The 144179-nt window shown below is 45.4% G+C and overlaps 1 protein-coding gene across 2 annotated transcripts; it reads left to right on the forward strand.

Annotated features, from left to right (window-relative positions):
• Positions 1-23201: 23201 nt before the first annotated feature.
• On the forward strand, positions 23202-100977 carry LOC143809933 (cyclic GMP-AMP synthase-like). Of its 2 annotated transcripts, XM_077292884.1 has the most exons (5): positions 23202-23777; positions 67459-67684; positions 71093-71347; positions 71535-71643; positions 100449-100977. In XM_077292884.1, the coding sequence occupies exons 1-5, from the start codon at positions 23352-23354 to the stop codon at positions 100792-100794; spliced, it is 1362 nt and encodes a 453-aa protein (XP_077148999.1). In that variant the 5' UTR covers positions 23202-23351; the 3' UTR covers positions 100795-100977. The 2 variants fall into 2 exon arrangements, with proteins under 2 accessions (XP_077148999.1, XP_077149000.1); XM_077292885.1 differs by lacking the exon at positions 71535-71643 and having other exon boundaries at positions 100449-100524.
• Positions 100978-144179: the final 43202 nt, after the last annotated feature.

The following is a 144179-nucleotide window of genomic DNA, read 5'->3' on the forward strand; positions in this document are numbered from 1 at the left end:
CAATTTTGGAAAGAAGACCCCCTAAGGAACTTATCTAGATGTGTGGTGAGCACTTTTAACCACCAATTGTTTCACTAAAGTTTAGAATGTAGCGCTATGAAAATTAAAAAATCATTTTTTCTTTCCACTAAATGATGTTTTAGCCCGCAATTTTTTTTCCCCAAGGGTAACAGGAGAAATTGGACCACAAAAGTTATTGTCCAATTTGTCCTGAGTACGCTGATACCCCATACATTGGGGGGAACCACTGTTTGGGCGCACGGCAGAGCTCGGAAGGGAAGGAGCGCCGTTTGAAATGCAGACTTAGATGGATTGGTCTGCAGGTGTCATGTTGCATTTGCAGAGCCCCTGATGTACCTAAGCAGTAGAAACCCCCCACAAGTGACCCCATATTGGAAACTAGACCCCACACGGAACTTATCTAGATGTGTTGTGAGAACTTTGAACCCCCAAGTGTTTCACTACAGTTTATAACGCAGAGCCGCGAAAATAAAAAATATATTTTTTTCCACGAAAATTATATTTTAGCCCCCACGTTTTTATTTTCCCAAGGGTAAGGCTGGTTTCACACTTGCGTTTTTATCTGCATGCGTTTTTTAAAAAAACGCATGTGTGAAAAAAACGCATGTAAACGCGGTAAAACGCATGCGTTTTTTAGACGCATGCGTTTTTATAGAAAAACACAAAACGAGAAAAAAAACAAAAAACCCTAACCCTACCCCTAACCCTAACCTGAAATACGTGGCACTGAAATACGTGGCACTGAAATACGTTTATATACGTATATAAGTGCCACGATATTTCAGTGGCCACGTATTTAAGTGCCACGTATATAAGTGCCACGTATATAAGTGCCACGTATATAAGTGCCACGTATATAAGTGCCACATATTTCACGTAAATGCCACGATATTTCAGTGCCACGTATTTCACTGAAATATCGTGGCACTTAAATACATGGCACTGAAATATTGTGGCACTGAAATACGTGGCACTGAAATATCGTGGCACTGAAATACGTGGCACTGAAATATCGTGGCACTGAAATATCGTGGCACTGAAAGACGTGGCACTGAAAGACGTGGCACTGAAATATCGTGGCACTGAAAGACGTGGCACTGAAATATCGTGGCACTGAAATATCGTGGCACTGAAATACGCGGCACTGAAATACGTGGCACTATGACTGTCAGAAAATGTTCATTAAACGGTTAGGGGTGAGTTTAGGGGTAGGGTTAGGGTTTGGATCCCTTTATCACCTTGATGGTGGTGGGTGACTTTTCAGTGTGTGTTCTGTTTTTTTTCTATAAAAACGCATGCGTTTTTAACGCAAACAAACGCATTGAGATCGGACGCCATGTCGCGTTTGGAGAGCCCCTGATGTGCCTAAACAGTGAAAACTCCCCAATTCTAAATGAAACCCCAACCCTAACCCCAGCCCTAACCCTAGCCCTAACCCCAACCCTAGCCCTAACCCTAGTCCTAACCCTAGCGCTACTTTCACACTAGCGTTTTTTTGCATACGTCGCAATGCGTCGTTTTGGCGAAAAAACGCATCCTGCAAAGTCATCTGCAGGATGCGTTTTTTCCCCATAGACTAACATTAGCGACATATTGACACACGTCGCAAGCGTCGTGCGACGGTTGCGTCGTGTTGTGGCGGACCGCCGGCAGCAACAAACGTTACATGTAACTTTTTTTGTGCCAACGGTCCACCATTTCCGACCGCGCATGCGCGGCTGGAACTCCGCCCCCACCTCCCCGCACCTCACAATGGGGCAGCGGATGCGTGGAAAAACAGCATCCGCTGCCCCCGTTGTGCGGCGCTTGCACAGTATGCGTCGGTATGTCGGGCCGACGCAGCGCGACGGCCCCGTTACCGACGCTAGTGTGAAAGTAGCCTAACGGGAAAATGGAAATAAATATATTTTTTTAAATTGTATTATTTTTCCCTAACTAAGGGGGTGATGAAGGGGGATTTGATTTACTTTTATAGCGTTTTTTGGGCGGATTTTTATGATTGGCAGCCGTCACACACTAAAAGACGCTTTTTATTGCAAAAAATAGTTTTTGCATCACCACATTTTGAGAGCTATAATTTTCCAGATTTTGGTCCACAGAGTCATGTGAGATCTTGTTTTTTGCGGGACGAGTTGACGTTTTTATTGGTACCATTTTCGCGTACATGACATTTTTTGATCGCTTTTTATTCCGATTTTTGGGAGGCGGAATGAACAAAAATCAGCAATTCCTGAAATTCTTTTAGCGGGGGCGTTTATACCGTTCCGCGTTTGGTAAAAAGGATAAAGCAGTTTTATTCTTCGGGTCAGTACGATTACAGCAATGCCTCATTTATGTAATTTTTTTATGTTTTGGCGCTTTTACACAATAAAAACTATTTTATGTAAAAAAATAATTGTTTTTGCATCGCTTTATTCTGAGAGCTATAACTTTTTTATTTTTCTGCTGATGATGCTGTATGGTGGCTTTTTTTTTGCGGGACAAGATGACGTTTTCAGCGGTACCATGTTTATTTATATCCGTCTTTTTGATCGTGTGTTATTCCACTTTTTGTTTGGCGGTATGAGAATAAAGCGTTGTTTTTTGCCTCGGTTTTTTTTTTTTTTTTTTACGGTGTTCACTGAAGGGGTTAACTAGTGATATAGTTTTATAGGTGGGGTCGTTACGGACGCGGCGATGCTAAATATGTGTACTTTTATTGTGTGGGTTTTTTTTTTATTTAGATAAAGAAATGTATTTATGGGAATTTTTTTTTTTTTTTCTTTATTTAGGAATTTTTTTTTATTTAATTTTTTACATATGTGGAAAAAATTTTTTTTAACTTTTTTACTTTGTCCCAGGAGGGGACATCACAGATCGGTGATCTGACAGTGTGCACAGCACTCTGTCAGATCACCGATGTGACAGGCACATTGCAGAGGCTTGCCGGCGCCTGCTATGAGGATTCTCAGCAGACGCCGGCAAGCAGGGTCATCTCATGACCCGGAAGGAGTCCCGCGGCCATCTTGGATCCGGGGACTCCTTCCAGGTCACCGGAGCAGCGCGATCTCATCGCGTTGCTCTGGTGGGAGAGCGCAGGGAGCCCCCGTCCCTGCGCGATCCCCCTCTATGCCGCTGTCACTATTGACAGCGGCATCAGAGGGGTTAAATGCCCGCGATCGGCGATAGCACCGATCGTGGGCATTGCTGCGGGGTGTCAGCTGTCATATACAGCTGACACCCGCACCCGATCACCGCGGCGCTCAGCGCGAGACCGCGGTGATCGGGGCGCCGTACTAGTACTGCGGCTGTCAGTAATGCAGTGTTGGCAGCGCAGTACTAGTACGGCGCATGTAGGGAAGGGGGTTAATAGCCCGTTAGTCATGAACTATTCTGTAAGTGTCAGGGGAACCCTTGGGTCCTTTTTTTTCTTAATGGGATACAAAGGGGTGTTGCAGGGAGAAGATCTCTGCACTAGAACCCCTGCCTTAATATACTCTTTAACCCCTTCACCCCCAAGGGTGGTTTGCACGTTAATGACCGGGCCAATTTTTACAATTCTGACCACTGTCCCTTTATGAGGCTATAACTCTGGAACGCTTTGACGGATCTTGGCGATTCTGACATTGTTTTCTCGTGACATATTGTACTTCATGTTAAAGGTAAAATTTATTCGATATAACTTGCGTTTATTTGTGAAAAAAATGGAAATTTGGCGAAAATATTGAAAATTTTGCAATTTTCCAACTTTGAATTTTTGTGCCCTTAAATCACAGACATATGTCACGCAAAATACTTAATAAGTAACATTTCCCACATGTCTACATCAGTACAATTTTGGAACCAAAATTTTTTTTTGTGACGGAGTTATAAGGGTTAAAAGTTGACCAGCAATTTCTCATTTTTACAACACCATTTTTTTTTAGGGACCACATCTCATTTGAAGTCATTTTGAGGGGTCTACATGATAGAAAATACTCAAGTGTGACACCATTCTAAAAACTGCACCCCTCAAGGTGCTCAAAACCACATTCAAGAAGTTTATTAACCCTTCAGGTGTTTCACAGGAATTTTTGGAATGTTTAAATAAAAATGAACATTTAACTTTTTTTCACACAAAATTTATTTCAGCTCCAATTTGTTTTATTTTACCAAGGGTAACAGGAGAAAATGGACCCCCAAAGTTGTTGTACAATTTGTCCTGAGTACGATGATACCCCATATGTGGGTGTAAACCATTGTTTAGGCGCATGGCAGAGCTTGGAAGGGAAGGAGCGCCATTTGACTTTTCAATGCAAAATTGACTGGAATTGAGATGGGACGCCATGTTGCGTTTGGAGAGCCTCTGATGTGCCTAAACATTGAAACTCCCTACAAGTGACACCATTTTGGAAAGTAGACCCCCTAAGGAACTTATCTAGATGTGTGGTGAGCACTTTGACCCACCAAGTGCTTCACAGAAGTTTATAATGCAGAGCCGTAAAAATAAAAAATCATATTTTTTCACAAAAATGATCTTTTCGCCCCCAATTTTTTATTTTCCCAAGGGTAAGAGAAGAAATTGGACCCCAAAAAATGTTGTGCAATTTGTCCTGAGTACGCTGATACCCCATATGTGGGTGTAAACCATTGTTTGGGCGCATGGCAGAGCTTGGAAGGGAAGGAGCGCCATTTGACTTTTCAATGCAAAATTGACTGGAATTGAGATGGGACGCCATGTTGCGTTTGGAGAGCCCCTGATGTGCCTAAACATTGAAACTCCCTACAAGTGACACCATTTTGGAAAGTAGACCCCCTAAGGAACTTATCTAGATGTGTGGTGAGCACTTTGACCCACCAAGTGCTTCACAGAAGTTTATAATGCAGAGCCGTAAAAATAAAAAATCATATTTTTTCACAAAAATGATCTTTTCGCCCCCAATTTTTTATTTTCCCAAGGGTAAGAGAAGAAATTGGACCCCAAAAAATGTTGTGCAATTTGTCCTGAGTACGCTGATACCCCATATGTGGGTGTAAACCATTGTTTGGGCGCATGGCAGAGCTTGGAAGGGAAGGAGCGCCATTTGACTTTTCAATGCAAAATTGACTGGAATTGAGATGGGACGCCATGTTGCGTTTGGAGAGCCCCTGATGTGCCTAAACATTGAAACTCCCTACAAGTGACACCATTTTGGAAAGTAGACCCCCTAAGGAACTTATCTAGATGTGTGGTGAGCACTTTGACCCACCAAGTGCTTCACAGAAGTTTATAATGCAGAGCCGTAAAAATAAAAAATCATATTTTTTCACAAAAATGATCTTTTCGCCCCCAATTTTTTATTTTCCCAAGGGTAAGAGAAGAAATTGGACCCCAAAAAATGTTGTGCAATTTGTCCTGAGTACGCTGATACCCCATATGTGGGTGTAAACCATTGTTTGGGCGCATGGCAGAGCTTGGAAGGGAAGGAGCGCCATTTGACTTTTCAATGCAAAATTGACTGGAATTGAGATGGGACGCCATGTTGCGTTTGGAGAGCCCCTGATGTGCCTAAACATTGAAACTCCCTACAAGTGACACCATTTTGGAAAGTAGACCTCCTAAGGAACTTATCTAGATGTGTTTTGAGAGCTTTGAACCCCCAAGTGTTTCACTACAGATTATAACGCAGAGCCGTGAAAATAATTTTTTTTTTTTTCTCAAAAATGATTTTTTAGCCCCCAGCTTTGTATTTTTACAAGGGTAACAGAATAAATTGGACCCCAAAATTTGTTTTCCAATTTGTCCTGAGTACGCCGATACCCCATATGTGGGGGGGAACCACTGTTTGGGCGCATGACAGAGCTCGGAAGGGAAGGAGCGCCATTTGGAATGCAGACTTAAATGGATTGGTCAGCAGCCGTCACGTTGCATTTGCAGAGCCCCTGATGTACCCAAACAGTACAAACCCCCCACAAGTGACCCCATATTGGAAACTAGACCTCCCAAGGAACTTATCTAGATGTGTTTTGAGAACTTTGAACCCCCAAGTGTTTCACTAAAGTTTATAGCGCAAAGCCGTGAAAATAAAAATTCTTTTTTTTTTTTCACAAAAATGATTTTTTAGCCCCCAGTTTTGTATTTTCACAAGGGTAACAGGATAAATTAGACCCCAAAAGTTGTTGTCCAATTTGTCCTGAGTACGCTGATACCCCATATGTCGGGAGGAACCACTGTTTGGGCGCATGACAGAGCTCGGAAGGGAAGGAGCGCCATTTGGAATGCAGCCTTAAATGGATTGGTCTGCAGGCGTCACGTTGCATTTGCAGAGCCCCTGATGTACCCAAACAGTACAAACCCCCCACAAGTGACCCCATATTGGAAACTAGACCTCCCAAGGAACTTATCTAGATGTGTTGTGAGAACTTTGAACCCCCAAGTGTTTCACTACAGTTTATAATGCAGAGCCGTGAAAATAAAACATCTTTTTTTTCCCACAAAAATGATTTTTAGCCCCCCAAATTTTTATTTTCCTAAGGATAACAAGAGAACTTGGACCCCAGAAGTTGTTGTTCAATTTGTCCCGAGTACGCTGATAACACATATGTTGGGGTAAACCCCTTTTTGGGCGCACGGGAGAGCTCGGAAGGGAAGGAGCACTGTTTTACTTTTTCAACGCAGAATTGGCTGGAATTGAGATTGGACGCCATGTCGCGCTTGGAGAGCCCCTGATGTGCCTAAACAGTGGAAACTCCCCAATTCTACCTGAAACCCTAACCCAAACACACCCCTAACCCTAATCCCAACGGTAACCCTAACCACACCCCTAGCCCTGACACACCCATAATTCTAATCCCAACCCTAATCCAAACGTAAATGTAATCCAAACCCTAACCCTAACTTTAGCCCCAACCCTAACTTTAGCCCCAACCCTAACTTTACCTCCAACCCTAGCCCTAACCCTAACCCTACCCCTAACCCTAAACGTGACTGAAATACGTGGCACTGAAATACGTGGCACTGAAATACGTGGCACTGAAATACGTGGCACTGAAATACGTGGCACTGAAATACGTGATACGTGGCACTTAAATACGTGGCACTGAAATACGTGGCACTGAAATACGTGGCACTGAAATACGTGGCACTGAAATACGTGGCACTGAAATACGTGGCACTGAAATATGTGATACGTGGCACTTAAATACGTGGCACTGAAACACGTGGCACTGAAATACGTGATACGTGGCACTGAAATACGTGGCACTGAAATACGTGGCACTGAAATACGTGCAACTGAAATACGTGGTACTAAAATATGTGGCACTGAAATACGTGATACGTGGCACTGAAATACGTGGCACTGAAACACGTGGCACTGAAATACGTGATACGTGGCACTGAAATACATGGCACTGAAATACGTGGCACTGAAATACGTGGCACTGAAATACGTGGCACTGAAATACGTGGCACTGAAATATGTGGCACTGAAATACGTGGCACTATGACTGTCAGAAAATGTTCATTAAACGGTTAGGGGTGAGGTTAGGGGTAGAGTTAGGGTTAGGGTTTGGATCCCTTTATCACCTTGATGGTGGTGGGTGGCTTTTCAGTGTGTTTTCTGTTTTTTTCGATAAAAATGCATGCGTTTTTAACGCAAACAAACGCATGTGCTTAAAAACGCAAGAAAATACTGCAGGTTGTATTTCTGAAAATGAACGCATGCAGAAAAAAACCGCATGCGTTTGAAAACGCGACCAAACGCGTACAAAAAAACCGCATGCGTTTTCAATGTTAAATATAGGGAAAAAACGCATGCGTTTTTTTGTGCAAAAAACGCTGCAGACAAAAACGGAAGTGTGAAACCAGCGACGCTTTTTATAGCAAAAAAGTTTTTGCGTCTCCACATTTTGAGACCTATAATTTTTCCACATTTGCTCCACAGAGTCATGTGAGGTCTTGTTTTTTGCGGGACGAGTTGACGTTTTTATTGGTAACATTTTCGGACACGTGACCGTTTTTGATCGCTTTTTATTCCGATTTTTGTGAGGCAGAATGACCAAAAACCTGCTATTCATGAATTTCTTTTGGGAGAGGCGTTTATACCGTTCCGCGTTTGGTAAAATTGATAAAGCAGTTTTATTCGTCGGGTCAGTATGATTACAGCGATATCTCATTTATATCATTTTTTTTATGTTTTGGCGCTTTTATACGATAAAAACTATTTTATAGAAAAAATAATTATTTTGGTATCGCTTTATTCTCAGGACTATAACTTTTTTATTTTTTTGCTGATGATGCTGTATGGCGGCTTGTTTTTTGCGGGACAAGATGACGTTTTCAGCGGTACCATGGATATTTATATCAGTTTTTTGTTTTTTGATCGCGTGTTATTCCACTTTTTGTTCGGCGGTATGGTAATAAAGCGTTGTTTTTTGCCTCGTTTTTTTTTTTTTTTTCTTACGGTGTTTACTGAAGGGGTTAACTAGTGTGGCAGTTTTATAGGTTGGGTCGCTACGGACGTGGCGATACTAAATATGTGTACTTTTATTGTTTTTTTTTTTAATTTAGATAAAGAAATGTATTTATGGGAATAATATTTTTTTTTTTTTTCATTATTTTGGAATATTTTTTTTTATTTTTTTTTACACATTTGGAAATTTTTTTTTTTACTTTTTTACTTTGCCCCAGGGGGGGACAATACAGATCGGTGATCTGCCAGTTTGCATAGCACTCTGACAGATCACCGATCTGCGAGAAGTACAGGCTGCTTCACAGTGCCTGCTCTGAGCAGGCGTCTGTGAAGCCACCTCCCTCCCTGCAGGACCCGGATCCGCGGCCATCTTGGATCCGGGTCTGGAGCAGGCAGGGAGGGAGGTAAGACCCTCGCAGCAACGCGATCACATCGCGTTGCTGCGGGGGGCTCAGGGAAGCCCGCAGGGAGCCCTCTTCCTGCGCGATGCTTCCCTGCATCGCCGGCACATCGCGATCATGTTTGATCGCGGTGTGCCGGGGGTTAATGTGCCGGGGGCGGTCCGTGACCGCTCCTGGCACGTAGTGCCGGATGTCAGCTGCGATATGCAGCCGACACCCGGCCGCGATCGGCCGCGCTCCCCCCGTGAGCGCGGCCGATCGGCTATGACGTACTATCCCGTCGGCGGTCATACGGGCCCACCCCACCTCGACGGGATAGTACGTCAAATGTCGGGAAGGGGTTAATATCCCTGCTCAGGGCCATTGATTTGACTAGACTTAAGGGGTATTGCTTTAACCAAAAGGGAGTGGTTCCTTCTTTTAATTTAATCATGACAGGGGGAATGGGCAGCTGACCCACATCAAATTTTCCCCTTGCCCAAATGGTGTCTGGTACCTGACTCTTTTCCCTGTCCTCAGACATTCTGGTGTCAGGTGTTACTTTCACTACTCTTGCCATATACACCATTTCTGCAATATTACACAAGTGTTTATATAAGTCACACATTAACCCCTTCATGACCCAGCCTATTTTGGCCTTAATGACCTTGCCATTTTTTGCAATTCTGACCAGTGTCCCTTTATGAGGTAATAACTCAGGAACACTTCAACGGATCCTTGCGATTCTGAGATTGTTTTTTCGTGACATATTGGGCTTCATGTTAGTGGTAAATTTAGGTCGATAATTTCTGAGTTTATTTGTGAAAAAAACGGAAATTTGGCGAAAATTTTGAAAATATTGCAATTTTCACATTTTGAATTTTTATTCTGTTAAACCAGAGAGTTATGTGACACAAAATAGTTAATAAATAACATTTCCCACATGTCTACTTTACATCAGCACAATTTTGGAAATAAATTTTTTTTTTGCTAGGAAGTTATAAGGGTTAAAATTTGACCAGTGATTTCTCATTTTTACAACAAAATTTACAAAACCATTTTTTTTAGGGACCACCTCACATTTGAAGTCAGTTTGAGGGTTCTATATGGCTGAAAATACCCAAAAGTGACACCATTCTAAAAACTGCACCCCTCAAGGTGCTCAAAACCACATTCAAGAAGTTTATTAACCCTTCAGGTGTTTCACAACAGCAGAAGCAACATGGAAGGAAAAAGTGAACATTTAACTTTTCAGTCACAAAAATGATCTTTTAGCAACAATTTTTTTATTTTCCCAAGGGTAAAAGGAGAAACTGGACCACAAAAGTTGTTGTCCAATTTGTCCTGAGTACGTTGATACCTCATATGTGGGGGTAAACCACTGTTTGTGGGCACGGCAGGGCTCGGAAGCGAAGGAGCGCCATTTGACTTTTTCAATGAAAAATTGGCTCCAATCTTTAGCGGACACCATGTCGCGTTTGGAGAGCCCCCGTGTGCCTAAACATTGGAGCTCCCCCACAAGTGACCCCATTTTGGAAACTAGACGCCCCAAGGAACTTATCTAGATGCATAGTGAGCACTTTAATCCCCCAGGTGCTTCACAAATTGATCCGTAAAAATGAAAAAGTACTTTTTTTTCACAAAAAATTTTTTTAGCCTCAATTTTTTCATTTTCACATGGGCAACAGGATAAAATGGATCCTAAAATTTGTTGGGCAATTTCTCCTGAGTACGCCGATACCTCATATGTGGGGGTAAACCACTGTTTGGGTGCACGGCAAGGCTCGGAAGGGAAGGCGCGCCATTTGACTTTTTGAATGAAAAATTATCTCCATCGTTAGCGGACACCATGTCGCGTTTGGAGAGACCCTGTGTGCCTAAACATTGAAGCTCCCCCACATGTGACCCCATTTTGGAAACTAGACCCCCCAAGGAACTTATCTAGATGCATAGTGAGCACTTTAAACTCTCAGGTGCTTCACAAATTGATCCGTAAAAAATGAAAAAGTACTTTTTTTTCACAAAAAAAAATTTTTTCAATGGAAAATTAGCTCCAATCGTTAGTGGACACCATGTTGCGTTCGGAGAGCCCCTGTGTGCCTAAACATTAGAGCTCCCCTACAAGTGACCCCATTTTGGAAACTAGACCCCCCAAGGAACTAATCTAGATGTATAGTGAGCACTTAAAACCCCCAGGTGCTTCACAGAAGTTTATAACGCAGAGCCATGAAAATAAAAAAATATTTTTCTTTCCTCAAAAATGATTTTTAGCCCGGAGTTTTTTATTTTCCCAAGGATAATAGGAGAAATTGGACCCCAAATGTTGTTGTCCAGTGTGTCCTGAGTACGATGATACCCCATATGTGGGGGTAAACCACTGTTTGGGCGCACGGCAGGGCTCGGAAGGGAAGGCACGCCATTTGGCTTTTTGAATGGAAAATTAGCTCCAATCATTAGCGGACACCATGTCGCGTTTGGAGAGCCCCTGTGTGCCTAAACATTGGAGCTCCCACACAAGTGACCCCATTTTGGAAACTAGACCTCCCAAGGAACTAATCTAGATGTGTGGTGAGCACTTTGAACCCTCAAGTGCTTCACAGAAGTTTATAACGCAGAGCCATGAAAATATAAAATTATTTTTCTTTCCTCAAAAATGATTTTTTAACCCACAATTTTTTATTTTCCCAAGGGTAACAGGAGAAATTGGACCCCAAAAGTTGTTGTGCAGTTTCTCCTGAGTACGCTGATACCCCATATGTGGGAGTAAACCACTGTTTTGGCACACGTCGGGGAGCGGAAGGGAAGTAGTGACGTTTTGAAATGCAGACTTTAATGGAATGCTCTGCGGGCGTCACGTTGCGTTTGCAGAGCCCCTGATGTGCCTAAACAGTAGGAACTCCCCACAATTGACCCCACTTTGGAAACTAGACCCCCAAGGGAACTTATCTAGATGTGTGGTGAGCACTTTGAACCCCCAAGTGCTTCACAGAAGTTTATAACGCAGAGACGTGAAAATAAAAAATGTGTTTTCTTTCCTCAAAAATATTTTTTTAGCCCAGAATTTTTTAATTTTCCCAAGGGTAACAGGAAAAATTTGACTCCAAAAGTTGTTGTCCAGTTTCTCCTGAGTACGCTGATACCCCATATGTGGGGGTAAACCACTGTTTGGGCACATGGCGGGGCTCGGAAGGGAAGTAGTGACGATTTGGAATGCAGACTTTGATGGAATGGTCTGCGGGAATCATGTTATGTTTGCAGAGCCCCTGATGTGCCTAAACAGTAGAAACCCCCCACAAGTGACCCCATTTTGGAAACTAGACCCCCCAAGGAACTTATCTAGATGTGTGGTGAGCACGTTCAACCCCCAAGTGCTTCACAGAAGTTTACAACGCAGAGCCGTGAAAATAAAAAATCATTTTTCTTTCCTCAAAAAAGATGTTTTAGCAAGCAATTGTTTATTTTCACAAGGGTAGCAGGAGAAATTGGACCCCAATAGTTGTTGCCCAGTTTGTCCTGAGTACGCTGGTATCCCATATGTGGGGGTAAACCACTGTTTGGGCGCACGTCGGGGCTTGGAAGGGAGGGCGCACCATTTGACTTTTTGAACGCAAGATTGGCTGGAATCATTGGTGGCGCCATGTTGCGTTTGGAGACCCCTGATGTGCCTAAACAGTGGAAACCCCTCAATTCTAACTTCAACACTAACCCCAACACACCCCTAACCCTAATCCCAACTGTAGCCATAACCCTAATCACAACCCTAACCCCAACACACCCCTAACCACAACCCTAACCCCAACACACCCGTAACCCTAAATCCAACCCTAATCCTAACCCTAATCCCAACCCTACCCACAACTGTAACCCCAACACAACCCTAACCCTATCCTTAACCCTAACCACAAGCCTAATCTTAACCCTATTTCCAACCCTAGCCCTAATTCCAACCCTAAGGGTACCGTCTCACATAACGATTTACCAACGATCACGACCAGCGATACGACCTGGCCGTGATCGTTGGAAAGTCATTGTGTGGTCGCTGGGGAGCTGTCACACAGACCGCTCTCCAGCGACCAACGATGCCAAGGTCCCGGGTAACCAGGGTAAACATCGGGTTACTAAGCGCAGGGCCGCGCTTAGTAACCTGATGTTTACCGTGGTTACCAGCGTAAAAGTAAAAAAAAAAACGTACATACTCACATTTTGGTGTCCTTCAGGTCCCTTGCCGTCTGCTTCCCGCTCTGACTGAGTGCCGCCGTACAGTGAGAGCAGAGCGCAGCGGTGACGTCACTGCTGTGCTGTGCTCTCACTTTCCGGCCGGCAGACAGTCAGAGCGGGAAGCAGACGGCAAGGGACCTGAAGGACACCGAAATGTGAGTATGTACGTTTTTGTTTTTTTTTTTACTTTTACGCTGGTAACCACGGTAAACATCGAGTTACTAAGCGCGGCCCTGCGCTTAGTAACCCGATGTTTACCCTGGTTACAAGTGAACGCATCGCTGGATAGCTGTCACACACAACGATCCAGCGATGACAGCGGGAGATCCAGCGACGAAAGAAAGTTCCAAACGATCTGCTACGACGTACGATTCTCAGCAGGGTCCCTGATCGCTGCTGCGTGTCAGACACAGCGATATCGTATGGATATCCCTGGAACGTCACAGATCGTACCGTCGTAGCGATCAAAGTGCCACTGTGAGACGGTACCCTAACTCTAATTCCAACCCTAACCCTAAGGCTATGTGCCCACTTTGCGGATTCGTGTGAGATTTTTCCGCACCATTTTTTAAAAATCCGCAGGTAAAAGGCACTGCGTTTTACCTACGGATTTACAGCGGATTTCCAGTGTTTTTTTTGTGCGGATTTCACCTGCGGATTCCTATTGAGGAACAGGTGTAAAACGCTGCGGAATCCGCACAAAATTGACATGCTGCGGAAAATACACAGCGTTTCCGCACGGTATTTTCCGCACCATGGGCACAGCAGATTTGGTTTTCCATAGGTGTACATGGTACTGTAAACCTGATGGAAAACTGCTACGAATTCGCAGCGGCCAATCCGCTGCGGATCCGCAGCCAATCCGCTGCGGATCCGCGGCCGATCCGCTGCGGATCCGCGGCCGATCCGCTGCGGATCCGCGGCAATCCGCTGCGGATTCGCAGCCAAATCCGCACTGTGTGCACATGCCCTAACCCTACCCCTAACCCTAACCCTACCCCTAATTCTAACCCTAATTCTAACCCTAGTTCTAACCCTAACCCTAGCAGAAAAAAAAATATATATTTTATTTATTTTTATTATTGTCCCTATGGGGGTGATAAAGGGGGGTCATTTACTTTTTTTTCATTTTGATCACTGCGATAGGCTATATCGCAGTGATCAAAATACTTCTGAAATGAATCTGCCAGCCGGCAGACTCTGCGGGCGCAGTGCGCATGCGCCCGCCATATTGGAAGATGGCGGCGCCCATGGAGAAGCCGGACGGACATCGGGAGGCCCGGTAAGTATGAAGGGGGGGTGATCGGATCACGGGGGGGGGACCGGAGCACAGGGGGGAGGGACCGGAGCACAGGGAGGGGGCACCGGAGCACGGGGGGAGCGGACAGGAGGACGGAGGAGCGGACAGAACGAATTAGGGGGGCGGACCGCGCACCGGAGCACTGGGGGGGCGATCGGTGGGGTGGGGTGGGGGCAGATTAGGTTTTCCAGCCATGGCCGATGATATTGCAGCATCGGCCATGGCTGGATTGTAATATTTCACCGTTTTTTTGGGTGAAATATTACAAATCGCTCTGATTGGCAGTTTCACTTTCAACAGCCAATCAGAGCGATCGTAGCCACGGGGGGGTGAAGCCACCCCCCCTGGGCTGAAGCACCACTCCCCCTGTCTCTGCAGATCTGGTGAAATCGGAGTTAACCCCTTCACCCGATCTGCAGGGACGCGATCATTCTGTGACACAGCATATGCGTCACAGGTCGGGAAGGCACCGACTTTCATGACGCATACGCTGTGTCACAGGTCGGGAAGGGGTTAATGTCCATATATTATTTATACCCATATTTGATTGGGTAGAGTACCCCTTAAGAACTAAATTTGATTCACAAAACATGTGACCAAAAGAAAATTATATATATGAAAATATATATATAATTACGAAATGTGCCGAGTCATAAAATGGGGGAGTACAATGCCATAGGCCACAGCAAAGCACAAGCTTATTCTAAGAAAGTAGCAGCCCTATATAAATCCATAACTAACAGTTCCAAATACAAAAAGAAGGGATTTGAAAAATACCAAATATCGATGCCAGTTGCTTGCGATAAGGTATAAGAAGTGGAAAAGACAAATAAACATAGACTATGGTTTGAGCCAATATAATGAATGGCTAAAAAACTATATATCATATGAAGACAACCTAGAAATACATGGTAACTATACCACCTTGTGTAAGGAAACTACTAAACTGGCAAATTAATGGAATTAAGTGTAACTATAATAGGGCATGATTTACCTGTGGTATAATGTGCACGTGGAAGACCCTGGCGTCCCTCTGCCCCAAGTGTTTGTATGAAAGGGGACTTGTGACTGTAATACCCTCAGGAGAGTACTGTATAGTGGCACTCAACTCTGCTCCCAGCTAAATCATAGGGGTATTGTCACTAACAATAAGTTTGTAAGCATCTCTTGGCGGTCTCGTGATTCTAGTCTTAACCCTCACGCATTCCACAGTCTCGTCAGTAATCATGTCTGGCATTATCAAGTCTTTGTGTTCCACAGTTCCGGCTGCCCCAGTGTCAATCAAGAACTCTGTCTCTTTCCCTCCCGGCCTTGGTATGGTGGTCATCAAGGCAGGACCAGGTCTGGAGGGGACAAGAACAGGGCACACATTTGTCACTGGGTTGTCAGTTTCCTAGTCTGGAGGTGAAGAAGGTGGAAGATTGGTCTGAGTGTCCATTTTCTCCACAATTCCAGCACTTTACTGTTTCTAAGTCCTTAGGTCCCTTACTACGTCTCTACTGTTTTCCTTGTACTCCAGCATACATGACACGTCATGTTATTGTCCTAGTTTGTTCACCTCCTTTAGGAACCTTCAGGTCTTTTGGATCTACATTTCTCCATTCTGGTCTGGCTGTCTGTACTGCGCCTCGTAAGCTTTTGGTCATACCGTCAATGAATGTATTTACCAATATTTTAACATCAAGTGGGTTTATGGGACTGTACCCCTTGTCTGCCCATTTCAGCTGTAACCGTCAAAAGTACATCTCTACACTCTCTCCTTTTTGCTGTGTCACGTCAGTCAGGAGTACAAACTGTTCTGATTGTTTCACTGTCGCTCATTGTTTTAGTGATTCACAGTATGTCTCCCCAGACCGTGCAGATTTATCATCCATGCCCCATGCTTGATCTTTTGCCACATCTGTATGTGTCTTAATTATGTGTCCTAGTACGTCACCTGCTTTTGTGCTCACTAACTCTCTAGGTCTGCCCAGGTGTACTTATACGTCCATCATATTGTCTTTGTCTGTAAAATGGAAAAGGTTGGTTCTCAGGGTCAGCCAATTGTTTTAGCATAGCTAGCTAGTCAGAGCGCCTCCAGGGATAATACTCCTTTATCTGTTTTACCCTACCTGATGTGGTTGGTTCTCTGGTGGTGGGGGTGACTAGATGACCGGTTGGGAGTGACATGACATGCTGGTCTACAGCTCCTTCCCAAAAGGATTACTGTCAGCCTACTCCCAAAAGTTAATGTCCCCACTATCCACCAACCACAATCCTGTGTCAGCTTCTTATGTCACTACATGTGATCTTGTCTGGACAGGATTCAGTGCAATTCACTTAGGTCGGGTTGCAGCACGATTCATACAAGTATTTCTCCAGCCTGGGTTTGTCTGACCACAGTGTTTAGAAATTCATCTGTCTTGTCTGGGTCTCTGGTTATACAAAGGTATGACCATAGCAGTAATGTGTCAGTCATAGTCAGACTTTTGAGCATCAAAACATTCATAATACACCTTACGTCCGTCCTGCCGCACCCTCTCAGTCGCCATTTATTCACATGCTATTTTCTTCCCTTGTCTGCCTTTTTGTACATCCAAACATCCACACACTGGCATTTTTGCCTTTTTTTTCAATATTGGTTTCACATCTTTCACTGCTTCCTTTTTCAATCTGTATAGCGGATCCCATTGGGGCACTGACTGCACACACAGAACAAGTTGCCCATGGCTTCAACTTATTCCTCAGACAGCTCACTTTTATTCTGCAAATGCCCTTTTTAGTGTGCCTTACCATCTACGGGTGGCCACACGTGACAAGTCAGAGCGAGTGTCAAGATTTAGCTGGAAGGCTTTTCTTGCCTCTCACCCGGTAGACCTAAAGGATGTAACGGGAAGGCTAAAAACTGCCTCTCACCCGTTAGATCAACTGGCTAGAAAAGGAAGGCCCAGGTGTGTTAGGCCTCTAACCTTTCAGCTCAGCTCCATGGAGCGGGAAGGCTTTTCTTGCCTCTCACCCACAACAAAAACCAGCTGACTGTAGCAAGAAGGCCCAGATGTGTTAGGCCTCTCACCTACTACATCAGCAGTGCAGTTGGCTACCTCCTCCATTGATCCTCAATTTGCTATATATCAATCACTCAACTTGAAGCAGGTGAATCTTTTTACCAATCTTTCAATCACACAAATTTCCTCTAAAATAGGCACAGTTCTTTTACTTTTCAATACATACAGTACTATTGCTTTAAACTCAAATCTTACACTGTACAATACCAAGGACAGAGAAACTTAGAACGCAGCTACGTGCCCCCCCTCCTCTGGCCCACAGCACAGAGGGGAGAAATTACAAGCAATTCACGCAGGGGTTCGACTCACCCCTCCCATCAGGTATTAAACACAGATAAGAGCTTGGTGTCTTCCACACAGAAACGGAATGCAGCAGTTTTCAGACTTAATCTCTACAAAACATTCATCCTCTCGGAATTAAAAACAGTTTCTCTATACAGGCAGATCACTGCACAACTTGAATAAGCTGATTCTGACCACGTCCGGCCAAAACACATATAGAAACCTATCCAATATCAAACCATATATAACACAGGTTTCACTGAATCTCAGATGTAAATTAAATGTACATTACTAATCCACAACTCATTCATCCTGGACCTTCTTATCTCAATCACTCCACCTAATTCAGCTCATATTGAGTTGAATAATGTATTCTGTCACATACACAGGACCACACCTAACGGAACCCCTCATCAATCAGGGATGGATTTATTTATTTATTTATCCCTTATACTTATTTACTCACCTCTCATGTCATTCAGAGGTTCTCATAGACATACATACAAGGTTCACACAGCCTGCCTATTTTGCACTTTGGAATTAACACAACTCTATATAAATAAAACTGCAGCAGTGTCCACTGACACTCTGAAAGCACTTTAAGGCCAAACAACAAAAACCACGGCCTTATACAAAATACAGCTTCATATAATGTACTGCCAATCCAAAATGACCAAAATAATAACACTGCACAGAGCCTATCACAGCTCTGTATTACACACACACACACACACACTAAACAAATACACAACCAATTAGGATATTGACAAATAATACAGATAACAATTATCACAATTATCATCTTATAACTCTATTATTCAACTCTCATACGGACATAAACAGACAAAACACAAAACTCACTGGTGATGTGGATTCTTTGAACCGTGTTCGCAGCCTTTTACCCAGAGGTATGGAGAGATCCAGAAGAGAGACTGCAAGTGCAAAACAGATTGTAAGAATAAAATTTCTCACCTTGCTGCAGCTGGTGTTTTGCATGTCCAATCTCCCAGGAAGCTCCCACATACGGATTCCGAATAGGCTGGTTACCACGGACCCCGTTCGGGCGCCAAAACTGTCATAGCTGTTTGCTTCTGAGCCAATGTCAGTACGCCAGATCACCAGTGAGGCCAAATCAAGAGGTTACGCCCGTCATTTTACAAGCACGCTTGGAGACAAAAAGACACCTCAGACATATCCTGTGAGCAAGTCACTTTTATCTGATATAGCAAAAACCAAGGCAATGTTTTATACCATTTACAACAAATGCATTTCAATGTAACTCATGTAGCCCCCACCATCACCCAGAACATGTTGTGGCTGACTATTGAAAGCATACATGATAAGAAGTATAGTCTCCTTGAAGAGGAGACCATCAGACTACTGCGTCAACAGATTCTAGTAATTCTAGCAATTAAAAGCAAAAGGCACTTAAAGGCAAACTATTAACCCTTCTATATCAATACCCTTAAATCGTTGAATATCAGATTATGAGGCTGGGTAATATAAACACAAAATCTAGAACAGAGAGAGGAAAAACATTAACCCTTCTATATCGCCAGAAAATCATTATACAGGGATTGTTAGGCAGGGAATTTGCTGATAAATAAGTGAACGCTGCTAGGTTGGAGGGCATGGGGGACTTGACATGTTCCCTTTAAATCTTTTAACCTTCATATTCGCTCTGAGGTTAATGAATTATGTAAAGATTTAGATCAAATGAACTAAGTGGCCATTCCATATTAAATTTGTCCCTCACTTCCTGACCTGTGTCAAACATTATTGTAAACACTGGACAATGATAAGGAGATATTTGAGTGAGGTCGGGTGAGGTGAGGGGACAGTGGCATAACTAGTGTCCGATTAGCCCCGGTACATAATTTGAACTTGGGCCCCCATCAGTATGTTGGTCAGATGTATGGGTTCTTGTAGCGTTCTAGATCCTATAAAGGCATACGTGTTTGCCTCCCATGTAATAATGTCACCCATCTGGGCTCTTTTCTGTAATAATGTCCCCCATCCCGGCTCTTTTCTCTAATAATGTCCTCTCTCCTGGGCTTCTTCCTGTAATAATGTCCTCATCATGTACTGCAGTGCATGAAAACAACAGGTTTTTGCGCTCCAATACATTTCAGCTGAATTTGCGTCTTTATACACACATGTAGCTGAAATGGGCTCTGTCATCAGCAGGCCCACCTCCCACACAGGTACGGCCGCGGTCGCACCCTCTGAGATGAAGATCATTACGCCCCATACGGGAACATGTAGGAGCTGCTCTATTCGCCAACCTGAATATGTTGAGCTGGATTGTGCAAAATTACATAAATGCCAAGACTCAATATTTCCTAGAAAAACATTACCCAAAGTCGCAGTAAATCCACTGGCTTGCATTTTTCTTATATTAATAATCTTTATTTTTATATAGCACTAACATATTCCGCAGCGCTTTGCAGTTTGCACACATTATCATCGCTGTCCCCGATGGGGCTCACAATCTAAATTCCCTATCAGTATGTCTTTTAGAATGTGGAAGGAAACCCTCGCAAAAACAGGGAGAACATATAAACTCCTTGTAGATGTTGTCCTTGGTGGGATTTGAACCCAGAACCCCAGTGCTGCAGTGCTAACCACTGAACCACCGTGCTGCTTTGCACTCTAGTGTCACATCATCTTCAGGTAAGTGACGCACATACATCAAACCATCCACATGATGAAAATAAAAATATGATTCATTTAACCAAGATATCTTCTTTCATTGTAATAATGTCCAGTTCTTAAGCTCATTGTAGGTGCTTTAAGTGGTGTACTTAGGCCAGCATAGTCACTCTCATCGATCTGCTCCTACACTAACTAGAGTTGGGGGATTTACTCAAGTAGAATTGAACTGTACTCACATTTTACAAAAAAATCGTTATACTCCAGGAAGCTAATTTTTTGTAATTCACTCCTCGCAAATTCAACAAAATGATCTGATGTCTAGTTGCCATTTTGCTGAACCATAGAAGAGGTTAAAAAAAAACAAAACAAAAACAACTTATACTTAATTCACCGCTGAGCTTTCCAGCCATCTCTGCTGCTTCCTCTCCAATATAGGTCTTCATCATCTTTTCTTACTGCTGCAGGCTGCATCTCTATGCTAAACTGGAACTTCTGGCTGCAATTAGGCCCAGGAAATCACAGGTAGAAGTTCCACACTTGAGTGTGCGTAGGAAGGTTGCTGAGCATGTTGCTGCAACCTTAAAACGTGCATACTTAGAGATAGACCGGGCAAAGTCACAGCCAGAAATCTTAGCCTAGACTGCACAAAAAGGCCTGTGACATCGCTGCACATGGGCATTGTAAAGTCATGGCAACATCATGATGACATGATGAGCGATGTGACGTTACATTGTGCACTGTAAGGCTTTGAATTCTGGGCATGAATAGGCCCAAAATGTCTCAGGCCTAGTCATGGCAGGAAGTCCTAGCTTAGCGTGAAGATGCAGCAAGCTGCGACGGTTGGCAGAGAATCCAAGGACTGTATGCAGGTGCAGGGATGTCTCATGCCTAGTGTGAAAATGCCTAGGGTTTCAGGCCGCAGTGAAGTTAAGAAAAGACACCAAGGAGATTGTACATGAACAATGAGCAGTGGAGGTGATATGAGTATTAACAATTGAAGCCCTGACTGCTGCCACTTTTGGATCAGGGCGATTTCGGCAGCATGATCAAGTCAGCTGATCATGCTGCTGACATCACTTCTGTGCCACAGAGGATGTGTTCAGCAGCAAGGTGGTGGAATATGTGAGATGACAGTATGGGCAAGAGGGAGGAGGGTAGATATGTGAGGAGGCAGTATGAGCAAGAGAGGGAGGGTTGAATATATGAGAAGACAATATGGGCAGGAGGACTGGGAATGTGTGAGGAAACAGTATGGGAGGAGGGCTGGGAATATGTGAGGAGGCAGTAAGGACATAGGGACTGGGGGACTGGGAATGTGTGAAGAAACAGTAAGGGCATGTGAGTCAGGGAATGTGTGAGGAGACAGTATGCGCAGGAGGTGTTGAAATGTGTGATGAGGCAGTACAGATGGGGGCTAATTTCTCAGATGAACTGTCTCCACACTGATGGGCAGAGAGAGAATGTGGGATGAGACAGAATGGGCATCTGGAATGTGAGGAGGCAATATAGAAGAAGGGATAGTATATGGTAGAAAAGTGTTCTGGGGAGCAGTATAGAGACTGTAGTATATAGAGGGATCAGCACGGGTGAAAGTGTGCAAATATGCAGGGGGGTTTGAGGAGACGGCACAGTCATGAGACAGGGCAGTATAGGAAGGGCTCAAGTTTTAAAAACATGGAAAAGGAAATTGAGTTATGAGCCAGTGGCAAGGGTAGCTGTATTAACCAGCTTTTCCTCTACAAATATATTGATTCATATCCTTCATTTGACTAGAAGCTAATCTGCATTACCCAGAAGTAGCCATGAAACAATGTGAAGGAGTGGTAGTATTCCACTTACATACAACTGCGCTGCTGTAGATGATAACTAGTGATGAGTGAGTGTGCTCGTTACTCGAGTTTTTTGAGCATGCTCGGGTGTTCTCCGAGTATCTTGGGCTCGTAGATTATGTTTATGTCCCCGCAGCTGCATGATTTGCAGTTGTTAGACAACCTGAACACATGCAGGGATTGCCTGTTTGTTAGGGAATCTCCACATGTATTCAGCTGCGGGGACACAAACATAATGTACGAGCACGCCCAAAATACTCAGAGATCACCCGAGCGTGCTCGGAAAACTCAAGTAACTAGCACACTCGCTCATCACTAATGATAACCGCTCATTGGTGGGCTTACTGGGTGTAAATATCCCATTCACCGGATGTTGATGACCTAGTAAGTTTTTCATTCCCAGTAATATATAGCTCACAGACTACTGTACATTATACCCCATTGAAGTTTAAAAAAAAAAAAAAAAAAGATATCCAGATAAAGACATGTTAAGTGTGAATTTCAAGAGGCAGATGATGTGCAACTCTTCTGGGACTGTATGCAAGTGAAAGTTTTATGGGCTGAAGGGATTAATATGATTAATTTTCTATGTGGGACCAACATACAAGTGGACCCTCTGATTGTATTTTAGGATTAAGTCCACATTTAGATTACTATTAGGAAATAAGAATGAAGTTGGAAAAATTGATTGTTTTTGTTAAAAATAAAATAAAAAGTTGCATCTTGCCTGCAATAGCAAAGTGGACAAAATAAGTCAACCAGTGTATAATATTAGAAATGCAAATATACCTGCAGAAACGGAGATTGAAAATGTATAGCCAAATGTGTGGCTCAAATAATGGGGAAAAGTTAAGATACTATGTATAGTATCACAAAATTGCATACAACAATTTTTTTCTGATGTACAGCTATTGTACATTGTTTAATAATTAAAGTAATTCACAGTATAAAGTTACTGTACATGCTCGTGTCTGAACCTGCTTGATTGCAACATGAATATGCGCAAGCTGTTCCTGTAATTCACATAGATATTAGTTTCATTTCTTTGTGAGCACTGTGGCATGGGAGGAGGCGTATGGATTACAAAAAAGGAAGAGGAAATATTTAGTGGACACACATGAGAAATGGAAGCTTGGTGAAGGTCTAACATCCAAAACAAATGAAAAGCAGGAAAAGTTTTGCCCATCCCTTGTGAGAATAGCACATAACAAATGTTGGAGGTTATTGTTGTGATTGTTCTTGCTTTTGTTATTGCTGTTGTCTTCGAACAGCAAAAATTAAGCCATGTAAAATATCAATCCACTGATGACAGATGGGAAAATGGACAACGCCAAGGAATACTGGTTTCAGAAAAGAGAGTGTATGGTAAAACTCGTAAAGAAGAAAAAATGAAAATGGCAAACTTTGACAATGGAGACGTCACAAGAAGTATAGGGAAAATTGCGAATTCCAGAACTCCTAGCAGACTGAAAGATGTAGTTGTTGAATTAAGATTGAGGAAAAATGACATTTCAATTGCAGCAGATAAGGTTAATAAGGTTGTAGGCGCAATACTAGAATCTGGAAAACACCGCAAAGGATCTATTTTTGAGAAAATAAAGAAAATATCCACTGGAAGCTACTATGAACGAGTCAAGGTAAGACAAATATGTTAATATCTGACTTGGGAAATTATATGAATCCAGTTTGCAGTGGGTTGGTAGAAGTTTATCTTTCAGGCAGAAATAGCTTGTGATATAATTTTTCAATAGCTAGGTAAACTAAATTTGCTATGTTGTGATCTTAATAAACGATATTTTTTCCAATTTCTTGGTATAAAAGTCGATACACATGATACGCATTTGCTGAGGATTTTGTTGCGGAATGCTCCGAGACAATCCTACTCATGTGGAACAATCTCATTTAAATGAATAGAGCTGATTTTCAGTCAACAGTTATTTCTGTAACTAAATATGGGAATGCACACTAAGGGTATGTTCTTATTTTGCATATTTCATGCGGATTTTCCACAATGGAAAAAAATCAGCGAAACAGTCAATACAACTGTGGATATAGTTGCAGAAATAACAGTGGATTTTCTGCTCATATCCTGCATTTCATTGCAAAAGGTGAAATTGGCAGCAAAAAGGTGATGTAGACTTCAAGTCCGCAGTCCTGGTAATTTACTGTTGAAGATTTTCTCACCTGTTCTAGAAATCAGAATGTCAGAACGAATTGAGAAGTCTTGAAAACTAGGGTCAACACTGTAAATACTGAGTCTTTGCATAAACTTCATGTATTTGTCAATAAAAGTGTAAAAAATTCTGAAATGCTTATAATTATATGACCACAGAAACATCTGAAAAAAAGATCTAAAAACAATGAAGCAGCAAACTTTGTTAAAACCAACATTTGTGTCAGTCTCAAACCTTTTGACCATGAATGTAAACTCTCTGCATCTTGTGATTTGTTGTTGCAGCTAAGATATACACCACGTTACAAATTATTATGCAAATGCTATTTTTCCTAATTGGTCAATGCAAAAGGAGTCAGTATAGTCCCAATGATATTAAAAAAAAAATAACTAAAAATGCACTGTTCCAAATTATTATGCGCAACAGAGTTTACCAACATTTTATAGGTTGTAAAGAACTGAAAATGGTCGTTTGTTGGATTTGCAGCCTTAAGGGGACACATTTACTGAAATCAAAAGCTTTTTCAATCAAAAACATCTTAAGTTACAAGTTAACATAGAAACCCTTCTTTGATATCACCTTCACAATTCTTGCATCCATTGAACTTGTGAGTTTTTGGATAGTTTCTGCTTGAATTTATTTGCAGGATGTCAGAATAGCCTCCCAGAACTCCTCTTTTGATGTGAACTGTCTCCCACCCTCAATGATCTTTTGCTTGAGGATCCTCCAAAAGTCTTCAATAAGGTCAACGTCAGGGAATGTTGGTGGCCACACCATGAGTTTCTCTCCTTTCATGCCAATAGCAGCCAAAGATGGACAAGTATTCTATGCAGCATGAGATGGTGCATTTTCATGCATGAAGATGGCTTAGCTATGGATGTCACAGTTGTTTTTGTACCATGGAAGTAAGTGGTCAGCCAGAAACTCTATATACTTTGCACAGGTCATTTTCCCAACTTCAGGGACCCTAAAGGGGCATACCAGCTCTCTCCCTTTGATTCCAGCTCAAAACATGACTCCAACACTTCCATGCTGACATCGCAGCCTTGTTGATACATGGTGGCCATCCACCAACCACCTACTACACCATCCATCTGGACAATTCATGGTTGCATGGCATTCATCAGTAAATCAGACTTTTAAAATTAGTCTTCATGTATGTCTGGGCCTATTGCAACCATTTCTGCTTGTGAACATTGTTTAGTGGTGGCCAAATAGTAGGTTTATCGTGTTATTGTTGTGATCTTCTGTTTACCTTAAGCCCAATTCATATGTCTGATTTTCTTGTACATGTGCTGTCCATTTTTTAGCAGATGGCACATGGGCATATTATAGCATAGGGCTGCATTTGCACAATCAATGGTTTAAAAAAAACAAAACAAAGAATCAGAGACATGTCCAACTTTAGTCTGATTTACATGAACGTATTTATGATGTGGAAAAAAAGACAGAACAGGGTGGCCATTCATGTTGCATCTGTCTGTTAGGCCTCATTCACACATAAATGTTTAAAGGGTATATCCCGGACTTTATAAAAAATTTAAAAAAAAAGTACCTAAGCAGTAACAGGCAGGTAATTGCAACTTACTTTCCTTCCTGTTGTGTACAGCGCCGTTCTTCCCTGGCACAGAGCAGTCACAGACTGCTCCTGCATGGGATTCAGAAGCCTCTGCTGATGTCATGTCTACAGAGAGGAGGCTTATTTTCTGCAGCGCTCTGTAGACGTGAACAGTGAACAGTGTCTGGGAGGCTGCTGTTGGTGCTGCCCAAAAACTTCAACAGATTAAGAAACTAACAGATTCCATGGATGGAAAGCTTATGACTAGTGATGAGCGAATATACTCATTACTCGAGATTTCCCGAGCACGCTCGGGTGACCTCCGAGTATTTTTAGTGCTCGGAGATTTAGTTTTCCTCACCTCAGCTGAATGATTTGCAGCTACTAGTCAGCTTGATTACATGTGGGGATTCCCTAGAAACCAGGCAACTCCCACATGTACTTATGCTGGCTAACAGATGTAAATCATTCAGCTGCAGCAAGAAAAACTAAATCTCCGAGCACTAAAAAATACTCACACCCGAGCGTGCTCAAGAAATCTCGAGTAACAAGTATACTCGCTCATCACTACTTATGACTATTATTGAGAAGAGAGTAACTACATTGGTCACTGATATTTTTTTTAAATGTATTTTTGTACATTTTGAGTTGTTTTGTTATTATTTCTCACTTTAACAGATTAAATTAAACAATTGAGTTTACAAATGTATGTTTTTCATTTGGTCACATAATAATTCTGCACACTAATAGTTGCCAAATAATTCTGAACACAGATATCCTCCTTAGGGCTCATACTCATTTGTGAGAAAAAAAAGGGTCCGATTTCCAGGCAGAAAAAACGGATGAGTGCTATGCAAGTGTCATGCGAGTGTCATGCGATTTCCATGTGATTTTTCCTCAGAACATCCATATGACATGCGTATGCAATGCAATTTTAACATGAGGTTTTACGTACAGCACTTCTCTGTATGTAAAAGCTCATGTTAAAGTCGCATTGTTAAAGACAACTGTACCGATTGTTTTAAAACCAAATAATAATATATATATAGTAGGGGTTCACTCACTCAGGTGCGTTCGAGGAAACAGGAGGCACATTCTCTTTAATGTCCATGTGGGTTTATTTGCTCCATAAACCAGCAAGGCAGCAACAAAAAGGAAAACAGTCCGTACATCAGGCCGACGTAGCATAAAAGTCCATAGAAGAGCTCCGCTCTCTCAGGTCTGTAGGCACACAGGCCCAGTCCTGGAGCCTTAACACACTGTGGAGGCTTTCTCCTCCACACACACAGACTCCTGTCTGTAGTGTCCTGCCTGGACACAGGGATCTCTGTCCACACTCACAGGTTCCCAAACACTCACTGCCATAAGCCAAACACAGCTCCATTATGTAGCCTGAAACCACACCCAGGAACCCATCACATGATTAGACATGTGGTTCTGACATCACCACAGGTCCTGAAACAAACATAGATAGGCATGGTTATGCCCCTTACCCAGGGGTGAGTTATATGGGTAGCCAGACCCTCCCATCTCTCATAGCTACCCGTAACCTGGACCCAAATATACTTAAACACTTCCTTATTGCTTTATGTGCATTACAGAAAACACTCCGGGTTACATCACAGCGACAAGCCTTCTCTGTGATACATACCTCCCGTCGACTATACAACCTTTAGCCATGCTACATACCTCCCCCCTCTGCCTGAAGCCGTGGGGCTTGGCACTTATCCTAAACCGACTAGAGACCCCTCTCAGTCGTCCCTGACAGTCAAACCGTCTGTCTAAGTCAGGGCCTGTTATTGAACCCTTTTGTCGGTATTGGTCATCCCTTTCCGTCACATCCATTGATAACGATGACCCCTTGTCATCTCGTCCGCTACAGGATCTCCCGCTTAAGTCACTGAGCCCTGAGCTAACTGAGGAGTCACTATTTCTAGCTCTTCCATCTGACCACCTTCGGTTCTCTCTTAGTCGTTGATCTCTCCTATTGTCTTTCTTCGGAGAGCAGCTCTTCTCTTTACGTCTATATCCTCTGTTGACTTCAGCTTGAGGACTTCCAGGCTTTAGAGCACCTCTTCGCCTCTCTGGCAGCTGTTTATTAACTTGTAGTCTCTCAAGTCTCAGCTGTTCTACCTCCCTTAGGTATGCCATGCGATATTCCAGGAGCATGCGGATATTCCTAAGACTCTCTCTGGATCCGACAACCAGGAACGGAACCATCCCATCTTCACCCATGGCCTGGACCTCTTCATCAGCCGGTATCCTCAGTCTCTTCAGACCGGATTTATCCACCATCTCCTGCATCACTCTTCCAAGTTTCCCAATGACTTTCGCCACCAGAACTTTGGGTACTTGGACTGTGTCTTCCACTAAGCCCAGCCGACTAAGAGCTTTCCTTTCACGCTCCAAACGTTGAACGGCTTCATCATTCTTCAAAATGATCCTCTGTTTTGTACGGAGGCAGTGTAGGTGCATATCCCTCAGGATAGCCACCTGCTTCACTGTGACTTCCATAGTCGACAGTACCACCAACTGTTTAGTCTCTGGTGCCCAGTGCACACTACATGCTTCCACTGCTTTTCTGAAGGCCTCATGCACACCTTCACCGGTACAGGCTTCTTGCACCTCTTCGGGTACATCAATCATGGTCTTGAAGAGCGGGGTCTCACTCTCTTCATAGACAGACGGCTCCCTTTTTGCCTCTGACCTTTCAACCGGGTGTCTGTCTTGTTCCGCTTTTAGCACAAACTCTTCCTCAGTCTTGTCTTCTGCTTTAGCCTTCGCCAAGATGGGGATTGGCAACTCCTCTGCCCGGCAGCGATGTTCCTTCTCTCTCTGGAGAAGCTCCTGCTGATGCTTTTCTTGAGCCATTCTGAGCACGCCCACATCTTTCAATATGGCCCTATTCACGGTTTGACATGCTGATAGGTGACCTCTGAGCTCAGAGACTTCCTTCTCCAGCTCATCCACTCTGTGCTCAATCACCAGTCTCAGGACCCTTTCTTGCTCGACTGTCTCTTTAAGCAGCTCTATCTCATGGTCCGGCTCTCTTTTGGCTAGCACATGTCGCACCACCAGTTCTTTAATTAAACTTTCAGACGGGGTCTCTTGCTCAGCCACACTCTGCCTCTTCAGAGTTCCACCTGTTTCTGCATCCACCTCCATGGTCTCTCCTGGGCTCTTGGTAACTTCAGAGTTCTCCATCTCTTCAGCATCAGGTACTCTGGAGCCTTCATACTGAGCCACTTCACTCTTTCCGGGTATTGCAGACGTGGGTCTACTACAGGTCTGTTCTAACTCCAGCCTGTCACTAACTACCTCAGTGCTAGGGTTTGTCAGAGATAAAGTGACCTCCTCATCAAGGACAATAACGTTATCTGCACCTGACCCTGTCTCTTCCTCTTCATCTTTCTTCTCAGAGGGTGTAACCTGTCCCGCCTTTTTCCGTCCCCCGCGACGAGAGGAAGATCTGTGATTTTTACTCGGCTCCTCCTTACTGCACACTTTTCCCTTTGCGCTCAAGTCACAGTCTGGATAGGAGTCACACCCTCTCACTCTGTCATCCTGGAACAGCAATTCCCCATTTACACAAGTGTCAAATCCACACTTTCTTCCAGTCACCCGTAACTCTGGATTATCTACCTTAGGTGTCGCTATCTCCTTTTCACACATCACACTACTCGGAATCACTACAGCCGCCTGTTGTAGTGGGGCTCCCTTAGGGTCATTCTGAGTCCGTTCTGAGCAATCAGACACTCCCCTTTCCTCCCACAAGTCCCAAAACCTTTCAAAGTCCTGGCCTATTACAACAGGGTATGGCAAATCTGAGACTACAGGTACATCATGGCTGGCAATAATAGTGGGCGTCTCAATGATTACCCTGGACACCGGATAATCCCTAGTGACGCAGTGGACTTCCATCTTCCTTCCGGGAATCAAATAGACAGGGAGTGTGGTGCTCACCAGCGTCACCAGGCTCCCTGAGTCCAGAGATCCAGTCACGCACACTCCATTGATTTCTACAGAACAGCTCTGTGTCATCTTGCCAGATGAAAAGTCAGTACAACATTCTGAACATGCGCTGTTCGAACACTGAACCCGGCAACAGTTCATCAGCGAATTCGCCGCCGCCCCTTTTTTGGACTCTACCCCCTTTTGGGTTACTGCCCCCTTGTGGACCATTTTTTCCTTTAGGGCCACCACCCCTTTTAGGGACTCCACCCCCTTTTGGGCAAACTACCCCCTTTTGAGACGCAGCCCCTTTTTGGCCAACCATAATTATTTGGGCACTGCTCCGTTTTTGGGACTCCACCCCCTTTCAGGGACACCACCGCACTCTGGGGTACACCCCGTGGACTTCCCACAGCACTCTCAGGCCCCAGTTCGCCCAGCACACCAATGTGACTCTGGCACTTTAAGAGTCTGCACACTCTAAACCAGCAATGTCTTTTTTTTTTCCTCTTTGCTGCAACTGCACTTCACAAGGCTCTGTACCGCAGACTTCGTGGACCCACCAATCCACAGCAAGCCGCTTGTCACCTTCGTGGACCCGCCGATCCACAGCAAGCCGCTTGTCACCTTCGTGACCCCACCGAGCCACAGCAAGCTGACTCTCAGGAAAAAAAAACTCAGTCTCTCACTGACCCCGGTCAGAACACCACAGACTCCGGTCTGTTACGCACCCGGCTTTACACACAGCCCAAACATAGTTTTTCACTGACCCCGGTCAGTACAATACACGGTTTTCAGACCGTCACCCGTTGGCAACTTCACGGGTTCCTGGACACCCCTCGGCCTCAGAGGTGCCCAGACACAACAGTTTTCTCACTGACCCCGGTCAGTATTTACACACGGTTTTCAAGACCGTTACCCATCATTGCCGCACAGGTTCCTGCGACCCTCTTCTCCTCGAAGGTATTCCACCAATAACAAGTCTCACTGACCCCAGTCAGTATTTACTCACGGTTTTCAAGACCGTCCACTCTTCAGGCTCAGACCAGCCAGCGCTGCAACTTGTGCTCTTCGGATCTTTGCCCGCATTCTCCACCAATTGTAGGGGTTCACTCACTCAGGTACGTTCGAGGAAACAGGAGGCACATTCTCTTTAATGTCCATGTGGGTTTATTTGCTCCATAAACCAGCAAGGCAGCAACAAAAAGGAAAACAGTCCGTACATCAGGCTGACATAGCATAAAAGTCCATAGAAGAGCTCCACTCTCTCAGGTCTGTAGGCACGCAGGCCCAGTCCTGGAGCCTTAACACACTGTGGAGGCTTTCTCCTCCACACACACAGACTCCTGTCTGTAGTGTCCTGCCTGGACACAGGGATCTCTGTCCACACTCACAGATTCCCAAACACTCACTGCCATAAGCCAAACACAGCTCCATTATGTAGCCTGAAACCACACCCAGGAACCCATCACATGATTAGACATGTGGTTCTGACATCACCACAGGTCCTGAAACAAACATAGAAAGGCATGGTTATGCCCCTTACCCAGGGGTGAGGTATATGGGTAGCCAGACCCTCCCATCTCTCATAGCTACCTGTAACCCGGACCCAAATATACTTAAACACTTCCTTATTGCTTTATGTGCATTACAGAAAACACTCTGGGTTACATCACAGCGACAAGCCTTCTCTGTGATACATACCTCCCGTCGACTATACAACCTTTAGCCACGCTACTATATATATATATATATATATATATATATATATATATATATATATATATATATATATATATATATATACACTCACTGGCCACTTTATTAGGTACACCTGTCCAACTTCTTGTTAACACTTAATTTCTAATCAGCCAATCACATGGCGGCAACTCAGTGCATTTAGGCATGTAGACATGGTCAAGACAATCTCATGCAGTTCAAACCGAGCATCAGTATGGGGAAGAAAGGTGATTTGAGTGCCTTTGAACGTGGCATGGTTGTTGGTGCCAGAAGGGCTGGTCTGAGTATTTCAGAAACTGCTGATCTACTGGGATTTTCACGCACAACCATCTCTAGGGTTTACAGAGAATGGTCCGAAAAAGAAAAAAAATCCAGTGAGCGGCAGTTCTGTGGGCGGAAATGCCTTGTTGATGCCAGAGGTCAGAGGAGAATGGGCAGACTGGTTCGAGCTGATAGAAAGGCAACAGTGACTCAAATCGCCACCCGTTACAACCAAGGTAGGCCTAAGAGCATCTCTGAACGCACAGTGCGTCGAACTTTGAGGCAGATGGGCTACAGCAGCAGAAGACCACACCGGGTACCACTCCTTTCAGCTAAGAACAGGAAACTGAGGCTACAATTTGTACAAGCTCATCGAAATTGGACAGTAGAAGATTGGAAAAACGTTGCTTGGTCTGATGAGTCTCGATTTCTGCTGCGACATTCGGATGGTAGGGTCAGAATTTGGCGTAAACAACATGAAAGCATGGATCCATCCTGCCTTGTATGGAGCATCTTTGGGATGTGCAGCCGACAAATCTGCGGCAACTGTGTGATGCCATCATGTCAATATGGACCAAAATCTCTGAGGAATGCTTCCAGCACCTTGTTGAATCTATGCCACGAAGAATTGAGGCAGTTCTGAAGGCAAAAGGGGGTCCAACCCGTTACTAGCATGGTGTACCTAATAAAGTGGCCGGTGAGTGTATATATATATATATATATATATATATATATATATATATATATATATATTTATTTACATATATACTACCGTTCAAAAGTTTAGGGCCACCCAGACAATTTTGTGTTTTCCATGAAAACTCATGCTTTTAATCAAATGAGTTGCCAAATGAATTGAAAATCTAGTCCAGACATTGACAAGGTTCGAAAAAAAGATTTTTATTTGAAATAATAATTTTCTCCTTCAAACTTTGCTTTCGTCACAGAATGCTCATTTTGCAGCTATTCCAGCATTGCAGACCTTTGACATTGTAGCAGTTAATTTGCGAAGGTCATCTGGAGAAATTTCACCCTATGCTTCCAGAAGCCCCTCCCACAAGTTGGTTTGGCTTGATGGGCACTTTTTGTGTACCATACAGTCAAGCTGCTCACACCACAGCTCAATGGGGTTGAGATCTGGTGACTGCGCTGGCCACTCCATTACAGATAGAATACCAGCTGCCTGCTTATTCCCTAAATAGTTCTTGCATAATTTGGAGGTGTGCTTTGGGTCACTGTCCTGTTGTAGGATGAAATTGGCTCCAATCAAGCGCTGTCTACAGGGTATGGCATGGCATTGCAAAATGGAGTGATAGCCTTCCTTATTCAATATCCCTTTTACCTTGTACAAATCTCCCACTTTACCAGCATCAAAGCAACCCCAGACCATCACATTACCTTCACCATGCTTCACAGATGGCGTCAGGCACTCTTCCAGCATCTTTTCAGCTGTTCTGCATCTCACAAATATTCTTCTGTGTGATCCAAACCACTCAAACTTGGATGCGTCTGTCCATAACACTTTTTTCCAATCTTCCTCTGTCCAATGTCTGTGTTATTTTGCCAAATTAATCTTTTCCTTTTATTAGCCAGTCTCACATATGGCTTTTTCTTTGCCACTCTGCCCTGAAGACCAGCATCCCGGAGTCGCCTCTTCACTGTAGACATTGACACTGGCGTTTTGCATGTACTATTTAATGAAGATGCCAGTTTAGGACCTGTGAGGGGTCGATTTCTCAAACTACAGACTTTAATGTACTTGTCTTGTTGCTCAGTTGTGCAGCGGGGCCTCCCACTTCTCTTTCTACTCTGGTTAGAGCCTGTTTGTGCTCTCCTCTGAAGGGAGTAGTACACACCGTTGTAGGAAATCTTCAGTTTCTTGGCAATTTCTTGCATGGAATAGCCTTCATTTCTAAGAACAAGAATAGACTGTCGAGTGTCACTTGAAAATTCTTTTTTTCTGGCCATTTTGAGAGTTTAATGGAACCAACAAATGTAATGCTCCAGATTCTCAACTAGCTCAAAGAAAGGTCAGGTTTATAGGTTCTCTAATCAGCCAAACTGTTTACAGCTGTGCTAACATACTTGCACAAGCGTTTTCAAGGGTATTCTAACCATCCATTAGCCTTCTTACACAGTTATCAGACACAAAGTACCATAAGAACACTGGAGTGATGGTTGTTGGAAATGTGCTTCTATATACCTATGACGATACTGCATTACAAACCAGACGTTTGCAGCTGGAATAGTCATTTATCACATTAACAATGTATAGAGTGTATCATTTAATGTTAGCTTCATCGGAAAAAAACTGAGCTTTTATTTAAAAAATAAGGACATTTCTAAGTGACCCTAAACTTTTGAACGGTAATGTATATATGTATGTATATATATATATATATATATATATATATATATATATATATATATATATATATATATATATTAGATAGATAGATTAAAAGCTGGCAGATGCTGCGTGCAGAGTAGAATAGAATACATCAGAATAGAATAGATAGAATTGAAATATACACATAGCATAGGTGTGTGTGTATATATATATATATATATATATATATATATATATATATATATATATATATATATATATTGTGGCATGGCGACTGGTCATGTGATTGATTTGCGGTATGTATCACAGAGGTGAGTGGCCCTGTAGTGGAAGTACGGGCATGTTTTGCTCAGCAGATCTACTGCTGAGGGTTTTTGCTATACATTGGGAGGTTTCCAGGTGATTTGGAGAGATGGGTGGGTCCAGTCACCTACATACCCACCGAAAGGGGTGTGTCTGAACACCTCAGATGGTTGTGTGTTTGAGGACCTGCAGTGATGTCATGTTCACCTGACTAGCCATGTGATAGGTACCTGGGTGTGGTTACAACTATGTAATGGAGGTGTGTTTGTCATATGGGAGCAAGTGCTGGCAAGTTTAAGCCAGAGCAAGGAGGCCTGTGAGATACCTCCAGAGTGGACGGTCTGATAACAGTGAGTGATACTGACCGGGGTCAGTGAGAGACATCTGTGGGATACTTCTGAGGATAAGAGGCATCCGGGAACCTGTGTAGTCAACACCAACAGGTAACGGACAGGGATCCGTGTTATATTGACCGGGGTCAGAGAGAGAGAGAGACTGTGTTTACTCTATGTTTATGGGATACCTCTGAGGATAAGAGGCATCCAGGAACCTGTGTGATGGACGCCAACAGGTAACGGACTGTAATCTGTGTTATGCTGACCGGGTCAGTGAGGGACTGTTCCACTATAGAGCCGATTGTGTTCGGACAGTGTCCAGGCTGTTGCATACTACCAAGTTCCAGAGGTTGCGGTTTATGCTGGTGTGTAAGTAAACCAAATAGAATGTTTTTGTAAGAAAATCGTGCCTGTGTGTTTATCCCATTGCCAAGCGAGTGTCCCCCAAGACACGCAGTAAGCGCTATGTTACTATATATATATGTATATATATATATTAGTGACACATATATATCTCTTAATATTTCATAGAGAGATAGATAACAGAAAAGCCGGTAATTCAATTGTCAGGTTCTTTAAAATCATTGCAGAAGCCGAGAGGATATGACACATGGTTTACATACAGTAAACCATTGCATATCTGTTAGATTTTTATATGACCCTGACTAATAATGTTAGTAGTGTGTGTGTGTAAAATTTTGGAGCTGTAGGTGTTAAAGGATTAATTCACGGAAAAAACTGGCGTGGGCTCCCGCACAATTTTCCCCACCAGAGAGGGAAAGCCAGTGACTGAGGGCAGATATTAATAGTAGTGATGAGTGAGTATACTCATTGCTCGGGTTTCCCCTAGCACGCTCAGGTGGTCTCCGAGTATTTGTTAGTGTTCAGAGATTTAGTTTTCATCGCCGCAGCTGAATGATTTACAGCTACTACCCAGCCTGAGTACATGTGGGGGTTGCCTGGTTGCTAGGGAATCCCCACATGTATTCAAGCTGGCTAGTAGCTGTAAATCATTCAGCTGCGGAGATGGAAACTAAATCTCCGAAACTAACAAATACTCGGAGACCACCCAAGCATGCTAGGGAAAACCCGAGCAACGAGTACACTCGCTCATCACTAATTAATAGCCTAGAGAGGGGCCATGGTTTTTGGCCCCCCTGGCTAAAAAAATCTAATTGCCTAATCCTATTGACACCTCTCCATTATTAACCAGGCTTAATGTCACCTTACAATAGCAAGTTGACATTAACCCCTTATTACTTCATATGCCACCACCACAGGGCAATGGGAAGAGATAGGCTAAGTGCCGGAATAGAAGCATCTTGCAGATGCGCCTTTTCTGGGGTGGCTGGGGGCGGATGTTTTTAGCCAGGGGGGCCAATAACCATGGTCCCTCTCTAGCCTATTAATATCTGCCCTCAGTCACTGGCTTTCCCTCTCTGAGGGAGAAAATGGCACGGGAGCCCACACCAGCTTTTTTCGTGAATTAATCCCTTAACCTCTTTCTGACCTCAGACGGGATAGTACATCCAAGGTCAGATACCCCGCTTTGATGCAGGGCTCCGGCGGTGAGCCCGCATCAAAGCCGGGACATGTCAGCTGTTTTGAACAGCTGACATGTGCCCGCAATAGCGGCGGGTGAAATCGTGATTCACCCACCGCTATTAACTACTTAAATGCCGCTGTCAAACGCAGACAGCGGCATTTAACCGGCGATTCCGGCCTGGGCGGCCGGAAATGAGCGCATCGCTGACCCCCGTCACATGATTGGGGGTCGGCGATGCTTCTGCATTGTAACCATAGAGGTCCTTGAGACCACTATGGTTACTGATGCCGGTCTGCTGCGAGCGCCACCCTGTAGTCGGCGCTCATAGCACACCTGCATTTCTGCTGCATAGCAGCGATCTGATGATCGCTGCTATGTAGCAGAGCCGATTGCGTTGTGCCAGCTTCTAGCCTCCCATGGAGGCTATTGAAGCATGGCAAAAGTAAAGAAAAAAAAAAGTAAAAAAAAGTTAAAAAAATAAAAAAAAATAAAAAGTTTAAATCACCCCCCTTTTGCCCCATTCAAAATAAATCAATAAAAAAAAATCAAACCTACACATATTTGGTATCGCCGCATTCAGAATCGCCCGATCTATCAATGAAAAAAGCATTAACCTGATTGCTTAACAGCGTAGCGAAAAAAAATTCGAAACGCCAGAATTACGTTTTTTTTGGTCGCCGCAACATTGCATTAAAATGCAATAACGGGCGATCAAAAGAACGTATCTGCACCGAAATGGTATCATTAAAAATGCCAGCTCGGCTCGCAAAAAATATGCAATCAACCGACCCCAGATTGTGAAAAATAAAGACGCTACGGGTATCGCAATTTTTTTTTTTTAGCAAAGTTTGGAATTTTTTTTCACCACTTAGATAAAAAATAACCTAGTCATGTTAGGTGTCTATGAACTTGTAATGACCTGGATAATCATAATGTCAGGTCAGTTTTAGTATTTAGTGAACCTAGAAAAGAAGCCAAACAAAAAACAAGTGTGGGACTGCACTTTTTTTGCAGTTTCACCGCACTTGGAATTTTTTTCCCGTTTTCTAGTACACAACATGCTAAAACCAATGATGTCATTCAAAAGTACAACTTGTCTCACAAAAAATAAACCCTCACATGGCCATATTGACGGAAAAATAAAAAAGTTATGGCTTTGGGAAGGAGGGGAGCGAAAAAACACGGAAAAACGGAAAATGCCAAGGTCATGAAGGGGTTAATTTAACACCTACAGCTCCAAAATTTTACACACACACTACTAACATAATTAGTGAGGGACATATAAAAATCTAACTGTTCTGCAATGGCTTACTGTATGTAAACCATCTGTCATATCCTCTCGGCTTCTGCAATGATTATGCAGAAGCCAGCAAATGAATTATCTGCTATTCCGCTATCTATCGCTCTATGAAATATAAAGATATATATATATATATATGTGTGTGTCACTGATATATATATATACAGTACATACCTATTCTATGTGTATATATCGATTCTATTTAACATGTCAGTGTGATTTTACTGTAGACCGCATAATTCATGAATGACTTTTCAAAGGACACCGATGCGTAAAAATCGGACAGCACTCACATGGTGCGAGTGCTGTGCTATTTTTATTTTCTCACACCCATTGACTTACATTGGTGAGTCTCATCTGAGAAACGCAGCAATACGCAGCATGCTGCGATTTTCTCAGTCCAATTTCGGCTGAGAAAAAACTCGCAAATGAGATGTCACCTATTGAATAACAATGGTCCGAGTGCAATTCGATTTTTTTATCTGATTACACTCGTCCATTTCTCACACAAATGAGCCCTGAGGCCGGCCTCACACTAGCGAGTTTTACGGACGTATGAGCGCATAAACTACGTCCGTAAAATACGCATAACACATGGCCCAATGATTCTTTATGGCCCATCTCCTATCAGCCATATTTTACTGATCTGTATTATACGGTCTTGTACGGCCGTACAAAATCGCAGCATGCTGCGTTTGTCACCGTATTGCGCAAAAAAATTGCCAATGAAAGTATGGGGGCGAGAAAAATACGGATTACACCATGGACCAGCAGTGTGACCTGCGAGAAATACGCACAGGTGTTAGAGAGAAAAGCCGGTAATTCAATTGCCAGCTTTTCATTTCTCCTTCCCAAACCCGACAGGATATGAGACATGGTTTACATACAGTAAACCATCTCATATCCCTTTTTTTTGCATATTCCACACTACTAATGTTAGTAGTGTGTATGTGCAAAATATTGGCGCTGTAGCTGCTAAAATAAAGGGTTAAATGGCGGAAAAAATTGGCGTGGGCTCCCGCGCAATTTTCTCCGCCAGAGTGGTAAAGCCAGTGACTGAGACCAAGATAGAGACTGTTGATAAATATCGTATTATGAACCTGTCCTCGTATGTATTGTCACCTATTGAGAATAGAGTTCTGTCGTTCGGTTTGAGTTTTGTCCCAACTACTAGGTTTGACCCATTTAATTGGATCAAGGACTTGAATTTGTTTACCAGAAAACTAAAGTGGAAGCGTTTTTTTCAAAAAAATGATGCACAAAAATGTCAACAATTGGGCATTTCACTAAGTGACCTGGCTGATTTGGAGACACTTGAGAGCTTGGCTGAGGAGGGGTCTAGGCAACCGGGTGAGGGCCCCTTTTCAGAACTCAAACTTACCAGTAAAAAAATGGACCCCCCCCCCCCCGGGTGATTATGGGAGTATTGAAATTTTTCAAAAATTGGTCACTGAGGAGTTAAACAAGATTGATCCATCCCTTGATTCTGCCTATCCCAATCTCTCCCTTACGGAAAGGAGGGCGCTTGAAGGTCTGAAAAATAATCACTCCATTGTGATTAAGCCCTCTCATAAGGGCGGTAACATCGTTGTGATCGACTGTGGTGGATATGTGGATATGTGCTCTGCTATAGTCTCAGATAAGGACTCATATGAGGTTCTCAGACGTGATCCAACTGAGGAATTTTTGTTGGAACTCTCAGGTATTGTAACATCAGCTTTACAACAAAAATTGATCTCCAAAAGTGAATTTGATTTTCTGTTGCCTAAATGTCCAACGACAGCTACGTTTTATGCACTACCAAAAGTGCACAAGGGTGTCACCCCACTTAGGGGACGCCCTATTGTTTCAAGGGTGGGTGCTCTTGCACAAAACTGTAGCATTTATCTGGATAAAGTATTACACCCGTTTGTGACGGCTTTACCCTCGTATATCAGGGATACGGGAGACCTCCTTATTAAACTGGAGGGTATTATAATTGATCCAGACACAATCATTGCCTCAATTGACGTTGAGGCGCTGTATAGCAGCATTAGGCATCAAGATGGCCTGAGGGCCGTTAAGTTCTTTCTGAGTAGTAGGGGGGTCCATTTGGGTCCACATAATGATTTCCTGACTGAGTTATTGAGTTTTGTTTTGCAGCATAATTTTTTTCTCTTTAATGGGAAATTCTACCACCAGCTCAGGGGCACAGCAATGGGGAGCCCGTGTGCCCCCACATATGCTAATTTGCTCCTGGGCTGGTGGGAGGACACGTTTGTGTTTCGAGATGAGGATGATGTCTGGTGCCCCAGGATTATTTTCTGGGGCAGATATATAGATGATATTCTGGTGTTTTGGAGAGGTGGGACAGAGTCCTTCGTTGAATTTATACGGTACCTCAATAGTAATATTGAGGGCCTTAAGTTTACGTATGAGATTGGAAAGGATGAAATTGCTGGCCTTCTCAACACAACCATCTTTCGGAAGCCTACGGCCACTAATAGTTTGTTGAGGTGGGAGAGTTACCATCCGTGTCCTCTGAAAAGGGGTATCCCCAAGGGACAATTTTGCAGATTGCGGAGGAATTGTTCCAGGATGGGAGATTTTGAAATAAGGTCCTCAGACCTGAAACAAAGATTTGAGGATAGGGGATACCCCAGGGATGTGATTGATTCCGCATATCATGCTGCATACAAGACTAATCGTACCTCTTTACTGATACCAAGAAAGAAGGAGGATACTGCTCCCATCACACGGTTAATTGGCACGTATGATGATCAGTCAGGTAGAGTCTGTGAAATCCTGAGAAAATATTGGCAGATCTTAAAATCAGATCCAGACATTGGCGGGCACATATCCCCATATCCCTCAGTCACATATAGGAGGGGTAAATCTATTAAAGACATGGTTGTACATAGCCACTATACACCCCCTAAAAGATCTGGTACCTGGTTGGAGAATAGGTCTTTTGGGACATTCAGATGTGGACACTGTGCATTTTGCAAACATGTTTTGCCGTCCAAGACTTTTAGTAGCTCGTCTACTGGAAGATCATTCCAGATGAGGTGTTTTGCAAATTGCAGAACAGTGGGAGTGGTCTATGTATGTACTTGCTCTTGCCCGAAAGACTACATGGGGAAGACGAAGCGGGAACTCCGTGTACGTGTAGGGGAACACCTAGGGGACATTAGACACAATAGGGATACCCCATTGGCACGACATGTGAACGATACACATGGGGGGAATCCCGCGTCCCTTGTCTTTAGGGTGATTGAGGTGATTTCCCCTTCAGTGAGGTTGGGGGATTGGGATAGAAAAATTCCACAACGGGAGACGAGATGGATTTATCTGCTGAGGTCGGTGAGCCCTCTGGGCCTCAATGAGCAGATTTCCTTTGCGAGCTTCATCTGAAAACCATCTTGGTCCCTATGAGTATTTAACCTGTCGGGTAGATTTGTACCCTTACAATAAATGGGGATATTAATTTCCTTTTTTATGTATTAGTTTGTTCTTCTGTGTTTGTTCATTCTATTATGTTCTTTTTTGGAGTGTTGGTTCATAATGTTGCCGGTTTGACATCCAATGCGTGCTAGTTTATGGTATCTGGGCATAATATATTTACTTCCTGGTGAATGCTGGTAAAATTCTTGTGTATCATATGTTCCTCGTTATAAGGAGTGAGGGGATCGAATCTTTTTGATTTACATCGTGTAAAGTGTGTTCCCCATACCCCGTATCCGGCTATGTGGTGGTTTGATCGTGTGCATACGTTATTCTCTGGTGGGTTATGTAGTTTGCAGCCCCGCAGCGTTGTACACCGCTACGCTATAGCTGCACGCATGCGTGGTGTGTTATATTAAGTGAGGGTGATTTCCTCGGTACACGTCACGTGAGGCGGCTGGAGCGCAGGTGCGTTCCAGTGACGCACTTTCGTATGTGACTACACGCAGGCGCAGAGGTGTCCATTGAGGGTGATTCCCTCGGTATGCGTTCCTGTTTGGAGCGTCATATCAGGTGCCCGGCGGCGCTTGTGCGTTCCAATGACACACTTCCGGGTGCGCGAGGAGAGGGTGTGGCCTATCCCCATGTGGAGGAAGCTGACCGGTATATAACACGGCAACGGTATGGAATACGCTCCTGCATCTCTATCTTTTTTTGTGGCATTGTTCCATGTCCCCTGATGAACCCCCAGGATTTCCACGGGGGGGAAACGCGTCGGGTAATCTAGGGTGAATATCCCGGCAGGAGACCAGCGGAGCTGGATGACCACAGGACCCACAACACTTCTGGGATGCAGATGAGTAGAAACATATGCTACAGTAATATACTGTGGAGTGTGATTATTATTATTTTTTGACTGCTCAAACTGCTCTGGTGGTCCCCTGCGGGGATGTTTTTGTTTTTGTGGGCTGTAGTCCTATTAAGGACATTATATCTTTTTGGGTACTATTTGATTGTTTGAAAACCCGGGATATACATGGCTATATGGAACAGTGTGAGATGAAGTGGCCCGCTTGTATATTTGTTGGATAAACGAGACACTGATATTTTTCATTTAAACAAGATATTGGCATTGTTATCCAATAATTTTGTTTTGCTATGCCCTATTAGGGACCTTTTTTGTCTAATATGATAAAAACAATTTTGTTTTTTTGCTGAGTTCAATTTTTTGCTTTTTTCTAGTTCATTTGTGCATTTTTTTGATTTTTTATATTTATTTCATTTTTTCTGAGAACGATTAGGTCTCAATTAGGGAATATAGGGTGTAAGTAGGGCTATTAGGGCCAGCCGTCGAGGAGTGGGGGCGCCTATAGCAGAAACTTAGGGTGCCAACCTCCGCTGTCAGGTAGGGTGCAGTAAATAGGACACCTTACAGGGTAAGTTAGTTTTTTAAATCTTTTGAAATTTTTCTCTCAACATTATTGTCTCTTATATTGGAGCAAACTGATTTTAGCTTTTATAAATTAATAAAGGTTACATTTTAGGGATCCTTGTGTTTTGGTTTTTTGGTCAGATATTAATAGCCTAGAGAGGGTCCATGGTTATTGGCCCCCCCTGTCTACAAACATCTGCCCCCAGCCACCGCAGAAAAGGCACATCTGGAAGATGCGCCTATTCTGGCACTTGGCCTCTCTCTTCCCACTCCCGTGTAGCGGTGGGATATGGGGTAATAAGGGGTTAATGTCACCTTGCTATTGTAAGGTGACATTAAGCCAGATTAATAATGGAGAGGCGTCAATTATGACACCTATCCATTATTAATCCAATAGTACGAAATGGTTAATAAAACACACACACATTATTACAAAGTCCTTTAATGAAATAAAGACACAGGTTGTTGTAATATTTTATTATTCTCTTAATCCAGCTGAAGACCCTCGTTCTGTGAAAAAGTAAAAATAACAAATCAACAATATCTCATACCTTCCGATGATCAGTCACGTCCCACGAAGTAAATCCATCTGAAGGGGTTAAATCATTTTACAGCCAGGAGCTGTGCTAAAGCACTCGCTCCTGCCTGTAAAAACAACGGGTACTGAATGGAAAGCAGGGTGATCTATAGTTATCTTGAGTTGCGGTGATGCGCCCTCTGCTGGATATCCTCATGAACTGGAGCCTTGGAAAAGTTCCCACGCTCGAGTTCATATGAGGACATCCAGCAGAGGGCGCATCACCGCGACTCAAGGTAACTAAAGATCAAACTGCTTTCCATTCAGTACCCGGGGTTTTACAGGCAGGAGCGAGTGCATTAGCACAGCTCCTGGCTGTAAAATGATTTAACCCCTTCAGATGGATTTACATTGTGGGACATAACGACGGAAGGTATGGAATATTGTTGTTTGTTTTTTAACTTTGTTTCAGGATGATGGTCTTCAGGTGGATTAAGAGTCTAATAAAATATTACAACAACATGTGTCTTTATTTCATTAAAATACTTGTAAATAATGTGTGTGTGTTTTATTAACCATTTAGTACTATTGGATTAATAATGGATAGGTGTCATAATTGACGCCTCTCCATTATTAATCTGGCTTAATGTCACCTTACAATTGCAAGGTGACATTAACCCTTCATTACCCCATATCCCACCGCTACACGGGAGTGGGAAGAGAGTGGCCAAGTGCCAGAATAGGCGCATCTTCCAGATGTGCCTCTTCTGGGGTGGCTGGGGGCAGATGTTTGTAGCCAGGGGGGGCAAATAACCATGGACCCTCTCTAGGCTATTAATATCTGCCCTCAGTCACTGGCTTTACCACTCTGGCGGAGAAAATTGCGCGGGAGCCCACGCCAATTTTTTCCTCCGCGATTTAACCCTTTATTTTACAAGCTACAGTGCCCAAATTTTGCACATACACACTACTAACATTAGTAGTGTGGTATATGCAAAAAAAAAAGGGATATGAGATGGTTTACTGTATGTAAACCATGTCTCATATCATGTCGGGTTTGGGAAGGAGAAATGAAAAGCCGGCAATTGAATTACCGGCTTTTCACATATATCGCGCTGAATTAAATATAAATACAGAATATATATACATGTGTATCTCAATGACATATATACTGTATATATGTTTTAACAAACATTTGAGCACATAAATCCATTAGATGTCGGTTTTGCAAGCCTGCGAGAAAATATTGCAGTACGGATGCCATACGGATTACATACGGAGGATGCCATGCGCAAAATACGATGACACACCCTGCCTACGGATGACATATGGATCACTATTTTGGGGACTTTTCTGCGTATTACGGCCGTAAAAAACGGACCGTATTTACATACGCTGAGTGTGACGCCGGCCTAAGACAGAAAAAAAATTCACTTTTACTTTCTTCTGGTGTCAGCTGTTCAATAATAAAATTATCAAAATTACAAATTGCCTAATTGAGCACATAGTGTAAAACTATGTAATGTTGCAGAATACAAAATTATTCTTGCCCTTTTTTTGGATTGAGTATAATAGTAGTCTATGCCATGAACCAAGGAAGATTGCCATACTACTTTCAAGTCCAGTAGTTCAAGTAATAGTGGTTCATATAATTGTTTAATACATTTTGAATGGGGATTTGGGTTGTAGTATCAATCAATGTTTTTTTTCAGTTTCATTATGGTTATTGGATCTTGCTATAACTATCTTTAATAAAGTGATGGCATAGAAAAATTGATGTAATTTAGATTGGTTTCGAATTCCAGTTCCAAGTATCAAACTCACTTGTTGTAAAGATCTTTATAGAATGGCACAACAATTCAAGTAATTGCTTCTGAGATAATTTCTCCATCCACACATCCCAACAACCAGATTTATTCAGCAGAAGAGAAAAGGAAGAATTTGAAGAACCTATTACCCCTTCTCTCAGACGTTTAATCAACATTTCATCCAAAACAAAATTAAAACTGTCTATTATTAAATGGTAAAACAAAAATATAAAGCATCCTTCATCTATGGAATGCAAAATAATATCACATTCTGAAGAATTAGTAATGTATCACCTCTTGAAAATTGAAGCATGAATTGAGTGGAACTGAACACATCCATCTTTTAGAGATTTTAGCTGTTGTATCTCCTATTAAATGTGTTTACTGCAAGCATACTATAGCTGGAAGATAGCGCTTTGTAATTTCAGACTGCTCCCATTTTAGGAAATTCCCCAAATCTCTTACATAATAAAATAGGAGTATAACTATATTTTAAATATTTTCATTTTCCCCCACCCTTCCCAATCCCCGTCCCCTTTCCTTTGTTTCTTTGAGCAAATTGAGGTTAAAAAAAAACCACATGCTGGAGGAATTGTGGTCAAAGAGGTAATCTTCACATATTCTGGAAATGTCCCAAACTTTCGATACTTTGGAAAGATGTGTCTTTACTATTGAATAAAATAAATTAGGCAATATTGCCTTGCGCAGGCGTGTACTATGGAGGACAGAGAATGAACTTCAATCCAATATTGCAGCCAGCATGCAGCCAGCGGGTAAGGAAAGGGTGAATCAAACACCCGAAAACCCCGCCTCTATGGCTGAAAATTGTTCCCTCCAAATTCAGGTGACAGAGTCCCTTTAAATCCAAGAGGTAACGTTTCTCCTTGCGGAAAATGACATGTCAAGCCTGACATGCCTAGGTGAGGATACTTTTAAGCCGCAGTGCTCCTCTGGAAAATATTCAAATTGTCTCTTCAGAGAGGAAGAGAACTAGAACTCTAGTGCCACCTATAGAACAAATCTTTACTGTCATTATTAAGTTCCACACTGACCCTATACTGATGCAGACGAACCCTACACTGACCGTAAAAACAGACAGTGACGACACTGGTACAATTTTCTTCACGTACATGTTTAAAGGCTATATCCGGGACATTATAAAACAAACAAAACATGTACTTAAGCACTAACAGGCAGGTAATTGCAACTTACATGCCGGTTGTGCATGGCGCCGTTCTTCCCCGGCACAGAGCAGTCACAGACGGGGATTCTGCTGCCTCTCCTGACGCAACGGAGAGTGACTTCCGACGTCATTCTGACTGACAGCCGGCTTGCCCAGTAAGGCAGCGGGGATCTGGTTGTCAATGAGAATGACATTGGAAGTTCCACCCAGTCGACAGAGCAGTGGAAAAGAAGCCTCCCCTCTGTAGACGTGATATCAGCAGAGGCTTCTAAATGGAGCAGGACACAACAGGTAGGTAAATTGCAATTGTCTGCCTGTTATTGCTTAGGTAATTTTTTTTTTTTTATTAAGTCCCGGATATACCCTTTAAACATGGACGAGTGAATGAGGCGTAACAGACAGATGCAACATGAATGGCCACCCTGTTCTGTCTTTTTTTTCCACATCATAAACACGTTCTTGTAAATCAGACTAAACTTGGACATTTCTCTGATTCTTTGTGGTTGTTTTTTAAAACCACTGATTGTGTGAATGCAACCCTATGCTATAATATTCCCGTGTCACATCTGCTAAAATATGGAGAGCACATGTACAAGAAAATCAGACATGTGAATGGGGCTTAAGGTAAACAGAAGATCACAACCATAACACCTACAAAAAAAATTAAAAAAAACTTTTGCAGATTGAAAAGAAACAAAATGATTAACCCCTTCAACCCAGCTCAAATTTTTAGGCAAAAATGACCTGGTAATTTGATTCTCCTCATCAATATGATTATGGTGATACCAAAAATTTCCAGTTTTTTATTATTTTAGTGGTGAAAAAAAATCAGAAGTTTTCAAAAAATATTTTGTGGGGATGTGTCGCCATTTTCTGAGACCTGTAACATTTTCATTTTAGTCCAATTGCGCTGCGTGATTACCATACTTCTTTTTTTGTGGGGCGAGACAACATTTTTATTAATATCATTTTGGGATAGGTGTGATATTTTGATCACTTGTTACAGCATTTTTTTGTGGAGCGGCAATCAAAAAAGTAATTGTTTTTAGTTTTTATATTTTGATAGATCAGACTTTTATTAACTCGGTGATAATACATTTTTTTTATGTACAGTGGGGCAAAAAAGTATTTAGTCAGTCAGCAATAGTGCAAGTTCCACCACTTAAAAAGATGAGAGGCGTCTGTAATTTACATCATAGGTAGACCTCAACTATGGGAGACAAACTGAGAAAAAAAAATCCAGAAAATCACATTGTCTGTTTTTTTTATCATTTTATTTGCATATTATGGTGGAAAATAAGTATTTGGTCAGAAACAAACAATCAAGATTTCTGGCTCTCACAGACCTGTAACTTCTTCTTTAAGAGTCTCCTCTTTCCTCCACTCATTACCTGTAGTAATGGCACCTGTTTAAACTTGTTATCAGTATAAAAAGACACCTGTGCACACCCTCAAACAGTCTGACTCCAAACTCCACTATGGTGAAGACCAAAGAGCTGTCAAAGGACACCAGAAACAAAATTGTAGCCCTGCACCAGGCTGGGAAGACGGAATCTGCAATAGCCAACCAGCTTGGAGTGAAGAAATCAACAGTGGGAGCAATAATTAGAAAATGGAAGACATTCAAGACCACTGATAATCTCCCTCGATCTGGGGCTCCACGCAAAATCCCACCCCGTGGGGTCAGAATGATCACAAGAACGGTGAGCAAAAATCCCAGAACCACGCGGGGGGACCTAGTGAATGAACTGCAGAGAGCTGGGACCAATGTAACAAGGCCTACCATAAGCAACACACTACGCCACCATGGACTCAGATCCTGCAGTGCCAGACGTGTCCCACTGCTTAAGCCAGTACATGTCCGGGCCCGTCTGAAGTTTGCTAGAGAGCATTTGTATGATCCAGAGGAGTTTTGGGAGAATGTCCTATGGTCTGATGAAACCAAACTGGAACTGTTTGGTAGAAACACAACTTGTCGTGTTTGGAGGAAAAAGAATACTGAGTTGCATCCATCAAACACCATACCTACTGTAAAGCATGGTGGTGGAAACATCATGCTTTGGGGCTGTTTCTCTGCAAAGGGGCCAGGACGACTGATCCGGGTACATGAAAGAATGAATGGGGCCATGTATCGTGAGATTTTGAGTGCAAACCTCCTTCCATCAGCAAGGGCATTGAAGATGAAACGTGGCTGGGTCTTTCAACATGACAATGATCCAAAGCACACCGCCAGGGCAACAAAGGAGTGGCTTCGTAAGAAGCATTTCAAGGTCCTGGTGTGGCCTAGCCAGTCTCCAGATCTCAACCCTATAGAAAACCTTTGGAGGGAGTTGAAAATCCGTGTTGCCAAGCGAAAAGCCAAAAACATCACTGCTCTAGAGGAGATCTGCATGGAGGAATGGGCCAACATACCAACAACAGTGTGTGGCAACCTTGTGAAGACTTACAGAAAACGTTTGACCTCTGTCATTGCCAACAAAGGATATATTACAAAGTATTGAGATGAAATTTTGTTTCTGACCAAATACTTATTTTCCACCATAATATGCAAATAAAATGATAAAAAAACAGACAATGTGATTTTCTGGATTTTTTTTTCTCAGTTTGTCTCCCATAGTTGAGGTCTACCTATGATATAAATTATAGACGCCTCTCATCTTTTTAAGTGGTGGAACTTGCACTATTGCTGACTGACTAAATACTTTTTTGCCCCACTGTATCTTTATTTTTAATTAGGTTAAAGGGAGGTGATTTTAATTTATAGGTTTATAATTTTCATATTTTTTAAACTTTTTTTTTTACTGTTAACTGTACTTCAGTCTCCTTAGGGATCCGATCGCTTGTGCTATATACAGCGATGCCACAGCACACACACACAAACATTACATATTGTAGGGATTTCACTCACTCAGGTGCGATGGCTGACACTTCAGGAGGCACGTTCCTTTAAAAGTTCATAGGTTTATTACATCATAAACCAAGTGGCAAAATAACAGCAAACAAATAGCCTTTAGTTCAGGAAAAGGAAAAACAAAGTGTCCAGTCTTTCAGGCTCAGACCTAGAACCTTAACACACTCTGGAGGCTAGCAGCTCCACACATATCTCCTGTGTTAAGCATTTGCCTGTCTTATATAGAGCTAACCACACGCAGTAACCCATCACATGATTAGCCATGTGGTCTGACATCACCACAGGTCCTGGAACACACATATATACATGGTTATATACAACAAAGAAATACTCCGGGCTACATTACAGCAACAAGGCACTTATGTGGCACATACCTCCCGTCGACTACACACCCTTTAGCCATGCTACATACCTCCCCCCTCTGCCTAAAGCCTTGGGGCTTGGCACTTTTCCCCACTAAACAAGGGATTCTTGATAGGGCATCCGCATTATCGTGCAGCTTTCCGGCCCTATGTTCCACATGGAAACTGAAGTCCTGCAGGGCTAAGAACCAACGGGTGACCCTAGCATTTCTACCCTTTGTTTCCCTCATCCATCTTAGTGGGGCATGGTCAGATATCAATCTGAATTTACGACCCAGCAGATAGTACCGTAACGTGTCCACCGACCACTTTATGGCCAAACACTCTTTTTCCACGACTGAGTAGTTCTTCTCAGATGAGGACAGCTTTCTACTCAGATAGAGAACAGGATGCTCCTTCCCATGTAGCTCTTGGGAAAGGACTGCTCCTACCCCAACATCTGAGGCATCTGTCTGGAGAATACATTTTTTATTAAAGTCTGGAGCCATCAGAACGGGCTGCTTACATAGAGCCCCTTTCAACTCTTGGAAGGCTGACTCTGTTTCTTCGGACCATTTAACCATCACCGATTTTGTCCCCTTTAGCAGATCAGTCAGAGGCGCAGCCACTGTGGCGAAGTTCGGGATGAACCTCCTGTAATATCCCACGATTCCCAGAAAGGCTTTAACTTGCTTTTTGGAGAGTGGTTTCGGCCATGTTTGGATTGCCTCCACTTTCCTGATTTGGGGCTTTATTTCTCCACGACCCACTATATAGCCTAGGTATTTAGCTTCTTCCTTACCCAAGGCACACTTCTTTGGGTTTGTTGTAAACCCCGCCTCTCTTAGAGCATCAAACACCGCTTGGACTTTCTCCAGATGACTCTCCCAGTCCGGGCTAAAGATGACGATATCATCTAGGTATGCAGCAGCGTAGGCCTTATGGGGTGCAAGGACTCTATCCATAGCCCTCTGGAAGGTCGCCGGAGCTCCCTGTAGGCCAAACGGCATCCGGACATACTGGAAGCATCCATCAGGTGTCGAAAAGGCCGTCTTCTCCTTGGCTTCCTGTGCCATGGGGATCTGCCAATACCCCTTTGTCAAATCCAAGGTGGATATATATCTGGCGTGCCCAAGCCTTTAGATGAGCTCATCAACGCAGGGCATGGGATAAGCGTCAAACTTGGAGACCTCATTCAACTTCCGATAGTCGTTGCAAAACCTCCACTCTCCATCAGGTTTTGGGACCAGGACAATTGGGCTCGACCAACCGCTCTTGGATTCCTCAATGACTCCAAGCTTCAACATATGCTCCACTTCCTTGGAGATAACTTCTCGACGAGCCTCAGGAATACGATAGGGCTTCACGTTCACCCGCACATGTGGCTCTGTTAGGACCTCGTGCTCTATGACCTTCGTGTGTCCTGGCAACTCTGAAAACAGGTCCCTGTTTTTCTGGAGTAACTCCCAGCACTGCTGTTTCTGGGTCTTCGATAGCGTCTCCTGTCATGATCTCCATGGCTAGAGAACATAGCATAAGCCTATATAGGAACAAGCTCTTGGAAGATGGGAACTGTACTGACCATGAACTAAACCTACCGCACAACTAGAAGTAGCCAGGTAGCATGTCCTACTTTTTATCCCTATATGCCCAGCGCCGGCCGGAGAACTAAATAATGCTAGCAGAGGGAAATATAAGACCTGGCTCACCTCTAGAGAAATGCCCAAAAAGGAGACAGAGGCCCCCCACATATATTGGCGGTGATTTTAGATGAAATAACAAACACAGCAGGAAAATAGTTTTAGCAAATTTGAGGTCCGCTTTCTAGATAGCAGAAGACAGAAAGAACACTTTCATGGTCAGCAGAAAACCCTAACAAAACACCATCCAGAAATTACTTTAGGACTCTGGCATTAACTCATAATACCAGAGTGGCAATTCCTGATCAACAAGAGCTTTCCAGACACAGTAACGAAACTGCAGCTGTGAACTGGAACCAAAAAGCAAAAACAAACATGGACGAAAGTCCAACTTATCTAGTAGATGTCTGGGAGCAGGAACAAGCACAGAGAGGCTTCTGATAACATTGTTGACCGGCAAGCAACTAACAGAGAAGCCAGATTATATAGCGACACCCAGATCTGATGAGAACAGGTGAACAGGAAAGATGATGACAAGTTCAATTCCACCAGTGGCCACCGGGGGAGCCCAAAATCCAAATTCACAACAGTACCCCCCCCTCAAGGAGGGGGCACCGAACCCTCACCAGAACCACCAGGGCGATCAGGATGGGCCCTATGAAAGGCACGAACCAGATCGGAGGCATGAACATCAGATGCAGTGACCCAAGAATTATCCTCCTGGCCGTATCCCTTCCACTTGACCAGATACTGGAGTCTCCGTCTGGAAACACGGGAGTCTAGGATTTTCTCCACAACGTACTCCAACTCACCCTCAACCAACACCGGAGCAGGAGGCTCAACGGAAGGCACAACAGGTACCTCATACCTGCGCAATAACGACCGATGAAAAACGTTATGAATGGAAAAGGATGCAGGGAGGTCTAAACGGAAGGAAACAGGGTTAAGAATCTCCAATATTTTATACGGACCGATGAACCGAGGCTTAAACTTAGGAGAAGAGACCCTCATAGGGACAAAACGAGAAGACAACCACACCAAATCTCCAACACAAAGCCGAGGACCAACACGACGGTAACGGTTGGCAAAAAGCTGAGTCTTCTCCTGGGACAACTTCAAATTGTCCATCACCTGCCCCCAAATATGATGCAATCTCTCCACCACCGCATCCACTCCAGGACAATCCGAGGACTCCACCTGACCGGAGGAAAATCGAGGATGGAACCCCGAATTACAGAAAAACGGGGACACCAAGGTGGCAGAGCTGGCCCGATTATTGAGGGCGAACTCCGCCAATGGCAAAAAAGCAACCCAATCATCCTGGTCAGCAGACACAAAACACCTCAGATATGTCTCCAGGGTCTGATTAGTCCGCTCGGTCTGGCCATTAGTCTGAGGGTGAAAAGCAGACGAAAAAGACAAATCTATGCCCATCCTAGCACAGAATGCCCGCCAAAATCTAGACACAAATTGGGTTCCTCTGTCAGAAACGATATTCTCAGGAATACCATGCAAACGAACAACATTTTGAAAAAACAGGGGAACCAACTCGGAAGAAGAAGGCAATTTGGGCAGGGGAACCAAATGGACCATCTTAGAAAAACGGTCACACACCACCCAGATGACAGACATTTTCTGGGAAACAGGCAGATCTGAAATAAAATCCATCGAGATGTGCGTCCAAGGCCTCTTAGGAATAGGCAAGGGCAACAATAATCCACTAGCCCGAGAACAACAAGGCTTGGCCCGAGCACAAACGTCACAAGACTGCACAAAGCCTCGCACATCTCGTGACAGGGAAGGCCACCAGAAGGATCTTGCCACCAAATCCCTGGTACCAAAAATTCCAGGATGACCTGCCAATGCAGAAGAATGCACCTCAGAGATGACTCTACTGGTCCAATCATCAGGAACAAACAGCCTATCAGGCGGACAACGATCCGGTCTATCCGCCTGAAACTCCTGCAAGGCCCGCCGCAGGTCTGGAGAAACGGCTGACAAAATAACTCCATCCTTAAGGATACCTGTGGGCTCAGAGTTGCCGGGTGAATCAGGCTCAAAACTCCTAGAAAGGGCATCCGCCTTAACATTCTTAGAACCCGGTAGGTATGACACCACAAAATTAAACCGAGAAAAAAATAATGACCAGCGCGCCTGTCTAGGATTCAGGCGCCTGGCGGTCTCAAGATAAATCAAATTTTTGTGGTCAGTCAATACCACCACCTGATGTCTGGACCCCTCAAGCCAATGGCGCCACTCCTCAAACGCCCACTTCATGGCCAAAAGCTCCCGATTCCCAACATCATAATTCCGCTCAGCGGGCGAAAATTTACGGGAAAAGAAGGCACAAGGCCTCATCACGGAGCAGTCAGAACTTTTCTGCGACAACACTGCCCCAGCTCCGATCTCAGAAGCGTCGACCTCAACCTGAAAAGGAAGAGCCACATCAGGCTGACGCAACACAGGGGCAGAAGAAAAACGGCGCTTAAGCTCCTGAAAAGCCTCCACAGCATCAGGGGACCAATTAGCAACATCAGCACCCTGTCTAGTCAAATCGGTCAATGGCTTAACGACATCCGAAAAACCAGCAATAAATCGACGATAAAAGTTGGCAAAGCCCAAAAATTTCTGAAGACTTTTAAGAGAAGAGGGCTGCGTCCAATCACAAATAGCTTGAACCTTGACAGGATCCATCTCAATGGAAGAGGGAGAAAAAATATATCCCAAAAAGGAAATTCTCTGAACCCCAAAAACGCACTTAGAACCCTTGACACACAGAGAATTAGACCGCAAAACCTGAAAAACCCTCTTAACTTGCTGGACATGAGAGTCCCAGTCATCCGAAAAAATCAGAATATCATCCAGATACACTATCATAAATTTATCCAAAAAATCGCGGAAAATATCATGCATAAAGGACTGGAAGACTAAAGGGGCATTAGAAAGACCAAAAGGCATCACCAAATACTCAAAGTGGCCCTCGGGCGTATTAAATGCGGTTTTCCACTCATCCCCCTGCCTGATCCGCACCAAATTATACGCCCCACGGAGATCAATCTTAGAGAACCACTTGGCCCCCTTTATGCGAGCAAACAAATCAGTCAGCAACGGCAATGGGTATTGATATTTAATCGTGATTTTATTCAAAAGCCGATAATCAATACATGGTCTCAAAGAGCCGTCCTTTTTTGACACAAAGAAAAAGCCGGCTCCTAAGGGAGATGACGATGGACGAATATGTCCCTTTTCCAAGGACTCCTTTATATATTCTCGCATAGCAGCATGTTCAGGCACAGACAGATTAAATAAACGACCCTTTGGGTATTTACTACCCGGAATTAAATCTATAGCACAATCGCACTCACGGTGCGGAGGTAGTGAACCCAGCTTGGGTTCTTCAAAGACGTCACGATAATCAGACAGGAACTCAGGGATTTCAGAGGGGATAGATGATGAAATGGAAACCAAAGGTACGTCCCCATGAGTCCCCTTACATCCCCAGCTCAACACAGACATAGCTCTCCAGTCAAGGACTGGGTTGTGAGACTGCAGCCATGGCAATCCTAGCACCAAATCATCATGTAGATTATACAGCACCAGAAAACGAATAATCTCCTGGTGATCCGGATTAATACGCATAGTTACTTGTGTCCAGTATTGTGGTTTATTATTAGCCAATGGGGTGGAGTCAATCCCCTTCAGAGGAATAAGAGTCTCCAAAGGCTCTAAATCATACCCACAACGATTGGCAAAGGACCAATCCATAAGACTCAAAGCGGCGCCAGAGTCGATATAGGCGTCCGTGGTAATAGATGACAAAGAGCAAATCAGGGTCACAGACAAAATAAACTTAGACTGTAAAGTGCCAATGGAAACAGACTTATCAAGCTTTTTAGTACGCTTAGAGCATGCTGATATAACATGAGTAGAATCCCCACAATAGAAACACAACCCATTTTTCCGTCTAAAATTCTGCCGCTCGCTTCTGGACAGAATTCTATCACACTGCATACTTTCTGGCGTCTTCTCAGTGGACACCGCCAGATGGTGCACTGGTTTGCGCTCCCGCAGACGCCTATCGATCTGAATAGCTATTGTCATGGACTCATTCAGACCCGCAGGCACAGGGAACCCCACCATAACATCCTTAATGGCATCAGAGAGACCCTCTCTGAAAGTAGCCGCCAAGGCACACTCATTCCACTGAGTAAGCACAGACCATTTACGGAATCTCTGGCAGTAAATTTCAGCTTCATCTTGCCCCTGAGATAGGGACATCAAAGTTTTTTCTGCCTGAAGTTCCAAATGAGGTTCGTCATAAAGCAACCCCAAGGCCAGAAAAAACGCATCTACACTGCGCAACGCAGGATCCCCTGGTGCCAATGAAAAAGCCCAGTCTTGAGGGTCGCCACGGAGCAGAGAAATCACAATCCGAACCTGCTGTGCAGGGTCCCCGGCAGAACGAGATTTCAGGGACAAAAATAACTTGCAATTATTTCTAAAATTCTGAAAACCAGATCTATTCCCCGAGAAAAATTCCGGCAAAGGAATTCTCGGTTCAGATACCGGAGCATGAACAACAAAATCTTGCAAATTTTGTACTTTCGTGGTGAGATTATTCAAACCTGCAGTTACACTCTGAAGATCCATAATAAACAGGTGAACACAGAGCCATTCAAAGATTAGAAGGAGAGAGAAAAAAAAGAAAGACTGCAGCATAGACAGACTGGCAAATGATCCAATTAAGAGCACAAAAAAAAAAAAAAAAAAAAACTCTCAGCAGACTTCTTATTTCACTCCTTTCTCAGCCAAGGAATTAACCCTTTAGTGTCCGGTCAAACTGTCATGATCTCCATGGCTAGAGAACATAGCATAAGCCTATATAGGAACAAGCTCTTGGAAGATGGGAACTGTACTGACCATGAACTAAACCTACCGCACAACTAGAAGTAGCCAGGTAGCATGTCCTACTTTTTATCCCTATATGCCCAGCGCCGGCCGGAGAACTAAATAATGCTAGCAGAGGGAAATATAAGACCTGGCTCACCTCTAGAGAAATGCCCAAAAAGGAGACAGAGGCCCCCCACATATATTGGCGGTGATTTTAGATGAAATAACAAACACAGCAGGAAAATAGTTTTAGCAAATTTGAGGTCCGCTTTCTAGATAGCAGAAGACAGAAAGAACACTTTCATGGTCAGCAGAAAACCCTAACAAAACACCATCCAGAAATTACTTTAGGACTCTGGCATTAACTCATAATACCAGAGTGGCAATTCCTGATCAACAAGAGCTTTCCAGACACAGTAACGAAACTGCAGCTGTGAACTGGAACCAAAAAGCAAAAACAAACATGGACGAAAGTCCAACTTATCTAGTAGATGTCTGGGAGCAGGAACAAGCACAGAGAGGCTTCTGATAACATTGTTGACCGGCAAGCAACTAACAGAGAAGCCAGATTATATAGCGACACCCAGATCTGATGAGAACAGGTGAACAGGAAAGATGATGACACAAGTTCAATTCCACCAGTGGCCACCGGGGGAGCCCAAAATCCAAATTCACAACAGTCTCCGCTATAGTAACCGCTCCAACCTCACCTTCTGGGTTGCTTAACAACGATGGAGTTACTGTCGGCTCTCTATCTTGCCACGGCTTGATGAGGTTGACATGGTATACTTGGAATGGTTTCCGTCTTCCTGGTTGGTGAATTTTATAATTTACTTCACCAAGTTTCTCGACAACCTCATATGGCCCTTGCCATTTGGCCAAGAACTTGCTCTCCACCGTCGGAACTAACACAAGAACTCGGTCTCCCGGATTGAACTGCCTCACTCTTGCAGACCGGTTGTAGACTCTGGCCTGAGCTTCTTGTGCCTGGAGGAGGTGTTCTTTCACAATAGGCATCACCTTTGCAATCCTCTGCTGCATCAGGGCCACATGCTCAATGACGCTTCTGTGGGGCGTGACTTCGGCTTTCCAGGTTTCCTTGGCTATATCCAGGAGTCCTCGTGGATGTCGGCCATATAGAAGCTCAAACGGTGAGAATCCTGTGGAGGCCTGTGGAACTTCACAAATGGAAAACATCAGGTAGAGTAAGAGACAATCCCAGTCTCTACCATCTTTCTCTATAGCTTTTCTCAGCATGCTCTTCAGTGTCTTGTTAAATCTCTCAACAAGGCCATCTGACTAGGGATGGTACACCGAGGTCCTCAACTGGGAGATTTTCAGGGCTTTGCACAACTCCCTCATCACTTTGCTCATGAAAGGTGTCCCCTGGTCAGTCAGGATCTCCTTCGGCAGACCTGTCCGGGAAAAGACATGGACCAACTCGCGGGCTATACTCTTTGAGGAAGAATTTCTCAGAGGAATTGCCTCAGGATAGCGTGTGGCATAGTCCAGGATGACTAATATATACTGATGGCCCCGGGCTGATTTAATTAAGGGACCGACCAAGTCCATGGCAATTCTCTCGAACGGTACCTCAATAATGGGCAGGAGCACAAGAGGGTTCCGGAAATGAGGAATGGGAGCAGTTAGCTGACATGTAGGGCAGGACCTGCAGTAGTTCACTATTTCCCGGTGACACCCAGGCCAATAAAACCTCTGCACAACCCGTTCCTGCATTTTTTCCACCCCTAGGTGTCCACCCAAGATGTGTGAATGGGCCATGTCCAACACCTTCCGTCTATATGGACCCGGCACTACCAACTGCTCTACCAACTCCTCCCTTATTTTCGTGACCCGGTACAACAACTCCCCACTCATCAGAAAATGGGGAAATCTTTTGTCTGCCCCCGGCTCCTGTACCACCCCGTCAATAACTGTGACATTATTAAAGGCTTCCCTCAGAGTGGGGTCCCTATGTTGGGCAGTCCCAAAATTTTCACCGGTTACCTCTAACTCCAGAATGTCAGATGCAGGGGACACTTCCTCCTCATCCCCAACCAGAACACAAAAAGGAAACCTGTCTGACTCCGGGTGTGGCGACACCCTTCCAGGGTTCATTGGTTCCCTACTCTTGCTAGGGAGCTCAGAACCTTTTCCCCACAAATCCCAAAACAAACAGAAATCCCGGCCAATAATTATAGGGTGCAACAAGTCCTGCACGACGCCGGCTATGTGGGACTCAGTGCCACATGCCGTTTCAATGTCCACCCTGGCCAAAGGGTAGTCCTTGGCATCACCATGTATGCACCGCACTCCAACCTTCTTTCCCGGGAGCAGGTGGAGAGGAAAAGTGGCCCTCACCAGGGTCACTAGGCTCCCCGAGTCTAACAGTGCCGTTACTGCTCGACCGTTCACCTTTACGGGGCACGCTTGAGGTCCCTCATTGGGCGGAGAGTTCACACTGCAGGCTGGATATGCATAGTATGAACAACGGCGTCCCATGCTGCAGTCCATCTGCTCAGTGGTCTGGGAACAACAGGCAGCTATATGTCCTGGCCCGTGGCACCTCCAACAAATAATATCACCCTTTGTGACCTTGGGCACCACCTCCCCCACCCTTTGTGACCTTGGACGCGCCACCCCTTTTTGGGACTCAGCTCCCTTCTGGGACCCCCAGTACGGCATGGGTTGCCTCCCGGAGGAGCCTTCCAACCCTTGGTATCTCTCAACCAGTCCGATCAGCTTGTCGGCATTCTGGGGATCACCCTGGGCAACCCAAGTCTGTATGGACCTCGGGAGGGAATGCACAAACCGATCCATCATCACCCGTTCCACCATCTGTGCAGGTGTACATGACTCTGGCTGCAGCCATTTCTGGACCAGGTGCAACAGATCAAACATTTGAGAGCGAGGCGGTTTGTCCCGGTGATAGGCCCAGCTGTGAACTCGCTGTGCCCTGACAGTCAGTGTCACCCCCAAACGTGCGAGAATCTCGACTTTCAATTTGTGATACTCTTTGGCATCCTGCAAGGTCAAATCATAGTACGCCTTCTGGGGTTCTCCCGTCAGGTATGGCACCAGTACCTCTGCCCACTGCTCTGGCGGGAGTTTTTCCCTCTCAGCGACCCTCTCAAACACCATCAGGAAGGCCTCAACATCATCCCCGGGAGTCATTTTCTGCAATGCGCGTCTTACCGTCTTCCGGACGTGGGTGTCATCAGCCAAACCTGGGGTTAGGGCACTCCTCTTGCCCTGGATGGCGGTTGCCAGAAGCTGCATCTGCTGCCGTTGCTCCTGCTGGTTCTGTTGCATCTGCTGCATCAACAGCCTGTTGGTCTCTTGCTGTTGTTGCTCCTGCTGTGACTGCAACTGGACCAAGTGTTTCAGCAGGTCCTCCATTTTCCCCGGCAATGCTTGCTGGCTTACAACAGACTTGACCCAGGACATCCAATAACAGACTCTTCGTCTCCGCTGGGAACGCTGCCCGCACGTCTACCACCAATTGTAGGGATTTCACTCACTCAGGTGCGATGGCTGACACTTCAGGAGGCACGTTCCTTTAAAAGTTCATAGGTTTATTACATCATAAACCAAGTGGCAAAATAACAGCAAACAAATAGCCTTTAGTTCAGGAAAAGGAAAAACAAAGTGTCCAGTCTTTCAGGCTCAGACCTAGAACCTTAACACACTCTGGAGGCTAGCAGCTCCACACATATCTCCTGTGTTAAGCATTTGCCTGTCTTATATAGAGCTAACCACACCCAGTAACCCATCACATGATTAGCCATGTGGTCTGACATCACCACAGGTCCTGGAACACACATACACTCACCGGCCACTTTATTAGGTACACCTGTCCAACTTCTTGTTAACACTTAATTTCTAATCAGCCAATCACATGGCGGCAACTCAGTGCATTTAGGCATGTAGACATGGTCAAGACAATCTCCTGCAGTTCAAACCGAGCATCAGTATGGGGAAGAAAGGTGATTTGAGTGCCTTTGAACGTGGCATGGTTGTTGGTGCCAGAAGGGCTGGTCTGAGTATTTCAGAAACTGCTGATCTACTGGGATTTTCACGCACAACCATCTCTAGGGTTTACAGAGAATGGTCCGAAAAAGAAAAAAAATCCAGTGAGCGGCAGTTCTGTGGGCGGAAATGCCTTGTTGATGCCAGAGGTCAGAGGAGAATGGGCAGACTGGTTCGAGCTGATAGAAAGGCAACAGTGACTCAAATCGCCACCCGTTACAACCAAGGTAGGCCTAAGAGCATCTCTGAACGCACAGTGCGTCGAACTTTGAGGCAGATGGGCTACAGCAGCAGAAGACCACACCGGGTACCACTCCTTTCAGCTAAGAACAGGAAACTGAGGCTACAATTTGTACAAGCTCATCGAAATTGGACAGTAGAAGATTGGAAAAATGTTGCTTGGTCTGATGAGTCTCGATTTCTGCTGCGACATTCGGATGGTAGGGTCAGAATTTGGCGTAAACAACATGAAAGCATGGATCCATCCTGCCTTGTATGGAGCATCTTTGGGATGTGCAGCCGACAAATCTGCGGCAACTGTGTGATGCCATCATGTCAATATGGACCAAAATCTCTGAGGAATGCTTCCAGCACCTTGTTGAATCTATGCCACGAAGAATTGAGGCAGTTCTGAAGGCAAAAGGGGGTCCAACCCGTTACTAGCATGGTGTACCTAATAAAGTGGCCGGTGAGTGTATATACATGGTTATATACAACAAAGAAATACTCCGGGCTACATTACAGCAACAAGGCACTTATGTGGCACATACCTCCCGTCGACTACACACCCTTTAGCCATGCTACAATATATATATATATATATATATATATATATATATATATATATATATATATATATATATATATATTCACACACACACACTACATTTACAGTGTGTACAATATATACACACACTACAGACACATAATTTGCACATATACACATTAAGTACATGGAACGCCCGCCAGGGCTGTGGGGTACTCTGTACCGATTCCGGTACTTTAAGGGGATGTCACAGTGGCTGCGACCCGGTCCGTGGCCCTGGGCGCCCAATTAAAGGAAAAGTCTTTTAGGGGTTTTATGAGTAAAGTTCGTGTTCGTGATGCCACCTGTGGTATTTGGTCAGTAGGGATCAACACTGCTTAAAGGGGTCCTCTGGGGTGATGGTATGAGAAAAAACAGCAAAACATGGCAGAGATGCTTACCTGCCTAGGCCTCCAAACAAATGCACTATCAGGATGCAGTGGACCCATGTGGTGGAAAAAACACAGGTGCAGCATAACCGATGAGGCAGCCTACCAAACTAATGGAGGGGGTGGCTGCTTGGCACATTGCTGCACAAAAAAGACTTGTATGTGGCGCTGTTCACACAATGGAAATAAAGCTTCTTTATTTTGGCCAAAATATCAACTAATACCTCACATAAAAAAAAATTTTATGTGTTTTTTGCACTTTTTTCCGGGGTGCAGTTGGGCCCATTTTTCTCTTGTACTGTGGTGTCTGTTCACATGGGGTGCATTTGGATAGCGCTGGGCAGGCCCGCCTGATCTAATAGAAGGGTGTCACTACTAGGCCTGCCTGGATGCTGTGCATCTCCATTGTGTGAACAGCGCCACATACAAGTCTTTTTTGTGCAGCAATGTGCCAAGCAGCCACCCCCTCCATTAGTTTGGTAGGTTGTGAGTGGCTGCCTCATCGGTTATGCTGCACCTGTGTTTTTTCCACCACATGGGTCCACTGCATCCTGATAGTGCATTTGTTTGGAGGCCTAGGCAGGTAAGCATCTCTGCCATGTTTTGCTGTTTTTTCTCATTTTTGGAGGATCTCTGAATCCTCTTTTTGTGCTTTTAGCTATTTTAGGGTGATGGTATGGCAGCTAGATGGTATAACTTCCCACAGGTGAAGTAGGTCCCCAGGGCTCCCAGTGTATGGTGAAGATGGTGGGTGGTGCGATTAAGAACGAGGACACAGGTTTGCAATGTCTTTACCTGGTTTACTGTAGGCTTCAGGCAACCGCAGTCCAGGGCACCAGACAACAGGTACAGGCAGGATCCGGCCGGCTTGGAGGCAACTCAAGCGTTTTCTCACCAGGTGGAGATCAAAGCCTTCCTAAAAGTGCGGTGGTGATGTGGTTCCTTAATGTCTAAGGCTTCAAATAAGGTCCTCACAGTTCCTCTCTTTCCCCCATAAAGGTTAGGACACAACCCGTATGACAGGTGAACTGGGCCGTTTTACAGGGTTTCAATCATGATGCGGGCCCTATAAATATCACTGTGTCTCCTGGGTATCAATGCGGACAGGTGATCTACAATCCAGCTGTCCTGCCAGTTTCTGCTATGCCACTATATAGTTCAGCATGGCCACAGTCTTCCGGCTACCGGAATCTGCACTAGCCAGGGAGGTAGGCCCTTCTCAGCTCTGTTCCACTGGTGCTATTCTGCTGCGCTTTCTCCCTCCTGCAATCTCTTTCACAATCTGTTTGTCTTTCTTAGTCCTTTCAATGCTTGAGCTGCAGCACCTCCAGCTGCTCAGCTCCAAACACGTTCCTGTGCTCAACTGCTCCAGTCTCCTGACAGGCACTCTCTGCTCCCTTGGTTTTCTCCGGTCCAACTGCTCTTCTGCTTCTCTGTCCTATGACAGAATGCCCCCTAACTTCCCCTCCAGCCAGAATATATGAGGGCAGCTCCCCTTAATCCGGGTTCAGATCTCCCCCTTCTGGCCTGGAGTGTGAACGTGTTGTATGTCAGATTTACCTGGTGAAAGTTATCCTTCATCACCTCCAAGCCTGACATCACTCTCCCTGTGGGGAAAACAATGCCACTGTGATGGCCAGGACCCTGGGGTGTCACACACATACACTCTCTTTTCTGCAGACAGCTGTATTTCTTCATCATGCGCTCACAGGCCTGACCCCCATGTGTGTTACGGAACTGCAACACAGAACTAGGATAGAAGGGGGAAAACTGACCCTGCACTGAGACTAGGCTGATACCCTATGATGGAGTGGGTGACCCATTCCTTGTGAATAGACCCATCGACGATCCTAAGTTAATCTCAGCGAAGACCTCTAAAAGATCTAAGGACTGGGTATAAAAGCAGGTCACCTCTTAATAGAAAACACAGAGACGACTGCAGAAACCAACTGAAAACAGAAACTAAAGATAGCGAACCAGAGATCCCAGAACTGCACAATATCAAACACAGAAAGCTATCAAAGCACCTAGCCAGAACTCTAGCGGATTAACACTGATGTCAAGCAAGGAATGGGAGGCAGGTGCTGAGTAATTTAGGGTGATACAATCACCTGACCTAAGACAACCTAGCACCAGGGAAAAAAGACCAGCAGCCAGAAAACCACAACAAGATGGCGGATGGTCTAAAACAAAACAGATTCTAACAATGTTCTACTCTCAGGCCCGCATCCTCCAGCACTGATCCTCATTCACTCTCAGCCTGGCATTCTCCTGACACTGATTCTCCCTCACTCTCTCCTGTCTCAACTGCTGGAGATGTCACAGTAGAGGGTGGAGGAGCTTAGTGCCGGAAACCTCCATCTTGTTCTCACAGCCCTAGCCCCGCCTATCTGCTCTCATTGGTTTCTACAGTGCTCCTGCTCTATTTTTTTGACAGAGCATGCTAGGAAGAGCAGCTGCTGGAGATCTGAACCAGGTCACATATGTCAATATGTAAATCAGCCATGCTGCCCTGAACATTAGATAGGGGACACCCACCAGTGAACAAACAGAAAGAGGGAGGCCTGGAATGGGCAAAACATGCCCCCAGAGTGTCTCACCTGTCTGGGCTCCCTTCTGCTCACTGGGCCCCATTCACCAGTAATGGCATTTGTGCCCTGGTGTCGACTCTGGCCATTGGAAAATTATTTAGTACAGGGTTGCCATAAAGTGGGGAAACATATATTATGCTCCATTGCCTGTAATGGGTCGTGCTAATTTTATGTAAGATCATGGTGTCAGTTTTTTGTTGGTGCAGTATGCTGTGCAGTGGCAGTGACCTTGAGCATGTAAGTACGTATAACACTGTTAGGGCACAGTCAGACCGCTGTATAAATTGGACTGAGATCCTACTGCAATGCTCGGATTGTCCGAATCTCTACTGACCTGAATGTGACAGCTGCATAGACACATATAAAGCTATCATGCTGGGGTCATGAGTGCCAGTCAGTGCATTGCGGACTGCTCCATTACAGGAGCTTGCGCCTGTGACACTAATTCACTACAGCTAAGAACGCTTAGTCTACATTCCCACAATGAGCTTTTTGTGAGTTTTTGACACTAGAATTTCTGCACCATTTCTGCACCTATTATTTAAATTAGATTAGTTGTGTTTTTTCATTGCATGCATTTTTTTAACGTGTTTTTGACTCAGCGATTTTTTTCTATTTTTGGTGTGTCATAATTTAAATAAAGCTGCTTTCTTTGTGATACTACCTGGTAATTTGCTTTGACGAACCTTTATTGCTATTATAAGGTGCAGATTACATGCTGCGGAAATGCACTAAAAGCGCATGGGCATTTCTTACCTGTGGATTTGATGAAGTCTATGGTGTAAATCCGTACACAAAACTCAACACATCAGCAAGAGAAATTGAAATGCTATGGATTAGAAACACGCACTGCAGGACAGTTTACACTGAGGTAAAAAAAAACACAATGGGCATGAGATTTCTATACATTCCATCCACTTATATTTTCATATATAGAGCTACTGGCCTATATATATGACACTTCCATTAAATCAGCAAAATCCCAAAGAAACCAAATACGGAAGTCAACGTCATGTTATTCTATTAAACAAATACACTTTATTGAATTTTTTAAAAACAGAAAAATCTGAAAGTTAAAAAATATACTCTAACAGTGGAGACAACAAATGCAAAAAAACCGCACAATACCCATCATGTAACACATGTCATATAAAGATGTATACATTGAGGTGTATACAGGTGCATGGAACGCCTATTTTAGTGATATATGTCCCCTTTTATGTTTGCTAGATATAAAGATAAGTTACTCCTACACGTAGAGCTATCCCAGCAGTAAACAACAGTGAATATTCCTATGGGGTTACTGTGGTGGTACACATAATATAATAAAGTGCATAGTGCATTGTGTCCAGATATTGCCACCACATAACCTACACAGCGACAACCCAGCTGCCTATAGGGGAATCCTCTTACTGGTCAACAATCATATTGGCCCTATACACCTGTACTGCATAGATGAGTATTGGACAGAGAATAAGTAATGAAACTGCGTTACATAACCTGTATGTGCGGTCCTGAGCCCCAACGCGCGTTTCGCGTTAGCTTCGTCCGGGGGAATGTATACATTTATATACTTATTCTCTGTCCAATACTCATCTATGCAGTACAGGTGTATAGGGCCAATATGATTGTTGACCAGTAAGAGGATTCCCCTATAGGCAGCTGGGTTGTCGCTGTGTAGGTTATGTGGTGGCAATATCTGGGCACAATGCACTATGCACTTTATTATATTATGTGGCCTGTGCCACTGACTCTGGTTTACTGTGCTAGCAAAAGTTTGGAGTTAAAGCCTTTTTCCCTTGAGTTCTGGAAGGTGCATAACCATTGTGCTTAATGACAATGGAGCAGTTAGGTCATTAGTAAAGAGTAACTGTCTTTATATCATAGCTGTTGCATTGGTCTAATTCTGCTAGGCATGACAGACCTTTCAGTGGGCCCCTAACTTTTTCTAGCCTTAAAGTGTGGCACAATCAACCACATTCTGATATAATAGTGCACCAGCAGGACGGGTGACCTGGTGTCTCACAGTACCCATGCTGCAATGCTGAGCCCTCATGAATTCAGGCAGAGCATCACAGTACCAATACCAAGAGAGAGGAAGTGAAAAACTCACCTTTCACATGTCTCACGCTGTGAACTGAGAGCCAAAATAGGAGAAACCCCTCTTGCAGTCTCCTGCTAATTAAAAACACCAGGGCCAAATGAGAGAAGTGCTGGTCAAAGTAAAAGGAAAAAAGAGGGGACAGACCATATAATATACCATAGCTGTAGAGAAAGACATGGACCGCGCATCTAGCGCCACTAGGGAAAAATCCACAAAACGGAACATTTAGATCAGACTATATGAAGACCACTGCCATGTGATGCCGAACCTCTTAGTGGGTCACTCCCCATTATGGTGCGCTGTCATTCCGGCAGTGGTTGGTACATGGTGTCGCACCTTTCAAGTTAGGAATTAGGGACCCACTCGCTTAAGGTACCGTCACACTCAGCAACTTTGCAACGAGAACGACAACGATCCGTGACGTTGCAGCGTCCTGGATAGCGATCTCGTTGTGTTTGACACGCAGCAGCGATCTGGATCCCGCTGTGCCATCGCCGGTCGGAGCTAGAAGTCCAGAACTTTATTTCGTCATCAGGTCGGCGTGTATCGTCGTGTTTGACAGCAAAAGCAACGACGCCAGCAATGTTTGACATGGAGCTAACAACCAGCGAGAACGAGAAGTGAGTCGCCGTTACGTCACTGGATCGCTCCTGCATCGTTCTGGAGCTGCTGTGTTTGACGTCTCTACAGCGACCAAAACAGCGACGCTCCAGCGATCGGCTTGTTGTCTATATCGCTGCAGCGTCGCCGAGTGTGACGGTACCTTTACTGTGATGTGGTAGTGGGCCTCATAGAGTCTGATTAGAATGTTAAACTAAGAACCTTATGTTCAGTTTTGTAAATTTTTGCCTAGTGTCATCAGATCAATGTAATTTTTTTTGTGTGGTCATTGTCTGTTTCTACAAAAATAGTTAAGAAGATGTCTTTGTCATCAATATCTTGTGCACACTGGGGAATCTGAAAATGGGGCATGCCAAATGCGTTCCTTACTTAACAGTATTTTCCTGGTATATCACTTAATTTTGGTTCCAGTAATTGTATATTTCATACTGAAAGCAGACACGGTTATCCAGGCAATATAGATTTCTATAGAAATTTGTACATTTGTTATTTATTTTTTGTTTATTTTACTCAGTTATAGAGTGCCATTAAATCCACAGCACTTTATAGACATTATCAGCACGGTCCCCATTGGGGCTCACAATCCAGATTCCCTATCTGTGTGGTCTTTGGAATGTGGGAGGAAACCGGAGAACCCAGAGGAAACCCACACAAACACGGGAGAACATACAAACTCCTCAAACTCCTTGCAGATGTTGTCCTTGGTTGAATTTGAACCCAGGACCCCAGAGCTGCAGAGCAGCAGTGCTAACCACTGAGCCAGTGTGCTGCCCTTCACATGTATTTATTAAGAATAAATACATATGAAAGCCTAGTATGGATAGGTAAGAAAGGGTGATAGTTTAAACAAAAAAATAAAAAATGCCAGTAACCAGTGATTTGTATTCATTCTACTGTACTATAGATGAAAAAGCAAATAAATGAGGGAAACTTGGACATATCTATTTTTTTTTTAATTTTGGATTTCTTTTTCATATATTGTACATGAGGAGTAAACACCACATTTAAGCGAAGACAAGACCAGACAGCTTTAATATATGTGCTTGCCTATTTCAGATTTTGCCTTTTCCTTTGACCATTCATAGGATGTCTAATCGATCATTATTACATTCACAGATAATAAAGCCAAATGAATTTGACATCATGTTAGAAATATCTCAAAGATCTAGCAAATCAATTATAATGACAAACCTTGACAAGAAAGGTCCTTACTATACATTGAGTTTTAAAGATCGAAAACCATCAACCATGCTTAAATATCTAAATCTGGAAGGGAACATTTCAGGAAGTGAAATTGTGAAGGAATTCAGGCATCTTATTAAGCAAGTAATTGGCAAACCAGGTAACCATATATTCCACTATACATATGTATGAATGCCTTTTGTATAAATATATGCTTAATTTTTTGGCATGGGGAAAATGCTAACCATTTCTTCCAAACACTTAATCAAGCTAATATCAATTCTGCTATAAAAGCTGCTTCACCTCAAGAGGGAATCCTCACAGTAGTATCACTTGTAGCTCCATCAGTTTGTGCTCCACTGTTAGGGTTCACTCACATTTGCATATAAATTAGACCAATGTTATTCAATGAAGCCGTGCAGATCTGCATATTTTTTCTCAGCTGTATGCGGCGTGCTGCAAATTCACTTCAAAATTTGACAATGACAGAAAAAACTACATCCGATTATTATGGATACATTACAATTCCGTAACATAGAAAAGTGTAAATGGTCTTGTAAAAGATTAATAGCTGCTGACTAAAACAAGTGGAGAAAAATCGTACTACTCTCATGGATAAGAATGGGACTGATTTTTTTATAAGCAAGTGTGAGCGATCCATAAACCTCAGTCACTTGTTTGGGCTTGCAGTGGGAGCAAGCGTAGGCATTCCCTATTTTAGCCACACGTACTTGTATATCCTTCAACTCACCTGACTCTTGGATGAAAGATATTATACATGTTGGTGAACGGTAAGGCTGGGGTGAGAGTTGAGGTTAAATCAATAAGTGAGACTCACTTGAATGACTCTACAAGCCTGGCTCACCTTCCTCCTCTTCCTTGGTAAAGCTCATGGGGTTATTAGAACCAGAGCTGCCAGATGCTGTGCCCCATTTCTGAGCACGCGTAGAAAAAAAATTCAGTAAGTCCCTTTGAACCTGTATTAGAAGACTGCTTGTGGATTATCATAGTATTGTAGTATTTCCTCTTATTTTTGTTCGGCTAGCCTGCATCTTTACAACTTGTATGTGACCTGTCATTTCCAGTTTCATGCTTTTCTAATGCTCTTTGACAGGAAGGGTCAGTATTAGAGGAGAAAACTTGTCACTTGCCCAAGGCCCCTATCCATAAAGGGGGCCAACAGAGGATACACAGCATTACTTATAGTTTATACTGTGCATTGCCCGTAGTTCCGAAAGGCCACCCTCTCCTTCCTGCAACAGGAACAGAATAGCCGGTCTCAGGAGCGCAGAAGGAGAACACAGACACCAGTTTAGGGTAAAACCACAAAGCGTTTCAACGGCGTGCGCCGTCTTCTTCAGGTGGATATATCCACCTGAAGAAGACGGCGCACGCCATTGAAATGCCTCGTGACCGGCTATTCTGTTCCTGTTGCAAGTCTTTCTCCCCCATTGTGGGGTATCCGGCTGGAGCTGCGGGGACCTGCGCACTTATTTCCTCCTCATTGGGACAGCCGCTAGCGCTCCTTCCACAAACCGCCATTTGTTCTACGCCCTCTCCTTCCTGACAGTTTGGGGTCAAAAGCGGAGAGGGTGGGAGGGGCTAGTGTCACAGCACAGCCATGTGCAAACAGGACAGGAAACAGCCTTCAGCTCTGTCTGTGATGTCTGCAGTTAATAATCCTGAATGCCTCCATGACTGTTCTGTCAACAGAGGCAGGAAGCTCTGAAGATAGGCCTGGCATGTGAGGAGTGACAGATCTAAAAAAGATGTTAGCTGTATTTGCAGTGCCTCAGGGTCCTAGTCATTGCAGTAATGTCATTTCCCTCTAGGGGGGAGTGATGTTACGTTTGGAGGCAAAGAAGGACAACTGAATCCAGGTATCACAAACATACAACACATTTCGCACTCCAGGCCACCATGGGGAGCTATGCTCCTATTTATTAGGGCACGCTTCACACTTAGGTAAAACTGGTGACCTGGGGAGGAAGTTAGGCAGTTGCTGGCTGAGCTTTGTTCAGGTAGTTGGTCCCTGACAGGGGTGGGAGCCTGTCAGAGATCCAGACAGAAGGACACGGAGCTGTGCCTGCCCTAATTGCGGCAGTTCCTAAGGAAGGACATGAAAAGAAAACTATTGTAGAGAGGGTGAAGAAGTCATAGCAAAGGAGTGGATACCAGGAGGAGTTCTGCCCTACACAGGCTGCCTCCTTCTGAGGCGCAGGATCCCGGTAGCCGGAACACCGAGGGAGCAACATTCCTTTATGCCTTGCTCCAGAGACCGACAGGACAGCTAATTTCACGTTACTGATCTGCCCCTACACCCAGGAGGCAAGGTGGCACCGCTTAGATGCTGGGGCATGATAGAGTCCCTGTAAAACGCCTCAAGCCACCGGTCATAAGGGTTTGTCCTATCCATCTGGGGGACAGAGAGACATAACATCTATAACATCTGTGAGGACCTTATGGGACTCTTAGCAGTAAGGGACTACAACTCTGCAGCGCTAGAAGAAGGCTACTGATTTCCACCTGGACAAGGGGACTCTTGATTTGCCTCCAAACCGGCCGGACTCTGCCTGCCCTGTGATCTGGTGCCCTGGACTGTGGATGATGAAGCCTTCAGTAAAAGGTAAAGAGACTGCGACCTTGTATCCTCGTTCTTCACTGCGCCTCACACCATCCACCATCCACACACTGGGAAGCCCTGGGGACATACTTCACCTGTGGGAAGGTATACCATGTAGCTGCCATAACACCACCCCAGCGGACCCCTTAAAGCAGCGCCGGTCATCCTGACCGAATACCACAGGTGGCGTCATGAACATATCCCTTTAAAGACCTTTCCCTTTTACACGGACATCCCGAGGGCCACGGACCGGGTCAGCCACCGTGACATCCCCCTGTGAACCGAAGGGCCCGGTACCGAGTACCCCGCTGCCCTTGGGGGCGCTCCGTATTCATTAGTGTGTGCGTGCATGTGTGTGTGTATATATACAGTATATATAATCCCTAACATAGCTCTCCTTCAATCTGCCAGGCTCACCCTCTACATTTATAGACAAAAAAAGAAGGGAATACCAGATGACCTGTATAAAATATATCAAATATTTATTAATAATTAGATAAGAAAAAGTAACATCAAATACATAATTTAATATAAAATATTATTATATGGACAAGCAAAAAATATATAATGAAGGGTATAGACAAAAAATTGACACAGTTGCACATCTATAAAATAGGACCGGGGTTATCAATACCTACAGTATATAAACTGCAGCACCATCAAAATATACTGGGTCTTTTCAATATACTCAAAAGCCACATTGTCATAATCACCAATACCCTACAATGACTACCCAGATCATTTAGACAGTATGTATCAAGTATAGCAATTGGTATCTCACCCAGAATATGTCCGTGCACTGGTCAAATTATGCAGACCCAACGTGCGTTTCGCGTGGGCTTCCTCAGGGGGCCGCTTTGTGCAATAACTCTTAAAGGATACATCACAACCCTTGCTCCTATTGAGCCCCATATCAGGCCTCAACTCTGTATATATTTCTCATAGGGATGGAAGAGGTATATCTACATGCAAAAAATTCTCGGAGCCCTGCAGAAACTCTTATAATTAAAAATAAACCTCAAGACATTTCAGTGGATCTGGTCATTGCCCTTAAAATAATCAATGAATGGCCTGAAGAAGCTAATTTTGGAATGAACATTGATGATTGGCTTGGCATGAAGGTAAAACAGGAATATAGAAAAAGTCACTTCTACATGGTGCCCAAGCAAGCAGTGATGGGAAACAAAACAAAGAATTCAGGTAACAGTTTTTTCTTTCTAAATGTATTATATTACTACAATATATTGATAGAAGCTGTGTTTACGGTCAGATTTCCTCCCAGATTAGAGTTGGGGTCCTATTACTGGGGCATATTGTTATCAGCCTATTAATAAAATAGTGGTTATTTATACGACAGTGAAGTAGCAGGAAGCTTTTATTTTGACAGATATATGGCGAATTTCATTTTCAAACATTGAGAAGAAAATAATAACCAAGCATGGAAATGAAAAAAACTGTTGTGGAAAGAAAGCAAGCGAAAAAAAGATGTGCTGCAGGTAAGAGACAAAAATTACTCTTCCTAAGTCAAGAAGCCAATGAACTGCACAGAGGGTGTACTTTGCCATATACACATTATGTGATGTCCTAAGGCACTCTGCATCCTACCATTTTTCTCAGCTATACCTTGATAATACAGAATTTTATGTAGCGTGTTATTGTCAGTTTAGTATGACGTTGGAAGCATACAGGTGTACAGTAGGACATCAAATTTTATGACTCTTCTACTCAGAAAAGTGTGTAAGTAAAAATGGGGCTGTAAAGGAACTTTATGGCCTACCTTTTTTTAAGAATTACATAGTAACATAGTTATTAAGGTTGAAGGAAGACTTTAAGTCCATCTAGTTCAACCCATAGCCTAACCTAACATGCCCTAACATGTTGATCCAGAGAAAGACAAAAAAAACCCATGTGGCAGAGAGTAAGCTCCACATTGGGGAAAAAAATTCCTTCCCGACTCCACATACGGCAATCAGACTAGTTCCCTGGATCAACGCCCTATCAAGGAATCTAGTATGTATAACCTGTAACATTATACTTTTCCAGAAAGGTATCCAGTCCCCTCTTAAATTTAAGTAATGAATCACTCATTACAACATCATACGGCAGAGAGTTCCATAGTCTCACTGCTCTTACAGTAAAGAATCTGCGTCTGTTATTATGCTTAAACCTTCTTTCCTCCAGACGTAGAGGATGCTTCCTTGTCCCTGTCACCGGTCTATGATTAAAAATATCATCAGAAAGGTCTTTGTACTGTCCCCTCATATATTTATACATTAAAATAAGATCACCCCTTAGCCTTCATTTTTCCAAACTAAATAGCCCCAAGTGTAATAACCTATCTTGGTATTGCAGACCCCCCAGTCCTCTAATAACCTTGGTCGCTCTTCTCTGCAGTTTTGCCCAGAGTTTTAGAATTAAGCACATAGTTACACATCTTATTACGTCTACCCAAGTGCATGACCTTACATTTATCCCCATTAAAGCTCATTTGCCATTTATCAGCCCAAGCTTCTAGTTTACATAAATCATCCTGTAATATAAAATTGTCCTCCTCTGTGTTAGTTACTGTTATGATCCTCAGTGGCTTAGGATCACAAATCTAACCAGCAAGTAGAAGATAATAGGACGAGCACTGGGGATGTGGTAACTGGACTGACCGCAAAACCTGATCCTAACCGCACACACTAAAGGTAGCCGTGGAACGTTTCCTGAAATCCTAGACGTCTCTTCACGGCCTGAGAAACTGACTACCCCTAAAGAGAAAGTAAAGACCTCACTTGCCTCAGAGAAATAACCCCTGAGATATAGAAGCCCCCCACAAATAATAACGGTGAGTTAAGAGGAAAAGACAAACGCAGAGATGAAACAGGTTAAGCAAATGAGGCCCGCTAACGCTAGATAGCAGAAAATAGCAAGGGATCTGTGCGGTCAGTAAAAAACCCTATGCAAAAATATCCACGCAGAGAATGCGAGAACCCCCACACCAACTAACGATGTGGGGGGAGCAACTCAGCACCCCAGAGCACCAGCAAGCAGGGAAATCACATATTAGCAAGCTGGACAAAACCCATCATATACTAGGAAACATCTAGAACACAGATGAGCAAAAATAAGCAAACAAAACTTAGCTTCTCTTGGAGAGACTGATAACAGATGTAGACAGGAGCAATCAGAATAGCACTGAATACAACGACAACAGGCAAGGAATGAAGGACCAGGTGGATTAAATAGGAAACCTAACTAGCAGATGACGAGACAGCTGATCCCAGCCAGAACCTGCAAAATAACAAAAAGAGCCACCAGGGGGAGCCCAAAGAGAGAACTCACACAGTACCACTCACGACCACAGGAGGGAGCCCGGAAACAGAGTTCACAACAGTACCCCCCCCTTGAGGAGGGGTCACCGAACCCTCACCAGAACCCCCAGCGCGATCAGGGTGAGCCACATGGAAGGCACGAACCAAATCAGCCGCATGAACATCAGAGGCGACAACCCAGGAATTATCCTCCTGACCATAGCCCTTCCACTTAACCAAATACTGAAGCCTCCGTCTTGAAATACGAGAATCCAAGATCTTCTCCACCACGTATTCCAATTCTCCCTCAACCAGCACCGGAGCAGGAGGCTCAACAGAAGGAACCACAGGCACCACATACCTCCGCAACAAAGACCTATGGAACACATTATGGATGGTAAACGATGCCGGGAGGTCCAAACGAAATGACACAGGGTTGAGGATTTCCAAAATTTTATAAGGACCGATAAAACGAGGTTTAAACTTAGGAGAAGAAACCCTCATAGGAACATAACGAGAAGACAACCACACCAAATCCCCCACACGAAGTCGGGGACCCACACAGCGACGACGGTTAGCAAAGCGCTGAGCCTTCTCTTGTGACAACGTCAAATTGTCCACCACATGGTTCCAAATCTGCTGCAACCTATCCACCACAGAATCCACCCCAGGACAGTCAGAAGACTCAACCTGACCCGAGGAAAAACGAGGATGAAAACCAGAATTACAAAAAAAAGGTGAAACCAAAGTAGCCGAACTAGCCCGATTATTAAGGGCAAACTCGGCCAATGGCAAAAAAGTCACCCAATCATCCTGGTCAGCAGAAACAAAACATCTCAAATAAGTTTCCAAGGTCTGGTTAGTTCGCTCGGTTTGGCCATTCGTCTGAGGATGGAAGGCCGACGAAAAAGACAAATCAATGCCCATCTTAGCACAAAAGGACCACCAAAATCTGGACACAAACTGGGATCCTCTGTCAGACACAATGTTTTCAGGGATGCCGTGCAGACGAACCACATTCTGAAAAAATAACGGAACCAAATCGGAGGAAGAAGGCAACTTAGGCAAGGGCACCAAATGGACCATTTTAGAAAAACGATCACAAACCACCCAGATGACAGACATTCTCTGAGAGACCAGAAGATCTGAAATAAAATCCATGGAAATATGCGTCCAAGGCCTCTTAGGAACCGGCAAAGGCAAAAGCAAACCACTGGCACGAGAACAGCAAGGCTTAGCCCGACCACAAATCCCACAGGACTGCATAAAGGAACGCACATCCCGCGACAAGGAAGGCCACCAGAAGGATCTAGCCACCAAATCTCTGGTACCAAAAATCCCAGGATGACCCGCCAACACTGAAGAATGGACCTCGGAAATAACTCTGCTGGTCCATCTATCTGGGACAAACAGTCTCTCTGATGGACAACGGTCAGGTCTATCCGCCTGAAATTCCTGTAACACCCGTCGCAAATCTGGGGAAATGGCAGACAAAATTACCCCCTCTTTGAGGATACCAACCGGCTCAGAAACTCCAGGGGAGTCAGGCACAAAACTCCTAGAAAGAGCATCAGCCTTCACGTTCTTTGAACCAGGAAGGTACGAGACCACGAAATCGAAACGTGAGAAAAACAACGACCAACGAGCCTGTCTAGGATTCAACTGCTTGGCCGACTCAAGATAAATCAAATTTTTATGATCAGTCAAGACCACCACACGATGCTTAGCTCCCTCTAGCCAGTGTCGCCACTCCTCAAATGCCCACTTCATTGCCAAAAACTCCCGATTACCAACATCATAATTTCGCTCAGCCGGCGAAAATTTTCTTGAAAAGAAGGCACATGGCTTCATCACAGAGCAATCAGAGCTTCTCTGTGACAAAACAGCCCCTGCTCCAATTTCAGAAGCATCAACCTCGACCTGGAAGGGAAGAGAGACATCTGGCTGACATAAAACTGGAGCCGAAGAAAACCGGTGCTTCAGCTCCTGAAAGGCCTCAACGGCCGCAGGAGACCAGTTAGTCACATCAGAACCCTTCTTGGTCAAATCAGTCAAAGGTTTAACCACACCAGAAAAATTAGCAATGAAGCGACGGTAAAAATTAGCAAAACCCAAGAACTTCTGAAGACTCTTAACCGATGTAGGTTGAGTCCAATCATGAATAGCCTGGACCTTGACTGGGTCCATCTCAATAGAAGAAGGAGAAAAAATAAAGCCCAAAAAGGAAACTTTCTGGACTCCGAAGAGACATTTGGAACCCTTCACAAATAAGGCATTGGCACGCAGGACCTGAAATACCATCCTGACCTGCTTCACATGGGATTCCCAATCATCTGAAAAGACCAAAATATCATCCAGATACACAATCATAAATTTATCCAGATATTCTCAGAAGATATCGTGCATGAAGGACTGAAACACAGAAGGGGCATTAGAAAGTCCAAAAGGCATCACCAAGTACTCAAAATGGCCTTCGGGCGTATTAAATGCTGTTTTCCATTCATCGCCCTGTTTTATACGCACAAGATTATACGCACCGCGAAGATCTATCTTGGTGAACCAACTAGACCCCCTAATCCGAGCAAACAGATCAGACAACAATGGTAAGGGATACTGGAATTTGACCGTGATTTTATTTAGAAGGCGATAATCTATACAGGGTCTCAATGAACCATCCTTCTTGGCCACAAAAAAGAATCCCGCACCAAGAGGGGACGAGGAGGGGCGAATATGTCCCTTCTCCAAAGACTCTTTTACATAGCTCCGCATAGCGGCATGCTCTGGTACAGACAAATTAAACAGTCGTCCCTTAGGGAACTTACTACCAGGAATCAAATTTATAGCACAATCACAATCCCTATGAGGAGGTAGGGCACTGGATTTGGGCTCATCAAATACATCCTGGTAGTCCGACAAAAACTCAGGGACTTCAGAAGGAGTAGAGGAAGCAATAGATACCAAGGGAGCATCGCCATGAATTCCCTGGCAACCCCAACTCAACACAGACATTGCTTTCCAATCCAGGACTGGATTATGAGCCTGCAACCATGGCAGACCCAACACGACAACGTCATGCAAATTATATAACACAAGAAAGCGAATCACCTCCTGATGTGCAGGAGTCATACACATGGTCACTTGAGTCCAGTATTGAGGTTTATTCTTGGCCAATGGTGTAGCATCAATTCCCTTCAATGGAATAGGGAACTGTAATGGCTCAAGGATAAAACCACAGCGCTTGGCAAATGACAAATCCATCAGATTCAGGGCGGCACCTGAATCTACAAAAGCCATAACTGAGTAGGATGACAGAGAGCAAATCAAAGTAACAGACAAAATGAATTTAGGCTGTACAGTACCAATGGTGGCAGATCTAGCGAAGTTTTTTGTGCGCTTAGAGCATGCTGAGATAACATGACCAGAATCACCACAGTAAAAGCACAACCCATTCTGACGTCTATGATTTTGCCGTTCAATTCTGGTCAGAATCCTATCACATTGCATAGACTCAGGTTTCTGTTCAGAAAACACCGCCAGATGGTGCGCAGGTTTGCGCTCCCGCAAACGCCGATCAATCTGAATGGCCAAAGCCATTGACTCATTCAGACTCGCAGGCGTGGGGAACCCCACCATAACATTCTTAATGGCTTCAGAAAGACCTTCTCTGAAATTTGCAGCCAGGGCACACTCATTCCATTGAGTAAGCACCGACCATTTCCGAAATTTTTGACAATACACCTCAGCTTCATCCTGACCCTGAGAGAGAGCCAGCAAGGCCTTTTCTGCCTGGTTCTCAAGATTAGGTTCCTCATAAAGCAATCCAAGCGCCAGAAAAAACGCATCCACATGCAGCAATGCAGGATCTCCCGGCGCCAGGGAGAAAGCCCAATCTTGAGGGTCGCCACGTAACAGGGAGATAACAATTTTAACTTGCTGAGCGGAATCACCAGAGGAACGAGGTCTCAAAGAAAGAAATAATTTACAATTATTCTTAAAATTCAGAAACCTAGATCTATCTACAGAAAAAAACTCAGGAATAGGTACTTTTGGCTCAGACATAGGACTGTGAACAACAAAATCCTGAATGCTTTGCACCCTTGCAGCAAGATGATCCACACTAGAAGTCAGACTCTGAATATCCATGTCTGCAGCTGAACTCAAAGCCACCCAGAGATTAAGGGAAGGAGAGAAGCAGGACACACTGCAGAGCAGAAAAAAAAGAATTGAACTCAGGATTTCTCTTATCCCACTTTTGCGATGCATTTAACACTTTGGGCCTGTTGTACTGTTATGATCCTCAGTGGCTTAGGATCACAAATCTAACCAGCAAGTAGAAGATAATAGGACGAGCTCTGGGATGTGGTAACTGGACTGACCGCAAAACCTGATCCTAACCGCACACACTAAAGGTAGCCGTGGAACGTTTCCTGAAATCCTAGACGTCTCTTCACGGCCTGAGAAACTGACTACCCCTAAAGAGAAAGTAAAGACCTCACTAGCCTCAGAGAAATAACCCCTGAGATATAGAAGCCCCCCACAAATAATAATGGTGAGTTAAGAGGAAAAGACAAACGCAGAGATGAAACAGGTTAAGCAAATGAGGCCCGCTAACGCTAGATAGCAGAAAATAGCAAGGGATCTGTGCGGTCAGTAAAAAACCCTATGCAAAAATATCCACGCAGAGAATGCGAGAACCCCCACACCAACTAACGATGTGGGGGGAGCAACTCAGCACCCCAGAGCACCAGCAAGCAGGGAAATCACATATTAGCAAGCTGGACAAAACCCATCATATACTAGGAAACATCTAGAACACAGATGAGCAAAAATAAGCAAACAAAACTTAGCTTCTCTTGGAGAGACTGATAACAGATGTAGACAGGAGCAATCAGAATAGCACTGAATACAACGACAACAGGCAAGGAATGAAGGACCAGGTGGATTAAATAGGAAACCTAACTAGCAGATGACGAGACAGCTGATCCCAGCCAGAACCTGCAAAATAACAAAAAGAGCCACCAGGGGGAGCCCAAAGAGAGAACTCACACAGTGCCACTCACGACCACAGGAGGGAGCCCGGAAACAGAGTTCACAACAGGTTACCCTGCAGAGTTTAGTGTCATCTGCAAATATTGAAATTCTACTCTGTATGCCCCCTACATGGTCTTTAATAAATATGTTACAAAGAAGAGGGCCCAATACTGACCCCTGTGGTACCCCACTGCTAACCGCGACCCAGTCCGAATTAGCTCCATTAACCCCTTAATCCCATATGACGTACTATCCCGTCAAGGTGACCTGGAACTTAATTCCCAGTGACGGGATAGTACGTCATATGCAATAATGTCACGGACCGCTCCCGGCACATTAACCCCCGGCACACTGCGATCAAACATGATCGCAGTGTTCCGGCGGTACAGGGAAGCATCGCGCAGGGAGGGGGCTCCTTGCATGCTTCCCGGAGACGATCGGTACAAGGCGATGTGCTCACCTTGTACCGAGCGTCTCCTCCCTGCAAACCCCGGATCCAAAATGGCCGTGGGGCTACTTCCGGGTCCTGCAGGGAGGTGGCTTACCAAGTGCCTGCTAAGAGCAGGCGCTGGTAAGCCAGGAGCAGGGCATGTCAGATTGCTGATCTGACACAGTACTCTGAAAAGTGTCAGATCAGCGATCTGTCACTATACAGTGATGTCCCCCCTGGGACAAAAGAAAAAAGTTTAAAAAAAAAAAATTTAAATGTGTAAAAAAAAAAAAAAATCCTAAATAAAGAAAAAAAAAAATTGTTCCCATAAATACATTTCTTTATCTAAATAATAAAAAAACAGTAAAAGTACACATATTTAGTATCGCCGCGTCCGTAACGACCCGACCTATAAAGCTGTCCCACTAGTTAACCCCTTCAGTGAACACCGTAAAAAAAAAAAAAAAAAAAAAAACGAGGGAAAAAAACAACACTTTATTATCATACCGCCGAACAAAAAGTGGAATAACACGCGATCAAAAAGAAGGATATAAATAACCTTGGTAGCGCTGAAAACGTCATCTTGTCTCGCAAAAAGCGAGCCACTACACAGCATCATCAGCAAAAAAATAAAAAACTTATAGTCCTCAGAATAAAGCGATGCAAAAATAATTATTTTTTCTATAAAATAGTTTTTATCGTATAAAAGCGCCAAAACATAAAAAAATTATGTAAATGAGGTATCGATGTAATCGTACTGACCCGAAGAATAAAACTGCTTTATCCATTTTACCAAACGTGGAACGGTATAAACGCCCCCCCCCAAAAGAAATTCATTAATAGCTGGTTTTTGGTCATTCTGCCTCACTAAAATCGGAATAAAAAGCGATCAAAAAATGTCACGTGCCCAAAAATGGTACCAATAAAAACGTCAACTCGTCCCGCAAAAAAAGACCTCACATGACTCTGTGGACCAAAATATGGAAAAATTATAGCTCTCAAAATCTGGTAACGCAAAAAATATTTTTTGCAATAAAAAGCGTCTTTTAGTGTGTGACAGCTGTCAATCATCAAAATCCGCTAAAAAACCCGCTATAAAAGTAAATCAAACCCCCCTTCATCACCCCCTTAGTTAGCGAAAAATAAAAAAATTTAAAAAAAGTATTTATTTCCATTTTCCCATTAGGGCTAGGGTTAGGGTTAGGGCTAGGGTTAGGGTTAGGGCTAGGGTTAAGGCTACGGTTAGGGCTAGGGTTAGGGCTACGGTTAGGGCTAGGGGTTGGGCTAGGGTTAGGGTTGGGGCTAGGGTTAGGGCTATTTAGGGTTAGGGCTACAGTTAGGGCTGGGGCTAAAGTTAGGGTTAGGGCTGGGGCTAAAGTTTGGGTTGGGGCTAAAGTTAGGGTTAGGGCTACAGTTAGGGTTGGGGCTACAGTTAGGGTTAGGTTTGGGGTAAAGTTAGGGTTGGGGCTAAAGTTAGGGTTAGGTTTGGGGTAAAGTTAGGGTTGGGGCTAAAGTTAGGGTTAGGGTTTGGATTACATTTACGGTTGGGATTAGGGTTAGGGGTGTGTCAGGGTTAGGGGTGTGGTTAGGGTTATGGCTGGGATTAGGGTTAGGGGTGTGTTTGGGATAGGGTTTCAGTTATAATTGGGGGTTTCCACTGTTTAGGCACATCAGGGCTCTCCAAACGCGACATGGTGTCCGATCTCAATTCCAGCCAATTCTGTTTTGAAAAAGTAAAACAGTGCTCCTTCCCTTCTGAGCTCTTCCGTGCGCCAAAACGGGTTTACCCCAACATATGGGGTATCAGCATACTCAGGACAAATTGGACAACAACTATTGGGGTCCAATTTCTCTTGTTACCCTTGGGAAAATAAAAATTTGGGGGCTAAAAAAACATTTTTGTGGGAAAAAAATTAATTTTTATTTTCACGACTCTGCGTTATAAACTGTAGTGAAACACTTGGGGGTTCAAAGTTCTCACAACACATCTAGGTAAGTTCCTTGGGGGGTCTAGTTTCCAATATGGGGTCACTTGTGGGGGATTTCTACTGTTTAGGTGCATCAGGGGCTCTGCAAATGCAACATGACGCCTGCAGACCAATCCATCTAAGTCTGCATTCCAAATGGCGCTCCTTCCCTTCTGAGCTCTGCCATGCGCCAAACGGTGGTTCCCCCCACATATGGGGTATCCGTGTACTCAGGACAAATTGGACAACAACTTTTGGGGTCCAATTTCTCCTGTTACCCTTGGAAAAATACAAAACAAGGGACTAAAATAATTTTTGTGGAAAAAAAATGATTTTTTATTTTCACGACTCTGCGTTATAAACTGTAGTGAAAAACCTGGGGGTTCAAAGTTTTCACAACACATCTAGATAAGTTCCATGGGGGGGTCTAGTTTCCAATATGGGGTCACTTGTGGGGGGTTTCTACTGTTTAAGTGCATCAGGGGCTCTGCAAATGCAACGTGACGCCTGCAGACAAATCCATCTAAGTCTGCATTCCAAATGGCGCTCCTTCCATTCCGAGCTCTGCCATGCGCCCAAACGGTGGTTCCCCCCACATATGGGGTATCAGCGTACTCAGGACAAATTGAATAACAACTTTTGGGGTCGAATTTCTCCTGTTACCCTTGGGAAAATACAAAACATGGGGCTAAAAAATAATTTTTGTGAAAAAAAAAAGAATTTTATTTTCACGGCTCTGCTTTTTAAACTGTAGTGAAACACTTGGGGGTTCAAAGCTGTCAAAACACATCTAAATAAGTTCCTTAGGGGGTCTATTTTCCAAAATGGTGTCACTTGTGGGGGGTTTCAATGTTTAGGCACATCAGGGGCTCTCCAAACGCAACATGGCGCCCCATCTCAATTCCAGTCAATTTTGCATTGAAAAGTCAAACGGCACTCCTTCCCTTCCGAGCTCTGTCATGCTCCCAAACAGTGGTTTACCCCCACATGTGGGGTATCGGCGTACTCAGAACAAATGGCACAACAACTTTTGGGGTCCAATTTCTTCTCTTACCATTGGGAAAATAAAAAATTGGGGGAGAAAAATCATATTTGTGAAAAAATATGATTTTTTATTTTGACGGCTCTGCATTATAAACTTCTGTGAAGCACTTGGTGGGTCAAAGTGCTCACCACACATCTAGATAAGTTCCTTAGGGGGTCTACTTTCCAAAATGGTGTCACTTGTGGAGGGTTTCAATGTTTAGGCACATCAGGGGCTCTCCAAATGTAACATGGCGTCCCATCTCAATTCCAGTCAATTTTGCATTGAAAAGTCAAACGGCACTCCTTCCCTTCCGAGCTCTGCCATGCACCCAAACAGTGGTTTACCCCCACATATGGGGTATCAGCGTACTCAGGACAAATTGTACAACAACTTTTGGGGTCCATTTTCTCCTGTTACCCTTGGTAAAATAAAACAAATTGGAGCTGAAGGAAATTTTTTTGTGAAAAAAGTTAAATGTTCATTTTTTTAAACATTCCAAAAATTCCTGTAAAACACCTGAAGGGTTAATAAACTTCTTGAATGTGGTTTTGAGCACCTTGAGGGGTGCAGTTTTTAGAATGTTGTCACATTTGGTTATTTTCTATCACCCTCAAAATGACTTCAAATGTGATGTGGTCCCTAAAAAATATTGGTGTTGTAAAAATGAGAAATTGCTGGTCAACTTTTAACCCTTATAACTCCCTAACAAACAAAAAAATTTGGTTCCAAAATTGTGCTGATGTAAAGTAGACATGTGGGAAATGTTACTTATTAATTATTTTGTGTGACATATCTCTGATTTAAGGGTATAAAAATTCAAATTTGGAAAATTGCAAAATTTTCAAACTTTTCGCCAAATTTCTGTTTTTTTCACAAATAAACGCAAGTTATATCAAAGAAATTTTACCACTATCATGAATTACAATATGTCTCGAGAAAACATTGTCAGAATCGCCAAGATCCGTTGAAGTGTTACAGAGTTATAACCTCATAAATGGACAGTGGTCAGAATTGTAAAAATTGGCCCGGTCATTAACGTGCAAACCACCCTTGGGGCTTAAGGGGTTAATAACCACCTTTTGTTTCCTATCCCTGAGGCAGCTCTTAACCCACTTACACATATTTTCCCCTATTCCCATTATTCTCATTTTACGTATCAACTTTTTGTGTGGCACCGTATCAAAAGCTTTTGAAAAGTCCACATACACTACGTCCACTGGGTTCCCTTGGTCCAGTCCGGAACTTACCTCTTCATAGAAATTGATCAGATTTGTCTGACAGGAGCTGTCCCTAGTAAATCCATGTTGGTATTGGGTCATGAGGTTATTCCTCATCAGATACTCCAGCATAGCATCCCTTAGAATGCCCTCCAGGATTTTACCCACAGTAGAGGTTAAGCTTACTGGCCTATAATTTCCGAGTTCAATTTTTGTCCCCTTTTTGAATATTGGCACCATATTTGCTATACGCCAGTCCTGTGGTACAGACCCTGTTATTATGGACTCTTTAAAGATTAAAAGTAATGGTCTATCAATGACTGTACCTTATTCCTGCAGTACTCGGGAGTGTATCCCATCCGGGCCCGGAGATTTGTCAATTTTAGTGATTTTTAGACGCCGCCGTACTTCCTGCTGGGTTAAGCAGGTGACACTTAATGGGGAATTTTTGTTATCACTGATCATATTGTCTGCCATGGGATTTTCTTGTGTAAATACTGATGAAAAAAAGTCATTTAGCATATTGGCTTTTTCCTCATCCTCATCCACCACTTTACCCAGACTATTTTTAAGGGGGCCAACACTTTCATTTTTTAGTTTCTTACTATTTATGTAGTTAAAGAATATTTTGGAATTATTTTTACTCTCTCTGGCAATAAGTCTCTGTCTCAATTTTTGCTGCCTTGATTTGCTTTTTACAGAATTTATTTAATTTTCTGTATTTACTGCCTCATCACTACCTACTTCCTTTAATTCTCTAAATGCTTTCTTTTTGTCCCTTATTGTGCCCCTTACATCTTTATTTAGCCATATTGGTTTCCTCCTATTTCTAGTATGTTTATTCCCATACGGTATATACTGTGCACAGGTCCTATCCAGGATGCTAATAAACGTTTCCCATTTTCTTTGTGTATTTTTATGTCTCAGGATATCGTCCCAGTTAATTGCACCAAGATCATCTCTCATCCATTGGAAATTTGCCCTCCTGAAGTTTAGTGTCCTTGTAACCCCTCTACTACACATCTTATTAAATGATACATCAAAACTTATTATTTTGTGATCACTATTCCCCAAGTGACCCCCAACCCTTATATTTGATATGCGGTCTGGCCTGTTGGTTAATATTAGGTCTAGCAGTGCCCACCTTCTTGTTGGGTCCTGAACCAGTTGTGAAAGGTAATTGTCTCTCATAGTTGTCAAAAACCGATTACCTTTGCTGGAACTGCAGGTTTCTGTTCCCCAATCTATTTCAGGGTAGTTGAAGTCCCCCATAATAATGACTTCTCCTTGAGTCGCAGCTTCATCTATTTGCTTTATGAGGATATTCTCCATTGCTTCCATTATTTTTGGAGACTTATAACTAACCCCTATCAGTAATTTATTATTTCCCCCCCCTCCCCTTATCTCCACCCACAGGGACTCCACATTTTCATTGTTTTGTTTCTTTCAGCGAGATCTAAACATACACTCAAGACCTCTTAAAATTGTCTCCTGGAAGGGTTAGCCGTTAAAAATAAAGCCATAAAATGATTATGTAGGAATTTTCAGTCCTTGGATCATTCTCTACACTGACTGCTATAAAAAACCACACAAAAAAACCTTATAGGCATAGTATGCCAACCACACAATAATCCTGGGAATTAGGACTGGTGTGAAGTGTCCTCATGATGTGGGCCTTTTCATGTTGTGGCCCACATGGTCTCCAGACCAATATTCTATAAATATATATATGAGGGGTGCACCCCTGTATCAATCATGAAAACAGGGTGCAAAAACCTGGTCTGTAGAATAAATTGAATAAACACAGAAGGGAAAAGACTAGACCAATAACGGTATGCACACCCATAGAATTTACAAAAAAATCAAGAAATTTTTATTGCACCTCAAAAAGACAAACACATGATAAAACCATTTAAAAAAAGGCCTGAATATAAAGCCAATAACCATTACCCCTATATGTCTGATACATAGAACAACATAACCAACATATAAAGTACTATTCAATGACAATAATATACTTGGTTATATAAATGCAAATATACAATGTCTCCTGTCCATGGGTATGGTTTCTCAAATAACAGAAATGAGGAAGAAGACTTTATATTACAGATACAGATATATGAAAAAGGAACCCAATAGTGGCGTCCAACAACCTGTAGTCATATATTAACGTTGTTATAACCCCATATGCTTAATATAGTAATTAGCAGTGTTATATGAGCATGCTCAATACCCAAACAATAACGGTACCGATATCCCTCTCACAATATAGGTTTAGGTGTATGCTTAAGACCCCAACCTGATATATGTCAAGCCACCCACAGTCATTTGGTGTGGCAAAAAAAGGGGGGATGTGCTGCAGATGGAAAGCGATAAACTCACAAGTTTGAGCAAGATGGAACAAAAAATGCCAAAGGTGAAGGGCGCAGCAACCTCAGACATGACATACGACCTTACTTCCCCTGACGAAGCTGCGTTTGCAGCGATACGCGTGGGGCTCTTACCTCACCCCTTAGCCTGTCTCCTGTCTTGTTTGGGCATTTCTACCCACGGTATATTATTTTTCAGCACCGGTGCTGCGCCCTTCACCTTTGTCATTTTTTGTTCCATCTTGCTCAAACTTGTGAGTGTATCGCTTTCCATCTGCAGCACATCCCCCCTTTTTTTGCCACACCAAATGACTGTGGGTGGCTTGACTTATATCAGGTTGGGGTCTTAAGCATACACCTAAACCTATATTGTGAGAGGGATATCGGTACTGTTATTGTTTGGGTATTGAGCATGCTCATATAACACTGCTAATTACTATATTAAGCATATGGGGTTATAACAACGTTAATATATGACTACAGGTTGTTGCACGCCACTATTGGGTTCCTTTTTCATATATCTGTATCTGTAATATAAAGTCTTCTTCCTCATTTCTGTTATTTGAGAAACCATACCCATGGACAGGAGACATTGTATATTTGCATTTATATAACCAAGTATATTATTGTCATTGAATAGTACTTTATATGTTGGCAGGGCCGGTTTTAGACAAACTGGGGCCCTAGGCAAAAATTTAAAGTGGGGCCCCAAATGCTAACATTGTAAAATCACACAAACATTTAGGTTACATTACATGAGCAGGATATGGATACAGTTGGTGGAGGGGCCTGGAGCCAGTGCTCACACTGTGGCCCCCATATTTAGGGGCCTAGATCGGCCAACAGGTCTGCCACTATTAGCTGTATGCAGGGGTGTTGCTAGGGTCAGAAAAGATTGGGGGCCCAAGACAAAGAGTTGCCCCCAACCCCCTCTTAATTTTTTTTTAACACCATAGATAATACAGTGATAACTCTATAAGAACAGATAATGTAGTAGATGTCACCTGCAGTCCTATGTAACACCAGAGACAGCAGTGGTAACTCTCTAAGAACAGATAATGTAGTAGATGTCACCTGCAGTCCTATGTAACACCACAGATATAGCGTTTCAGAGTAAGACTATGTTCACATGCAGCATTTTTTTCAGTAGACAAAACCTTTTCTATTAGCAGTAAAAACGTTACGTTCAAAGCACCTGTTTTTCAGCTTGTTTTGTGGTGTTCTTCACACTTTTTTCAGCTTTTTTTTGGCGTGAGGATGTTTGTTTTGTCTACAGTATGTTTAAGACCACATTCATACGATCAGTATTTGGTCAGTATTTCACATCAGTATGTGTAAGCCAAAACCAGGAGGGTAATAAATACAGAAGTGGTGACGTGTTTCTCAGGCTATGTGCACATGCTGCAGATTTTGCTGTGGATCCGCAGCAGTTTTCCATGCGTTGTACAGCACCATGTAAACCTATGGAAAACAAAATCCGCCGAACACATGCTGCGGAAAATACCACGCAGAAGCGCTGCATTGTATGTTCTGCAGCATGTCAATTCTTTGGCAGATTCCGCAGCATTTTACACCTGCTCCATAATAGGAATCTGCAGGTGTAAAAACGCTGTTGAAAACCGCACAAAAAAATGCAGCAATTCCGCCGTAAATCTGCAGGTAAAATGCAGGGTGTTTTATCTGGAGATTTTTAGGAATCTGCGTGGAAAAATCCATGGCAGATTCCGCATCGTGTGCACATAGCCTCATTGTTCCACTGCTGTTTCTGCATTACAAATACTGATGTGAAATACTGAACATGTGAACGAGACCTAATAGTTTACTTCACCAAAACCACTTAAACAATTGCAGTGAAAAATGCCGTTGCAATATCTGCAGCTTTTTTATTCTTTCATTGCTTTCTACAGGTGAAAACACACTGAAAGAAGTGACACGCTACAGATTTAAAAAGCGCTACAGTTCTGAAATCCAGTCAGAAAAAAAACAAGCGCCTGCAGGAGATTTCGGAAATCTCCTATGTTAGGCTGGCACTTTATAAAGCAGCTTTTCGCCATGTTCATATGCAGAATGTTTGCAGCTCTTTCTTCTGCAAATAAGAAGTTTACAGCATTTTACAGCACAAGCAAAAACTGAGATTTTCAGAAATCTCCTGCACACCCTTTTACAGTTATATGAAAAAGTTTGGGCCCCCCTATTAATCTTAAGCTTAATGTTTTATAAAAATTGTTTTTTTGCAACAGCTATTTCAGTTTCATATATCTAATAACTGTTGGACACAGTAATGTTTCTGCCTTGAAATGAGGTTTATTGTACTAACAGAAAATGTGCAATCTGCATTCAAACAAATTTTGACAGGTGCATAAGTATGGGCACCATTATCATTTTCTTGTTTTAAATACTCCTACCTACTTTTTACTGACTTACTAAAGCACTTTTTTTGGTTTTGTAACCTCATTGAGCTTTGAACTTCATAGCCAGGTGTATGCAATCATGAGAAAAGCTACTTAAAGTGGCCACTTGCAAGTTGTTCTCCTGTTTGAATCTCCTCTGAAGAGTGGCATCATGGGCTCCTCAAAACAACTGTCAAATGATCTGAAAACAAAGATTATTCAACATAGTTGTTCAGGGGAAGGATACAAAAAGCTGTCTCAGAGATTTAACCTGTCAATTTCCACTGTGAGGAACATAGTAAGGAACTGGAAGAACACAGGTACAGTTCTTGTTAAGGCCAGAAGTGGCAGGCCACGAAAAACATCAGAAAGGCAGAAAAGAAGAATGGTGAGATCAGTCAAGGATAATCCTCAGGCCACCTCCAGAGAGCTGCAGCATCAACTTGCTGCAGATGGTGTCACTGTGCATCGGTCAACTATACAACGCACTTTGCACAAGGAGAAGCTGTATGGGAGAGTGATGCGAAAGAAGCCGTTTCTGCAAGCACGCCACAAACAGAATCGGCTGAGGTATGCAAAAGCACCTTTGGAGAAGCCAATTTATTTTTGGAAGAAGGTCCTGTGGACTGATGAAACCAAGATTGAGTTGTTTGGTCATACAAAAAGGCGTTATGCATGGCGGCAAAAAAACACAGCATTCCAAGAAAAACACTTGCTACCCACAGTAAAATTTGGTGGAGGTTCCATCATGCTTTGCGGCTGTGTGGCCAATGCCGGCACTGGGAATCTTGTTAAAGTTGAGGGACGCATGGATTCCTCTCAGTATCAGCAGATTCTTGACAATAATGTTCATGAATCAGTGACAAAGTTGAAGTTACACAGGGGATGGATCTTTCAGCAAGACGATCCAAAACGCCGCTCCAAATCTACTCCGGCATTCATGCAGAGGAACAATTACACTGTTCTGGAACGGCCATCCCAGTCCCCAGACCTGAATATCGTTGAACATCTGTGGGATTATTTGAAGAGGGCTGTCCATGCTCGGCGACCATCAAACTTAACTGAACTGGAATTGTTTTGTAAAGAGGAATGGTCAAAAATACCTTCATCCAGGATCCAGGAACTCATTAAAAGCTACAGGAAGCGACTAGAAGCTGTTATTTTTGCAAAAGGAGGATCTACTATATATTAATGTCACTTTGTTTGAAAGCAGATTGCACATTTTCTGTTAGTACAATAAACCTCATTTCAAGGCAGAAACATTACTGTGTCCAACAGTTATTAGATAAATGAAACTGAAATAGCTGTTGCAAAAAAACAATTTTTTTATAAAACATTAAGCTTAAGATTAATAGGGGTGCCCAAACTTTTTCATATAACTGTATTTTCCCCTGACTGAATTTCACAACTGCAGCGTTTTTTAAATCTGCAGCGTGTCACTTTCAGCTATTTTTTTCACCCGTAGAAAGCAATGAAAAAGTTTAAAAAATGCTGCAAATGTTGCAAACTTGGTTTTCGCTGCGTTTTTTGTGAATAACACTAACTTTATTAAATGTGTACTGTAGACAAAATGCATACTGTAAAAAACAAACAGCAAAAGCTCTAAGGGTGTGTGTCCACAATCAGAATACGCTGCGAGTCGGCTGCTGTGTACTTGTGCAGCGTCCAACCCGCAGCGGCCAGATGTTACAGTATAGTGGATGGGATTTCAAGAAATTCCATCTCTACTATACGTGCACTGACACCCGCACCTCACCTGCAGAGACAGACATGGGGCGCGTCTGTCCAGGCTGCAGCATGTCAATTTATATGGCGTAGACGCGAGTCTCCACAAGAGAAATCTCACCCCTGCAATGTATAGGACGCAGGGATTCCGCACAGATCAATGAACACACGCGGAATCACATGTGTTCAAAACATGGCAGCACTTTGGACACCGCACATGTCCACTGCGTCCGAAGGGCTGCCATTTCCGGATCCTCTGCACATACCCTAAAAAATGGGTGCTTTGAAAGCAGTGTTTTTACTGCCAAGAGAGCAGGTTTTGGCTGCAAAACAAAAATGCGCCAAAAACGCTGATTCCTATGCACACCTGTACTATATATGTGTATGGTTTACCCTTATTATTTCACGTGGGAATTAATTTATTTCTATATAATAAATACCCTGATTCAGCAAACAATATTCCTGTCTTGTGTCATCCAGACAGTAGTGACAGCAGGTCGCCCTGTCAGATTACAAGCAGTGATTTAGTGACTGGTCAGAGCCAATGCTGATGGCTGCTGTATGTGACTGTGAAACCTGATCCTACAGCAAACAGCACAGAGCTCCGGACCACATGAGTAAATCACTGCACTGAGGGGGTCTCCAGGGGGGTTTGGGAGACACGTTCTGGGACTACAGAGCAATGCACAGCATTATTCACTGCTGAAAACCCTCTGGGCACTTCATACAGGGGTTGCAGATGCAGGGGGCCCCCTTGTAGGTGGGGGCCCCAGGCGTCTGCCTGGTCTGTCTGTGCCAAACGCCGGCCCTGTATTTTGGTTATGTTGTTCTACGTATCAGACATATAGCGGTAATGGTTATTGGCTTTATATTCAGGACTTTTTTTTAAATGGTTTTATCATGCATTTGTCTTTTTGAGGTGCAATAAAAATTTCTTGATTTTTTTTTTGTAAATTCTATGGGTGTTCATACCGTTATTGGTCTAGTCGTTTCCCTTCTGTGTTTCTCCAGACCAATATTCGGCTATCATTCCATCTAAGATAAAAGTGGGACTCATCACTGAAGAGGATATACAGTACCTTCATTCCAGTCTCTATTGCTCTTGCTCTCCATTATTATAGCATCTCAGAGTAATGGTGTGAGGTCACTGAAAAGGCTTTCATGAAGTAACATCACACCGGTCCTATTTTCGTGAGGAAAGAGAAGGATGGCATAACATACTCGTGTAGCCTGGCTCATCTATTCTTCAATCCATGTACGCTAACAGCTCCACATTGTGTTGATTTGATTGTAGAATTAGGGGTATGGTTGTTTCTCCAAAGCAGCCTTTGTGGCCGAAATGTGGTACCATGGCCTACAGCATCTCTAGCCCTCTCCCCATCGAGCATGTCTGTGTGTCATTGGTTGGAAATTGCAAAGGGAGCTGACAGCTTTGGATATTTAGTATTTACATGCCCAAGTACATTTAGTGTAGCATATCTCAGATATTAATAACCTTACTCATAGCAGTCAAGGCACATAAGTATATGTATTTCTACATGCAGTTCTCATACTTAATATTGAATAAATTAAGATGTTTTGAACATTTTGTTTCCATTTTTTCATCATTTGCATATCATGAACTCCTTCCTGACATCTGACGTAAAACTAAATGTACATCATGAATCAGTAAGGATTTCCCACATCGTCACATATTCATGTTGATGATGTGAGCACAAGAGCTATGCCCGCATGGTCATGGCCAGGAGCTCTGCTTATCTGTTCAAGCTCCTGCAGCAACATGTGTAATGCCAGTGATGCACTACTCTGCCATAAGCCATGCACCATTCAGTGTGCGGATGTTACCACCTCGCTATGGCAGGAACAAAAGTAAAAGAAAATGTAGTTTGTGGCGCCTTGGTGCACTGTATTCACTGCTGTCTCCTGGTAGTGTGATGGTATAAGCTCAGTAGCAAAGCCACAAAAGAGGACTAAAAATCCTCCCAAAAAAATACAGCTGAAAAAAAGGGGCAGCACCGCTTACCTGCACAGGTCTTTGCACAAATGCACTACAGGATGCAGCCAGCCCATATAGCAAAGATGTTGGCAACACAGGTGCAAAATCCTAAATGGACAGCCACTCACAACCCACCAGTTCATGGAGGGGGTAACTGCTTAGCATACATTTGCAGAATAGAGGCCTGTATAGGGCGCTGTTCACATGTAGGTAATGCATAGTGTCTGGCTCTCAGCCTATTAGTCACGCCCCTACTATTCTTAAAGGCAGGCTGGCCAGTACTCTCTCAGTGCACCCCATGTGAACACCCCTGTATACAAGACCCAACGTGCTGGGCTTGGCTGTACCCTGAAAAATACAATTCACACATTACATATAAATATGTGAGGTATTGGTCGATATTTTGGCCAAGATATGCAAGCTCGCAACCCAACGTCAAGGGTCTTCACGCTTGCGAGTCCCATCATTAAACTCAGTAGCAAAGCCAAAAAAGAGGATTAAGAAGTCGTCTGCAATGCCAAACGCAGAGACATTCTGCAACAAGATGCAGAGCGACTGTCTTTAGCATCTTGTATATCAAAATACGAAAATGGTTGCACTCAATTGTGTTAAATCATGTCAATGTGAAATAGTGGTAGTAGTTTTTATTATTATTACTAGATGGCAGCCCGATTCTAAAGAATCGGGAGTCTAGAATCCATATATACTTTATTTATTCAAATGTAAGAATAATTTGGTGGGCGGGGACCCTCGGCCTCCGATTTGGTGGGCGGGGTCCCTCTGCCTCCGCTTTGGTGGGCGGGGCCGCTCGGCCTTCGATTTGGTGGGCGGGGCTCCTCGGCCTCCGATTTGGTTGGTGGGGCCCCTCGGCCTCCGATTTGGTAGGCGGGGCCCCTTATCCTCCGATTTGGTGGGCGGGGACCCTCGGCCTCCGATTTGGTGGGCGGGGACCCTCGGCCTCCGATTTGGTGGGCGGGGACCCTCAGCCTCCGATTTGGTGGGCGGGGACCCTCGGCCTCCGATTTGGTGGGCGGGGCCCCTCAGCCTCCGATGTGGTGGGCGGGGCCCCTCGGCCTCCGCTTTGGTGGGCGGGGCCGGGCCCCTCGGCCTCCGCTTTGGTGGGCGGGGACCCTCGGCCTCCGATTTGGTGGGCGGGGACCCTCGGCCTCCGATTTGGTGGGCGGGGACCCTCGGCCTCCGATTTGGTGGGCGGGGCCCCTCGGCCTCCGATGTGGTGGGCGGGGCCCCTCGGCCTCCGCTTTGGTGGGCGGGGCCGGGCCCCTCGGCCTCCGCTTTGGTGGGCGGGGACCCTCGGCCTCCGATTTGGTGGGCGGGGACCATCGGCCTCCGATTTGGTGGGCGGGGACCCTCGGCCTCCGATTTGGTGGGCGGGGCCCCTCTGCCTCCGATGTGGTGGGCGGGGCCCCTCGGCCCCCGATTTGGTGGGCGGGGCCCCTCGGCCCCCGATTTGGTGGGCGGGGCCCCTCGGCCCCCGATTTGGTGGGCGGGGTCCCTCTGCCTCTGATTTGGTGTGCGGGGACCCTCGGCCTCCGATTTGGTGTGCGGGGACCCTCGGCCTCCGCTTTGGTGGGCGGGGCCCCTCGGCCTTCGATTTGGTGGGCGGGGACCCTCGGCCTCCGATTTGGTGGGCGGGGACCCTCGGCCTCCGATTTGGTGGGCGGGGACCCTCGGCCTCCGATTTGGTGGGCGGGGACCCTCGGCCTCCGATGTGGTGGGCGGGGACCCTCGGCCTCCGATTTGGTGGGCGGGGACCCTCGGCCTCCGATTTGGTGGGCGGGGACCCTCGGCCTCCGATTTGGTGGGCAGGGCCCCTCGGCCTCCGATGTGGTGGTCGGGGCCCCTCGGCCTCCGCTTTGGTGGGTGGGGCCGGGCCCCTCGGCCTCCGCTTTGGTGGGCGGGGCCACTCGGCCTTCGATTTGTTGGGCGGGGCTCCTCGGCCTCCGATTTGGTTGGCGGGGCCTCTCGGCCTCCGATTTGGTTGGCGGGGCCCCTTATCCTCCGATTTGGTGGGCGGGGACTCTCGGCCTCCGATGTGGTGGGCGGGGACCCTCGGCCTCCGATGTGGTGGGCGGGGACCCTCGGCCTCCGATGTGGTGGGCGGGGACCCTCGGCCTCCGATGTGGTGGGCGGGGACCCTCGGCCTCCGATGTGGTGGGCGGGGACCCTCGGCCTCCGATGTGGGCGGGGACCCTCGGCCTCCGCTTTGGTGGGCGGGGCCAGGCCCCTTGGCCTCTGCTTTGGTGGGCGGGGCTGCTCGGCCTTCGATTTGGTGGGCGGGGCCACTCGGCCTTCGATTTGTTGGGCGGGGCTCCTCGGCCTCCGATTTGGTTGGCGGGGCCTCTCAGCCTCCGATTTGGTTGGCGGGGCCCCTTATCCTCCGATTTGGTGGGCGGGGACTCTCGGCCTCCGATTTGGTGGGCGGGGACCCTCGGCCTCCGATTTGGTGGGCGGGGACCCTCGGCCTCCGATTTGGTGGGCGGGGCCCCTCGGCCTCCGATTTGGTGGGCGGGGACCCTCGGCCTCCGATGTGGTGGGCGGGGACCCTCGGCCTCCGATGTGGTGGGCGGGGACCCTCGGCCTCCGATGTGGTGGGCGGGGACCCTCGGCCTCCGCTTTGGTGGGCGGGGCCAGGCCCCTCGGCCTCCGCTTTGGTGGGCGGGGCCACTCGGCCTTCGATTTGGTGGGCGGGGCTCCTCGGCCTCTGATTTGGTTGGCGAAGCCCCTCGGCCTCCGATTTGGTGGGCGGGGACCCTCGGCCTCCGATGTGGTGGTCAGGGCCCCTCGACCTCCGCTTTGGTGGGCGGGGCCGGACCCCTCGGCCTCCGCTTTGGTGGGCGGGGCCACTCGGCCTTCGATTTGTTGGGCGGGGCCCCTCGGCCTCCGATTTGGTTGGCGGGGCCTCTCGGCCTCCGATTTGGTTGGCGGGGCCCCTTATCCTCCGATTTGGTGGGCGGGGACTCTCAGCCTCCGATTTGGTGGGCGGGGACCCTCGGCCTCCGATTTGGTGGGCGGGGCCCCTCGGCCTCCGATTTGGTGGGCGGGGCCCCTCGGCCTCCGATTTGGTGGGCGGGGACCCTCGGCCTCCGATTTGGTGGGCGGGGCCCCTCGGCCTCCGATTTGGTGGGCGGGGACCCTCGGCCTCCGATTTGGTGGGCGGGGACCCTCGGCCTCCGATTTGGTGGGCGGGGACCCTCGGCCTCCGATTTGGTGGGCGGGGACCCTCGGCCTCCGATTTGGTGGGCGGGGACCCTCGGCCTCCGATTTGGTGGGCGGGGACCCTCGGCCTCCGATGTGGTGGGCGGGGACCCTCGGCCTCCGATATGGTGGGCGGGGCCAGGCCCCTCGGCCTCTGCTTTGGTGGGCGGGGCCGCTCGGCCTTCGATTTGGTGGGCGGGGCTCCTCGGCCTCCGATTTGGTTGGCGAAGCCCCTCGGCCTCCGATTTGGTGGGCGGGGACCCTCGGCCTCCGATTTGGTGGGCGGGGACCCTCGACCTCCGATTTGGTGGGCGGGGCCGCTCGGCCTCCGATTTGGTGGGCGGGGCTCCTCGGCCTCCGATTTGGTTGGCGGGGCCCCTCGGCCTCCGATTTGGTTGGCGGGGCCCCTCGGCCTCCGATTTGGTGGGCGGGGACTCTCGGCCTCCGATTTGGTGGGCGGGGACCCTCGGCCTCCGATTTGGTGGGCGGGGACCCTCGGCCTCCGATGTGGTGGGCGGGGACCCTCGGCCTCCGATGTGGTGGGCGGGGCCCCTCGGCCTCCGATGTAGTGGGCGGGGCCGGGCCCCTCGGCCTCCGCTTTGGTGGGCGGGGCCGCTCGGCCTCCGCTTTGGTGGGCGGGGCCGCTCGGCCTTCGATTTGTTGGGCGGGGCTCCTCGGCCTCCGATTTGGTGGGTGGGGCCCCTCGGCCTCCGATTTGGTGGGCGGGGACCCTCGGCCTCCGATTTGGTGGGCGGGGACCCTCGGCCTCCGATTTGGTGGGCGGGGACCCTCGACCTCCGATTTGGTGGGCGGGGCCGCTCGGCCTCCGATTTGGTGGGCGGAGCTCCTCGGCCTCCGATTTGGTTGGCGGGGCCCCTCGGCCTCCGATTTGGTTGGCGGGGCCCCTCGGCCTCCGATTTGGTGGGCGGGGACTCTCGGCCTCCGATTTGGTGGGCGGGGACCCTCGGCCTCCGATTTGGTGGGCGGGGACCCTCGGCCTCCGATTTGGTGGGCGGGGACCCTCGGCCTCCGATGTGGTGGGCGGGGACCCTCGGCCTCCGATGTGGTGGGCGGGGCCCCTCGGCCTCCGATGTAGTGGGCGGGGCCGGGCCCCTCGGCCTCCGCTTTGGTGGGCAGGGCCGCTCGGCTTTCGATTTGTTGGGCGGGGCTCCTCGGCCTCCGATTTGGTGGGTGGGGCCCCTCGGCCTCCGATTTGGTGGGCGGGGACCCTCGGCCTCCGATTTGGTGGGCGGGGACCCTCGGCCTCCGATTTGGTGGGCGGGGACCCTCGACCTCCGATTTGGTGGGCGGGGCCGCTCGGCCTCCGATTTGGTGGGCGGGGCTCCTCGGCCTCCGATTTGGTTGGCGGGGCCCCTCGGCCTCCGATTTGGTTGGCGGGGCCCCTCGGCCTCCGATTTGGTGGGCGGGGACTTTCGGCCTCCGATTTGGTGGGCGGGGACCCTCGGCCTCCGATTTGGTGGGCGGGGACCCTCGGCCTCCGATGTGGTGGGCGGGGACCCTCGGCCTCCGATGTGGTGGGCGGGGCCCCTCGGCCTCCGATGTAGTGGGCGGGGCCGGGCCCCTCGGCCTCCGCTTTGATGGGCGGGGCCGCTCGGCCTCCGATTTGGTTGGTGGGGCCCCTCGGCCTCCGATTTGGTGGGCGGGGACCCTCGGCCTCCGATTTGGTGGGCGGGGACCCTCTGCCTCCGATTTGGTGGGCGGGGACCCTCGGCCTCCGATTTGGTGGGCGGGGACCCTCGGCCTCCGCTTTGGTGGGCGGGGCCCGTCGGCCTCCGATTTGGTGGGCGGGGCCCGTCGGCCTCCAATTTGGTGGGCGGGGCCCCTCGGCCTCCGATTTGGATGGTGTGGACCCCTCGGCCTCCGATTTGGTGGGCGGGGACCCTCGGCCTCCGATTTGGTGGGCGGGGACCCTCGGCCTCCGATTTGGTGGGCGGGGACCCTCGGCCTCCGATTTGGTGGGCGGGGACCCTCGGCCTCCGATTTGGTGGGCGGGGACCCTCAGCCTCCGATTTGGTGGGCGGGGACCCTCGGCCTCCAAATTGGTGGGCGGGGACCCTCGGCCTCCGATTTGGTGGGCAAAGACCCTCGGCCTCCGATTTGGTGGGCGGGGACCCTCGGCCTCCGGTTTGGTGGGCGGGGCCCCTCGGCCTCCGATGTGGTGGGCGGGGCCCCTTGGCCTCCGCTTTGGTGGGCGGGGCCAGGCCCCTCGGCCTCCGCTTTGGTGGGCGGGGCCGCTCGGCATTCGATTTGGTGGGCAGGGCTCCTCGGCCTCCGATTTGGTTGGCGGGGCCCCTCGGCCTCCGATTTGGTTGGCGGGGCCCCTCGGCCTCCGATTTGGTGTGTGCTCTGCCTGGGGCCACTGTGCTCTGCCTGGGGCCCCATATGCTGCCTGGGGCCCCTGTGCTCTGCCTGGGGCCCCATATGCTGCCTGGGGCCCCTGTGCTCTGCCTAGGGCCCCTGTGCTCTGCCTGGGGCCCCTGTGCTCTGCCTGGGGCCCCATGTTCTGCCTGGGGCCCCTGTGCTCTGCCTGGGGCCACTGTGCTCTGCCTGGGGCCCCATGTTCTGCCTGGGGCCACTGTGCTCTGCCTGGGGCCACTGTGCTCTGCCTGGGGCCCCTGTGTTCTGCCTGGGGCCACTGTGCTCTGCCTGGGGCCCCATAAGCTGCCTGGGGCCCCTGTGCTCTGCCTGGGGCCCCTGTGCTCTGCCTGGGGCCTCATGTTCTGCCTGGGGCCCCAGTGCTCTGCCTGGGGCCACTGTGCTCTGCCTGGGGCCCCATATGCTGCCTGGGGCCCCTGTGCTCTGCCTGGGGCCCCATATGCTGCCTGGGGCCCCTGTGCTCTGCCTGGGCCCCATAGGCTGCCTGGGGCCCCTGTGCTCTGCCTGGGTGTAGGACACTGGTGACGTCACTTATCTCCGGACATTAGTTCCGGACATTAGCTCCGGACAAAGCCACGGAAGTTGGCACAAATTGCAGGAAGTAGTATTCTAGGCAATTATATATTAGATTATTATTATTATTATTTATGTATATAGCACCATTAATTCCATGGTGCTGTACATGAGAAAAGGGGTCACGTACATGGTTATAGATAACATTTACTGTAAACAAATTTACAATGACAGACTGGTGCAAAGGGGAGAGTACCCTGTCCTTGCGAACTTACATTCTAAGGGATAATGGGGAGGAGACAGGTCGGGGTAGCGGCAGCTCTGGCGGTGGTGAGGCGGCAGCTCTGGCGGTTGGTGACGCAGTAGCTCTGGCTGTTGGTGATGCGGCAGCTCTGGCGGTTGGTGACGTGGCAGCTCTGGCGGTGGTGAGGCGGTAGCTCTAGTGGTTGGTGATGCGGTAGCTCTGGCTGTTGGTGATGCGGCAGCTCTGGCGGTTGGTGATGCGGCAGCTCGGGTGGTGGCAAGGCGGCAGAATGGTTATTGCAGGCTGTAGGCTTTCCGTTTTTAACCAAATGTAGTGTACAGGTGTACTCAGAAGAAATAACATAAGTTTTAGCTTTCATTTTACCATTTTACCCTTGTGAAAATAAAACAAATTGGGTCTAAAGCAACATTTTATTAAAAAACCTTCAGGTGCAGAGCTGCTGGTGCAAAACAGGTGCAGAGCCTCAGGTGTGGAACAGGTGCAGAGCCTCAGGTGTGGAACAGGTGGCGTCAAGTATAGGAAACCACAGACGCGGTCAACCATAGGAAACCGCAGGTGCACTCATACAGGAAACCGCAGATGCGGTCATCAAGGAAGCCGCATACGCAGTCAGGCAGGAAGCCGCAGACGTGGTCAGGCAGAAAGCCGCAGAGGCGGTCAGCCATAGGACAACAACAAGGACAAGTACACTTTGGACAGGATAGAGTACACACTAGACCGATACAAGGAGTGGTACAAGCAGGACAGACAGGACCAGATTCACACAAGGTACTTACAATGCAGTAGCAAGTGTACACAAAGATCACTAACGTTTTACAGAGACAACAGAATAGAGATAGGTGCTGGTTCAGATACTGCAGGTTTACGGAGTAGGAACAGGGACAGACACAGCAGGGTAGGGAAAGATCCAGACTTGGATACAAACACGTACAGGGATAGGTCCCAATACAGACAAGGACAGAATCAGGGAACAGGCCTGGGTACACAGCCCACAGTGTGGCAAGAATGGAAACAAAGAAGGGAGACCAGGGAGCACTACCAATGGGCAAGAAACCAATCACAACCTATTAGGTAAGTATAATCAGGGGTGCAGCTCAATGCATAGCAACACAATGTACCAAAAAAAAGCAAGAAAAGAGACCATGCATATAGAGTGCACTACCAGAGTACAATTAAGTTACAAAAATGCAAAGTTTATTAGGGAAGACAGAAAACACAAATAAAAACATATTAAAAAACAACCAACACACCACTGGTCCTGTAATGAATAGATATATAGAGACGACCTAAGGTACAGTAATATGTCACAGATAGCACCACACCTATACACATAGACAATGGCTTAATTCATATATATGCAAAACAAGGTAGTAGAAGAACCCTGGGCGTCCCCAGAGAACCATATAGTGAGGGAGTGCCCCTATGTGAATAAAGAGGCTGGTGCTAACTAAGGGGCCCCAATAAGCCTACTAAATAGCAGCAAAAGATGATAAGTATGGATCTCCCAAACAGGAAATTAATCCAAGAAACAACCCCTATTAATAAAGAAGCAAGGCTACCAATGCAGTAGTGAAATAAGCCTGTTATGTAGTATAGAAAGCGTTTTAAGGTTCACATGCCATAACACGCCATCACAATAGAGGAATGAAGGGAAGGCCTATGTCAGAGAGATATCTAGAAGTCCCCAGACGAAGCTGCATTTTGCAGCGATACGCGTGGGGCTTTCCCCACACTATTTGGGTCCCGGGACCATTCCCTCTCTGACTTCTAGCTCCTGTTTTTGTATTGTCATTCAAAATAAAGAATATTATGGTTGGTTGATCCCACTAGTGTGCATATCTTTCTTCTCTCTTGTATCAATTAACCCTTCTTATTACAATGTGTACTGGAGCATTACTCCAGGTTATACATCACAGAGGACATTCACCTCTGGTAAACATGTCTCCTATCCACTATGTGACTGGCAGCCGCCTTACAAGACTTAAACACTAGTTATGTCAGGAACCGGAATGACACAAATAATATTCACCAAATAGGTGGTGCTAGAGTTTGCATAGCACCCAACATATACACTTTCAGAATTACTCTCTTTATAGGATCACTCTGAAAAGACAAAAGAGCACCTGAAAAAATGTATCGATTATTGCACAACCACAACTATCAGCAAAATGTGTACCCCCCACCATTGTAATTCCCTGCTGTAGTAAACCTCATTTAAGTTGGTGTTTTTCCACGTTTAACTGTTCATATTGTAGAGTCCCTGTAGTTCTGATAAACTAAATTTAAATATCACCTTTAGGACAATACTTTTGACTGCATAGGGCAATGTTTCGTGTCTTTGGAATGTGGTAGAAGAGCTCTATTCTCATAACAAAATGTAAAAATATGGCATTTAAATTTCTATTATATCTAAAGTTGGATATAGAATTATTTAATAATGGTTAAATTTTGTTTATTCACAGAAGGCAGTGTCTCAAATTGTTAAAGTACTTACTGGAACTCCTGAAAACAAATGGAGAGCAAAGAAAAATGAATCCGTTCTGCTCATACCATGCCAAGACTGCACTACTGCATTTCTGTGCGAAACATCCAAAAGATGAAGACTGGAAATTTAAGGATTTGGAATTACATTTTAATAAATATGTTGATTTTTTCCTGGACTGTCTTAGTAGGTACACTCTGTGCAACTTTTTTATTCCTGCTCATAATCTTTTCAGTGAAGAATTTGTAGACAAATCTAACTGTGACTATCTTTACGAGCAAATAAGATACCAAAAATCAAATAACTACCCTATTTTTTATGAATAGAGCCTATTTATTTATATTTTGACGTATATCCAAACTGCTTATGATAGGCCACAAATAATATGAGTTTAATAGTAAGTTGTTAACCCTGCTGTTTCTATATTACAGAAATACAGAGTAATTTAGAAAGTATTAATGACATATGAAGTAAAGAAACTAACTTAAGTAATAAAAATTATTTTATATTTTTACTAGGTTATACATTGCATTGCATTAGCGTTTGTATTTTTTCTTATAAAAAAAGTAGAAAGTATAGTAGAAAACAAGGTTTTAAATGGCGATGTAAGAGGGTAGAGGTGCAGGCCATACTGGATGTCACTAACCCTTTGTAATATATCTCGAGCATAAACTGGCTCGCCAACAAAAAACAGGTAATAGTAATATTAATGCAAAAAAGAGTGAAAGGCCGAACTCCCCACCATCAGATTTAATGTAGTTTCATGTCACATGTGGGACCCACAAAAAACTTCTGCCCAGCAGGAAGAAATGAAAATTCTTTGTAAAAGCAGCAGGAACATCCACTTATAAAACCGATAACCTTTATTTCAGATTCATTAAAAACTGTTCTGTTGGTTCATGTGTGCATCTCTGACACGTTTCTGGTGCTATCAACCGCCCTTAGTCATAAAGATAATAGCAATGTTACTCACCTATCCCAGAACAAGCGCCGCTCCTAGCTCCCTTCTCCTCTAGCCGACTTCCTTTGTAGTAGTCCGTGCTGTGTTTCTTAGGTAACCCCGAGAACTCCTCTGGCCTTTTAAGACTAGGTTTGATAGAAGCCAGTTGCTTAGGTCTTAGGTAGCATTGTCTCAGTTGCCTTATATTTGCCCAGAGTTCTTCCATTGGCTTAGCTCTAGCCAAGTGTCTGTCATATCCTCAGCTTCTTCTGACTTCTTTGTCACAGCCAGGTTTATTTGCAAGCTCAGTCCAGTTTACTTGGTATTGTCCATACCAACCTTTAAGCAAGTTACTAACTTATCACCGTTGTTCTGGTTTCTTTTCACACTTTGTCTCTGAAAGCAAGGTAGCATATCCCTTCAACCAAGTCTCCAGTTTGACTATACTCCTGTGATTGTGGGATTGCAATTGCACCCCTGTGATTAACCATAATCTTGCTGGAAGATACAAGATTGAATTTATCTCTGTTTCATTGCTGCTATTAACTATTGCATTGTTAGTAGATACCAAACTGAATTTACTTCTTGATTAATCCTGTGTTTAATTATTACCTTGCCCACAGATACCAGACTTGATTATTTGACTAAATTCATCCCTGATGGAAGATATGTTTCCTATGGCTTTACTTCATCTGTGTTAGCTGCTTTGCTTGTTTGTCTGCTCGCCTCCTGCACCAGTCCTCCATGATCCACATATCCTTTGAAAAAGCCCACTCTGCTGCACTAATGCCTCTAATGTTCATGCTACTCACCCAGACCAACGGCTGAGAGAATCTACCACACTAGATGGAAGGGGATGACTGGGGCAGGAGGACATTTAACTCTGGGCTGGTCTCTCTGTGTCAAGGGCCGGAATGTCTGGATGTGATATGCAGTGCAGGTAAATGACTGTATTCCTGCAGCTCAGAACACTGTGCTGTGGAAATCTGTACTTACCCTAAGCAAACTCGGCAGTCCCATCATGTTGGTTTCTGGTAGCTGCGTAAGAGTGATGGGCTGTTCTGCTGCGTTCCTTCTCCTGAAGACAACAATCGTGCTATGTGTACAGTATCATAAGTATCATAAGGTTTTACATGTAATGTGAATAGTGATGTGTGTCTTTTATATTATATGATGGTAATGTACAGTGTATAAGAATGTAAAGTGTTAATGTACAGTGTGAGCAGTGCAGGGAAAGCACAAGGTTAGACTTGGGATAGTACATGTACTGTTCATATAGTTAACTGGCTTAGCAACAGTATAGAATACAATACAATAAGAAAGTAGGTTTAGTCCATAGGATAGGATATAGTTAACGGACAGAACCTAGCGCAGTGGGTAGGGACTAGTGTTAGTAAAAAGGGGAGCACTTCATAGTAGTGACAGGAGATAGGGATGTACCGTGAGAAGATTAAATTCAAGAACGGTGGGCTGCTAGAGACAGCATCTACATGTCATTCAAAGAAGTGGGAAGCCCTACTGAAATCCCGAGCAGACACCCCTGTTGTTTCCGGATCCAAAGGTCTAGCATAGGGGCTGTAGGTCGTACAGTGGAAGATGGACAGGGATCTGAGTAGATGGAAGGTGGTGGATCCCTGGTGCACTGCTGAAGTGGACATGAAAATCCTGAGACTGACCGAGTCAGTGGTTTTAGGGGATAGTGAAGTGACCGAGGGCAAGTTCGCCCATGTATATCCATGATCTGGCTCAGCAAAACTTCCACACCCAGATTCCATTTTAACAAACATATCTTTACTGTTATACATTTTTCCTTAACACAGCGGAACACAGTAATAAACAATGCAAAATATACCTATTCACAGAATTAACGTGTAATAACAAACTGTCCCTCACTGGCCCTATCCACACGTTACCAGTCTCTTTGCTCCAGAAGGTTATCTTCCCACGTCGCAGGCCTGTCTGTCTCTGCAGGGATTAAACAAAGCTCCGTCTCTCAGGTCCAGACTGTAGTCCTTGGGGTACGGCAGGTAGGGGTGGAATATTCGGCCTCTCAACAGAGGACCCGCTTACAGTTCGTGGGTTCAGGATCTGTGGAGATGTCACCGCTGAGTGAATATTCGGCCTCTCAACAGAGGACCCGCTTACAGTTCGTGGGTTCAGGATCTGGAAGTCAGCTTTCAAGAGAGGGGAATCGTCCAGGCAATCTCCTATGTCGCATCTACAGGAGGGCACCAGCATACACAGACTTCTCTCTGCACAGAGAAGTTTCCCGGGCTCTCCTTCTCTCTCTCCTTCCTGGTCACATGACACAACAGGGGGGAGCTTAGCCAATACAGTTTGTTTCTCTGTAATCACATTCGGCATAGGTATAACTTCTGGCCACACGGGGGCAGTGTCTGTCACAGATTCTTCTATGTCAATGATAACAGAACAGTCAGAGCCGGCCAGCTCATTACACGCCCCCCCACTTGAAGGTTGGCAGTCCCTGTCAACGACTGACTCCAGGGCGGCGATGGCTGTGGAGGTTGCAGGACCCGGCTGTGAAGAGGGCCACACATATTGGTCTCTGTAGGACTGTCCCGTGGGCACTCCTGCGTTGGTCCTAGCTGTCCGCCTAACGGGTGCTAATCTCTCTCCCCGATCAGTCACTCCACTCTCCGCCCCAGTCGGTAAGTCAGTCGAGGAGGTAAGGGGTTCAGACGCGTCAGTCAGGCGAGCCGGGGTAGGTATGTCTTCTACCTCTACATCCCCGGTGTTGGTGTCTCCCACAGTATTAGTGATATCCATCTCTCTAGGTATCACAGGAGGGGAGTCAGGCTGAGAACGGCAGGGGCGCAACATGTTACGGTGCAGGGTGCGGAGGCTGCCGCTGTCTTCGCCTTGTACTTGGTAGACGGGGCCATCAGGGTACGGGTGTCCAATGATTCGATAGACTTCGGTCTCCCACTTGGGCCGGAGTTTTCCTTGTGGTTTCTTTACACGAACTAGGACTAGTTGACCCACACTCAGTAGGTCTTCTTGTACTGGAAGTGGATCAGTGTGGACCTGGTCCTGGATCTGCTGTTCCACCAGCCGGTAGACAGTTTCCATCCTTTGACGGTGTGCTTGTAGCCAGGAAGGATAGTTACCACAGGTGTAGCTCATGGATGCCTTTGCCTGGGCGGCCAAACAGGAGAGTGTAAGGCGTGTATCCGGTGACAGAATGGACTTGATTGTTATAGGCCCACAGCAGTTCTGGGAGGAATCGAGGCCAGTCGGGCTTTTTGTCTTCTGCTAAGGTTCGGATCAGTTGTAAGAGAGTCCGGTTGAAATGTTCACACGTGCCATTCCCTTGTGGATGATACGGGGTGGTCCTGGACTTCTTGATTCCATACATCTGCTGAAGTTCTTCAATGACTCGCCCTTCGAAACACGCCCCCTGATCCGAGTGCAGCCGCTCCGGACACCCGTAGACCCGAACGAAGTGTTGACAGATGGCCTGTGCAGCTGATTCGGCAGTCTGATCTTTGGTAGCAACAGCGACGGCGAATTTCGTGAAGTGGTCCACCATCACCAGACAGTACTGGTAGCCACTATTCGCCGTTCCGATCAACAGATAGTCCACCATCAACAACTCGAGGGGCCTGGATGTGCTAATAGTCTGGACGGGTGCACGCTGCTCAGTAGACTTGTGGAGTTCACATGTACGACAGCTTAGGCAGACGTTTTCAACCAGCTTACGGAGTCCTGGGCAAAAAATGAATTGCTGGGTCCACCGGAGGGTCTTGTCTATGCCGAAGTGGCCGTTCCTTCTGTGGGCTTCAGCCACCATCTCATGGGCTAGCTGCACCGGGACGACAATCTGCAAACACTCTTCCAGCATATGGGATAAAAGGGCCCTGCGATACAAGACTCCATCCTTCACGATCAGCCGATCCCATTGGGCAAGTAGGGCAGAGGCCCTGGTTGATAGTCGGGCTCTTACTTCGGAGGGTGGTTTCTCTTGTGTCTTCACGTACTGTTTCAGTAAGACATGTTCAGGGTCTCGATCTTGAAGCTTGGCTCATTCTTGTTGGGACAGGGGGGACCCCACTACGGCTTCGATCCCGCCTACAGCATACTGGCGGCTATCTTCTATTTGTTTAGCTAGCCGGGCAAAGTCGGGCAGTTCATCTTCCTCCAACTCTTCATCCCGGTTCCCCACTGGTGGGGATGATGTCACTCTGGAAAGGCTGTCAGCATTCTGATTCTCCTTCCCCGCTCTGTATTTAATTTTGTATTGGAATCTAGAGAGCCTTGCCATCCAGCGCTGTTCCATTGCCCCTAGTTTGGCATTTTCTAGGTGGGCAAGAGGATTGTTGTCTGTCACGACCAGCACCTCCGCCCCTGTCAGGTAGCCAGCAAACTTCTCTGTCATAGCCCAGGTCAGGGCCAGGAGTTCCAGGCGGAAAGAGCTGTAGTTGACGGGGTTCTTTTCGGTATCCCGGAGGGATCTACTGGCATAGGCTATTACGCGTTCCTTGTTATCTTGGACTTGGGAGAGGACCACCCCGAGACCTTGAAGGCTGGCGTCGGTGTATAACTGGAACGGCAAGGTGTAGTCTGCAAATGCTAGAATAGGGGGTGATGTCAGAGCAGCTTGAAGCGCCCGGAAGGATTTTTCTTGGTCGGGCCCCCAGCTGATGCGTCGTCCTCTGGGACTGTTCGCGGTCCCTCGGAGGGTCTCATGCAGTGGTTCCGCAAGCCGGGCAAAGTCCTTGACAAATCGGCGGTAATAGCCCGCTAGCCCCAGGAAAGCCTGAACCTCTTTGATGGTAGTTGGTTGTGGCCACTCTCGGACAGCTGCTATCTTCTCTGGAGAGGGTTGGACACCTTCGGCTGAGATCCGGTGTCCCAGGTAATCGATCTCCTGCTGGAATAGACGGCACTTGCTGGGCTTCAACTTCAAGCCGTGTTTCTTCAAGCGCTGGAACACTTTGCCAAGCTTGTGAAGGTGATCCTCAAAGGTGGCGGAGTATACCACGATGTCATCAAGGTATATCAGCATGAATTCGAAGTTGAAATCTCCCAGACAGCGTTCCATCAGTCTCTGAAAGGTCCCTGGTGCGTTACTCAAGCCGAATGGCATCCGGTCAAACTCGTACAGGCCCATGGGAAGGATGAAGGCGGTCTTTTCTCTGTCCTTCTCACTCATGGGGACCTGCCAATATCCACTGGCCAAGTCTAGAGACAAAAAATATTTGGCCTTTTTCAGGGCGGTCAGTGACTCTTCGATCCGGGGGAGTGGATAGGAGTCCCGGATCGTGCAAGCGTTCAGCCGACGGTAGTCTACGCAAAATCTCAGGGATCCATCTTTCTTTTTGACTATCACCACGGGTGCAGCCCATGGGCTCTGGCTTTCCCGCACCACTCCGGCGTGTAGCATAGATTCTAAGAGGCTCTTCACCTCCTGGTATTGTTGAGGTGGTATTTGTCGGTACCTCTCGCGAATAGGAGCAGCATCGCCCGTGGGAATCTCGTGTTGGATACTGGTGGTGTACCCGAAGTCAGTGTCATGCTTTGCAAAGGAGTCTTGGTGTTCTCGCAGTAGTTTCTCCATTTGAGACGCTTCCTGTTTGGTGTACTGGGATGGGTCCAGTTGCACTTTTTCCAGTAGCTTTCGCCCAATGTCTTCATCATCTGCTTGAGCATTTATGGCTGAGACAGTTACCGTCCGGCCATCTTCTGTAGACGGGGTGAATTGTAAGGGTCCCATGGGGTTCACTTCTGTGGGTAGAGCATATACTCTGGCAAGTTGCGTTCCAGCTTCAAGGGCTACACCTACGTCTGCGGTGTTGTTTAGCCTGACAGGGACTCTTCCGTTTCTCACGACGGCTAGGGTGCGGGCGACTAGTGGGTTTAACTTACCCCCACTTGGAGCCCTCGGTTCGATTGACACTTCAACTCCTTCAAGTTGTCGGTTGGTGTTAAGAGGCAGGGAAATGACTGTCTCTTTTTCAGCGGGCAAAGTAATCCGGGTACAGCGGGGCACTTTAATGGCTGCTAGGGGTAGTTGTTCCTTTGCCATCTGTTGAAGTCCAACGGTCCGGATTACGCGCTGGAACGCCAGACGAGTCGGTTTATGTTTGGTAACTTTCTGCCAGTACTTGGGCCCTTTTCTTTTCAACAGCATAAGATCCAGGTCTTTCAAGATATTCATTCCAATTATTACTGGTGTCTCGGAGCCAAAGCCTTCCTTGACAATGACGATTCCTCTTTTCCCTAGGTCTTGTCCACAGGCCTTCGTATCCATCCAGGCGACTCCGGTTACTGGAATGGGTAGGTTATTAGCCGCAATTATCTTAATGGTGGTATCTGGATCACAAGCAGTTCTTGGTTTGAGGTACTTTTCATAAAACTGTTCAGAGATCGTGGTCACTTGCGACCCAGTGTCCATCAATCCTTGCACTGCAACTCCCTCCAGAATAACTTCAAGTATAGGACTACTCGAGGCAAGAGTACTCCGTTGCTGGTTCTGTTTTTCTACACCCCGTTCTCTGTCCCCCCCTGCTGCTCGAACCTCAGCTGCAGGGGTGTCTAGTTTAACGGCGGCCATTGTGGTGAGACCTGGCGTGGTGGCTCTGCTTGTGGATGTAGCCGATATTCTGTTCGTCGTGGTAACTGATGGTTTGTTCGTTGAGGACAACGATTCGCCCTGTGGCGAGGGTCACCACATGACCAACACAGTCCCGCGGGATGGCTAGGTCGTATCCGCTGGTCTCTCTGTCGTTCTAGTGTTAACTGTGACACCTGTTGCTGTAAATCTGCTACCATCTGTTTCAGCTCCTCGGTGTCACTGTTGGGCTGTTTACTGTTTAATATGGATCTGCACGCAGCGCTCTGAGTCCCCACATCCATGACGGGTCCCCTAGAACGTTCTATGGCTTCCTGCTTGACTTCAGCGAAGGTGAGAGTCGGCGTCATCCGAATCAAGTCCTGTAGCGTACGGTTAAGATACTGGTCTCTCAGCCCTATAACGAATTGGTCTCTCAGTACCAGGTCACGAGGAGCTATAGTAGCCAGTTGTTCCCCTTTTGCACAGACTTGTTCAAGGAGTACCTGAAGGGCATTTGCATACTGGGGAATGTCTTCCCATTCAAGCTGTGTCCGTCTAAAGAACAGGTATCGCAGTGTTCCCTGGTACGTAGTAGGTCCATAGGTCTTTTCCAGCACCCGCACCAAATCCTCTAACACACGCTGCCCCCTGACCGTCTCCAGTCTGACTGTCGTCCATGCCTCCCCCTCTAGCGTCAGTACCGCCATTTCTGCCAAGGTCTTAGGGTCAATATTATACATTTCTCCCAGTATCCGCACTTGTTCCGCCCACTCTGGTACGGGGTAGTTTCGCCCGCCAAATTTCCTGACCTGGTTTACAATGGACACCGGCGGCGGTTTCTGACTGTACACTGGGCCTGGGTGGGAGTCTTGCTGGGCACAGATCCTGCCGACTACGCCAGATGAAGTGACCGAGGGCAAGTTCGCCCATGTATATCCATGATCTGGCTCAGCAAAACTTCCACACCCAGATTCCATTTTAACAAACATATCTTTACTGTTATACATTTTTCCTTAACACAGCGGAACACAGTAATAAACAATGCAAAATATACCTATTCACAGAATTAACGTGTAATAACAAACTGTCCCTCACTGGCCCTATCCACACGTTACCAGTCTCTTTGCTCCAGAAGGTTATCTTCCCACGTCGCAGGCCTGTCTATCTCTGCAGGGATTAAACAAAGCTCCGTCTCTCAGGTCCAGACTGTAGTCCTTGGGGTACGGCAGGTAGGGGTGGAATATTCGGCCTCTCAACAGAGGACCCGCTTACAGTTCGTGGGTTCAGGATCTGTGGAGATGTCACCGCTGAGTGAATATTCGGCCTCTCAACAGAGGACCCGCTTACAGTTCGTGGGTTCAGGATCTGGAAGTCAGCTTTCAAGAGAGGGGAATCGTCCAGGCAATCTCCTATGTCGCATCTACAGGAGGGCACCAGCATACACAGACTTCTCTCTGCACAGAGAAGTTTCCCGGGCTCTCCTTCTCTCTCGCCTTCCTGGTCACATGACACAACAGGGGGGAGCTTAGCCAATACAGTTTGTTTCTCTGTAATCACATTCGGCATAGGTATAACTTCTGGCCACACGGGGGCAGTGTCTGTCACAGATTCTTCTATGTCAATGATAACAGAACAGTCAGAGCCGGCCAGCTCATTACAATAGTCCAGGACAAACGAGTGTTTAGATGCATTGTACTAAGGAAGTAGGAAACATGGAGCCCTATCCCACATGATACACCCTGATAAACTTGAAGTGACCAGTATGCATTTACTTATTACAATGAACTTGTTCTCCCCTGAGATGTGTGCGATGGCTCAAGATGATAGATGCCTGAAGACAATGGAGGCCTGCTGCCAAAAGTGAGTGTGATGCACCCCACACCTAACAGCACACTGGGAATGGGACACTGTTTTCCTGTAAAGTGCCAGAGCATAAGGCTACTTTCACACTAGCGTCGTTTTGAATACGTCGCAATGGGTCGTTTAGGAGAAAAAACGCATCCTGCAAAATTGTCAGCAGGATGCGTTTTTTTCCCATAGACTAACATTAGCGACGCATTGCGACGTATGGCCACACGTCGCAACCGTCGTGCGACGGTTGCGTCGTGTTTTGGCAGACCGTCGGCACAAAAAAACGTTAGATGTAACTTTTTTTGCGCGTCGTGTCCGCCATTTTCGACAGCGCATGCGCAGCCGAAACTCTGCCATCTCCTCCCCGGACCTTGCAATGGGGCAGCGGAAGCGTCGTAAGACTGCTTCTGCTGCCCACGTCGGGCATTATTTTCACAACGCGCGTCGTGCCGACGCTAGTGTGAAAGCAGCCTAACCGGACAGCAGCTCGGTCATGACTTTTCACAACTTTACATCTGCACTGCAAAGCAAAGGAACTGCTGATTCCCATCTGACTTTCTAGCTCTATGCTGACATGGGGCTCTCCATAGCTTGTTTAGGCTTGTTTGGAGGTATATATATATACTTGGTTCTGTTTGTATGTATGTACTTGTGTAAACCTGTGTACCTAAAAATGTCTGTATGCATGTGTTTGTCATTATGCATAAGGCCTGTCTGTGTATATGTATATAAGCCTGCCTATATGTGTGTTATGTAAGTCGGCCTAAAAGTGTGTATATGAAGCTTCTTTGTATGTGTGAGCATATATGCCTGCCTGAATATGTGTGTCTGTATATAGGTTTGCCTATAAGTGTATGTGAATATAGCCTGCCTATATGTGTCTGTGTATGTATATAAGCCTGCTTGTTTGTCTATATTTAAGCCTAATTATATGTTTTCCTATAGAAGTGTAGCTGTATATAAGCCTGCCTAAATGTGTGTCAATTTCTGAAACGTGGTTAAAGAGGTTGTATGGTAAGTAGTCTTCTCCTTCTCCAAAGCGTGTGGTGCACCTGAAAGTTTTATGCTAATGAGTTTTAAGTGCAATTGGTGGGCACTGTACTTACAGCTCTCCTGCCCCTCCCTATCTCTGATGCCGGCATGTTGTCTCTGACTGACAGGATACTGAAACATGAATGACCAGTCAGTGACAAGAGCTTGAAAGCTTGTAGGGAACAGGGAGAGAGGCAGGAGAGCTGTAAGGGCAGGAGGGCAGAGGGGCAGGAGGGCAGGGCCCACCCACTGCACTTACAACTCATTAGCATACAATTTAAATTATGGTTTTCTCTAAAGCAGCAACACGAATGTCTACAACCTAGGTAAAGATTTATTCCGCATTAAATCGTCTTTACATAGGTGCAATTAGTATGGGGTGCAAAAGCCTGCTGACAGGTTCTAGTTAGCTCCCAAGTTGCTGCAGCATTAGCATAACTCAGCATTCCTCATAGGCACACACATAAAACAAATAAAAATGGACAGACATTTAAGACATACAAGTGCACTAGTAGCTCGGTGCAGTAGCACCGTCTTCTCCTGTCATGGAGCGCGCTAGATGAAAGAGTGGGTCCTGGCTGGGTATGGATGCCCTGGATCTACTGCTCAGGGCCCTCCCTAGTCCCATGCTCTCTGTCCTCTGTAGGGCCCTTACATTTGGTACTAGCAAGCTCTCTGGAGAGACCTTCTGGTAGGTCTCTCAATCTGGTCAGTAACTCTTTAGGATCTCACTATTCCTCGCTCCAGTTTATTCTTACTGTGGATCATCACTTGGCAAAACACTCTATCCAAGAAGCACAGTCCTGTCCCTATCACTAAGCCCTACCCCTTTGGGCTAGTCCCAACACTTAACTAATTCTGAGCCTGCTATGTGTTGCTGTGCAGGACTTACTCACACCACACACTATGGGTATTATATTAACAATACCTATCACACTCAATACATTACACAGGCAAACACCACATTGCAATACAATTCACATGAGACAAAATATACAAAGACGCATGACCTAATACACATAAAGCATCTGGTGACTTCAGGGCCAAGAACAAGACTACACAGTCCATCAGCCTTACACACTGACCATAAGTGCATGTGTAGGCTGCAGACACAAAATTCCCAAGTCATCATATTCCTCTGATAGTGCTGTGGTATGGCAATAAAATACAATTGCATATAGAAACATACAGTGAAAAATTATAGGGGCAGCATACCCAGCATATTAATCACAACCTAACAGCCAAGAGGTTAGCTACAGTCCACCTTCACCCTCTTCCAGTATGACAAGTTTCTCACACAGGCCAGTTTTACCAAGGTCTAGGGGTCAGGAAAGACCAATGCTTCATAAAGTGCTGCCCGTTAGTGCAAACAAAATAAAGTGGAAACATAACTATTACAACATCTTTAAGCTCTCTTGGGACCATAGGTCTTAATCACATTAAAGGGCACCTGTCACCTCGTTTTTTTCCGTATGAGATAAAAACACCGTTAAATGGGGCCTGAGCTGTGCATTACAACAGTGTATTTTGTGGACCCCGATTCCCCACCTATGCTGCCAAAATACGTTACCAAAGTAGCCGTTTTCGCCTGTCAATCAGGCTGGTCTGGTCAGATGGGCGTGGTGTCTTCCCCCAGATCTTGCTTAGTTTTCCGTTGGTGGCATAGTGGTGTGCGCATGCCCAAGGTCCCGAATCCACTGCCCTGGGAGTGAAAAGACCGCGATGTGCGGTATTTCATTGGTGATCGGTGGGGGCGGCCATCTTCCTTTGGCCGCGCGTGCGCAGAAGCGGCGCTCTGCTGGCCGCGGCTTCAGGAAAATGGCCGCGGGATGCCGCGCGTGCGCAGATGGAGATCGCGGCGGCCATTTTCCTGAAGCCGAGATGCGAACTCTGCTTCAGGAAAATGGCCGCCGCGATCTCCATCTGCGCACGCGCGGCATCCCGCGGCCATTTTCCTGAAGCCGCGGCCAGCAGAGCGCCGCTTCTGCGCACGCGCGGCCAAAGGAAGATGGCCGCGCCCACCGATCACCAATGAAATACCGCACATCGCGATCTTTTCACTCCCAGGGCAGTGGATTCGGGACCTTGGGCATGCGCACACCACTACGCCACCAACGGAAAACTACGCAAGATCTGGGGGAAGACACCACGCCCATCTGACCAGACCAGCCTGATTGACAGGCGAAAACGACTAATTTGGTAACGTATTTCGGCAGCATAGGTGCGGAATCGGGGTCCACAAAATACACTGTTGTAATGCACAGCTCAGGCCCTATTTAACGGTATTTTTATCTCATACTGAAAAAACGAGGTGACAGGTGCCCTTTAAAGTTATACAAAATTGGTTTAACTGGGCCTCTTGTCCCAGGTTTTAAGGAACGTGAAAGTGTCAAGCAACACCTGAAATAGTTAAACCCCCTGAAAAAAATAAATTGTGCATGACACTTAATAATTCTCCAAAACTATATAGGCTGTGGTTCCTCAATACCGGTGATTTTCACACCAGTCTTGATGCTAGAGTCGGATGCTCCTGACTCACCTCTTAATGAATCGGGATCACCTGACAAGTGGCATGTGCCTGGACTACGATTTTAGGCATATGTTACACCACCGCTTGTCATCAATTAGACAAGTTGTGTCGTCACAACTGGGAGAACTGGTGTGTAAACGCTGAAAGTCACAAAAATGTTGCACAGCTCTGAGTTGCTAAAAAATATTATGAGTTGTCAAAGTTTTTTAAGCCAGTCTTCTGACGTAAAAGTTTTTATGAACTGAGGGCTATAGTCTTCATTCTTTATTAAACAAGAGTAACTATCCAATAAAACCATAGTGTGTAGAGACCAAACAGAGAACAAGGGCGACATCTGCTGGTCAAACAAGGATATTACATATGTACATGCGTATGCATCAAACAAAATAGAATATATAGGTTAGGGATGTAATTGCAGTTGATATCAGACCCTGGGGCCTTCAAGGGGATGGGGTGGGATAACTTTGACTTCTATAAGAAGATTAAAGACCTATGATTACTGGGGGTCCTGATGCATTTAAGCTTCAAATTACACCACTGTAATAATAATAATAATAATCTTTATTTATATAGCGCCAACATATTCCGCAGCGCTTTACAGTCTAACAGTTTCAAACACAACAGTCATAGGTAACAATGTTAACAATACAGTAATAAATCAAAATAAGACAAAATAAGACGACCCTGCTCGTGAGAGCTTACAATCTACAATGAGGTGGGGAGATACAAAGTACAGGTGTGTATTTACAATGATGTATTTAGGCTACGTTCACACTAGCGTTGTGCGCCGTTGCGTCGGTGACGCAACGCACAACGCACGCAAAAAACGCGTCAAAACGCACGCAAAAACGCTGCGTTTTGCGACGCATGCGTCGGTTTTTGCAGAAAATCGGACGCAAGAAAAATGCAACTTGTTGCGTTTTCTTGGTCCGACGCTTGCGGCAAAAAAGACGCATGTGTCGCACAACGCAACAAAAAAAACGCATGCGTCCCCCATGTTAAGTATAGGGGTGCATGACGCATGCGTCGCCGACGCAAACCCGACGCACATTAGCTTAACGCTAATGTGAACGTAGCCTTACAATGATGGTCCAGCCATCTTCAGGGGGTGGGGGGGGGGGGGTGGATGGAGATAGTGAATGGGCTACACACACAAACATAAAATGACTTTGATTAGGGAACATGATAGGCCGCTCTGAACAAATGCGTTTTGAGCGAGCGCCTAAAACTATGCAAGTTGTGGATGGTCCTAATATCTTGGGGTAGAGCATTCCAGAGGATTGGCGCAGCACGGGAGAAGTCTTGGAGTCGGGAGTGGGAGGTTTGGATTAGTGCAGAGGTTAGTCGAAAGTCATTTGCAGAGCGCAGCGGTCGGCTAGGCCGATAGACAGAAATGAGGGAGATGTAAGGGGGTGCCGCAATGTGGAGAGCTTTGTGGGTGAGAACAAGTACTTTGAATTGTATCCTGTAATGATTGGGCAGCCAGTGTAATGACTGGCGAAGAGCGGACACGTCCGAGTAACGATTAGCCAGATGGACGACCCTAGCTGCCGCATTAAGGATAGACTGGAGAGGGGAAAGTCGCGTGAGGGGGAGGCCAATTAATAGAGCATTGCAGTAGTCAGTGAGAGTTTTTGTTGTCTCCATGGTGAGAAAAGGGCGGATTCTAGAGATGTTCTTTAGGTGTAAGCGGCACGAGCGGGCAAGAGATTGTATGTGGGAGGTGAAGGAGAGATCGGAGTCAAACATAACACCCAGCGTGCCTGCTGCCGGGGTGTTGTTATGGTGCTGCCCACGGAGAGGGAAATGTCAGATTTAGGGAGGTTAGTAGAAGGCGGGAGCAGAAGAAGTTCAGTTTTGGAGAGGTTGAGTTTCAGATAGAGAGCGGACATGATGTTGGAGACTGCAGACAGACAGTCAGTGGCGTTCTGTAGTACAGCAGGGGTAAGGTCAGGGGATGACGTGTATAGTTGTGAGTCATAAGTGTAAAGATGGTACTGAAAGCCAAATCTGCTGATGGTCTGTCCAATTGGGGCTGTGTAGAGGGAGAAGAGAAGGGGGCCAAGGACTGAGCCCTGAGGTACCCCAACAGTGAGAGGAAGAGGAGATGAAGTGGAGCCAGAGAACAGAACACTGAAGGAGCGTTCAGAAAGGTAGGAGGAGAACCAGGAGAGAGCAGTGTCCTTAATGCCTAGTGACTGGAGCCTAGAGAGTAGGAGAGGGTGGTCAACAGTGTCGAAAGCTGCAGAGAGGTCGAGGAGAATGAGCAGAGAGTGGTCACCATTACATTTTGTTGTCAGAAGGTCATTGGTCACCTTGATGAGTGCAGTTTCTGTCGAATGTAGGGGGCGGAAACCGGACTGTGAAGGGTCTAGGAGGGAATGAGTGGAGAGGTAACGGGTAAGGCGGGAGTAGATCAGGCGCGCCAGGAGTTTTGAGATGAAGGGGAGATTGGAGACCGGTCTGTAGTTGTTTGTGCATGATCGGTCAAGGGTGGGTTTTTTTAGTAATGGAGTAATGATAGAGTGTTTGAAGGAGGAGGGGAAAATGCCAGAGGAGATGGAGAGATTAAAAATTGTAGTTAGGTGAGTTGTGTCAACTGGAGAGAGAGACTGGAGGAGGTGTGAGGGAATGGGGTCGGTGGTGCATGTAGTCGGACGAGAAGAAGAGAGGAGCTTGGAGACTTCTTCTTCTGTGATGGGATCGAATGTGGAGAGTGAGCCAGGGGAGATGCAGGGAGGGATGGGAGTGATTGCACTTGGTGTCTGGGAGCGGATTTCCTGACGGATATTGTCTATTTTCTCTATAAAGTGGGAGGCCAGGTCATCAGCACAAATGTCTGTGATAGTGTCTTGTGCTTTTGGCCTGAGGAGGGAGTGAAAGGTGTTAAAAAGTTTCTTGGGGTTGTTGGATAGTGAGGAGATCAGGGTGGTGTAGTAAGTCTGTTTGGCGAGGTGAAGGGCAGAGTTATAGGTTCTTAACATAAATTTGAAGTGGATTAAGTCTTCTGGTCTGCGAGTTTTCCTCCATAAACGTTCAGCACAACTAGAGCATCGCTGGAGAAATCAGGTTTGTGATGTGAGCCAGGGCTGTTTCACTCTGTTTGGAGGTTCTGAGGGTGAGGGGAGCTACTTGGTCTAGGGTGCTTCTAAGAGTGGCATTGTAGTGATGTACAGCCAGATCAGGACAGGAAAAAGAAGAGATTGGGGACAATGATGAGTGTAAGGAGTCTGAAAGTGTATGAGGGTTAATGGCTTGTTGATTTCTGAATGTGTGATAGGTAGGAGAGTGCTGGGGTGAGCGAGGAATTGTGAGTGTGAAGGAGAGAAGGTTGTGGTCAGAGAGGGAAAGCGGTGAGCTATCTAGGTAGGAGATTGAACAGAGCCAGACAAAGACCAGGTCCAGGGTGTTACCATCTTTGTGTGTCTCAGAGGTTGAGAGCTGTGAGAGGCCTAGAGAAGTGGTTAGTGATAGAAGCTGGGATGCAGATGTGGAAGTGGGGCTGTTAATGGGAATGTTGAAGTCTCCCAGGATAAAGGTTGGTAGTTCTGAGGACATGAAGTGCGGCAGCCAGGCTGAGAAGTGGTCCAGGAAGTGTGTGGGTGAGCCTGGGGGCCGGTATATGACCGCTACTCTGAGGGAGAGGGGATGGAAGAGCCTGATGGTGTGGACCTCAAAAGAAGGGAATGAGAGTGATGGAACTGGGGGTATAACCTGGAACGTGCATTGTGGGGACAAGAGTATGCCAACTCCACCACCAGGTCTGTTTGTGGGTCTTGGGGAATGGGAGAATTGAAGGCCACCATGGGAAATGGTAGCAGGGGAGACAGTGTCAGAGTCCTGGATCCAGGTTTCAGTGAGGGCCAACAGATTTAGAGAGTTGTTCAGAAAGTAGTTGTGCAGGAAAGGAAGCTTTTTACATACAGACCATGGATTCCAAAGGGCACAATTGAAAGGGAGAGATGAGGGAGTGCAAGTAATATTAATAAGGTTAGTATGGTTTTGATATGAGGTAGGATAGCGGTTGAGGTTGGGGGATGGGGGACCGGGGTTTGGGGAGATGTCCCCTAAAATCAGAAGGAGTAAGAAGATAAAAAGCAAGTAGTTTTTGGAAGTGTATGAAGTTTTTTTGTGCAGTGTGTCTGGGTAAGATGGGCTGAGGTTTTTCAGGAAGGTGAGAAGTGCAAGGGAGCTGTACATGGGAGAGGGAAGGAGTGAGGAGCTGATGTATATATGAGTCGTGATGGAGGGGGTATTGGGCGGTGAATGTGGATTGCAAGGGAGCATAGGAGGATAGGAATATAGCACATGGATAGAAGGGAGAGCAGAGTGTGGGTTACCTGACTCCTGCCCTGACTAACTGCCATGGAATAACTGCTGTATCACGACGCTTATCTTCGTGACGCGTGCACCCCCACTTGCGTGCACCCCTAAGGATGGTTCTACATTTATAGTCCAATGCTGGGTCAGAAGAGATGGATTGTGGGACCAGGGTGGGGATAATTTGGCAGCTGGGGCCAGCACACCAGGGGGTGGTTAAATGATCAAACACATTGTGGCTGGCAACATGCTATAACACCTTCACCTAATAGTACCTAGAGTGGCCACAGTCATGGATATACATCAAACAGTGGGTAAATACTACAATGCAACCAATGAATTTTACCAAACATTAAGCAGGCACATTAAAATATGTTGCTAGATGGTAGAGTGGCAGATGACAGACAGCGAGCAGAGGTGGGAAGTTATACCACTAGAGTCTATTGCAGCAGATGAGACAGCAAGCAGAGGTGGGAAGTTATACCATTAGAGTCTATTGCAGCAGATGAGACAGCAAGCAGAGGTGGGAAGTTATACCATTAGAGTCTATTGCAGCAGATGAAACAGCAAGCAGAGGTGGGAAGTTATACCATTAGAGTCTATTGCAGCAGATGAGACAGCAAGCAGAGGTGTGAAGGTATACCATTAGAGTCTATTGCAGCAGATGAGACTGTAGAACAAGTAGTACAGTATATAAACAACACAGAGTACTATTACAAAACTGTCATGGGAGCAAGCAAAGTAAGTAGTGCAAGTTTAAATATACAGTAAAACCTAGCAAAATACAAGTATGTACAGCAAATTAAGTCTACAAACCCATAAATTCCATAAAGCCCAAACCCGATGGCATCGTCACTGAAGACCATTTAATTTGTTAGTAACCATTTAAACATTAGTAGTCCTATTAGACAGCACATTGCGGTCCATAAGGCTTTATAGATAATTACCTGGGCTTATTTTACTGTATTTTTCACTTTATAAGATGCACCTGATTATAAGACGCACCCCCAAATTCGGTGAAGAAAAACAGAATTTTTTTATGTTAAATGGGGATCTATTTTATAATGCCAGTGTCCGTCTTACAAATCATATATATGTCCCTCATCCTGGTATCTATATAACCCCCATCCTGGCACATTGCCCCCCTGTGCTGGCACACCACTGCCCCCCTGTGCTGCTGGTACACCACTGCCCCCCCTGTGCTGCTGGCACACCACTGCCCCCCTGTGTTGCTGGCACACCACTGCCCCCCCATGTGCTGCTGGCACACCACTGCCCCCATGTGCTGCTGGCACACCACTGCCCCCTGTGCTGCTGGTACACCACTGCCCCCTTTGCTGCTGGCACACCACTGCCCCCCTGTGCTGCTGGCACACTACTGCCCCCCTGTGCTGCTGGCACACCACTGCCCCTTGTGTTGCTGGAACACCACTGCCCCCCCCCCCGTGCTGCTGGCACACCACTGCCCCCCATGTGCTGCTGGCACATCACTGCCCCCCTGTGCTGCTGGCACACCACTGCCCCCCTGTGTTGCTGGCACACCACTGCCCCCCATGTGCTGCTGGCACACCACTGCCCCTGTTATGGTCTGGTGATTAAGGAGCGACATGCGACTAGCTCTGAGCAGGTGGTAACTATACCGACCGCAGTTCCTAATCTTAACACAGACACTAGCAGTAGCCGTGGGATGTTCCTGTCACTCCCTAGACACCTCGTCACAGCCGGAGATCTAGCTACCCCTAAAGGTAGAAACAGGAAAGCTACCTTGCCTCAGAGAAAATCCCCAAAGGATAGGACAGCCCCCCACAAATAATGACTGTGAGAGGAGAAGGAAATGACATACGTAGTATGAAACAAGATTTAGCAAAGGAGGCCACTACTAGCTAGACAGAATTAGTACAGAACAGAAAACTGTGTGCGGTCAGTAATAAAAACTAGAAAAAGTCCACCGCAGAGAAATGCAAAAACCTCCACACCTGACTAACGGTGTGGAGGGCAAACTCTGCTGCCCAGAGCTTCCAGCTTAGCTAAATAGATCCATACTGATAAGCTGGACAAATGAGCAAAACATAGAAAATGCCAAACAACAAAGTCCACAACAAGTGAACTGCAAAAAGACAAGCAAGGACTTAGCTTTGCTGAAATGGTCAGAGTGACTGGGAAATACTCAGAGAGCCATAACTCCAAGCTCAACAATTGACAACTGGCATTGAATTTAGGGATAAGGCTAGACTAATATAGCCGGGCCAGAAAAACGATCAGTGAGAACAGCTGCTGACGCTAAATCCAAGGAGCAGCCATACCACTCAAAACCACAGGAGGGAGCCCAAGAGCAGAATTCACAAAAATGCTACTTATAACCACCGGAGGGAGCCCAAGAGCGGAATTCACAACATGCCCCCCCGTGCTGCTGGCACACCGCTGCCCCCCTGTGCTGCTGGCACACCGCTGCCCCCCATGTGTTGCTGGCACACCACTGCCCCTCCTGTACTGCTAGCACACACATGGCCCCCCAGTCACTACATGCCCCCCTGCAGGCATGCACATGATAAAATAACAAACATTCAACTCACCTTCCGATGATGGCTCCGTGCTCCCAGCTCCTCGGCTGCGCTTCGGGAGCATGGAGCCATTATCAGAAGGGGAGTTAAGTGTTGTTTTATCGTGTGCCAGCAGGGGGGCATATAGAGTGACCGGAGAGGGGCCATGTGCGTGCCAGCAGCACAGGGGGGCATATAGAGTGACCAGGGGGGCCATGTGTGTGCCAGCAGGGTGCATATAGTGACCGGGGAGGCCATGTGCATGCCAGCAGGGGGACATATAGTGACTGGGGGCCCATGTGCATGCCAGCAGGGGGCATATAGAGTGACCAGGGGGGCACATTCATGATGGGAGGGGGGAGAGTGCACGCACATGTAATATGCGCCACTCCCCTGTCAACCAACTTGGCAGGGCTTCAGCACTGAAGTGATGGACAGCGGATGCAGTGAATATTACATGAGGCTAATGAGCGGGAGCAAGTGACCTCTGGCTGTCTCTGCAGCCTGCAGGCAGCCCACCCCAGCCCCCTGACACCACTCCAGAACCACCCCCCTCCTCTACAGCACCGCACATATTCAGATTGTAAGACATGCCCCTCACTTTCCCCAAAAATTTAGGGGAACAAAAGTGTGTCTTATAATCCGAAAAATACGGTACATTGTAAATGAGTTCCCTCACTGTTACAAGCCCCACATAATCAGGACACGCATAGTTTTATGTGACACTTACTGTTCTTGAATTATTTAATAAACATTGGTCGTAAGGCACAATTTTTTTCTTTGCTGGTTATATTCTAATTGAGCAGCCCTTGCTATTAGTCAAGGGCCGGGACAAGGGATAGGCAACTGCCTAGGGCGCTACCTCTTTCCTCCCTAAGGTGGGTGCACTTTGGTGGAACATAATAATGACCTTGCTGAATGCCTGTGTCCATACAACACATTCTTCCAGTCGCAGACATTCAGCACAGTGACAACTGGAGTACGTGCACACAGGTGAGCAGTGTCAAACAAGGGGCTCGCTGTGTTGACATACAAGGGGCTCGATGTGGGGATGGCTGTGGGGAAATTCTTGGGGCTTGCTACAAGGACAATAAGAGTAGCTGGCTGTGGGAACATACAAAGGACTGGCTGTGGGGACAAACGTAGGGCTGGGGTTATGGAGGCATCATAATGTAAAGGGGCCTGTGGTGACCATACTGTATTGGGGCCTGTGTTGACTATGCTGTATACAGGGCTTTTTAGGACATCATACTGTATAGGGAGCTGTGATGACCATATTGTATAGGGAGCGGTGGTGGACATCATACGGTATATTGTGGGGCTGTGGTGGACATTATACTGCATGCATGGGAACAGGGTGGATTGATTTAAATCACGCCGATTTAAATCATGATTTAAATCACGATTTAAATCAAAAGATTTTTTTCTATTTAAATCGGATCGATTTAAATCATGATTTTAATCATGATTTAAATCACTGATTTAAATCAAAAGGTTTTTTTAATATAAATCACGATTAAAATGAGAAGTGAGAGCAGTGCGCATGTGCGCCCATAGTTACACGGACGAAACTAGGGGCAACGATCTAACGCCAGGGTGAGGGGGGGACCCCAAAGTAAGTAAAAATCTTTTTTGTTTTACTATATGGCAATAGGTAGGTGTTTAAAAGCAGCATGTCTTAATTGTATAAACTATTAATAGCCTCCACATTTTGTTCATATTGCCCCTTTAATTCCACACTTCTAGCTTGGTTTCACTTTTGGTTTAGTTTCTTTTTCCATTCAGTTGACATGCCCAAACTTGTTGGATAGTCAGCATCCTACAGAAACCTCTGGAAGAGCATGGCATTGTGAATGTTACACATATACAGCCTTTATTCTACTGAGTTAAACAACTCAGCTTTATCTCATGATGGAAGAACCTTTGGATGGTAAAATATTTTCCTCAAAAAGCAGTTTATTGAAAAAAATCCGATTTAAATCAAAAAAATCCGATTTAAATCAAAAAAATCCGATTTTTTTGATTTTTTTAAAAAAACATTGATTTTTATCCACCCTGCATGGGAAGCCGTGGTATACATAATAGTGTATATTGGGGGCTATTGCGGATATCATACTGTGCTGCTGTGGTGACCATCATACAGTGTGAGGAGGGGGGTACAGTTTGGGGAGGACAACATGGTTGGCAGTATGAGGGCATAATGTGAAAAGGGAGCACAGAATAGATATTGAGAGGGGGTATCATGCAATGGGGGCACAGTATGGAGAGAGGCTAGCATGGCAGGGAGAGTGTGTGGAGATCAAGAGATTGAAAGGAAAAATAGTGGAGAGGAAACAGCCATGGTATACGCTGTGGTTCATAAGGGTGAACAGTGTGGCAGTTATATCTCATAATGGCAGATAGTGGGGTGGTTATAGCTGATAATGGCAGACAGTGGTGTGGTTGTAAATAATTAAAGGGAACCTGTCACCACGTTTTTGGAAGATGGGATAAAAATAGCGTTAAATAGGGGCAGAGGTGGGCGTTACATTAGTGTGTGTGTTATGCGTTTATTACCCACCTAAGTTGCCGAAATAACTTTGCAAAGTCTCCGTTTTCGCCTGTCAATCAGGCTGGTCAGGTCACATGGGCGTGGTGTCTTCACCCAGATTTGGCGAAGTTTTCCGTTGGTGGCGTAGTGGTGTGCGCATGCCCAAAGTCCGGAATCCTCTTCCAGGGGATTTAAAATAGCGCGGTGTTCGTTATTGCATTGGTGATCGGTGGGCGCGGCCATCTTCCTTTGGCCGCGCGTGCGCAGAAGCGGCGCTCTGCTGGCCGCGGCTTCAGGAAAATGGCCGCGGGATGCCGCGCGTGCGCAGATGGATATCGCGGCGGCCATTTTCCTGAAGCCGCGGCCAGCAGAGCGCCGCTTCTGCGCACGCGCGGCCAAAGGAAGATGGCCGCGCCCACCGATCACCAATGCAATAACGAACACCGCGCTATTTTAAATCCCCTGGAAGAGGATTCCGGACTTTGGGCATGCGCACACCACTACGCCACCAACGGAAAACTACGCCAAATCTGGGGGAAGACAACGCCCATGCGACCTGACCAGCCTGATTGACAGGCGAAAACGGAGACTTTGCAAAGTTATTTCGGCAACTTAGGTGGGTAATAAACGCATAACACACACACTAATGTAACGCCCACCTCTGCCCCTATTTAACGCTATTTTTATCCCATCTTCCAAAAACGTGGTGACAGGTTCCCTTTAAGGCCATATACCATTTGAGGTTTATTTGACACTTAAAGGCTTCAGAGGACAGTGAGGGTTGCAGTGTGCTGTTGTAAATCGGCAGGTTCTCAAAGACTCTTGGAGGCGTGACAAGCATTTGAGGGGAGACGGCAGGCTACCGAAGGTTTGTCTACCCTGCGGTTTGGGAAGATTCCGCTTGGCATCCTGGGTGCAGTCGCTGTATATTATGCAGTTTCAAGCCTGCACTATGGAGGAAGTGGTCAAAACTCTGGTCCAAGCCCATGAATGAGCCTTTGAGCAGCCAACCAGCCTAATGCTGGAGCAGATGACATTGTTGAAAGAGGTGACTGTGGTGCGCTCCGAGACAAGGCCAGCTACGGGCCATGTGTTGTGCGGTGCCAGGGAGTTGGTACAACAATGCAAACTTTGGGGCTAAATGAACATTTTGGTGGGAAAAATTAGGTTTTTTATTTTCACTGCTCAATATTATAAACTTCTGTGAAGCACCTGGGGATTTAAGGTGCTCACTGCATATGTTCAATAGTTACCTTTAAGAGTCAATTCAGACAAAAAGGTCAAAGAGTATTTTAGATACAAAAGAATCATGCTTTATTTTAATACAAATAAATAATGCACCACAGAATTAAAACACCAAATACAGAGCACACTCACTAAGCAGGCAAGAAAATTCTGAGGGAATCCTATATATATATATATATATATATATATATATATATATATATATATATATATATATATATATATATATATATATATATATATACACACACACACACACACATGTATATATATAGAATGCCACCCACAATAATGGGTTAATTAGCCACAGGAAACACCTAATTTATATGCTGTCAGTTTTATCCCTTGCATTGCTGAGAAACAGTAATATGATCCCAATAGGGAATTCAATCAGTACTCAATAGTGACCAAGAAAAAACATAACATGACAGTGTAGGACACTGAAAAGGGCACTAAAAATAAAGTGCTTAACAGTGCAAAAATGAATACATGTGGGCAGAAAGTCCGACCTGTAATCTCCCTAATAGGAATTGGATTTAAGACCTAAAAGCAGTAAACCCGGGTAATAAAGTGCAAAATAGTGCATATTGTACCAATAGAATGGCCTGTGGCAATATGAGGGGCGATAAAGAAATTAATTATATTGTTTACTGAGTAGGTTAGGATTCCCCCGACCTGCCACCCCTACGCGCGTTTCGCAGCTTCGTCAGGAGGCATGGCCTTACCTAGCTCCGGCCAGAGTATAAATATCCACCGGCTGCCAATAAGAAGTGCCGCTGAGTATAGGTGCCGGGTCATGACCGGCGCATGCGTGAAAGAAGGACCGTCCTCAAGACGGGTACTTCCGCCTGCGCTCCCCGGAGCGCACACCATCCACCCCTGCTTAGCAACAGGGACAGCCTGCTGCTCCAATGGAACGCATCAAGAAGACCCAGACTGGGCCAATTCCAGGCTTGCGCACTAGACCTGGAGGGGGGGTAAGTATAGAAAACCGCCATAGAACTAAAGGACTGTGTGTATAAAAATGGGAATGACTGTTGGTAAATAAACTGTGTTCCGACCTAAAAAGAAGGAAGAGTGATGGAATCCACTGACCTTAATTTATAATACAATGAAATAAAAAAAATATATGAAAATAAAAATGAATAATAATGTGAAGTATGTGAAAAAAGAAGAAAAATGTACCACTATAAGTTATGAAAAGAAAAGGAAAAAAAATAAAGAATAAAATCCCCCAAATCCCACAGGCATCATGAAGCCATGACAGACTGCTATGTGGTACACATTGTTAGAGTTAGCGGAACGCACCGAGTAAATATAGATGTTTATTATAATTGGTGCGTTCGTAGCCCGGGGTCCACCGTGCAGGAGGAACCTGCTGCTAGTGAATGGTGGCACTATTTGGCGGTATAGGCTAGCTCTGTTACTTCACAGAGTAGCCGTGAAAGGAAAGCACTGTGCCCTGTTAGACTCACAGGAGCACAAGCTAACTGCCGAACTGATAGCAGTAAGTGGTCAAGCAAGCACACAATCCCCTTACCGGAGGTGCCGGTATTCTAGGCGCTTATTTCAGCCAGGTCCCTGAATACAATCACACATAACTACACTGGCACAAAGCACATAACTTGGATTGATACTAGCGCATGGCCGTGCGGTCATGCGAACCTTTTATAGCTGCAGTAAGTACAGGACCTTTCCAGAAGGACCAATGGGAGGCTGCCACAGAAGTTGAGCACCTTCAGGACCTTCCTAGAGGACCAATGGGATTAGCTGCAGTATCTAAGCATGTGACCCTTGATCTCCAAAGAGAGATCTTACCCTGGGCATGCTCAGAAGGGGAAAAGCAGGACTTAGTCCCAAAAATGTCTGCTCACCGCTGCACAGTACTGGCTACAATGGCAGAACCTGGAAAGGCAGCAGTAACCCTTGTCACGATCGCCGATACTTACCCATCCGGCCAGCGTGCTCCAGACGTTCCTCCTCATCCTTCTCTGCCCAGCTTCTATGGTTCTCGGCGCGTCGGCAGTTCGCGCATGCGCCGTAGTGTCTCCTCCGCCGCTCGGCTTGCTGGGAGGTCGTGACCCGGTGGCTCCACCTCCAATATGGCGGCGCCCACCGGGTATTTCTGCTCGGCGCTTCTCCTGGTAAGGCCCCTGTGTGTCATCGTTGCTGCGATCCTGCTTAGCTAGCATCGTGCTCTGGGCTTCCCTTGCCCGGCAGATGACTCGGAAAACCGGGACCTGTATACGGGTTTCAAGAGGGACACATGAAAGGTGTCGGTGATACCCAGGCATGGCGGAAGGACTAAACGGTAGACCACAGGGTTAACCTGTTCGAGGACCTTAAAAGGGCCCAAGTAGAGAGGTGCAAACTTAGTGGACTCAACTCGCAGCCTGATGTTACGGGCGGAGAGCCACACTAAGTCACCAGGAGCAAAGGTCAGAGCGGGGCGCCGATGTGCATCGGCGGAGGACCTCATTCTCTCCTTGGATGGCATCCTGAGTGCGGTCCCAAATGTCTCATGCCTCCACAGCCCAGTCTGCCACCCTGGAGTCAGCGGAAGACACGGGCATAGGCACAGGTACCCGCGGATGCTGGCCATAATTAAGGAGGAATGGGGTCTGTCCAGTGGAGTCGGCTATGGCGTTGTTCAGCGCAAACTCCGCCCACGATAGCAAGGATGCCCAGTCATTCTGCCTGGCTGAGACAAAATGTCGCAGATATGTGACCAAGGTCTGGTTGGCCCTCTCTACCAACCCATTTGTCTCGGGATGATATGCAGAAGAGAGATTCAACTCAATGCTGAGAAGAAGACAAAGCTCTTTCCAGAACTGAGACACAAACTGGGGACCCAGGTAACTGACAATTTTGTCCGGCATACAGTGTAGGCGGAAGATGTGCTTTATAAACAAGGCTGCAAAGGCCCGTGCAGAAGGTAGCCGTGGAAGTGGCAACAAGTGCACCATTTTAGAAAAATGATCGGTGATAACCCAAATGATGGTACAGCCACGAGACTTGGGCAATCCCACCACAAAGTCCATCCCGACCATCTCCCAAGGCCTGTCTGCCACCGGCAAGGGATAAAGTAACCCAGCTGGCCGTTGTCGAGGAGACTTATTTTTGGCGCAGGAGACACACGCCCAAATATATCCGACGTCACGGACCACATGCGGCCACCAGTACGTCTTCGCCAGCAGCTCAGATGTCCTCTTTGTCCCAAAATGTTCCCCCACCCTGGAGGAATGAGCCCAAGAGAGAACCTCCGGTCGCAAGTTAATAGGTACAAAAGTCTTGCCCGGAGGCACTGACTCTAGCAAAACCGGAGCTACGGTTCTCAGGCTCTCAGAAGAGTCAATAAGCTGAGGCTCCCCTTCCTCCTCCTCAGAAGACACAACGGAGCGAGAGAGAGTGTCAGCACGAATGTTCTTCTCCCCAGCGAGATAATGGAGGGTGAAGTGGAACCGGGAGAACAACAAGGACCATCTGGCCTGACAAGAATTTAGCCGCTGGGCTGTTTGTAAATAAACCAAATTTTTGTGGTCCGTGAAGACTTGGAAAGGAAAGCGAGCCCCCTCCAAAAGATGTCTCCACTCCGAGAAGGCCAACTTCATTGCTAGTAACTCCCTGTCCCCGATGGAATAATTCCTCTCTGCTGGTGTGAAGGTCTTGGAGAAGAAGCAAGGATGCTTCCGACCTTGAGCATCCTTTTGGAAGAGGACTGCTCCAGCACCAACGGATGAGGCATCCACCTCCATTATAAACGGCTTAACATCGGGATGATGTAGGATGGGAGCACTAGCAAAATGAGACTTAATAGAAGAGAAAGTCTTGGAGACCTCCTCAGACCACAATTTGGGATTTGCTCCCTTCTTGGTGATGGCTACCAAGGGAGCTACCAAAGTTGAGAAGTGGGGAATGAACTGGCGATAGTAATTAATGAACCCCATAAAGCGTTGCACCGCTTTAAGAGAATGGGTTCTTGCCAGTCCATCACAGCCTGTAGTTTGGCAGGATCCATAGCCAATCCCTGGGCGGAGATGATATAGCCCAGTGTTATGATCCTAGTGGTAGAGGATCTCAGAAGTTCCAGCTAAGTCCGCAAACACAAAAACCAGCTCATAGGGAAGTGGTAACTTGGCTGACCGTATATCTGATCCTAGCGCAACAACTAGAAGTAGCCAGGGAACGTACCTACGTTGATTCTAGACGTCTCGCACCAGCCGGAGAACTAACTAACCCTTTCAGAGAAAATAAGACCTCGCTTGCCTCAAGAGAAAGAACCCCAAAGTTATGATACAAGCCCCCCACAAATGATAACGGTGAGGTAAGAAGAAAAGACAAACGTAAGTATGAACTAGATTTAGCAAAGAGAGGCCCACTAATTAATAGCAGAAAATAGGAAGAGAACTTATGCGGTCAGCAAAAACCCTACAAAAATATCCATGCTGAATATCCAAGAACCCCCGCACCGACTAACGGTGTGGGGGGAGAATATCAGCCCCCTAGAGCTTCCAGCAAAAATCAGGAATCACATTGTAACAGGCTGGAACAAAATAGCAGCAATGCGAATAAACAAAAATAAGAAAGCGGGACTTAGCTTATCTTGCAAAAAGCAGGAGACCAGGAGTCAGGAGCAAACAGACATAGACTGACTACATCGATTCCAGGCACTAGACTGAGTTTCCAGGAAGTCTAAATAGGAACACCCAAGGCCTAACGAACCAGGTGGGTACCAACCTGGAGAAAGACAATCCAAGTGTCATACCGCTAGTGATCACAAGAGGGAGCCAAGAAATACAGTTCACAACAGCCCAGGAAAGGTACACTTCTCCAACTTTGCATAGAGGGAATTTGCCCGTAAGAGGTCGAAGACTCTGCCAACATTTCTCCAGTGGGAGTCAATATCTGGAGAGAAGATGAGAATATCATCCAGATAGACTATGACCGAGGTGGAGCGCATATCCCGGAAGATATCGTTAACAAAGTCTTGGAAAATGGCTGGGGCATTACAAAGCCCGAAGGGCATCACCAGATACTCATAGTGCCCATCCCTGGTATTAAAAGCCATCTTCCATTCGTCCCCCTCACGGATGCGAATCAGGTTATAAGCACACCGTAGATCTAATTTGGTAAATACCCTTGCTCCCCGTAGCCTATCAAAGAGCTCAGAAATCAGGGGCAACGGGTACTTAACGGTGATGGTGTTAAGTTCCCTGTAATCTATGCATGGATGTAATTCTCCGTTCTTCTTCTGCACGAAGAAGAACCCCACCCCTGCAGGTGACACTGACTTCCTAATGAACCCTCTTGCCAAATTTTGCTGGATGTATTGGGACATAGCCTCTGTTTCCGGGAGAGAGAGGGGATAGACCCGTCCCAGAGGAGGGTCTGCTCCAGGCATGAGATCAATAGGACAGTCATAGGGGCGGTGAGGCGGAAGGGTCTCTGCAGCCTTTTTGGAGAACACATCTGCATAGGACCAATAGCACCTGGGAAGGGAAAAAAGATCTACCGGTATCTCGGTAGTGGAAACCTGAATGCACTTCCTCACACATCTGCCCTTACATGATTCACTCCAACCCAATATACTCCCAGAGGTCCACTCAATATGTGGGGAGTGGAAACAGAGCCATTGTATTCCCAGCAGAATCTCGTCCATTCCCTCGGGAAGGACAAGAAGGGAAATAATCTCCTGGTGGGAAGGGGACATGGATAACGTGAAAGGGACAGTCTGGTGTGTGATTTGTGAGGGAAGTGTCGACCCATTCACTACTCTAACAGTCACCGGTTTGGCAAGCATCACCAGAGGTATTGCATGGCGCAGAGCAAAAGCAGAGGACATGAAATTCCCCTCTGCTCCAGAGTCCACAGAAAGCTCGACTGTTAGAGTGGATGAACCTAACGTGATTGTCCCTTTAAAGGACAGCTTGGAGGAAAATGCCGCTATGTCTAGTGAACCTCCTCCAATGGTTACTAGACGCGATCGTTTTCCCGACCGCCGTGGTAATTTGTTGGCATAATGTCCTAGCTGTTGGCAATTTTTACAAACCACGGGTACTCAAGCGGTCCGTGACTTTGGTCCCGCTTGAGAAACCTCCATGGCCTCATGGGAGTCAGACACCTGAACAGAAGGTTTTAGAGGTCTGGCGAAGGTGGGAGCCAGCCGAAACCTCTGCCTACACCGGGTCCACTCTAACCTCCGCTCGTTAAAACGGAGGTCGATGCGGGTAGATATTGAAATGAGCTCCTCCAGTGTGGCGGGAATCTCCCTGGTGGCCAAGGCATCCTTCATATGGTCTGCCAGTCCTTTCCAGAACACCGGAATAAGGACTTTATCCGGCCACTCCAGCTCAGAGACCTGAGTCCGGAATTGGACGGCGAACTGGCTGACCATGGACGAACCCTGTGTAATTGCCAACAATAGGAGCACGGTATCGTGGGTGACACGAGGTCCTAGAAAGACCTGTTTCAGAGCATCCAGTAAGAGAGGAGCACTCTGCACCACATGATCATCACGGTCCCACAGCGGCGTTGCCCACTCCCGCGCCCTGCCCGACAAAAGGGATAAAATAAATCCCACTTTCGCCCGTTCCGTAGGAAAACATGCAGCCAGGAGCTCTAGATGTATGGAGCACTGACTCACGAATCCCCAACATAGCTTACTGTCACCAGCAAACTTGTCTGGAAGCGGAAGATGGGATAAAGTCGGAGCTGGGGCGGCAGAGGACAAACTGGCTGCAGCTACAGCCTGAACAGCAACTGCGGTAACATCCACAGCTCAGGTTGCGTGTTCTAGAGCCGCCAACCTACCCTCCAGCTGCTGGATGTACTGCTGTAGACGCTGATCATCCGCCATTTACTAGCCAGACCCTGGCGCTAGTATTCTGTTAGGGCTAGCGGAACGCACCGAGTAAATATAGATGTTTATTATAATTGGTGCGTTCGCAGCCCGGGGTCCACCGTGCAGGAGGAACCTGCTGCTAGTGAATGGTGGCACTATTTGGTGGTATAGGCTAGCTCTGTTACTTCACAGAGTAGCCGTGAAAGGAAAGCACTGTGCCCTGTTAGACTCACAGGAGCCCAAGCTAACTGCCAAACTGATAGCAGTAAGTGGTCATGCAAGCACACAATCTCCTCACCGGAGGTGCCGGTATTCTAGGGGCTTATTTCAGCTGGGTCCCTGAATACAATCACACATAACCACACTGGCGCAAAGCACATAACTTGGATTGATACTAGCGCATGGCCGTGTGGTCATGCGAACCTTTTATAGCTGCAGCAAGTAGAGGACCTTCCCAGAAGGACCAATGGGAGGCTGCCACAGAAGTTGAGCACCTTCAGGACCTTCCTGGAGGACCAATGGGATTAGCTGCAGTATCTAAGCATGTGACCCTTGATCTCCAACGAGATCTTACCCTGGGCATGCTCAGAAGGGGAAAAGCAGGACTTAGTCCCAAAAACGTCTGCTCGCCGCTGCCCAGTACTGGCTACAATGGCAGAAGCTGGAAAGGCAGCAGTAACCCTTTGCACAGAGTCAGACTGAGCGAGACGCTGGGACCGACATGTCCGCTGAGCAGACTCCACTGCGGCAGGTGAAGAATGGGAGACCGCAGCGGAGATGGCCTGAGATTCCCCCTGTGCAGAGGTGGGAACTCGACCCCTAACACACATACAAATGACCTAAATTGCCTATTAATACTGTACTAATACAATGTACATATAGTGCTAAAAATCCTATGTGTGCTTGCATACCACTATAATAAAATAATGAACAAATACATATACACATCAGGCATTGTGTCAAAAAATCTAAATTGTTTAGCCCAAACATATTATAATATGCAACCATGATCAGTGCCAAAATTTAAAATAACCAAAAAAGTCCAGTGAAGCAGTAGTCCATTCTTATTTCCTGAAGGGTGTGCTCTATGGTGAAGAAGCCTACTCCACATACACTGCCTCAATGTTCCTGGCGAGAGTTCAAAAATCTTCTCCCCCGTACAGACCCGTGTCGGCTTTGGTCATCTCATGGCACCAACAGCCTATACATTTCTGTAAATGAAAAACACTTTAAAACTTTATAGAGAAAACAAGAGAAAGCTAAAACCAAAACTAGATAAAATATTACCCAGGAATCATAAAAAGGATCCAAACCCATGATTTTCATTTGAACCCTTTGGGACCATAGTATTAAGCCTATAGATCCATCGGCTTTCCAATTGCGACAATATTTTGAACAGATTCCCTCCCCTCATGCCCAATGATACCTGATCGATACCAATGACTCTAAGGCCATTAGTTTCAGAGCCATGGAATCTTTTGAAGTGTCTTGGAAGGGTCTTCAATTGTTCCCCTTCATCAGCCTATTTCTCTATATCACGAACATGTTCAGGTATTCTTATCCGTAATTCTCTAGTCGTCATTCCTACGTACAGTCATATGAAAAAGTTTGGGCACCCCTATTAATCTTAAGCATAATGTTTTATAAAAATTGTTTTTTTTGCAACAGCTATTTCAGTTTCATATATCTAATAACTGTTGGACACAGTAATGTTTCTGCCTTGAAATGAGGTTTATTGTACTAACAGAAAATGTGCAATCTGCATTCAAACAAAATTTGACAGGTGCATAAGTATGGGCACCCTTATCATTTTCTTGTTTAAAATACTCCTACCTACTTTTTACTGACTTACTAAAGCACTTTTTTTGGTTTTGTAACCTCATTGAGCTTTGAACTTCATAGCCAGGTGTATGCAATCATGAGAAAAGCTACTTAAAGTGGCCACTTGCAAGTTATTCTCCTGTTTGAATCTTCTCTGACGAGTGGCATCATGGTCTCCTCAAAACAACTGTCAAATGATCTATGATCTGAAAACAAAGATTATTCAACATAGTTGTTCAGGGGAAGGATACAAAAAGCGGTCTAAGAGATTTAACCTATCAATTTCCACTGTGAGGAACATAGTAAGGAAATGGAAGAACACAGGTACAGTTCTTGTTAAGGCCAGAAGTGGCAGGCCAAGAAAAACATCAGAAAGGCAGAGAAGAAGAATGGTGAGATCAGTCAAGGACAATCCTCAGACCACCTCCAGAGAGCTGCAGCATCAACTTGCTGCAGATGGTGTCACTGTGCATCTGTCAACTATACTATATGAGGAACCAAGAGACCGCCCTAAGACCTTGGGCATGGCGAATGGAGGTATACAAGGCCTCAACATCCGCCGTGACCAGGATCATGTCATCACCGAGGTGTAGTTGGTCCAATCTCCTCAAGGCTGCCATTGTGTCAAGGATATGGGAAGGCAAGGAGGCAACCAACAGTTTCAAATTATGGTCAATAATCTGACATGGCAATTCGCTTAATCCCTCGTTCCCGGACACTATTGGGCATCCGGGGGGGTCTGCAGGGTTCTTGTGGATCTTGGGGATGAGGTAAAAAGTGGGCAATTTTGGTTTTAAATTCTCAATAACTTCTAGAAGTTTTTCAGGGATAACACCTCCTTCCTGAGCCGCTACCATAATTTCCACTAACTTCTGGTGATATTCAATAAGGGGAATATAAGCCAGTTTTTTATAGCAACCAGGATCCATAAGTAATTTATACGCCTGTCTAGTGTACATATCATTAGGCCATATTACCAAGTTGCACCCTTTATCAGCCAATTTAAAGTTTACATCATCCCAACCCTGCATCTCCATAATTATTAGCCGTTCCCTTAAGCTGTTAGGGCTAGGATAGAAATTGCCCTTTATTTTTTCTATGTACTTGGTGACCAATTTTAACGAAAACTTCTACAGCTGGACACGAATTAATGCTCGGAAATGTTTTTGATTTATTAAATAAATGGGAAGGAAATTCACTCACCACATTGATGCCATTACTTTCCTCAGCCAAAGATTCAAGAATTGCTATTGCCTCTTTCTCCTCCTCTGTTTCAAGTGGTAACCCCATATTATTTTTTTAATGAAATTTTTTTAATAACAATTTTTTGGCAAATAAATGAATATCCTTTATGGCTGTGAATGTATCTAGTGGTTGAGGGGAGAAAAAGTTAGACCCTTTTCCAACAAATCAACTTGATCTTTAGAAAGTATATGAGAGGAAAGGTTGATTACCTTGGGGTGATCCTTTCTCTTGCCGAAATTTGGGCCCTGCCAAGGGGAATATTTGCCCCTGCCCCTAAACCTTGTCCAAATACGTCTTGATTGAATTATGATATTCATTTTCATGAATAAAGGTAGTAGAACTTGCAACAGAGGAAACAGATGAGGTGGATGGGCTTCCAGGAAGGGAATGTTTTTGTTATCATTTTTTCCCATTAACCTAGTTTGCCAACGGTAAATTTTTTCTGGTCATAATCTTTTAAGTCCCTTTGCAACTTTTTCATTTTCATTGTACTAATGTACTGCTCCCATTTTTCCAAGTCTTGACCGACCCCCTGATAAAATTTATCTAATTGTTCCATGCCCATTTTTGCAGTCACAGTAAAAAATAAAGCCAAAATGCTCCATGTGACCATATGCTAAAAGGGAGGTATAATTTTCTTTTCATTTTTATTTTGCATTATATACATGTAATTATGAAGGAAATAATGTTTCTTAGCATTTTTCCCTTTTTTGTTTGGCTTGCTGTTCCCATTTAATTTTAGCTTTTCCCATCCATTTCAGCTTTTTTCTCATGCCCCCAGACCTGTTTGTTGGGTCCAGCAGAAAAATATGAGTTTTTCCCATTGACTTGCATTGGATTTGCTATTTGGTACAAATACACGGATATTAGAAATTATTCGTGACGATTTTCCTGAATCCGAATATTTCACTATTCGATCATCACTAATCCCCACCTAAGGGTACCGTCACACAGTGGCATTTTCATCGCTACGACGGCACGATTCGTGACGTTCTAGCGATATAGTTACGATCTCGCTGTGTCTGACACGCAGCAGCGATCAGGGACCCTGCTGAGTATCGTACGTCGTAGCAGATCGTTTGAAACTTTCTTTCGTCGCTGGATCTCCCGCTGTCATCGCTGGATCGTTGTGTGTGACAGCGATCCAGCGATGCGTTCGCTTGTAACCAGGGTAAACATCGGGTTACTAAGCGCAGGGCCGCGCTTAGTAACCCGATGTTTACCGTGGTTACCAGCGTAAAAGTAAAAAAAAACAAACCGTACATACTCACCATCTGATGTCCGTCAGGTCCCTTGCCGTCTGCTTCCCGCTCTGACTGTCTGCCGGCCGGAAAGTGAGAGCAGATCACAGCGGTGACGTCACCGCTGCACTCTGCTCTCACTGTACGGCTGCACTCAGTCAGAGCGGGAAGCAGACGGCAAGGGACCTGACGGACATCAGATGGTGAGTATGTACGGTTTGTTTTTTTTTACTTTTACGCTGGTAACCACGGTAAACATCGGGTTGCTAAGCGCGGCCCTGCGCTTAGTAACCCGATGTTTACCCTGGTTACCAGCGAACCTCGGCATCGTTGGTCGCTGGAGAGCGGTCTGTGTGACAGCTCTCCAGCGACCACACAATGACTTACCAACGATCACGGCCAGGTCGTATCGCAGGTCGTGATCGTTGGTAAATCGTATAGTGAGACGGTACCCTAACAAACAAGTAATCTAATCTTTTCACAATCTTCAGCTCTTAAAAAGCTTTTTGGAATGAATAAACGCTCAGTATAAACTCCTACCACTCTCCCTACACTACTTTCACTTTCACTGCTCTCAAACTTCTCTCTCCCTACGCTGCTTTCAACTAAAATGTGCGCAAGATGGTGCCGGCAGCCTTTAAATATTCCCTATGACTCTGGAAGTCCAGCCAATCACAGTATTGCCACACCAAAGATGACGCTGGCATCCCAGCATGTTCATTGGCTGCAAATAAAGCGCCAAACATGCTGGGTGGGTCACTCAAATATACTGAGGCGATTACCTAATTACTCGCTGAGTAACGAATAGCCCATATACCGCACTATTCGTGCGAGTAATAAATAGTGCCGAATGTCTTCGCTCATCACTATCTACAAAGTACTGACTTTAGGGGTCTGAATAGTTTTGCACACTGAAGTTTTCAGTAATTTTGCCCTATTTGTTGTTGCTTCACAAAAAAACGAAAATAAAATGTTCGCAGTTGTAGGCATGTTCTTTACATGAACTGATGCAAACCCTAAAAAAAACAAACTGTGAAATTTTAGGTTATAAGGTAGCAAAAGAAGAAAAATGCCAAGGGGGTTGAATACTTTCTCAAGAAACTGCATATATTTTAATTGTGGATTTCTATATTTGTTTTTATTCAGTGAATTAATTTTAATATTTGCCTCCCCGTTGTACATCCCCTGTCAGAAGAGGTAGAACTAAACTTATACCTCACACGAGTCTTTGCGGCATTGCAAGCAATCTCCGCCAATACCAATACCTCTCCGCTGCACTACAGTTTGTATTGTCAAAGGATCCAAGTAGTGATTGTCCAAAGTGGTAAACTCCTTGGGATGCTTATTAAATGGACTCAGTCAGCCAAAAATGACACTATAAACTAAACACATTGCTTGGGAAATCAAATGAAAGGATTGCACTTTTTTGAGGTGTGGCAAAATGCATACCTCTTGTTTTATTGTACTGGGAATATTTTAGGGGGTTTCTTATATTCTGGTATTGCTGAGCCTCTGCATACTTTGCCTGAAGCATGAAAATAAAAATACTTGTGAATGTTTAAAATTTCCATTAGTATTTCCACCTCTTATAAAATGTTTAAAAACATAATTTATTTTCAACCGTTTAATATTGGGACATTTACCCCAGTTCCAGACTAGGTATATTTTCAGATTTTTTTGTACAAGGAGTTTAAAAAGTTGTAAATTTTTTTCTCGTTCAGATGTTCAATTCATTTTTGCATCATTTTTTAGTGATACGTGGGGCTTCAATTTTATTTTCCTGGCATGTTCTTTTTTTTTTTCTTTGCAATATTTGTACGAAAATAAGGGAAATGAGTGTTTTCCCATGATTTTTATTACTGTATGACCACAAAGGACCAATAAAATACATTTAAAATCTTGTTTTACATTTTGTAATAATTATATTTAAACACTGGACACATTTTTTTTATAGGGGCAGAGCTAGCAGCAGCAATTTGGATTGGCAGTGATATTTTAAAAATTTTTTATGTATTTATTTTTTACTTATTTTTTGCTTATTGAACTTCTCATTTATTTTATGTATTGCACCTCCTATAAGATAATAAAAAACCTTTCAGGGGTATTTCAATAATCAAATATTTTTATTAGAAGGTAAATGCAGCTTGCTGACTGCATAGCAGAGCTGTCTCCTGTAGCTCAGCAGCTCCTGCTCCCTCCCTATACACAGTAATCACATGATGTCTATGTACAGAGGAGGAAGTGCCATCAGCGCTTCCTATTACTTCATACACAGCACTTGTTTAGCATTGTGTGTACTGTATAGTGATTGAGAAGACACAGATGGTAATACACTGTCTGTGCCTTTTCTACGGGACTTCGGCTGTTATAGATAGTTCCCAAAGCTTTGCAATCTCATGTAGCTGTGCTCCTGTGCAGGTGACATTTTAGAATGTCACTGCAGAGTAAGAACCGGTCAGCCCGGACGTTTAAATTCTATGGGCAGTAGGGATGAGTTTCCGGTTTCCTGTTGTGTTACACGAGTATAATAAAGTTTATTGAAATGCTGCAGCTTTATTTAGAGTATTGTGCCAAAAAGCCACTGTGTGTACCCTGTAACCCCCACCCCTGCCCCTGAGAGTACCGGCTTAACTCTGTGCGTACTTTGCACCCTCTGCCTGTGGGAGTATTGTGTCTTTAATCCCCCAAAGTGCAGGAGCGGTGGACTGGGATCAAACAGCAGACAGATGAGTAGTTTGTGCCGGTGAACCTCAAACCCTGTGAACTTCCAGTAGTGTACGATAACAGACAAAATCTCAAAGCAGCTCTGGGCCTAGCCGGTTTGACACACACCCTTACACCCTTGCCTGGTGCATGTGCTGAAATTGGTGTTGCAGAGTTTCCTGTAAAACTACTCACAGTTGGAGCTGCTGCTGAAAGTGCAGGCAGTTTGTGCGTTGGTGCATCCTCACCCTGTTGCTGCTCGCGTGTCTGCGCTGCAGTGCCGCTTCTGCCTACCCACTCACCGGCTGATATGCGACGTACCAACAAGTATTAGGTTTTGCGTGTGCACAGTTTTACTAAAACACTCTCTATGTGTACTCTGCGTTTTTATACAGAAAAGATATATATCTTTGTACCGTGTTAGTTTTTATAATATTCAACTGTGTCCAATTAGATTCACATCCATTGGAGGGATGTGAATCTAAGCGTATTTTTCTTCTGTTTTGCAACCATGTCTGTGATAGTACTGTGCCAAAAGCCACTGTGTGTATTCTTTAACCAATATCTATGGGAGTAGTGTGCCGAAAGCTGCTGGTCCGGGTTCTGGGGTCAAGTTCGGATCCCGAACAGGACTTTTTAATAAGTCTGGCCGAAACCAAACATATGGGTCCGGATGTACATCCATTATTACAGGATGTACATAAATACACTCATCAACATGGAAATTGCGACACCAAGAAGGAAAAGTAAAATAGATCAACTGACCGAACAATATATATATATATATATATATATATATATATATATATATATATATATATATATAATTTATACTAGTGCATAGCCAAAAAAAGTCAAATACAAAATAGATCAATGGCCGCACTCATCTGTGCTAAAAATAAGGAAATGTGAAATATGTGGAATGTGAATAGCATAATGGCTTATGAACTTTATGAAAAAACAAATGAGATTTTTAGCACAAGATTTGCAAACGTTGTGAGCCCATTCACCAAAACGTCAAGGTAATCTCAGATCGAATGGGTAACTACACTGACTGCCTGGTGTGAACACTTACCTATGGTATCTGAGCTGAATGCCTAATGTGAACACTTACCTATGGCTAATAACAGGATAAAGCCTACTTATATAGGAGGCTCAGAACCAACTGTGTTGAGATGTAATTAAAATCACAACATGGAGAAGGGCGGGACGTTCAAGTCAGAAAATAGTATATAGTAAAATAGATCAACTGACCGAACAATATATATATATATATATATATATATATATATATATATATATATAATTTATACTAGTGCAATTTATACTAGTGCATAGCCAAAAAAAGTTGGTTCTGAGCCGCCTATATAAGTAGGCTTTATCCTGTTATTAGCCATAGGTAAGTGTTCACATTAGGCATTCAGCTCAGATACCATAGGTAAGTGTTCACACCAGGCAGTCAGTGTAGTTACCCATTCGATCTGAGATTACCTTGACGTTTTGGTGAATGGGCTCACAACGTTTGCAAATCTTGTGCTAAAAATCTCATGTGTTTTTTCATAAAGTTCATAAGCCATTATGCTATTCACATTCCACATATTTCACATTTCCTTATTTTTAGCACAGATGAGTGCGGCCATTGATCTATTTTGTACCAAGAAGGAAAAGTCATAGAATTGTGAAAGTTACAGGATTAGTAGACACATTAATGATGCAAAAATTATCAAAAAGATGGAAACCAAATTTTCAAAATATCTCAATTTATTCAGGATTGAGTCCGAGCACCAAGCTCAAAAATACACGCATTTACACACCTTGGCTGCTAGCTATGGGATTATTAACCCCTTCATGACCAGATATATTTTCATTTTTGCGTTTTCGTTTTTTGCTCCCCTTCTTCCCAGAGCCATAACTTTTTTTTTTTTTTTTTGTCACTATGGCCATGTGAGGGCTTGTTTTTTGCAGAACAAGTTGAACTTTTGAACAACACCATTGGTTTTAACATACCGTGTACTGGAAAATGTGCAGTGAAATTGCAGTGAAATTGCAATTGCAAATGCTAAAACTGACCTGCCATTATGATTCTCCAGTTCATAGACACCAAACATGTTTAGGTTCTTTTTTTATTTAAGCAGTGAAAAAAAATTCCAAAGATTGTTAAAAAAAAAATTGCGCAATTTTCCGATACCCGTAGCGTTTCCATTTTTATTGATCTCGGGTTGGGTGAGGGCTTATTTTTTGCGTGCTGAGATGATGCTTTTAAAGATACGATTTTTTGATCACTCGTTATTACATTTTAGTTTCAATAATTTTTTATTTTCAATAACATATCAGTTGAACAACAGATTCCCTTACAAGGGAGTTCAGTAGGCATCAAACTAAACAAAGAGAAAAAGCCGTACATACATTAACTCAGATTACAAAAATACAAATATGACGGGACAAGAACATGGGGGGACATAAAAGAGGGAAAAAGGGGAGGGAAATGAGATTTTGCACTTTACTTCGCGGTAGACTGCAGCATATTTACAAGACAAGATTATACTTTGATCCGTTGTACGAGTTCCACCTCCCCGCACCCCACCCAACACAGGCTCAACCCCAGTGTCATCGGAATCACTCAAAAGATAATGGAATCTCATATAGATAAAGTCAAGGTTTGTTCAAGATTCGAGTTTGTGTTAAGATCCATCCATGGTTTCCAAATTTGGTAGAAGGTCTCCCACAAATCTTCCCTAGTCGCGTGTATACGTTCGTATAAGAGGATTGTATTCATTTTATCTCTAACTGCTTGGACAGAGAGGAATGGCGTCCTCCAATTGGTAGCTATATGTAGCTTAGCGGCCATAAGCAACTGGCTTATCAGCTTGTGGAATTTGTTAGAGAATCCTGGGTACTTAGCTCCCAAGAGGAATGTGGTCGGGTCAGGTTGTATTGCCCCGCCATACATTTTTTCAATTATGAATCCTACTTCCCGCCACAAGGTCGAGGCTATCGGACATTCCCACCAAATATGCTTCATATCTCCCACTGCGTCACATCCTCTAAAGCATTTATCTGAAATGTTGGGGTATATAGTGTGGAGTTTACTTGGGACTTGGTATGTTCTATGCATGACCTTAATGGATGTCTCTGCTAGGGAGGCTTGATGACTACCCCTGGAAACTGTGTCGCAGCATCGCCTCCAATTTTCCAAAGTTAATTGGATACCCAGGTCTTCCTCCCACTGTTTCATGTAATGTAGTTTGTCAACTCCATGTGCCGCATTGAGAGAACTGTATAGCAGAGAAATGGTTCCTCTTCCCAGTGGGTCATTCATACACCTCTGTTCAAAGTTAGTTGCGCGAAAAGGGATTTTATGTTGTAGAAGCTGTTCCGCGAAATGGAAAACCTGATAGATACGAAAGGTTTCATTAGCGGGTGGATTGTGTTTATGTAGGAATTCTTGTCTAGATAGAATTATATTAAAGGGTGAGCAAAGGTGTTTTAGTGTGGTGATTCCATTAAGTTTCCACCAAGCAAAAGAACGTGGGTCAAGACCCGGTGGGAACATGGGGTTACAGAAGAGGGGGGTCAGAGGGGCGGACTTAGATTGGAGTTCAAATTTAAACCTTTCCTTCCTCCAAAGGATCAGGGAATGAGCTGTGAAAGGTGCTGTAATGTGTAGACCTTTTGGTAGTTTTTGTGTGGACCACATAAGGCCAGGCAAGGAAAATGGTAACAGGAGGGACGATTCCAGGTCAACCCATCTCGGAGCATAAGTGGTAGCACAGGCATTAGTCAATTGTGCCAGCTGTGCTGACTTGTAATACAATGTAAAATTAGGCATGGAAAGCCCCCCCAACTTTCTGTGTATGAACATAGTTTTTTGACGGATTCTGGGTTTTTTTCCTTGCCAAATAAATTTTGATATCATAGAATGGACCTCATTTAAGGTCTCATGGGGCAACGGAATGGGGAGAGAGCGGAATAAGTAAAGAAATCTAGGCAGAGAGACCATTTTAATTGCATGTAGTCTGCCCAACCAGGTCAACTTCATGGCAGACCATCTGGTTAAGTCAGCTCGGAGATTTTTTATTAAAGGGAGGTAGTTCCACTTAAATAAGGTCGACTTATGAGAGGTAAGATTGACTCCGAGATAAGTTATATAGTGTTCATTTTTTTCAAATTTGAACTGGGAGATAATATTTGTTTGCATGTCTTTAGTGGTGTTAAGAAATAGAGCTTCGGACTTGTCAACATTAATTTTGAGTCCTGATATAGACTCAAATCTTCGTAGAACTGAAAATAAATTTGGGAGAGTGATAAGTGGATTGGACAAAGTCAGCAATAAGTCATCCGCAAATAAACTTGCCTTATATTGCGAGTCAAATCCTGCAGGCCCAAGTATATTTGGGTTAAGCCTTATTGCCTCAGCTAGTGGTTCCATGGCCATGGCAAACAGGGCTGGAGAAAGTGGGCAGCCCTGTCTCGTCCCCCTTTGTATGTTGATAGGAGTAGGTCTAGTGGACGGGAGTTTTAGGTAGGCTGTAGGGCTGTCGTACAATAGTTGGAGGCATGTAATAAGGGTGCGAGGGATGCCAAATCTGGATAGGACTTCAAATAGATAAGACCATGAGACTGAGTCGAAAGCTTTCTCTATATCTAAAGCTAATAATAATAAGGGTTGTTTGCGGTAGTTTGCTGAATGAATAATATTTAAATTTCTCCTAATGTTGTCAGGGCCTTGTCTATGGGGTATGAAACCCACTTGGTCTCGGTGAATGAGAGTAGGTAAAAATTTGTTTAGTCTAGTGGTAATGATGGATATAAAGAGTTTGAGATCAACATTCAATAACGATATAGGTCTATAATTCTTGGGAAGGAGATGATCTTTCTTTGGCTTTGGGATTACCGCCACATGAGCGATGTAGAATTCAGGAGGCATCTGGGTGCCATTTAGTAGAGCATTACAGTAATTTTTAATGTGTGGTGTGAGGATGTTTGTAAATTTCTTATAATATAGTGCCGTGAGTCCGTCAGGCCCGGGGGCTTTATTTTTCTTTAGGTTTTTAATTACCGCAGAAATTTCGTCTTCAGATATTGGTGTTTGGAGTTGGTCTACAACAGAGTTGGGGATTTTAGGTAATTTCAGTTCCTCAAGGAAGGAGGATAAGGATTGTAGTGAGGATATCTGCGGGGAGGAATATAGTTTTTGGTAGTAGTCTCGGAATGTTTCATATACTGTATCCGGGTGTGCGGAGATTCTGCCTTTGGAATCTTTAATGGAGGTGACATTATTTAAGAATTCTTTGTATCTGAGTCTACGTGCCAACATGTTAGAAGGTTTGTTTGCGTATTTATAAAAAGTTGACTTAAGGTACCTTCACACGAAACGACATTATAACGATATCGCTAGCAATCCGTGACGTTGCAGCGTCCTCGCTAGCGATATCGTTTCGTTTGACACGCAGCAGCGATCAGGATCCTGCTGTGATGTCGCTGGTCGCTGAATAAAGTCCAGAACTTTATTTGGTCGTCCGATCGCTGTGTATCGTTGTGTTTGAAAGCAAAAGCAACGATACCAGCGATATTTTACACTGGTAACCAGGGTAAACATCGGGTTACTAAGCGCAGGGCCGCGCTTAGTTACCCGATGTTTACCCTGGTTACTAGCGTAAAATGTAAAAAAAACAAACAGCACATACTCACATTGCGTCCCCTGCAGTCTGCTTCCTCCTCTGACTCAGCGCCGCAAAGTGAAAGTGAAAGCAGCACAGCGGTGACGTCACCGCTCTGCTCTCACTGTACGGCGCTCAGTCAGTCAGGAAGTGGACGCAGGGGGACGTGAATGTAAGTATGTGCTGTTTGTTTTTTTTAGATTTTACGCTGGTAACCAGGGTAAACATCGGGTTACTAAGCGCGGCCCTGCGCTTAGTTACCCGATGTTTACCCTGGTTACCAGGGGACCTCGGCATAGTTGATCGCTGGAGAGCGGTCTGTGTGACAGCTCTCCAGCGACCAAACAGCGACGCTGCAGCGATCGACATCGTTGTCGCTATCGCTGCAGCGTCGCTTCGTGTGAAGGTACCTTTAGTCCATGTTAACGCTCTCTCCGTTTTGTTTGTAAGAATAGTATCTAATTGCTGCTTAGTGTCTCTGATTTGTTTAATTAAAAAGAGGGAAGTGGTGGCCTGGTTGGCAAGTTCAAGCTTCATGAGTTTAGTCTCTAAGCGTGTTTGTAATTCAGATCTTTGTTTCTTTTTATTGGATGCAATTTTGATTAGTGAGCCGGTAATAAATTTTTTGTGCGCCATCC

Source organism: Ranitomeya variabilis, chromosome 2 (assembly GCF_051348905.1).
Source record: "Ranitomeya variabilis isolate aRanVar5 chromosome 2, aRanVar5.hap1, whole genome shotgun sequence".
Taxonomy (NCBI): Eukaryota; Metazoa; Chordata; class Amphibia; order Anura; family Dendrobatidae; genus Ranitomeya; species Ranitomeya variabilis.

Excerpts from the sequence above, each read along its gene's own strand:
- LOC143809933 (XM_077292884.1), top strand. The coding sequence starts at position 23,352 with ATGTTGGAGGTTATTGTTGTGATTGTTCTTGCTTTTGTTATTGCTGTT. Across the intron at positions 71,348-71,534 it reads AAACAAAACAAAGAATTCAG|ATATATGGCGAATTTCATTT; the intron begins GTAACAGTTTTT and ends TTATTTTGACAG. Across the intron at positions 71,644-100,448 it reads GAAAAAAAGATGTGCTGCAG|AAGGCAGTGTCTCAAATTGT; the intron begins GTAAGAGACAAA and ends GTTTATTCACAG.